At 35.6% G+C, this 133,141-nt stretch overlaps 4 protein-coding genes across 8 annotated transcripts in view; 2 read left to right on the plus strand and 2 right to left on the minus strand.

Annotated features, from left to right (window-relative positions):
* LOC106872977 (lipid droplet-regulating VLDL assembly factor AUP1) overlaps positions 1 to 5,016 on the plus strand; it is a 46,453-nt gene extending 41,437 nt beyond the window's left edge. For both annotated transcript variants that reach the window (XM_014920164.3, XM_052965706.2), the window contains exons 9-12: positions 1,068 to 1,228; positions 3,148 to 3,291; positions 3,721 to 3,860; positions 4,369 to 5,016. In XM_014920164.3, the coding sequence (XP_014775650.1) occupies positions 1,068 to 1,228; positions 3,148 to 3,291; positions 3,721 to 3,860; positions 4,369 to 4,503 (580 nt within the window). In that variant the 3' untranslated portion in view covers positions 4,504 to 5,016. The remainder of the gene's footprint in view (positions 1 to 1,067; positions 1,229 to 3,147; positions 3,292 to 3,720; positions 3,861 to 4,368) is intronic.
* Positions 5,017 to 18,414: 13,398 nt separating this feature from the next.
* Positions 18,415 to 78,976, minus strand: LOC106872979 (L-seryl-tRNA(Sec) kinase). Of its 3 annotated transcripts, none has more exons than XM_014920167.3 (6): positions 78,841 to 78,976; positions 31,259 to 31,457; positions 27,436 to 27,676; positions 20,577 to 20,769; positions 19,663 to 19,829; positions 18,415 to 18,803 (listed from the first exon to the last, which is right to left on the minus strand). In XM_014920167.3, exons 2-6 carry the CDS (start codon positions 31,445 to 31,447, stop codon positions 18,577 to 18,579), a joined length of 1,017 nt encoding a protein of 338 aa, XP_014775653.1. In that variant the 5' UTR covers positions 31,448 to 31,457; positions 78,841 to 78,976; the 3' UTR covers positions 18,415 to 18,576. The 3 variants fall into 3 exon arrangements, with proteins under 3 accessions (XP_014775653.1, XP_014775654.1, XP_014775655.1); XM_014920168.3 differs by having other exon boundaries at positions 78,845 to 78,951; XM_014920169.3 differs by having other exon boundaries at positions 78,849 to 78,939.
* Positions 78,977 to 79,377: 401 nt separating this feature from the next.
* On the plus strand, positions 79,378 to 115,475 carry LOC106872975 (eukaryotic peptide chain release factor subunit 1). Its single transcript, XM_014920161.3, has 11 exons — positions 79,378 to 79,484; positions 96,248 to 96,423; positions 97,832 to 97,971; positions 98,749 to 98,887; positions 99,686 to 99,876; positions 100,003 to 100,132; positions 102,682 to 102,837; positions 104,333 to 104,397; positions 112,360 to 112,432; positions 112,876 to 112,950; positions 113,835 to 115,475. Exons 1-11 carry the CDS (start codon positions 79,387 to 79,389, stop codon positions 113,918 to 113,920), a joined length of 1,329 nt encoding a protein of 442 aa, XP_014775647.1. The 5' UTR covers positions 79,378 to 79,386; the 3' UTR covers positions 113,921 to 115,475.
* Positions 115,476 to 126,247: 10,772 nt separating this feature from the next.
* LOC106872976 (coiled-coil domain-containing protein 149) overlaps positions 126,248 to 133,141 on the minus strand; it is a 40,508-nt gene continuing 33,614 nt past the window's right edge. For both annotated transcript variants that reach the window (XM_014920162.3, XM_052965707.2), the window contains one exon: positions 126,248 to 128,562. In XM_014920162.3, the coding sequence (XP_014775648.1) occupies positions 128,159 to 128,562 (404 nt within the window). In that variant the 3' untranslated portion in view covers positions 126,248 to 128,158. The remainder of the gene's footprint in view (positions 128,563 to 133,141) is intronic.

The following is a 133,141-nucleotide window of genomic DNA, read 5'->3' on the forward strand; positions in this document are numbered from 1 at the left end:
TAAGTACTAGGCTTTGAAATAATAAGTCCCAGGGTTGAATTATTCGGCTAAAAGCTTTCAAGATGGTGCTCCAGTATGGCCACAGTCAAATGACTGAAACGAGTAAAAGAATAAAAGTGCTTCATTTGATACATTCTGTTCTTAAAGTATGTGAACTCAAATATTTTTCTTATCAGTTGAAAAAGCAATTTATTTATATGCTTAAAACTGTTTTTTGTAGAAGATACATTGATTGCAGTAACATAATGCATGTGCCAAAATTCCATATTGAACATCTTTAATCAGAAAGTCTACTTCACCCATGTGACGCTACGTGGGTGAAGAGATGTAACTTCGACTAGAACCTACAGACATACTAGAACAGAAAACAGAGGAAATATAACATGCTCAGAGCAACCATGCTGCACCCAAAGTCATTAAACATTACATATTGTAAAACACAATGTAATCTACAAGCAGGTACGAGGCAGAGTATAGATTGATATGTGGGTCAAATCTGGATGTTCGACAAACTGTTTCTGTGCATGCATCCATTCAGTTAGCACTGACAGAGGCTACACAATAACAATACCAAACAAAATGCTACTTAAACAAGTATACCTTGTTTATAATAGTGCAGAAAATGTGTACTAGTTTGGCTACTGTTGAAAATGGATTGATAATAAATCTTCAATATACAGGGTGGGTCAAAAGCCATACACCAAAACATTAGACATTTTATTTATATTACATTATTATTGTTATTATTCATTTTGTTTATCATGTACAAGTATGTGTGTATTCATCATTATTTTATTCGATTTTAGAAAAATCGAAGCATGTCTGATACTTCTGGAGCATGTTGAACTTATTGGTGCATAACTTTTGGCCCATCCAATATATACGGATACACATACACACTTGGTTGGTTAAGTGTAACATATTAACTGTAACCGTTTCTCAAGATCTTAACCTGCATGTTTCATGCATTTTATAGATTTTATAAGTGAAACAGCATTGCTTGGTTTTAAGATCCAAATTGTAACATATCTTCCTCCTTTTTTTTTTTTTTTTGTCTCTTTTGTTAGGTGTTTACCTGTGATGGAAAAGCCTCTATCTGTGTCTGCTGAAGAGTTTTCAGAAGATGTTCGACAGAAAGTTGCTGCTGATTTACATTTAATTGCTACAGATTACACAACAGCAGATAAGGCTGAACTACAGAAAAAATATCTCAATAGCAAATTTCAAGGTAAATGTTCACCAATAAACACTTTTCTTAGTCATTGTTATTAACTAATGGTATTCAGGAAATCATCATCATCATCGTTTAACGTCCGCTTTCCATGCTAGCATGGGTTGGATGATTTGACTGAGGACTGGTGCAACCGGATGGCTACACCAGGCTCCAATCTAATTTGGCAGAGTTTCTACAGCTGGATGCCCTTCCTAACGCCAACCACTCAGAGAGTGTAGTGGGTGCTTTTACGTGTCACCCGCACGAAAATGGCCACGCTCGAAATGGTGTCTTTTATGTGCCACCCGCACAAGAGCCAGTCCAGGGGCACTGGCAACGATCTCACTCGAAAACCCTACAAGGCCAGTCAGGTGGTACTGGCAACGGTCATGCTCAGGATGGTACATCTTATGTGCCACCCGCACAAGAGCCAGTCCAGGGGCACTGGCAACGATCTCACTTGGCTTGCCGGGTCTTCTCACGCACAGCACATTTCCAAAGGTCTCGGTCAGTAGTCATCGCCTCGGTGAGGCCCAATGTTCGAAGGTCTTGCCTCACCACCTCAGCCCAGGTCTTCCTGGGCCTACCTCTTCCACGGGTTCCCTCGTGTAACTTAATTTCAACTTTGAATGATTTTCATCATCATCATCATCGTTTAATGTCCGCTTTCCATGCTAGCATGGGTTGGACGATTTGACTGAGGACTGGTGATCCAGATGGCTACACCAGGCTCCAATCTGCTCTGGCAGAGTTTTTACAGCTGGATACCCTTCCTAACGCCAACCACTCTGAGAGTGTAGTGGGTGCTTTTACATGTCACCGGCACGAGGGCCAGTCTGGTGGTACTGGCAACAGCCATGCTCAAATGGTGTTTTTTTTACGTGCCACCTGCACAGGAGTCAGTCCAGCGGCGCTGTCAACGACCTTGCTCGAGTTTTTTGTTTACATGCCACTGGCACGGAAGCCAGACTGCTGCTCTGACAGTGATCTTTTAAATATAATGGCTAACCTTCAACTTTTTTGCCATCCAAGGGGTTTTTTAATCCAATATTCTACATGTTATTATTTATAGCTTCATCTACTTGATGTTCCACCATTAAAAATTATTTACTACATATCTACCTGTATGGACAAATATATGTATGTGTATAGGTGTAGGCATAGCTGGGTAACAATGAGGTTTGCTTCATAACCTCATGATTTCAGGTTTCTTATCACTGACTGTTGTAACCCATGTAATGTAAAATTTGCATGTTTAGAAAAACAAAACACCTAGGTTATCTACTCATGAAAACCAACACTTACATTAAGGTGAACATAAGGTATCTCTGAGTAATTAACCAGTGTCTAGCTTTCTTAATATTACAGCCCATTGTAAGGCAGAATTGTTAGCATGCCAGGCAACATGCTTAGCAGCATTTCGTCTGTCCTTACATTCTGAGTTCAAATTCTGTCAAGGTTGATTTTTTTCCTTTCATTCTTTCCGGATTGATAAAATAAGTACCAATTGAACACTGGGGTTGCTGTTATCAACTTACACTCTCCCCTGAAATTGCTGGCCTTCGTGCCAAAATTTGAAATCACTTTTACAGCCATTAGGCTGTGGTTAAGGTAAATAATTCTCCTTCCTTCAGCCTTTTTGCCTTACAAAATAGGTTCATATTTACTTGGCTGGGTGGTTAGCCATTAAGTAGACCATCATATTCCTTACTAGAATACTTGGTTATAGTCTTATGTGGCTTTTAACTATGGTGTTGTTTCTAAAGGATACAACAGCTATAGTAAGATTTGAATTTGTGTCTCTATCAGTATGCTATTACTTTAAGTGTATGTATGAATATACAAAAGGTGAAGAGTAAATTTTTTTCTTATTTATATATGGAAATATATATTTGCATATTTCTTGGTAATCTTATTTATATTATCTAAATTAGATGAGATCACTGAACAACACCAACAACATAAAGACCAAGATACTGACCTACTGCTGAATATGGATGCAGAGATGCGAAAGATGGTTACCCAAGTACAGGATGTGTTGCCTAATGTATCAATTAAAGAAATTACTAAAGTCTTAGGTTTGTTATTCCATTTCTGATTTCTCATAAAGTTTTGTTTTATCAATATGTAAATACAAACTTTTGTTTGCTATTCTACATTGGCTGCAGTAAAATAGCAATTTAGGCAACTTAGGTTAACTATGATTTACGCATAAACCTTAATGTAGTTTCTGACTTGTCCTCACAATTCTTGCATTACTAACTTTACTGGTCTTAGAAATTATTCCTTTAAGAAATGGACAATCCAAGTAGAGAACAGCAACAAAAGAGACCCACTAAAGTTATTTCAATATTTTAAAGAATTGAATGTAATTATGGTGATGAGGAACCAACAAACTATCATTGACTAATGAAGATGTTTAACTTTTATTAGTAATCTGTATTATTGGCTCTAGAATATAGTTGTGAATTACAGCGTTTATTATATTTTGAAACCTTTATTTCTAGCTCAAACAAAAGATGTTGACACAACAATAACCAATATTTTGGAAAATCAAAGCACTTCAGAAAATAGTAAACCTACTTCTGGTTCTTCACCTGAAAATATATCCAATGGATACACGACAACAGAGGTATTACCAGCTGCTGTAAGTCTTCTAAAAGATTCATTTATTATATTTCTGGCTGATGCCAGTGCCGCCTGACTAGCACATAAAAAGCACCATTCAAATAATTAAGCTATAGAATTCTAATCTAGCCATCCTTTATATTATGGACTCTTCTAAAATATCATATTATATATAGTGTCGTAATTCACTTTAGCCTGCAATAATAATTTTAACATTATCTGCTTGAAGATAATGGCCTAATTAAACATTTGGTTTTAAAAATCATCTAACTTATCATATCTTTTAAAGTTTTAACTTTGTGAATCTATTAACTCTGATGAGAGAAACATAGAGAACTGCTATGGTTGGAGTTAGCTCACCCATAGCAACCTATATCATTCTCTTTAAAATATGAAACACTTCATATCTTCATATATTGCATACTGGAGAGATCACATTATTTCTATCTCTGATCTCTTAACCCCTTAGTTTAATTATTTCTCTTGACTCAGGAATTTTTACTATATTGTTTGCATTTCTATTCTAGGATACACCAAATGTCTACAAATCTGTAGCATTCTCATCATCAGGAAAAGTCCGGCAGCAGTCATTAGAAGAACGTAAAAATCAAATGTTATTTAATGCCCGTCAGAGATACCTTCGAAAGCAGAAACTTAATTGAACATTACTTGTAAGGGATAGAGGAGACAAGTGTTTTGTTCCTTTCTCCTTTCTCCTCTCCACATAGCTACATCTTATTCCTCACATCCTACCCTTTTCCCCCCTTCCATCTCTTTTTGCTTCTCCTTCTCATTCTTCTCTTACCTTCCATCCACACTTCTTTGATGATGCATTCTATTTTGTGGTTGTATCCATTTAGTTTGTCTCAATCACCATCAATGATTGTTTCCCTGGAATCTTGCTAGCAATATTTTGATTCTTTCAAAGAAAGTATTTGATCAAATGTTGGAGGAATTTGCCAATGAAGTACACCCTTGCTACAAGTGAACTGGGCCTCTTTAGAAATTTGGTATAAAAGAGTAAGAGGTGGAGGTGTGTATGTGTGCGTGTGTGAGAGAGAGAAAGAGCATGCAATCATTTGCTTGCCTTCAGTTTTTATGTTTTTATTTTACATCTTTTCAATATATTTTGGTTTGGTTTAATTTCATGCAAAAAATAAATACTCTGGATCCAATTTTTGCTGTGAGTTTTTAACAGGTGTAATCTCCTTGTTTAAATAGCACGGCATCAGGATTCAGCATCTACAAACAAATCAAGAGCTGTACAAACACTTATATATATATATATATATATATATATATATATATATATATATGTATAATCCTCTGTTAGTGTGCTTTACATGCATTTGTGTGCACTGCTGTGGAGTTTGGGATTTGTTTTTTTTTTTTTTTTTTTTGTGGATTTGAAGTTCTTACAGAGTGGATTGTGTATGGATGTACACACACTAGGCAAATTGAAGTTAAGATAATTCAAAACATTTGAAACATTTTGATGTTTTTGCAGGTTTTTATTAATTTTTTCCCCCTTATTTTTCTTTTTAGTTCCTATTAAAGCTTTGGTTTTTCAGAAATTTAAACTTTTAAAAATTTATTTGTGTGTGTGTGTGTATAAATATATACACATGCATAAAACTTTATTACTCTGCAAACTCCTATGGAAATATGGGAAGAATATGTGTATATTTACCTTGGTTATAAAGATTTCCATAGTTGTTGACTGTTATTAAAAGAAAAGAGATGATCCAGTGGATTGGAAGCAATAATGGATCAAAACACACTTGTTCTAATGGATTGGAGGCAAATATATGAACCGACTAATTAAAATTCAAGACTTCTGGCAATAAAATATTTTTTACTGAGTAATATTCTCTTTATTTTTTTTACTTCTGCCTCACTAAACTGCTTTGATATTTTGTGAACACTATCAGACTATGAACTGTGAAGTAAGAAAGTGACTGGTCAGCATCAGATAATTTATGTAGGAGAGCTGTCTACACTTGAATAGACATATAATTTTAATTGATGATTGGTGCAAGAGTGCTGTGTGTGCAGACAGAGGAAGGTACCTGGGTAGAGAAAATTTTGAGGAGAAAATGGTGAATTTTTCTCTACTATAGATCACTCGACTCGTTTCATTATGCAAGAAAAAAAAATTAATATTAAAACAATGGCATTGATGAATGCATATGTGTGTATAATCCTTGTCATCAGTGTCATGCTGGCATAATCATTAGTGTGTTGGACAAAGATGCATAGCAGCATTTCTTCTATTCTTTATGTTCTGTGTTCAAATACCACTGAGCTCATCTTTGCTTTTGATCCTTTCAGAGTTGATAAAATAAAATACCAGTCTAGTTCTGAGGTCAGTTGAATTGACTTGCCTCCTTCCCTCTAAATTGCTGGCCTTGTGCCAAAATTAGGAAGAATTATCACTGTCATTTTATGTTAGCTTTCCACGTATCAAACAAGCTGTCATTGTCTGAGACAGTTCATAGTTGGAGCTGCTGTTCTAGATGGGACAGAGAACCACATTTTACTCAGTTATTTATTTTTTTTACCTTGGTTTTTATGGTTACTGTTTTGCTATAATAGTAAGGAAAATATGAAAGACATAGAAAGCTTGCAATAGTCTTCATCATGAGAAAATAATTAGATTGACCATTGCCTAATGCAAGGAATTCAGTGGCAGCTGTGTGTGTGTGTGTGTGTGTGTGTGAAAGATTTTACAATCATCTTCTATACAGACATGGGTTAGATGGCTTGATGGGTTCTGACATGTTGGATGATATATACATAATCATCATTCTAACAGCCATTTTTCTATGCTTGCATGGGCTGGATGGAATCTAATAAGGCAGATTTTTTTACATCCAGATACTCTTCCTGGCACCAACTCTCATTTGTTTCCAAGCAAGCTAATATTTCCCCATGACCAGACATGACAGTGACAACCATTTTACAACTATCATGGAGTAAAAACAGGAAAATACATATATATATACGATGGGTTTCTTTCAGTTTTCATCTACCAAATCTACTCACAAGGATTTGGAAGGCCTGGGGTTATAGTAGAAAATACTTGTTCAAGGTACCACACAGTGGGATTGAATCTAGAACCAGGAGGTTGAGAAACCAGCTTTGAATTTTCTGGGCAGGGAACACAGACGGGGGCGTGGGTATACTTCTTGCGAAAAAATGGGTGGATAAGGTAATCGAGGTAGTCAGAGTATGCGATAGAATACTTAAGATCAGATATTTGTGACTTATTTGGAGTTTTCTGTTGCTTTTCCTTAAAATATTGCATAATGAAATCAGTTCATTCTTTTTGAATAACCCTGTGTATATATATATATATATATGCGTAGGAGTGGCTGTGTGGTAAGTAGCTTGCTTACCAATCACATGGTTCCGGGTTCAGTCCCACTGCGTGGCATCTTGGGCAAGTGTCTTCTACTATAGCCTCAGGCCGACCAAATTCTTGTGAGTGGATTTGGTAGACGGAAACTGAAAGAAGCCCCGTCGTATATATGTATATATATATATATGTGTGCGTATATGTATAAGTGTATATGTTTGTGTCTGTGTTTGACCCCAACATCACTTGACAACCGATGTTGGTGTGTTTACGTCCCCGTAACTTAGCGGTTCGGCAAAAGAGACCGATAGAATAAGTACTAGGCTTACAAAGAATGAGTCCTGGGGTCGATTTGCTCGACTAAAAGCAGTGCTCCAGCATGGTCGCAGTCAAAATGACTAAAAGAAGTAAAAGAGTATAGTGGGTGGGGAGGGTATGTGTCTGTATGAATCTATATTTTTATACCTAAAAAAGGTGTGTGTGTTTAGAATTAGACTTTTGAAATATATAAATTGACCAATGGACACCTCTCCTATGTGAGGTCATGACCTACATATATCTATGTTCTTATATGCATTTTCCTGTTTTATTTTTATTTATTTATTCTTTGGTTTCAGTCACTTACAATTTCACAATACTTTTCTGTTTATAATCTATTTCCCACTTCCCTCATGCGTTCTCTTTCTCACTATGCATTCTTATTTTCCTTTCTTCCACTTTTTCTATCTGTTGGGTGTATTTTTTATTTATTTATTCACACTGTTTTCCATATATTTTTGTTTATCTCTTTTATAGCTTCCTTAGTTTTCCTTCTTTCCTTTCTTTCTTTCTCTTTTTATCCTCTCTACCTGTTTTCTTTTGCTGCCAATGTTCTGCGCCGTGAGGACCAAAGACTCGAGGTATTTCGTGTTGCAAGACAGTGTAGGAGAGAGAATAGTGATGTTGTAGGAGAGAAATGTGTTCGCATGGATGATGGTATGCTTGCATTAAATGAGGATGCAAAGAAAGAGGTCTGGAGATGCCACTACGATAGATTGCTTAATAAAGAGAATGCATGGGAGAAAGAGAGCCTGCCGTATGTCGACCCAATAGAGGGACCAGCTATCCGAGTTGATAGTACCAGGGTAGATAAAGCAATTAAGAGTATGAAGACCGGGAAAGCCCCCGGCCCATCAGGAATCACTGCAGAGATGCTCAAAATATCTGGCAGTGTTGGCTATAGCCTAGTCACCCGTATTACGAACCAGGTGATACACGAAGGAGTCATACCCAATGACTGGTGTAGCAGCATCATAGTCAACTGCTACAAAGGTAAAGGTGACGCTTTAGATACAAATAATTACAGAGGCATCAAGCTGTTAGATCAGGTTATGAAAGTTACAGAGAGGGTCATAGCCCAACTAATTAGGGAGCGAATCAATTTAGATGAGATGCAGTTTGGGTTCGTGCCAGGTAAAAGCACTACTGATGCCTTATTTCTAGTGAGACAGTTGCAGGAGAAATACCTAGCTAAGGATAAACCTCTGTATCTGGCTTTCGTTGACATGGAGAAAGCCTTTGACAGGGTCCCCCGATCCCTTATCTGGTGGTCAATGAGGAAACTTGGGATAGAAGAATGGTTAGTGAGAGCTGTGCGAGCCATGTACGGAGATGCTGCCAGTAAGGTGAGGGTTGGAAATGAGTACAGCAATGAATTCCGGGTAGAGGTAGGGGTCCACCAAGGTTCCGTCCTCAGCCCCCTCTTATTTACCATAGTCCTCCAGGCAATCACAGAGGAGTTCAAGACAGGTTGCCCCTGGGAGCTCCTCTATGCTGATGACCTTGCCCTAATTGCAGAGTCACTATCAGAACTAGAGAAGTTTCAGGTGTGGAAGCAAGGTCTAGAATTGAAGGGCCTTAGAGTCAACCTAGCTAAAACCAAAATCCTAGTAAGTAGGAAGGTAGATAAAACACAAACCCCTTCAGGTAGATGGCCCTGCTCAGTATGTAGAAAAGGAGTAGGTAGTAACTCTATAAGATGTACCCGGTGCAAGCTATGGACACATAAGAGGTGCAGCAACATCAAAGGCAGGTTAACTAGCAAGTTAGTTTTTGTTTGTGGCAGATGTTCAGGTGCAATAAAGACTGCAAACAAACAGGAAACAACTTCTATCCCATTCCAGGGTGAAAAACTAGAGGTAGTCGATAGCTTCCGCTATTTGGGCGACCAAGTTAGTAGTGGGGGTGGGTGCGCTGAAAGTGTAGCTGCTAGAATAAGAATAGCCTGGGCAAAGTTTAGAGAGCTCTTACCCCTGCTGGCGACAAAGGGACTCTCACTCAGAGTAAAAGGCAGACTGTATGACGCATGCGTACGAACAACCATGCTACATGGCAGTGAAACATGGGCTGTAACTGCTGAGGACATACGTAAGCTCGCAAGGAATGAAGCCAGTATGCTCTGTTGGATGTGTAATGTCAATGTGAATACCCGTCAGAGTGTAAGTATCTTGAGAGAAAAGCTGAACATTAGAAGCATCAGTTGTGGCGTGCAAGAGAGACGATTGCGCTGGTATGGACATGTGGTGAGAATGGAGGAGGATAGCTGCGTGAAAAAGTGCCACACCCTAACAGTTGAGGGAACCCGTGGAAGAGGTAGGCCCAGGAAGACCTGGGCTGAGGTGGTGAGGCAAGACCTTCGTACATTGGGCCTCACCGAGGCAATGACTACTGACCGAGACCTTTGGAAATGTGCTGTGCGTGAGAAGACCCGGCAAGCCAAGTAAGATCGTTGCCAGTGCCCCTGGACTGGTTCTTGTGCAGGTGGCACATGAGATGCACCATTTTGAGCGTGGCCGTTGCCAGTACCGCCTGACTGGCTCCTGTAGGATTTTCGAGCGAGATCGTTGCCAGTGCCCCTGGACTGGCTTGTGCGGGTGGCACATAAAAGACACCATTTCGAGCGTGGCCGTTTTCGTGCGGGTGACACGTAAAAGCACCCACTACACTCTCTGAGTGGTTGGCGTTAGGAAGGGCATCCAGCTGTAGAAACTCTGCCAAATCAGACTGGAGCCTGGTGTAGCCATCCGGTTTCACCAGTCCTCAGTCAAATCGTCCAACCCATGCTAGCATGGAAAGCGGACGTTAAACGATGATGATGATGATGATGATGATGATATATATATATACACACATAAAAGAAATAATTAAGATGCAGTTGAATTAGGTACTTAAGTTGAAGCACCAAGTCTGTCTGGTATTATCCACACACCTCGAAGTAATGTGAATAAAATCAAAATAAGTAAGAAGATATCAAGTAGTAATGCAGTACAACCATTTCAAGAAGCTCCATTTAATTGAATAATGCAATCATTACATCAATTTAAATGCAATGCTATCTTCAGCTGCACAAATAAATAAATGGAATTTTAACAAGCAGGACACATTAATATAATTTTTCTTAAATATTTTAACATTGGATGTTCAGGCGCAGGAGTGGCTGTGTGGTAAGTAGCTTGCTTACCAACCACATGGTTCTGGGTTCAGTCCCACTACATGGCACCTTGGGCAAGTGTCTTCTACTATAGCCACGGGCCGACCAAAGCTTTGTGAGTGGATTTGGTAGATGGAAACTGAAAGAAGCCCGTCGTATATATATATATGTGTGTGTGTGTGTGTGCGTTTGTGTTAGTCCCCCCAACATTGCTTGATGACCGATGCTGGTGTGTTTATGTCCCTGTAACTTAGCGATTCGGCAAAAGAGACCGATAGAATAAGTACTAGGCTTACAAAGAATAAGTCCTGGGGTTGATTTGCTCGACTAAAGGCGGTGCTCCAGCATGGCCACAGTCAAATGACTGAAACAAGTAAAAGAGTAAAAGAGAGTAAGAAATTCATGTTGTCGCTATTGTAGCTAAGAATAGGTTGATATATATATATATATATATATCTGTCAGACGGGACCTTGATGAATGCCATGATGCAGGAAAGTATACTAGTCCTTATATATTTAATACTCTATATTTCATATATTCAATAAGACATTCAATACTTCATTTCATTTTACTATTTATATTATATATTCCATATTCTATATCCCACATTAATTTTATATATATATATATATAGATCAACCTTCATCACTATCGCTGTCTATCATCAACAGGAATACAAAAACCCCAGCATCAACATCAAAGCCAATACAACCACCACTATTACCAACTCACCTATTCTTTAATGACCAACAGTAACAATAGTATGAACAAGATAAGCAACTCTAATCTAAAGTAAAAAAAAAAGAACAAAAAAAACAGTTGCATAAAATAATGTGGTACACTAATGTATTTTAAATGTTGAATCGAATGTCTTTGATCTTAAGTAAAATGAGGATTGACTTAAGACTAAACATCAACAATACAATTAACAATAACAATACAACCACTGCCACCACCAACATCTTCAACACTAAAACCAATACAACCAAACCACCATCACTACCAACCCAGCAGCTATTGAATAACCAACTAGTGAGATGGATAATAATATGAGCATGATAGCAATGTCAATTGCTACATATGTTGCATGTCAACACGTGTGTCTGTGAGAGTAGAGTGTGGAGTTTCAATATCTTAAGTCAGAGGTGCAAGGCTCATGGGCAAAGTGCCCATAAACCTGATAACCTTTCAGCTAACTGCAATTAAACAGTACTTCTTCACACCTCACCCTCTACCCATCTATCCACTCATTTCCATTCTTAAATCTATAGGAATAAGATAACAATGTTTTGGTATCACAAAACTGTTTTTCCCTAGTACTATTTTTTTCCTATATATTTGTTGTGGATAACTGTTGATCACTGCCACTGCTGGACTTATCTACAATACAAGATAATTGGAAAGAATGCATCAATTGGAACTGGAATAAGTAAGGAAAAAGGACCAGTAAAAGGATTACATTCAATATTAAACTTGAGGTTTTAGAAAGGTTTGATGCAGGAAAATATCAGCCACATTACCAAAGTATTGATGTTTGCAATGTCTACAGTGAGGACAGAATGGGACAGCAAAAAGAAAATTAAAGTTGACAAAAAGTTATTCTGTTAACTGCTCAGATTTTATTATTTCATGCATCTAATGTGATGCTTAAAATGGAACAGTTCTTATATGATTTGCAGAGAAAGGAAGGTGAAACTTCTAGTGACAAACTCGTTCTGGTTAGAAAAGGATGGTTTGAAAAGTTTTAGAAGTGCTTGAATTTGCACAGCATAAAAATGACTGGTGAAGCTGCCAGTGCTGATACTAAGGTTGCTATTAAATATCCTGAGCAGTTGAAAGAAATGATTGTTGAAGGGGACTACATACCAGAACAAGTATATATTGTTGAAACTGCACTTTTTTTTAGCTGTGAGAATTTTTATTTCTTGACAAGTGAAATCAACACCAGTATTTAAAGCTTCCAAAAATAATGTGACATTTCTGGAAGATGTAGTTGCTGTTATAAAACTAAAGCCCATATTTGTGCATCAATTTGAAGATCTAAGGGCTTTTAAGGGTCATGCAGAGTTTAATTTGCTTCTGATTTGGCATTCAAATAAGGCATGGATGACTCAGGGTGTCTTTGAAGACATTTTTTTTTTTTGTCCAGACATAATATTTACAACAAAGCATTGTTTGTTTTGACAATAAACTAAAGCGAGCTAATGAATTAAATGAGCTTTCTGATAATTTAAAGTTAGGATATATCATCAACAGTATGTCTTTTTTCAAGGTGTGATAGTTAACTTCGAGGCATATCTGACAACAACCCAAGAAAGCAGTTGACAGGGAGTATAAACTTATAGTTAGAGACTTCTGGAAGAAGTGCAACATCATGGATGCTGTGAATAGCATAGCATGGAATGAAATAAAACCCTCAACATTGTTTCGAGAAAAATCCATGGCAACACATTATCACTTCATAACATGAAAATCAATGGGAAAATTTCACATAATTGGATTTTACATTATGGCAAGTTTTTCAGGAACACATTACTTTTGTAACATGGGTGAGTCATCATTGTTTAACATCTGCCTTCCATGCTGGCATGAGTTGGACAGGAGCAGGCCAGGCAGAAAACTGCAAAAAACTTCTGTCTGTTTTGGCAGAGTTTTTATGGCTGGATGCCCTTCCTAACATTTAATTCGCTAATACAAGTTAGAGTTAACATATTTAATTTAGGGGGCATTAAAAATTGAGTGAAAAATAATTATGCAGTGAGGAAAAGACATTAGCTCAAGGCTTAATATTATTTTAGTTGCTTCAGTAAGTATGGATGATTTGGGGGATGTTTTAGTCTTAGCATTGTCATGCATAAATATGAGATTCCTTAGAAGTCTTTGCTGAGACCCCCTTCAGTCATGACTGACCATGGGATTGCACCTAGAAAGTTACCCTCCCAGGCACAAGTCCCCGCAAGGTTGTTTATGGAAGACCAGTAGTCACCCATGCATACCAGTCTCCCCTCTCCATGACACCAGTGTTATCCAAGGGAAAGACAAAGGCCGATACAGTTTGGCACCTGTGACGTCGAAACTCATTTCTGCAGCTGAGTGAACTGGAGCAACGTGAAATAAAGTGTCTTGCTCAAGAACACAACACGCAGCCCGGTCATGATCGTAAGCTAGATGCTCTAACCACTGAGCTATGCGCCCTCACACATTGTTGTATTGTACAGTTTTTATTGAATGATCATATGAGCTGTAATGTGAAAGTTTGGACATGTAGTTTCTCTCCTCTCTGATCTATGTCTGTACATTTATAGTTTCTGGTGGCCACAGAAAAGACAGGCAAAGCCTTGACCTTGCCTGCTTTCAGCTTTAAGAAATGCCTGATAGGAGTGCTTGTGGGTGTTTTATTTCAGGACGTTAGTGCAACAAGGGTGTGGTCCTTATTATTGCCTAATACTGTATATGATGTATTGTTTTTGCTCGTGGTTTATGTTCCACACAAATATTTGCCCATTCTTTTTTTTTTCTGTAGCTTATTTTCTTTATCATTTCCTTATGTAGTTGTGTGATGTCGAGTTTTATTTATATGCAGCAATGCCTCAATATGTGAATTAATTTGTTCCTGGAGACTGCTTATCAAGTGAAAACTCATAAAGCAGTGTAATAATTTCCCATAGTGGCAATGTTATAAATCATAATTCATTCCCAGAAAAATATTTTACCAATAAAATTGATAATACTCAAAAATAAATAGCAATAAAACAACAGTAGAATGTAAAGACTATTTTGTGTAAAATTTTAAAAAATGTTAAGATCATTTATAATGAAAAAATGTCATTATAATCATTTTCTGAATCCCTTTCACTAGACTCGCGCACACCAGCAACTGTAGTTGTGATCACTGATTTACAAGAACTCATAGAAGAACTTGTAAATTCCTTTTTAAAAATCAAGTCTAAAGTTGTTTGCTTAGAAGGAGCCTTTTTTTTGCTCTCTATAAATTTCTTGGTAACATGAAGAAGCATTTGTTATGGTAGTAGAAACTTTTGCACTTTGTTCAAAATTCGGACCTTGTGTTTGAAAAATAAAACTCATAAAGCGAGTCTTCGTAAAGTGAGATATTACTCTTTTTACTCTTTTACTTGTTTCAGTCATTTGACTGTGGCCATGCTGGAGTACCGCCTTTAGTCGAGCAAATCGACCGCAGGACTTATTCTTTGGATGCCTAGTACTTATTCTATCGGTCTCTTTTGCCGAACCGCTAAGTTACGGGGATGTAAACACACCAGCATCAGTTGTCAAGCGATGTTGGGGGGACAAACACAGACACACAAACATATACACACACATACATACATATATATATATTTTCGAGTGAGATCGTTGCCAGTGCCCCATGACTGGCTCTTGTGCGGGTGGCACATAAAAGACACCATTTCGAGCGTGGCCGTTGCCAGTATCGCCTGACTGGCCTTCGTGCAGGTGACACGTAAATGCACCTACTACACTCTGAGTGGTTGGCGTTAGAAAGGGCATCCAGCTGTAGAAACTCTGCCAAATTCAGATTGGAGCCTGGTGTTGCCATCCGGTTTCACCAGTCCTCAGTCAAATCGTCCAACCCATGCTAGCATGGAAAGCGGACGTTAAACGATGATGATGATGATGATGATATATATACACATATATACGACAGGCTTTTTTCAGTTTCCGTCTACCAAATCCACTCAGAAGGCTATGGTCGGTCCGAGTCTATAGTAGAGGACACTTGCCCAAGGTGCCACACAGTGGGATTGAACCCAGAACAGTGTGGTTGGTAAGCAAGCTACTTATCACACAGCCACTCCTTACTGTATTTTCTTTTTTGCTCCAGTTTACTCTTAGTCAAACACACATATAACCAGAGGTATGCCAACTTGACCGATATAAAAGACCACTTTATTCAAGTATATTTATTTTTAAGACAGGCTAAATCTGAAAATTTAGATGCTCATTATATCAGGTTGAGTGATTGCATAGAGGTTCATTCATTGGTTTCATTATTGATATGTATATATTATTGGTTAGAGATGGTGATATATAAAGGACAATTACTTCTATGCAGATGTTGCAGATTAGTTGTTACCAATGCCCTACACAGGTAGAAGTGTAATTATCCATTTAAAAATGTTTTTTCCTTTTCTTTTTATGGATATGTTGTAAATTTCTTTCTCCTTCAGCTTCCAGATATATTGAGACACGAAAGTGGAATTTATTTTAATCTCTGTATCTTAAGAAAAGTGCATGTGTGTATGGTTGCTTTTAAATGTTTTTTGTTAGATCTATATAGTTCTTTTTGAGCTTTTGTAGGGTATTAAGTGATGTTCCTAAAATTGCATTCTGGTGTTTGGTTTGGTTTGATGCATTCTACATTCTATCACTTTGTTATGATGGAATATTAGTAATTTTCTAGTTTTATTAAATACTGATTTCATGTTAACAGATTTGTGTTTTTCATTTTCCAAATATTCAAATTTTTCTTTGAAACTGAATCTTTTCAAAATGTTATTGTGGTAGAATGTCACAAATTGAATATGTCACTGTTGAAGAATAAATATGTTCTGCTTTTCTACTGCTATTACTCATTTTTTTTATTATTATTCTTAAGTTAGCATCAAGCAAGGTATCAGAAAAGGCTAGTTTAATGTCAGGTGTCATCTTAGTCCTTATATCAAAACATGGTGGTAAATAATCTAGAAATTATAAATTATTTTAACATTTTTTTCTCGGATAATTAGATATGAAAATATTATACCACATAAGATAAATTTAAGAAATTGAAAATCAAAAGAGAAGACATTCAAAAATTTTATATATATATATATATATATATATATATATATATATATATTCAAAAATTTATTTGGTTTTACATAATAAATATGTTATAAATATAGGCATTGCTTAGCAATGAATCTGTTAAAAAAAAAAAAAAAAAAAAAAAAAAAAAAAAACAGTTCTTGTTTTTGAAATGGAGTACAATAGACTTATGAAACAACAAACATGTAACTAGTCTGTTATAACATAATTCCATTTTCTGATATGAATGGAACTAGCAGGTGAATTTTCATTAAGGCTTTTTTTAGGATACAAATGAAAATATATATTTTCATTAAACCTTTACAAAATATGAGAAATGAATATATATATATATATATACATATATATGTATGTATATATATATATATAAAACACTTATCATCTCTGTTTTACTGCTTACTTCTCTGTACTTGCATGGGTTAGATGAGATTTGGTGAAGCAGAATTTTCTGTGGTTGAATGCTCTTCCTATTGCCGACCTTTAAGCATTTCCAAGTGAAGTAATATTTCCCACCAAGTCTGGACAAGTTTACTCAGAATATTGCAAGGAAACATCACCATTTTTATTATAACTAAACCTACTTACAATTATCACACAATAATTGAGACAAGGACACACACACACACACAGAGCAAAGGTAAAAAAGGACAAAAACAAGCCAAGATAAATTCACAATCAAAAAGTATTAGTTTGATGTTCATACAAGAGAAAATAGTTGTTTTAATATTTTGGATCCAGTTGAAAAGATGAAGAAAAAAAGAAAAAACTGGACAGTGCAATCCTAGCAAAAATGCCTTGTAAACTTAATGTACATGCTGGTTTCTAACTGACTGGAAGTTGTTTGGTGAACTAATGAGATATTACAAGACAGGAGAACAAATGCAAAGAGAAGCATGTGCGTGCAATATGTGTTATAGATATATATTCAGCCTCTTTAATACTTTCTCATCCCTCTTATCATTTGTACCACTATCAACCATGCCTCTGACACCCATATCTCTATTATCAGTGCCTTTATCACTCATCTCTCAATCACTGTCTTCTTTTCACTCTCACTCTGCCATGCTGTTGGTATGACCAAGGATGGCAGTGAATCTCTTCTGTACACTGAACATTGCTTCCAGTGTTACTAAGGACGTCACAGGACCTGTCTGACCTCTCCCCAATGCTATTACTACCTCTCTCATCACCTTAGCTTTCTTAAGTCTTTATTGTCCACAAGGGGCTAAACACAGAGGGGACAAACAAGGACAAACAAACGAATTAGGTCGATTACATCGACCCCAGTGCGTAACTGGTACTTAATTTATCGACCCTGAAAGGATGAAAGGCAAAGTCGACCTCGGTGGAATTTGAACTCAGAACGTAGCGGCAGACGAAATACCACTAAGCATTTCGCCCGGCATGCTAACGTTTCTGCCAGCTCGCCTTAGCTTTCTTGCCCATCTCAAAGCCAACCTGATGAGGCCCCTCATTCTTGAGAGGCCTCATCAGATTGGCAAGTACTCCTTCTGTACTCCCCTAGCTGTCAATATTGACAACTATCATTTACTTTCACTGAATTCATCCTCCTCAAATGTCAGATACAGTGATGGCAATAAATAGAGACAGTTCGGGCAATTTATGCAGCATTGAAACAGAAACCACAGAGGAGTGAAAAACATTTTTAAATCAAAAAAGAAAAAAGAAAAACAGCTAAAATTACCATCAATCAAAGTAAACAAAGATACTTATGGAATGAACTTAACATGTCAAATAGAATGGCTGGTAATAAAGTGCAATGGTAGAATCTAGCTGTTCAATCTGTTGATAAAGAATTAACTACCTAAACCAGCTTTGACATTCTGAATTTTTTCAGAGATAACTATATTTCAAAATAAACGATAGTAGTATTCAGCTAATTTTAAAAATTTTTGTTGTTTAATCAAATGTCAAATGCAATAGTTAATTCCAAGATATTAAATTCTCAGCTAATGCACACTAAAGTGAGCGGTCCTCTGGTAAAGAGAGTCGATTGGTTTGTCTACATGAAGACAAAATGAATTTACGACTTTTTGCCCTCAAGTGATTTCAGTTGTATTTACTGTTGAATCATTACAATTAGATTCAAATATGTCTTTCAGCCACTGATATAAATTACTTTCTGTATTTTTTGAGGCATCTGTAACATTTTCAATAGATTCAGGAATAAGCAGTGAACCTAATTTTAGCTCTGAATAAAGCCTGGTACGAATTTGTAGATAAACACATGACATCTCTTTCTTATTCTTGCAAGATAACCCGGCATCTGAGAAGAAAAAATATATAATAAAATTAATGGAAACATCTTAATACACACACACACACACACACACACACACACACACACACACACATACATTCTATATTTATGATACATACCATATATTTTCCATGTATATGAGTCAATGAGCAACCTTTTATGAAGTCACTTCACCTGTGAAAACCAACATTGTGAGCTTACATTTCATTCCATGTCTTCACTGCTATGATTTTTTGAATAAGTAACAAGCTTTGAATCCTAAATTCCAAGATATCGTTCCTCTCAGTATGTGATAGGCTACTTTTGCCATAGATTTGCTCAAGCTAAGCTGACAGGAGCTATATATTACAGCGACATTAATGATGAGAATGACTGACATCAGTGTTAGCAGTTTTAACATTATCAACATCAACAATTAATGTCCATTTTCCACGCTGGCATGGGTTGGATGGCTTGACAGGAACTGACAAGACCAGGGGCAGAGTACCAGGTCCCATAGTCTGTTTTGACTTGGTTTCTACAGCTGGGTGCCTGCCTAATGCTGGCCACTTTACAAAAAGTATTGGGTGGTTTTTATGTGACACCATCACCAGTGTTTTTTACATGGCACCAGCACCCACACCAATGCTTTTTATGTGGCAATATACAAAGAACTAATAGAACATGTGGTTAAAGTAATGATAGATAAAACAAACTTCAGTTTTAAGACATTCGTCCCAAAAAGGTAAACAAATCAAAATTAATGACCGGAAGATGATTTATAAATAACTAAATTTTTAAAAACCTGTTTTATCTGATTAAACATGAGAAATGGAAAAAAAAAAGAGTGAAAGAAAAAGAAAAAAAAACCTTTAGAAATACTCACGTAAATCAGACATCTTCCCTGAAACCAGCTTTCGCAGAATTTGGTCTGCTTGATGTAAAGTGCTAATGGAACATTTAACACGACTTATCTGCCGAAGTTCCAGGTTATCTGAAAGTGGTGCTGCTTTGTTTTGCCTGGCATTGTCAACCAAAGCCAACACATCATCTCTGGATGAAAAAAGAAGCGAGAATAGGAGAGGGATAATTATTTTTATAGAGAGAAGATAAGTGAGATATTAGCAAAAAAAAATAAAAAATAAAAAAATCAATAAGTAATCACTTTTTATTCATTTAACAATGAGTGATGCTAACAGAATTATTTTTAAATCTGGAATACTCTTAATCACATATGATTGTATCACAAAATCAAATCTTGCATAAGTCATTGATCCAAGCAAGATATCTTGCTTACTTTGTCTATTTGTACAGTCAGGTGATTACAGTTAGAGACTATATTAAGCTTTAACTTGTTAGAATTCACAGGTAAATATTATATAAAAAAAAAACATATGTAAAAACTTTCAAAGAGTATTAATGCCTTTGGTGCTCAACACCAGTTTCATAAAGTTAAACAGATAAGGGATAAATATCTCTCTTTCAAAATATCACACAAAATGCTTGCAGTTGTTGCAGAGCTCCAGGTTATTCTTGATCAAGCAGAGCTATGTTCAAAAGCATTCTAGATTGGGTTTTTTCTCTCTTTTAATGGGATGTTTAAGACTATATTATTAAATGCGTTCTCATCTTTTTAGAGACGCTTAGAGGAGATTTGGCTGTTCTTTCTAGCAGGTTGAGTGACCATGTAAAGACCTCCACTGGCTAAGAATGCTTGCAATATATTTTAACCCAATAATATATTTACAAATGTTCAAATATGTAGCTGACACACATATGACACATCAGATATCAACTTACAAACAACAAATAGTCTGGTCCTTGATGTACAAAGAATGAACTTCCCAGTTTCTTTCAGATGGTGATGGTGGTTCTAACTTTGATGCCATTGTGTGAATCACTTCCTCAGGTATGGGGTTTGGCCGATGATTGTTCCTTTTCAATGCCAGTTCTATGTTGCATTCAAGATAAACTTGACAAAACCCAATACTGTCTAAAACAAGAGAAAATGAATAATACTTCATTTTATTTTTACCGTTTTAAATCAGTTTTTCTGAAGGGTGAGGTTTATATTAGAGCATTTTACAGCTCGATGTTTTACCTATCACTAACTATTCAACCATGACATTGGAGTAGTACTTGTTTACCTTCCTAACATAGATAGCTATAATAATACTAAAAGACCATGATCAAAAAGAAGAGAAAGGCAGAGACGGTCACAAGGGAAGAAAAGAAAAGTAATCATTGACATCATTTTCAGTATTATAGCTGTTTGTTCTTTCCTCACAGTGACATGGACTGGGGATGGCTGAAATAATAGAGCAGTGAACAATAAGACAACTGTAAGATCAGTAAATCATTTGTTGAACTTCTGTTGATTTAGATATGTAACCTAGCTTTGATTTCTAATAGGAGCTACTTCACTCCACTGGAGTCATTGTACACATTTTTTCCATCATGCTCTTCAGGTGTTTACTCAGCTCAATGTGTTATTATGGCAAGCCAGTAGGCTCATGAACAGACAAATTCATGCATTTTAAAAACAGATTCTCTCAGACAATTGAAACTGATGTTCTGATTGAATATCTAACAACTGGTGTTGGTGGTGGCAAGGAATTGAAGGTTGGAAAGGAATTCCAGGGGATTACATTTCTGGGTAAGAAGGACTGGGTGAACTGTTCAGTACATAGTCTAGAAGGTAAGAGACAATAAGAGTGTTGGAAGGAGGAAAGGTGAGTGGAAAAGTGAGTGTGAGTAGTATATAGCTAACTAGTTGAGAGGTATGGGAATCATTGGAAGAAACAGTCTTCAAACTAGAGATTGTAAGCACATTAATGAATGAATCATTGTCAATCAGTCAAATGTCTTTCTTTGAAATGTGGTTTAGGGTAACTGTGTTTAGGATGGCTGTGCAACAGCAGCACTAGCTGTGAGAAATACTCCAGTGTGGCTCTTACTTGAGGTCAGAAACTGATCAAGGATTAAGTATTTCCTGACTCAGTTTTATGATGTAGATTTACATGTGGGGCTGTCACATGTCATTGTTAGAAATTGTGTGGCATTTTGAGGGCTTTTACTGTGCATAGTACATGACAATGAGATGAAAATGGCCAGGAACAATATACCCAGGGATGTTTGTGACATGTAAACTTAACAGTAAAGTGAGTACTAGCAAACTTGATGTAGTAAGCTAAGAGATTGTAATTGATTAAAATGTCTTATTACATCCAATATATTTATGTCTACTTTATGAATGAGATGAAAAGTTGATGGCTTATATCTTATCACAATTATAACATTGTTTCTGCAGTTAAAATGCTTAATGCACAACAGCTGAGGTTCACTTAGTTTCAAGTAAGTTGTTGCTGACTAAAGTCAACCCTGATCAGAGAGATTAACAGTCAAAGTTGTCCCAGCTATGAGTATCCTGTCTTTTTTCAGGAATTGAGTACCCAGGGTTACATTATCTAATGTATCATCTTGTAAGCACAGTTACCTCCCTTGACAGTGGGTTAAAACAAGCTTGTGCTAGATGGCACAAGTAGAGGGGGGGATTCTGACACGAGGTCTTGCGTCTTCTTTTGGTATCTGGATGTCTGAGAGCAAAGATATGACCTAGTTGGCTCTCTTACAACACACGCCAACTAGCAGACATGAGGTAGTACACAGAAGATGAACATGGCCTTCATTCATCAAACTCTTTCCTTTATTATTCAATTGTATATGTTTGAGACCTCTAGTAAAGGTATTTAAAGTGATAGCCTTGTTATATGAATTCATTGTACCGTGTTCCTTTATCAAGTGATATTACAGCCTTCTGAACAGAGTCCTCATCAGATGGCTTCAAGACCATTTTGGATGATGATGTTCTCAGGTTGTGAAGCCATCTAAAATCTTTTAGAACTGTAGAATGTGCTTTAAAGATTTGTTTTCTATCTCTAGTAAGATGAGCAATGAGAGAGACAGAGTATCTCTCAAGTTCTAAGTCGATTTTTCTTTTCTCTTTTTATAACACCAGGTCAGTTCTGATGAAATAGACCTATGATTAAAAGCATCCTAGCTACGACCATCCTGGTTTTAAAGAATACATTATCTAATGTGACATTGCTGTGATGGCAGAGTAAAATATTAGGGAAATTTAGGTGCTATTTCTAGCAGGTTGTTTGTAGGATATTACAATTAACTTCTTTAAAGAAGCCTAACATTGTAAAAGAGAAAAATGTTTCATTGGCTTGTGGTGCAGAATTCCTATCTTCTCATGGGAATTTACCAGTGATAGAGTATGTTATCCAGAGAAGGAATTCTGTCAAGTAAACTCCTAAATTAAAGGAAACAGTTAAGAATCTGTGTTGGTTTAAGTTAATGAGACTAAATGGAAGATTCAGGTTCAACTTAGCAAGATTGACATGGCTAAACTATGTATAGGTTGCACACTTTCTAATGAATAAAAGGGAGATTGAGCCTTAACATCTGTAACTTTGGACTTTACAAGTATTGACAATGTTTATTCTAATCTTTTCTTATAAGGAAGTGCATGACTCAATCACCTATACACAATCTGACCTGTTAGCCTTGCTAAGTTGATTATCAGCCCTCCTTTTGATCTCTTTAATTTAAATCAATGACCTGGCATCCGTGCTAGTAGAGCGCAAAGGGCACCATCCAAGCGTGACCGTTGCCAGAGCAGCTGATTGGCTTCCGTGCCGGTAGCATGTAAAAAGCACCATTCAAGCGTGATCATTATCAGCGTCACCTTACTGGCACTTGTGCCAGTGACACATGAAAAAATATTCGAGCGAGGTCGTTACCAGTGCCACTGGATTGGCTCCTGTGCAGGTGGCACGTAAAAAACACCATTTGAGCATGACTGCTGCCAGTACCACCTGACTGGCCCTTGTACCAGTGGCATGTAAAAGTACCCACTACACTCTAGGAGTGGTTGGTGTTAGGAAGGGCATCCAGCTGTAGAAACTCTGCCAGATCAGATTGGAGCCTGGTGCAGCCATTTGGTTCGCCAGTCCTCAGCCAAATTGTCCAACCCATGCCAGCATGGAAAGCGAACGTTAAATGATGATGGTGATGACTCTGTAGCATATTTTACCTTATATTTCAACTAAACTATATAGAACTCTCTCTTTTCTTCCTTGATAAGGGCCTGCATTTTGCTTTCCTCATAGTAATAATATTTATTGTAACTACCCCAGCATTTCTTGTAAAATTTGAATTATCTCTTAAATGAAAAGACAGACAACACATAACTGAAATGAATGGATGATAAAGCAGACTTGTCCAAATTAAGGCACTGATTATGCTAATTTTATTTGGTTTCATCTTCATTTCTTTGAAGGCTTTGTTTACATACATTATTCATACATATACATATATTTGCTATCAGAAACCTAAAATATTTTCAGTGACATTAGTAGCTAAGATCCATTATAGACTGAGAACTATTATGTAAATAAATTATATTAATACATTATGAGTTATAGACACCTTATATTTGGTATGTCTAATAGGTTGTTCATATTTACAGATTCTTATAACTATAAATAAATTATATATTAGCTGTACTGAAAGTGGACCACTTTCAGTACTGCTAGTAGAATTTTTTTGATTATAGGTATAAGGCCTGGAATTTTGGGTGAGTGACTAGTTGATTACATTAACCCCAGTGCTTCTGGTATTTATTTCATCAAACCTGAAATGATGAATGGCAAAGTCGACCTTGATAGAATTTGAACACAGAACATGAAGACCGACAAAATTCCACAAGACATTTTGTCTGGCATGCTACCAATTCTGCCAGCTTGCCATCATAATTTATTTTATTTGCTATTAGAGTGATGGGTGATGGGGGCAGGCAATACAAAGACAAAGTGTGGGGATGTACATAGAATGAAATGATTTAAGAAAGGAAAACAGTATACAAGGTATAAAGTACTAACAAAAATAAATGCAAATATAAATGGTAGGTGGGGGGGGGGGGCAGCATTTCTAATTAAGGTACAAGGCTAGCAATTTTGACGGGAGGGGATTAATCAATACCAACAACCCCAGTACTTGACTTGTACTTTATTTTTATTGAGCCTGAAAGGATGAAAAGCAAAGTTGACCTCAGTGGGATTTGAACTCAGAAAATAAAGATCTGCAAGAAACATCACAAAGCATTTTGTTTGATGTTCTAAGGATTCTGCCAATCTACTGTCATAATGATGAGAAGATGAGGATGATAATGACCATAATTCCTAATATGGACACAAGGCCTCAATATTTTTAGGGGATGGTTGTAGTCAGTCGTATTATTCCCCAAACATGGTTGACATTTTTTGGGGGGTTTTTTTTATCATGCCCAGGGAGATGAAATACAAAGTTGGCTCCAATGGGATTTGAACACAGAGTTGAGATGAACATAACAAAATATTGTAAGACATTTAGTCAAGCCCTAACTACTCTTCCACCTCACCATAGTAGTAGTAGTAGTAGTAGTAGTAGTAGTAGTAGTAGTAGTAGTAGTAGTAGTAGAAAAACAACAATAATATATCAAAGTCAATTCAGTCAACATTCTATCTCTTTCTACAAATAAAAATTGGCACTGAGCCATGTGCAGTCAAAAGAAATCAATCTTTAATGGAATATGAGGTTAGTATCGGTGGTCAAAATATCTCTTACTACTTTCATGATATTAAACAATGCTGTCATGTAAATTTGCCCAAACCATGTCATTGAGTGGCAAGAGGAAACATTAAAATGCTGTTAACCAAAATGAAAAGAGAAAAGAACAAAGGAAGTGGAGAAGCTGTTGCTGTTGTTATTTACCTTCAGGTTGGACTTGATTAAGTAGAACAATGATGAAAGGTGTTTCAAGTGCCATTATCCAGTTTTTTTTTGTTTGTTTTTGTTTTCATTGCAGAATTGCAGACATACTATACTTGTGACTACATTATCCAATGTATCTTTATTTTTAAATTAAAAAATGATAAAGCAAGGTTTTAAGAAGTTTTAGCTGCTATTTCTAGCAGACCATGCAAATGTGTAGACACTTCATAATTAACATGGTGCTTAGAAAGAGAGGATAAAAATAAACCCTCAGTACAGAAGATAAGTTTGGTAAGTTTGATAGAGTCCTGGAAAAGAAAATTACTAACCAATCAGACCTATGAGCAAACACAGGTTAGCCATAACCAGCACATATTTTTGCATATCTAGGGCTTTGAATTTAAAGGAATTTGTCTGGTATCTCTATGAAGTTGAATACCCATATACAGAATGAGAGCAGGTTCACAAAGATATGGTTTGGGCAACATGTCCTTAAAAGAAAAGAATTGGTTGTGAAACATTAGGAAATGAAAACTTAGATGATAATAATAATAATGAAATTATTGTGTATAGTGCTCAGGTGCACTACAACTATTCAAAGGTTCATGTGCAGTACATAGAATTATGTACAAAAGTCAGGAAAGTGAACAGTGTATGAGTCATGATATACATGTGTGCATGCATATGGAGTAGGGGATATCAGGTGTAGTGTAGGCGAATTTCAGGAAACATGGAGGTTTTAAAGGATGCAATGTCACGACAACTAACAACTGATGCAAGTAGTTTGTTCCATGCTTCAGCAACTCTGAGTGTGAAAAAATGTTTCTGAACGTCATGGGAGCTGTGCTGTTTCCTAACTTTGTAGGCATACCCACGTGTGTTAGACACATGGAGCTCAAAAAGGTGCTCAAGGTGGTTGTTGGTATGATGGTTAATAAATTTGTGGGTGTTTAGCAAGTCAGTTGGCAGACATCAGAGCTTCAACATATCTATGCCCAGGGAAGCAAGGCGTTCAGATAGCAGAAGGTTTGGTTTGTTTTTTGGTAGATGTAATGTGTGTGTGTGTGTGTGTGTGTGTGTGTGTGTGTGTGTGTATGTGTGAATGAGAGAGGAGAGAGAGAGAGAGAAGGAGGAAGAAAATTGACACTACACAGTGAGTTATTGTCTAATAAAGTAAGATACATTTACACTTCTAGAGAATATTTACAGTATTAAAGTTTTAAAACAGGCAGGCATTAGAGACAGGAAGAGAAAATAACACCTTGATAATTAGTTTATATCTAACACATGCTAACATGCAAAAACAGTTGTAAAACAAAAAAACAACTTTCGTCTGAAGGAAGTAAATCAACAAGAGTTGTAGCAGATACAGATAGGATAAAAGAAAGCAACCTCTTAGATATGGGTTAAAAAATGATAGGTTGTAATAAAATAAGCATCTCTATTCAATGGAATACCACATAGAAAATAAAATATAAAGAAAAGCAGAGATTCAATAAATTTATTATTATCATTATTTTTTTTTTTCTATGCTAGCATGAGTAGAATGGTTTTCTATAAATTTGGATATCTGCATATTTTCTGATCAATATTTTTTTTTTAACAACTAGCTATTCTTGTTTTCTTACTGACAACCATTTACTTTTAAAATAAGAGACCACCACCATAGCAGCCCTACAAAGTAAAGAACAGTTATGTACCTTGCTCAAGATCACAACAATATAGTAAAGTTTAAATTTAGTCAGTTAAGAGATCGGAATCTATAAGTTATTCATAACAAGCATAGACTAATTTATATCACTTCAATGATGAAGAGTTACAAAAATTGTGTGATACTTACACTTTCTGGCTAACTGATAGAAAGGATATCGCATTCCTTGATAATACATGTTATCATCTATGATAACCAACAAGTGAAATTCTTCTTTTTTCATGTCCTGCATAAAGCTATTGTTTATTTTAGTCCATAGATCAGGGCACACATTAACAGGTATTTCTGCTTTAACATTTGGGAAAATTTTGAGAATATTCTCAACACAACATACTATATCTTCCCGATATTTCTTCCAATTTGCAGCTCCCTGTAATGAAGAAATAATCATAATTTGAAACATAAAAGGAATAAAGTGACAACCTAGAGCAGTGCTTTTCAATCTTTTAGAGGTGGCAAACATGCTTTTATTTCTCTAAAAAGGAGGAATACCTTATAAACATACTTTTTAAAAATCTAAATACTGTACAGCCATTAAATAATATGTACTAATGATGAAAATAGGCAGTCAATCTTTAACTTAAACCTGAAAATTGTGAAACTCATGGCCTATAATTATTATGTAACTACCACTAAAACCATCATTTTAATGTAGTGTGTCAAGAGTAAATGAACTTGGTGGAGTTCATCTTACCTCAAGCTGTGAATAACAGATAGAAGTGACTCACCAGGAATCAAACAAGCTCAGTTTACTGGAAGCTTACCAGTATTCCAGAGTGTTTACACCCAACACATATCATCATCATTTAATATCCATTTTCCATGCTGCATGGCTGGATGACTTGACAGGAGATGGCAAGACAGAGGACTGTGCCAAGCTCTGCTGTCTTCTTTGGCATGGTTTCTAAGATTAGATGCCCTTCCTAATGCCAATCATTTTACAGTGTGTACAGGTTGCATTTTATGTGGCACCAGCGAGGACATCAAGCAACTTGCAAGACAAGACCCCACAACTGAGTGGGGGATAGTATTGAGGAAGATTGTGTGTGTGTGTGTGTGTGTGTGTGTGTGTGTAATGTTCTTTTAGTAGTTTCCATCACGAGCCTATGGCTAAGCTGGAGTCCCGCTCTCAAATGCACCAGTATTTTGTCTGGTATTTATTTTCTTGATCTTGTATGGTATGAAAGACAAATCATTCTTGGCATGAAGGAGGATAACTCAGTCAGAATATAGCAAGATACTTTGTCTGATGCTATTTTGTTTACCAAATGTTGATATATATATATACACACACATACACAGACACACACACATGTATGTATTTATGTATGTACGCATGCATGCATACATATGTGTGTGAGTGTGTGCATGCATGATGAGTTTCTGCAGTTTCTGTACACCTAATACCATTCACAGGGCTATGGTAGAAGATTCTCTCGGTTAACACAGAAGTATTGTCCTCAGAACCATGAGGTTGTACAGCAAACTTCTTAGCCACACAGCCATGCCTGTGCATTACAGTATATTGTTTTTATATTGTCCGTTTATGATGAACAGTATACTTCAGTGGACCCCATTAGTAAGAAAGACTAAGAAATTTTTGTAGGAAAAGACATAAAAAGCAAAGCTGTGACATTCATATCTTTTCTAAGTGGAGAAGAAAAAGTGTCTTCAACTTAATCATGTAGACGTTTCAATATCTGGAGCGCTGCACCCACCAAAACACATTTTAGGTCAGCAAAATAAAGAAAGTTAAGCACTGAACAGGCAACAGTTTACAGCCACTGTTTTGTTGATAAGCTGTCTCCTCCTTCCAAAATTTCTACTGAAGCTACAGAGCCTCTCTATAGTTGTCCCTCCTCTAGAAATAGCAGCAAACTCTCCCTACAATGAACCCCTGATGTCTGAAATAAGGACGAATACATTGGACAGTGATATTCAAAAAGGGTGGGAAGGACATGACTGAAATCTCTTTGATTGTATGTCTGCTCAGTCGGGGCTGAGGCATAGGACTAAACAACTACATCATTATCATCTCACAACCATCACTGCCACCACCATCAACCACTACAACTACAGCAGTCTTTGCCAGTTTGATAGACATTTGCTTTAAATTGCGTATCCAATATATTTTTACCAATCCTTCTTTTTCTAAATTTGCAACACTTTAGAATTTCCTTCCTGCCTGTGTTTTCATTCCTTGAGCCTACAAGAGAACCTCTACATGACCACTCAATTTTCATGAAATAATAGTCACTCCTCTTTTAAATCATGCCCTATTTCCCTAAAAAAAAAAAAAAAAAAAAAAAAAAGAAAGAAAGAAAAAGGAAAACACGTAGAAGACATATATGTAATCCTACATATATGGGAATGGCTGGAAAATATTTGACCATGAATCAAGATTATTTAGTGGTAATCTGGGGCTAAAGAACAGTTTGTCATGCTTGTATCATCCAGTCATACATTGGTACTTCACTAAGAGAGTACCCCAGTATTTGACTGATACTTATTTGAAGGATGAAAGATAAAGTCAACTCAGGCAGAATTGTATTCAAAAGAGTGCAGCTACCTCAAGGCATTTTGTCTGACAGCCTAACCTAATGATTCTACCAGCTTACCACTCTAACAACAACAATAACATTTTTCTAATTCTCTGATATCCCAGAGGAGACTTCTTGAACTACATAGTAATTTCTTAGATTGGCACATCACCAAAAATTGTTGGGGAGAGTATAAGAATCTCTCCTGGCAAAAGGACAACCTTAACACAATGGCCTATCTCTTTAGAGCCAGAAAATACTTCAGCCCTCAACAATTGTTAACACTTTCTATAAAGTTGAAAACCGGCCCCAAATGTAATATCGCTTCCACACTTAGAATGATGTCGCTGCTATGCATACAGACTGCATCCAGAAGAGGGCCACTTGACTTATTGGCATTAAATCACTAATAGCTTCTGACTCATAAATGCTCATCTGTTCTCTTTTCATAACTATAATGGTCCCTATTCCTCTGAACTACTGGTTTTGTACCTACACTTGTCTCTTTCCCTCTCTCATCACTCTTACTGCACACCCCACCACTAACCATCATGCCCAGGCCTTCCTTCCCAGATCATCTTTCCTATGGAAACTTCTCTCTGCAGGTGTTGATCTGTAACAGTTTAAACATGACATTAATAGCATCAAGCTCTTTGGTCTCAGAGATCATAGACACTGCCTCTTCTTGCAGACTCAGCAAGTAACATGTATATATATTTTAGTTAAACTTATTGACCCCAGTAACATTTTTTTTATAAAGCCTGGTATTTATTCTATTGGTTTCTTTTGCTGAACCACTAAGTTAGGAGGATTGTAAACACACCAACACCAGTTGCCAAGTGGTGGTGGGAGACAAACACATATATAAACACACACACACACACAACAGGTACTTTTGCAATCAAACCATAATAGATAAAAGTCAAACCTTGCAGTATTTAAATTCCCTAAACACTGAAAGGTATTTTGTCAGGTGCTCCGTTGCGGAGCACCTGACAAAATGGATATATCAGTAGTTTCAGTTACATAATGAAGGTTCATGAATGTGAATGTGTGTGAGCATTAGAATATGGCACCTGAGGAGGGTTAGAGAATACACAAATAAAAATAATGATTGGAGAAAGTCAATATAATTGCCTTAACAAATTTATATTATCACTTTGGTCATATTGCCTGTATATCAGATATCATTTCGTGATCTTTATATGTCTTTGACAAAAAAGATTTAATTCTTGCTCGGTCAGTCCTAATTATGCAATACAGTAGCAATGTCAATATATAAATAAAATTTATTTCATTAATTTGCTGTCTTACAAGTGTAGGTTTGAAAGAAATGATCTCAGTAAGTTTGGGAGACTCTACAAAGAATAGTTTATCTAATGTACAGAGACATCAAGATTTAAAATTTTTACCTGTTGCACTAAGTTAGGCTTTTCTGTCAGGATAGCAGTAATATTGTCTGGCATTAAGTCATCATATGAAAGATGAACAACATGATAGATGCTGTTGAACTCTGGTGATGCTTTCAGTCTTTTAGCCAAAGTTGTTTTACCACAGGCAGGCAGACCACAAAGAATTAGTAAGCACATATCCATGTTCATGGGCTAAGACCTGGTATAATGAAATAACAACAACAGTAAAACAATAACAACAACAATAACATGAGCATTAAATTTTGGCATAAGGCCAGCAATTTTAGGGGGAGTAAGTTGATTATATTGACCTCAGTATTCAAACTTTGTCTAGGGTACAGTAGTGACTTAATAGGGGTAGGCAAATTCTGGAAGGACAGCTGTTGTCATAACACACATTTTGAAGTATTAAACTTTATTTTATATACTGTATATTAGTCAAGCCTGATATATATTAGTCAATCAGTCTGCCTCTTTTTCTTATGTTATGGATTGGTAGTTTGTGGTGTTAGGAAGGGCATCCAGCTGTAGAAACTCTGCCAAATCAGACTGGAGCCTGGTGTTGCCATCCGGTTTCACCAGTCCTCAGTCAAATCGTCCAACCCATGCTAGCATGGAAAGCGGACGTTAAACGATGATGATGATGATGATGATGATAACCTTTCTAAGGTCATTAACAGTGTTGGTAGAAAAGTAAGTTGAAATGATACTGAAAAATGCAGTTTAGAATTTTTGTCCAAATACTTTGGGTATATTTATTTCGTTCTAATACATATATACATGTATGGTTTCTTTCAAGTTTTCTAATTCTCTCTTTAGTCCATTTAGTCATTTTGTTAAGGAGCTAGATATCAGACAAAGGAGTTTGTTCAGAGACAGCTACATGGTCCAGGTTCTCATTGTCATAAGTAGAAAAATTCCCAACTTGTTTGAAGACAAATCCTGATAATCAGATGCAGGAATCCTTGTTTTAAGTATGCATTCTATGCATCTGATTCAATGAAGACCTTTTCCCAGCTGATACCTGGAAAGTTAAAGCTCTCTGTCATTATGATATTAGGAACCATGGCTTCCTTCAAATCACTTGATGAACCATTGATGAGATTCTGACTAGGAAATTTGGAGTAGCATACAGTCTCAAAGTGTTGCTTGTCAATCCTTATACCAACAAATACAAATTCATCCTCTTTACTGCTACTTTCATGAGTAACTGTGACATTTTAACTTTCCTTTTATACTAATCAATACCCCCACCTCCACATGTATTATAGTTTTGAGATAAAAGATGAACTCTTGGATAATATTGGTTTCAAATTTTGGTACAGGGCCAGAGAAAGACAGACGAAATGCTGCTAAGCATTTTGCCCATCATGCTAACAATTCTGCCAGCCCGCTGTTTTCACTCTTGGATAATATTGTTAACCAAACTATCAGCATCACAGTGTCTTCCTGGCAGAATGATTACTGAAGATGTGTGCTAAACTAGTGATGTTAAGATATATATTTTATTGCATTGAGTTTCATCTGACTATTGAATGATTTCACCAAATATTTTGTGGGATGTTGCAATTGATAAGGTTAATTCCATTACTCGACAGGTACATATAGTCCAACCCATACCAGCATGGAAAAGGGACATTAAACAACTATGCTAATGATGATATTTTATCTACCCTAGAAGGAAGAAAAACAGATAAATATCACTTCAATAGGATTTTAATATAAAAATGTAAATCTGAGGTTTATTGTTTAGCACTCTACCAATTCTCACTCTTACCATCTTAATGGAAACAATAATTTCTAACTTAGGCCAAAGCTATATTTTGGGGGATGGTACTGACCTCAGTACTTGACTGATATCTTATTTTATCAATCTAAGAATGATGAAAATAAAGTCAACCCAACCATACATAATGATGTCATGGGAAACCAAAAAAAAAAAAAAATGCAGAGATGACTGTTCTATAAAAAAAAAAAGGACCATCAGCAAAGTAATGGGGAAAAGTTAAATCATATTTAACTAGAAAAATGTAACACTTGAGCATATGATCTTTAAAGACATAAAATAAATAGTACACTGAAAACTAATTCAAATATAAATGTTGCTGCTTTTATAACATCATAAAGAAAATATAAACAGAAATCAAAATAAGAGAAAGCCAATGCAAAAACAAAGGCCATTAAATTTTCATAAATAAACAATAATGCTTTAAATTAGTTTTAGTCTTAGGTCCTCCTGTGCCGTGTGGCACATTGGGTGGCAAGAGATGCCAAGATATTGTAAGAACAGTATGTATAAGAAGTATGAAGGACTCCTTAAAGTTATTTGACTGCTTTATCCAGATTTTTGCTTCTAACAATGCACAAAAAAAAACTTTCTTTTTCCCAATGGTTGAAAAGACTTGTGGCATAACTATGAGACGTAATTCCACAGCAAGACTACATATCAACACCATTAATTTAGTGCCCTTTTCCCATGCTTTTATGGGTCAGAAAAAATTTATCGAAGCTGATTTTTATAGCCAGATACCTCTTCCTATCACTAACCCTCATTTGTTTCTAAGCAAAGTAATACTGGCCACTAAGTTACCCATTAGTACTAACAACTGAGAGATTCTCAAGAATGTTTCTAGATACCGGAAATATTCTGGCCACTATGGCTTTGTTGTGGTGTGCATAAAAACCCCAATAATCTGAAGGTGCCATCTTTGCTGCAGTCCATTACCAGGACCACTGACTAACTATCCTGATTCAAAAAGAACATCCATACCTCAAGATTCACTCGTTTCTGAAACAATATTGCATCTCATTTGATTCAAATCAGATGTTAATAAGTGTGACAAAAATCTTGGTCATGCTGTTGGCTACTGCAGTCTATATCTTAATCACCCAAGGATGTTATGCAAGCAACCTTGCATCCAGGTCAACCCAAGACATGTAGATGTATACACCCTACTTTTCGTAGGTTGTATAAATGTACATTTCACTGCTGTAATTTACACACTCCTTTAAATTACTGGTTGTGTTTTTGGTTTGTATTCTTTTTCTACAAGTTTTCTATTTCTGATATCCTTTTGGTTTTAAGAATGAATCTCGTTAAATTTGCTTCACTAACAGAATCCAAAGTTGCTTTAATACCAAGGTTATGTCATCTCTCTAGACCTGTGTTTGTTGTGGTAGCATCGTTATTGCAGTTTTCTTATTATTAACAACAAAAATATAAAAAATATAAGAATAAAAACATTATTAAAGCTAAAAACATTCAGAATACAAATCATTAAGACAGACCTATCTGCATTCAAAACCAAAGTAAACAAAACTCAACAAAATCAAATCACAGCATATCTACCAGATCCTGACCAACAAAAGCCAGACTAGAATTATACAATAAAAATATGAATAAAAGGATTTGAAAAAGTTTTAACCCTTTAGTGTTTCAACTGGCCATATATAACCCAAATATTCTACTTTAAGTTCACACTGACCAGATCCAGCCTCTTAAAGCTACCCTACAATGTCATTCTAAAAATAAACAATAACACTATCAGAATTGTGAGACCATAAGATAATGCATGATTAATTTAAAACAATTTAAGTAAAAAAAAACAGTAAATTTGACAAAATAATCTGATTGCTAAAAGGTTAAGAAGAGGAAACTTTTAAGATTTTGAATATGACAATAAAAGTGGAAATAGTTCACTCATCAAAATTGATTGATATCTTCTTTAGACTCATAAAATACCTTCCATACTACCACTTGGGGCCTTTAATGCAGTTGTCACTGTTGCAGACTTCTGCTGCTCAGTATAACTCCACTTCCTGTTCTTTGGGGACCTTGAGCAAAATCTGCTCTGTTACAAGCATTTGATCCAGTCTTGGCTCTGAAGATAACTTTTCATTGATCATCACTCCCTTAGAAGGAGTGTGGGGCATGTACTTCCTCCCCTGACTAAACCCTACAAAAAGAAAAGCATTTTGACTAAGTCTCTAGTTTGAGATTTCTTCCTCTTTCCAGAATGACAAAGACCTTGTAAAACATTATGGGCTCAACTTTTAAGAAAATTAAACTCAACAATAAAAGAGCAATAATAAAAACATAAACCAAATCTGCTCCTTGTAGACTTAATAAAAACAGATGTAACATCAATGTCATCAGAATAATCAAAAAAAAAAAAAAAAAAATCTAAGTAGCATCCACAGTAGTCACAAAGAAAGATAAGTTGTCTCAAGCCTTAATGAAATCAACAAAAATAAAGGCACCCAAAAATCAACGACAGCCTTACTACATTGCATAAGACTTGTTATGAAATGTGACGATGATTCTTTTAACTGAACAAACTGATGTTATTAAGAACTAGATTAAAAACAAAACTTCATACAATTCCAATAGCAAGAGAAGAGACCAATTTGGCAGAGGAGTATAGTTGAAGTGATCCTCATGGATGAAAATATTTAAAACACATGCAGTAACTGAATCACTATGAAAAGGAATATAAGAACAGTAATAGTTCAGATGTTCCAAGAAATAAACTGGAAAGCACTACAAGGTGATAAGATAAACTTTTGGTTCAAATATTCAACAGGCAGAACACCACCTGAATGACTCACTAATGGAAAACTCAATTCCCAGCAACATCACAAAACTATAGACCAATCAGCTATCTGTCAATAGAATATAAAGTCTTATATTGTACTAATATCAGAGATGATAATTACCTGGAAAATAACAAATTTCAGAAGAACAGAAGTGAAGCTATACCAGCTCATATGGTTGCAAAGAAAATTACTAGCTATTAAATCCTTAATCAAGAATGTAGAAAAAGAAAGATCAATCTGAGTATGGCATGGATTCGTTAACTTTTGACATGTTTCTCCATCCACAGATTCTAAAGGAATAAGCTGTTTAAGGCAGCAATAACAAAGAGCTACATCAAATATAGAGGCAAAGGTTTGTTAGAGTCATTAGAAAAGCAGATAAAATATTTTGTATTTATTCTCATTCTCTGCTCTCTGAGTTCAAATTGTGTCAAGTCCTACTTTTGTCGTCCATTCGCTTAAGATTAATAAATAAAGTACCTGTTCAATATTGGAGTCAATTCTTCAGCCACTCTTTCTTACTGAAAGAAATTACTTGATGTTCAGCCCTGGAGAGGGATTGGCCCAACCAGGTTTAAAATGCCAAAAAACATGCCATGTGTCATGATACTGCCCCCTATAGTACCAGCATGGATTGAGAGCCAAAGAAAGGAAAGAAAAAAAATCAACTGTCATGGCTAAAGGACAAATAATTCTACATATAGAAAAGAGAGAATTTTAAAAATCAATCTCGTCCCTATTAGAAGAGGATGTTTAACATCTTTAACCAATGTGCCAAAGTCTAGACTTAGATACAGGCAATCAAGCATCTTTTGTATATTGTTGATATCAAGGTGTTGACTGCAGATGATAAACAACAGCAAACACATACAATGTAGGAATTGATATTGAAATTTAGTAAAGGAAATTTACAAAAGCAATTTTAAAGAGAGGAAATTTTTTTTTTAAATCAGGAATATCAAGTTAGATAAAGAAGTAGAGATAAGAGACTTAGACTAAACAGACTTGGAAATACTCAGGAATTAAAGAACAAGATAAAGTACAATGCATGCACAAATGAAAGAAAAGGTTAGGAAGGAATGTTATTGACAATTGTAAGACAAAATAAAAGCCTTTCTACCAGGAACTACCAAAAAACATACAATGAGGTAAAACACACACAAAATAATAAAATATGTGGAGGTCATGAAAAAAACAATCATGTTTTTTTTTGGTTGCCCAGTCTTAGCTAAATGGGAATATACAAAGATGCATGATGAAATGGAAATAATGAAATATCTATGGAAAGAAGATGATACAAACATACACTACAAATGGTTTCAAAGAATGACAAAGTGACCATACTCTAGGACATGCAAATTCTTACAAGGAAATGTATAAAGGAAAGTCTGTTAGATATTGTCAAAAGTCACTAGGAAAAGAAATGTTTCCTAATTAATAAATCAATTCCAACAGATGACAAGAAACTATACAAATATAATGAATTGAAAATAGAAATATTCAGAATGAGGGAAATGAAAACAATCCCTACAAAAATAGATTTCAAGAAATTATAACAAAAAAGAAGAATTAATAAAACCTCCAAGGTTTACAGATATAGCATTACTAGGCATTGCACACATATTACATGGAGTACTTTCAATACATAAGAAAAACTCCCAAAGAAATCACCAAAATTCCAAAGCCCACAGAGCTGTGCTTGGTTTTGTAGTGAAAATACATTAAAAAATAAAACACCTTAAATAACAACAGCAACAACAACAATAATGGTATCTCTTTCTAAGAGAGGCACAAGACCAGCAATTTGGAAGTGCAGGAGGTTAATTGATTAAATCAATCCCAGTACTTGATTGGTATTTAAAATTTATTGACATTGGCAGAATTTGAACTCAAAGCAAAGCATTCCAGTGCTTTAATGATTCTGACAATTTACTGCCCTAATAATAATAATAATAATAATAATAATAATAATAATAATAATAATACTGGCAGTGGCTCTCATGGCTTCTGATCTTAATTGATTAGAAGTGTTATCATGTCCATTGTTTTGTCTTTGTATAAAAGGTGGGCTACAGCAAATATTCTGCTTAATACCACAGATTTGCTTGTCAGTTGTTTGACCTTAACCAGTTGAGCATGTCCCTTGGTGGCTGACGATATGTGCATCTCTGATCATGAGCAAAAGTAGTGGTGGAGCATCATAGCCATGTGTTGAGAGGAATTCTTTGGGGTTTGAATAATTCATCTTTGGAAACATGGGTGTTTTGCTCAACATCTTTAAACAAACCTTATTCAGGGACCTTTTGAGTAGGATGGGCTCCTCGACCCGAAGAAAATTCTAACTGGGTCCCACCTGCAAGGTCATGCGCTGTTTATCTTGATATGAGATCACCATGTCGCACACATATGGTTGTGATGCATGTGCCTGGTGTACCCTTATCAGACGGGTTGTCATGATGGGTATAATGGGCTTTGTATATTTTACCCCAGTGTCACTGTGATGGCATGTACTGCTCTCTCACTCAATAATAATAATCATTTAAAGTCCATGTTTCATACTAGTATGGGTGGGATGGTATCACAAGAGCTGGTCAGGCCGAAACCTGCACCAGACTTCTGTGACTGTTATGGCAGGATTTTTACAGCTGGATGCCCTTCCTAACACCAACCACTCAGGAGAGTGGACTTAGTGTTTTTTATGTGGCACAAGCACAGGCGAGGTGAGTAGTGCTTTTTATATGGTACAAGCACAGATGAGGTCAGTTTTGGCAAGGTTTTATTTAATAATAATAATAATAATGATGATGATGATGATGGTCATGCCCATCAATTTCAATGCACGAGTGCTTGCAGAAAAGGCTTAAAAAGAAGCTGCATCTATTTGTGATGGACACGTGAATATAATTTGAGCCAAGATATGGATTTTGCTATGAAGTCACAATGGGGACAATGATGATTTTGATTTTGCTTAGGCTTGGAGAGATGTGTCTGTTGATTGCAAGATTCAACTGGTACTTATTTTTACTGACTCAAAGAATGAAAGACAAAGTTGACTTCAGCAGAATTTGAACTCAGAATGTAAAGACAGATGAAACGCTGCAAAGCATTTTGTCCAGCATGCTGATGATTCTGCCAGCTTACAGCCTTAATAATAATAATGATAATAATGATCCTTTCTACTCTGGGCACAAGGCCTGAAATTTGAGGGAGGGGGACTAGTCAATTATATTGACCCCAGTGCTCGATTGGTACTTATTTCATCAACTCTGAAAAGATGAAAGGCAAAGTCAACCCTGGCAGAATTTGAACTCAGAACAAAGATGGATGAAATGCTGCTAAGCATTTTGCCAAGCATACTAACAATTCTGCCAGCTTGACTAATAATAATAATGTGCCCTAAGTATGATAAAAAAGGGACGTTAGAAACATCTAGATAACATCTCAGGAAAACCATGTCTCACAGAAATCCAAGAGATTGTGCTGACAAGTATTGCCCAGATCCCTAGAAAAACCCTATCAATTTAGATGTTTGTGTTGTATTATATGGAAGTACTTCACTACTGTCCAAGCCACTTCCCCTCCCCAAGCTTTCAGTTATACTGTAGCATCTCTTCACTTGCCCCAAGATGCTGGGTATGTTTCGGCAAGTGGTTGCAACTAACATGCAGATTAAAAGTAAATAATAATAATGATTTCAACTAGTACTTATTTTATCATGCCCAAAAAGATGAATCACAAAGTTGACCTTGGCAGAATTTGAATCCAGAACATAAAGACAGATGAAATGCCACCAGGCAGTTTGTCCAGTGCGATTCTGCTAGCTCACAACAACAACAACAATAATAATGATGTAAACCAAAGTCATCCTTAGTGGAATTTGAACTCAGAATGTAAAGAAGTGAAATGCCGCTAAACATTTTGTTTGGCATGCTAACAACTCTGCCAGCTTCCCAACTTAAATAATATGGTTTTCAACTTGTCTACAAATTAGCAGAGGAGGAAAATACTCAAATTGACAATAGTACTTGACTGAAACTTTACTTCTTCAAAGTAAGAAAGAATTACTGAGTAAAACTACTTTGACATCCTAAAAAATAGTAGTCAAGTGTCCTTCAAATCACACCTTATAATCTGTAAAAAATAGCATTGTGTATCTTGGACTACATAAGATAATGTAATAAAAAATACACAATGTTTGAAAGAGAAAAAAATTTGGATGGTTATTGCTGCAACACCTACAGTTCTGCTCAATCAAGGGTGACTCAAGTTTAAACGATGACGACAATATGGAGAATGACAAAATATTGTTGGTGGTAGTAAAATTTATGAATATCCTGGAAAGAATACAAATTGATAATACAGTAACACACCTACTGACATGATTTCAATTACATACTAGGTGACGCATTACCAATCCCATAACAGCCCACATGTTACATATTCACAGAATTATTAGGTGTTGAATTTAAAACAAGAATAAAAAGAACAAAATTACAATGAAATGAAAAGAAGAAATAAAAGACTTTCATAAAATGTTGAATCAGCTTTCCCCTATTTCCAACAGAATATCAAGAACGAAACTTATAAAAAAGAGCAAAACATACTGATTGGTAAGATTTGAACCACATATCTATCATGTATTAGGTGACTGCATGACCATTTACATAACAGATGACCTACTAATCACTCTTTCTCAAATTAGGAACTTAAATGTTTTCAATTTATATTTTTAGATGTGCAACATTCATCTCAACAAGATAACTTAATAGCAAAATATGTTAAACTATATATGTATACATATAGGTGCAGGCATAGCTATGTGGTCAACCAGCTAGCTTTGTAAACACATAGTTTCTCATGATGTCAAAGCCATATATATATCATCATCATCATCATCGTTTAACGTCTGCTTTCCATGCTAGCATGGGTTGGACGATTTGACTGAGGACTGGTGAAACCGGATGGCAACACCAGGCTCCAGTCTAATTTGGCAGAGTTTCTACAGCTGGATGCCCTTCCATATATATATATATATATATATATATATATATACAGGGTGTCCACAAGGTCTGGGTACATGGAGTAAATAGAATCATAACATAAACAATTAAATATAAGAAATAATAATTTCTTAAAATATGTGTTAATCTCCATGTACCCAGACTTTGTGGACACCCTGTATATATTCTCTTTTCTTTTACTTGTTTCAGTCATTTGAATGTTGCCATGCTGGAGCAATGCCATGAAGGGGTTTAGTCGAACAAACCAACCTCAGGACTTATTTCTTAAACCTAGTACTTATTCTATTGGTCTTCTCTTTTGCTTAACCACTAAGTTACAGGGAGGTAAATACACCAACAGTTGGTTGCCAAGCAGTGGTGGTGGTGGTGGGGGGGGGGGGGAGACGAACCCAGACACAAAGATACACACACACATATATACAACGCACTTCCTTCAGTTTCCGTCTACCAAAGGCTTTGGTCAGCCTGAGACTATAATAAAGACACTTGCCCAAGGTGTCACACAGTGGGACTGAACCCGAACCATGTGGTTAGGAAGCAAGCTTCTTATCACACAGCCATGCCAACACGTTCGTTCATTCATTCATCGTTTATATATATATATATATATATATATATATATAAAATCATTTTAATGTTCACTTTTCCATGCTTACATGAGTCAGATGGAATTCATTGAGGCAAATTTTTGAAAAGCTAGATGAGTAATGTAATCGATTAGCCCCCCTCTCCCAAAATTTCAAGCTTTGTACCTATAGCAGAAATGGTTATTATTATTATTAATAAGGTGGTTGTTGCTTGTACTGCATGACTGGCTCCCATGTCGGTGGCATGTAAAAAGCACCATTTGAGCGTGGTCGTTGCCAGTACTGCCTGACTGGCTTCCATGCCGGTGGCACATAAAAAGCACCCGCTACACTCTCGGAGTGGGTGCAGCCTTCTGGTTTGCCAGCATGGAAGGAGGACGTTAAATGATAATGATGATTATTATTATTATTCAGGTGGTGAGCTGGCAGAATCGTTAGCATGCCAGGTAAAATGCTTAGCGACATTTCACCTATTGCTACATTCTGAGTTCAAATTCTGCTCAAATTGACTTTTGGGGTTGATGAAATAGGTACCAATTGTATAATGGAGTCAATGTAATCGATTATCCCCGTCATCCAAAATTTCAGGTTTTGTGCCTATAGTAGAAAGGATTATTATTATTATTATTATTATTATATAATGTATCATAATAGCAAGGTACGTCCACCACAGTTACGTTTATGACAAAAAAAACTAACCTTATGAAGCAAATTATGACTGACTCAGCTACTGAGATTTTCAACTCAATCATATTAGACATATGTAACAATTTGGGAGAGGAAAGAGAAACAGTGATTGGAGCTGAATCATGTAGCTTATAAAGTATTGAAAAATATAATGGTACAGAGACCATAATAGAAGAAATAGAACAAAGAATCAAGACAAAGGAAGGGAATATGAATATGAATATATATATATATATATATACAGATAGATAAATAGATAGGTATAGATAGCTACAATAAATAAAGCAGTATAAACAAAAGGAGATTTTTATGAATAATGAAAGTGAATTTTATCAGCAACTTGCGCTAGAGAATGAGAAAATATAATACAAGATTCTGGTAAATCATCATAATCCTAGACACACTTCTTAAGTAATAAACTGAAATATTTATTGAAAATTTTTTTAGTCAAGAAGAAGAGGCAGTGGCAAAGATATTTTTACAAAGCTCCTGATTCTGGTGGAAGGCGGGAGGAAGGTATCCTCAGCTAGAGACCTGGCATAAATACTTGCAATAAAGTGAACTCTTCTAAAGGCACTCAGAGTATTTTTAGTAGAGTTTCACCAAAGTAGGTCATACCTGGATTGAATTCCGAATGCAAAGAGCCAGAACAAATACAAGGCATCCACAATTCTATGTTTAAGAGATGAGGAATTATGTACATTATTTACATTTGACGGATATTTGTCCTCATCTTGTTTGTTGTTAACACAACATTTCGGCTGATATACCCTCCAGCGTTCATCAGGTGTCTTGGGGAAATTTCAAACCTGGGTTCTCATTCCTAAGGTATTTTTCGATGTTATTATTATTATTATGCAGGTCACTGCCTGGAATCGAACTTGGAATCTTGGGGTTAGTAGCCTGCGCTCTTAACCACTATGCCATATACCCATGGGCAATTTTGGAGTGAATTTTAAGGCTTATAAGTCTAATATTCTCCTATCCTTCCGGTTCCCATATGCTACTCATAACTGCACTCGGTCTGCTTAGGAGGTTGTTGTGTCCTAACATATGTGCTGCTTCTTTTAGTTTTCATATTTTCCAGTGGTGTTCTCTGTCTATTATTTTAACTTCATCCCACAGGGGGAAGTGGTCTCCATTTTTCCATACATGATCAGCTATACCCAATTTATCAATATCTTCCTGTGTCACAGCTTTGCGATGTTCCTCTACCCTTATTTTGAGGGGGCGATATGTTTCACCTTTGTATAACCTACCACAGCTGCATGGGATGGAGTACACGCAGTTCTTAGTCCTATTCTCTTCTATTGGTGGTTTTACTCGGAGATATTTGTGAAGTGTTGTATTACTTTCAAATACTGTCCTGATGTCATATGGATCACATATCTTTTGTATCGTTTCAGAGAGGCCTTTCACATAGGGTAGACAGACTGGGGACAGTTTATCGGTTTCATCCTCTCTTTTCTTCATAATTGGAGTGGAGAGTATGTTTTTGGAGTAGTTGTTGCTTAATAGATTGTTACTGAGCTCGACCATTTCTTTGTGGTGGGTACCACGAGCGTTACTTATATTCTTTGCTCGATGTTTTAGTCACTGAGCAATTCCTCTCTTTACACTGTATGGATGGTGGGAATTGAAGTTAAGATATCATCCAGTGAAGGTCAGCTTGCAGTATACGAATGTCCTGAATCCATACTTGGTGCGTGTTATTAATACATCCAGGAATGCTAGCTGATTGTCTTTTTCCTTTTCCATTGTGAACTGTATGGATGGTTTTATTGAGTTCACATGATCTAATAGCACTTGGACATCTTCCTGGTGGGGCCAGAGTATAAAGGTGTCATCAACATATCGCAGCCATAAGGTTGGTTTTAATGGTGTTGATCTTAAAGCCAAATTCTCAAAGTATTCCATGTATATATTGGCTATTATCAATGATAATGGTGAACCCATAGCTAAACCCTCTTCTTGTCGATATATATCAGTGTCCATACTGAAATAGGTAGTTTCTACACAGAACGTCAACATGTCCATCAAGTTTCTTATTGGTATACTAGTGCGTTCTTTTAGGTGGGTGTTCTTTGAGAGGCATTCTGAAGATAAAATATCAAATAATGGACTTTATTGTATGGAATACTTAATATATCAAAGCTGAAAAGAAATTAGTATTGTAGGTAGAATTAATGAAAACATTTTAGCATATAATTGGATGGATGATGAGAAATATAACATCTATTTACACTGGTGGAATACTTGTACAAGTGTGAATCATGGTGGACAGATGATGATTTGCAATGATTTCAGAGGAACAAGTTGAGTATATTTTGTTAGACATGCAGGGCTAACTTAAAAGAACATTTGGGAACAAGAAAATTGAGGAAAGAGGTGAGCATCAGCAAATGTAAGCAGGGAAAATAATTGTTAGTATACAGATACAGCATAAACAGATGACTTTTTTTAAAGTTGCTCTTTAGCTCTGTGTCGGCTCTAGTCAAGCAGGCTTATGATGAAAAGCATTTCAACCACAACTAGTCAGTTTTTGTTTTGTCAGATGTAGTGTTAGTTAATAAGTGCTATTTTTTAAAGACAGTAGGTGTGATTTGAGGAAGATTTGGTTGTCATTTCTTGCAGGTTGATGACTGCTTAGAGGTTCTCTCATTGACATGATTTTTGCATGTTAAAAAAAAGATGATCTCAGTTGGCAGAAGAAAGAGCTTATCTAAATTTTGTAGGTCAACAGAAATGTTCTACAGTTAAGAATGGTGTAACATTAAATGTCAAAAACAGATGTTCTATGGCAAACCCATTCAACCCATGCTAGTATTGGAAAATAGACATTACAACCCTAAGGATGATAACAATGATGATGATTCTGTACTCTTTGAGAGGAAGAGACGAACCTACTGCTAGAGAAAAACTTTCCTTTCGTGTAGAGAAGAATATTTTTTTTCAACTTTTTGGCTAAGATTCTCATTGAATTTCTATAGTTGAAAAATTTGGCAGAAAATCAAAATCATTAGACTAGATATTTCTGTGTTGTAGGTTGCTCAAAACAACCAAAATAACAACACATTCTCGTCATTTGTCTCCATACCACCTAATTTTTTTCCTCAATAAACATGTGATGAATTTCATTCACAAGTATTCCTTTTTAAACTTTGATTCTTTTTTTATGTCTGAGAGTAAAGCTTCTTTTATATCAGCACCGATTTAAAACAGCAAATCAATGTCGTTTCATTTAAATTGGTTTAGTCTAGTCAAAGGACTGCGTGCATGGGTTCTGCAGGCTTCCAAGACCAGCACGATTCATGCTATTAGCAACGCTGCTTGAACTGCCAAAGGATGCAGGATAAAAAATGTGTGTGTGATTTCCAGAGGGATGATATTTTGAAGAATAAGTTCAGAATGAACTAGGAGCTGTGTACAATCAGGTGATGAAAAGTAAAGGAAAAAAAAATGACTTGAGAGTAACCGTATGGAGGCAGAATTATACCAGTCAACTCTGAGAAGTAGTACTACCATCATTACCACTGTAATACTGGTAGAAATGAGTAGACAGAGGAAAAGAGAGAGAGAAAAGGCAGCATGTGTATGGGTCAGAGTCTTAAGTCTATGAGCATTTTCATCCCAATTTGTTTGGATGTGATCTAAGACATCTGTATGTATAACAACAACATCATTCTAGATGTAGAAGTAATACTCCACTGTGGGCTTTACCTGAGCTGAATATTAAGTCTTCAATATGCAATCTTTGCTATGTTGCGAATGTGTGTTTGCTAGGAGTATTTGAAGCAAGCAAAAAGGTTCTAGTTGCTGTTTGTGCTATTTTCTTGTGATATTTTCTTGGTAAGTTCAGTGATTATTTTTTTTTGCTGTTAAATGAGACAAGGCTGGCATTTAAGGTCTTTGTTTATGGAATTGGTGCACATTTAGCATAAAGTGTCTAGGCAGCATGTGGAAAAAAAATGTTGGATGTGAATGAAGGATGATACCATCTGCATAGAAGTAGGTATTACTAAGTCATTTATGTAAGTGGAGAGAACATGGGGACAAAACTAAATCTCAAAGTACACAAGAATTGATAGAATGTTGACTGTCAGACTGCATTATAATATGATAATGCAGTATGAAAAAGAAGCCAACAACCCAAGAGACAAGTAATGGATGCAACCCATAGGCAAGAGATCAATGTACAAGATATAGTTGAAACCTCTGCTGAGGCTGAAGGCAACAAAAATGCTTTCACCAAATTTCTAAGGGTGAGAGCTTACTGGTGAGCAACAGAGAATAAATCTGCAATAAATCTGGCTTTATGAAAGCAATGCTATATTAGTCATTAAAGAGGGAGAGATAGTGAAAGTCTTGGAGAATGTTTCTACCAATTCTGTAATAATGGAAATGAATGTGATAAAGGGGTTATGGTTTGTGGGATTTTCAAAGATCAGGATACATCCATGTAGAACGGACTGTCATTCAACCTGCTAGAAATGACTGCCAGTTTCTCCTCAAATCCCACTACTATCTTAAAATAGGTCATACTATGTCATATAGTCCAAGATACTCCTAAAAAGACAAGATAGTTATGGTTGAAACATTTGTGATCATAGGTCTGCTCAGTCAGCTGAGGCTGACAAATCAATGAGGAGGTTCTTTGTAGTCACTCAACATGCTACAAAAAGCAGCTAAATTTAATTCAAGCCACCCACTGCTGTCTTGTAAAAAGAACAACAGATTTCATAATGTATATCTAGATAGACTATGTATGAATAAAAATGAGATGACCACAGCTGGAATGCCTTTGATCATAAGTCTGCTTAAAGCTAATCAGGGATTAAATTTAACAATAAAAAACAATCTTGGATTAGAGTTAAAAACTCTTATTAGTCATATAAGATGTTAGAGCTCTTATCTATTAGACCATAAGCATGTTGTGTGTGTGTGTGTGTTTGAAGCAGACAGGATAATTAAGAAACATCTTTTGTTGTGAACTGAACTGCTTGACTAAGGTTATAAACAGCTGCTATGTTATGGACATATGCAAATGGACAACACTCACTGGAAGTAAAAGTATTGGTTGCTGACAAAAGAATTACTCTTGACAGAGAAAGACAATGGGAGACAGTGTGTGATCAAACTTGGAAAAAATCTGATCACACACTTCCCACATATTGTGTTGGACCAAACGAATAAGATACAGTAGGATCAAGGGGAAGGAAGATTTTCACTGCTGCAAACAGATCCAACCTATGAGTGCATTAAAAACAAAACAAAACAAAACAATATGATGATAATAAAAGCAAAAGACAAAACAAAATGAAACATTCCAATCTAACCCATACCAGCAAGAAAGACTAGCAATGCTGATGAAGGACAAATAAATGTGCTTAACTTAGAGGTTAACAACCTTTTCCAGATATATTTGCTACATCTTAAAAACAACTGATTCATAAGCTAACTGGAAAGCAACTTCTGTCAAGGAATTTTCCACACTCTTGAATAAATTATCTTGCTTAACATATCATGTATATATATCATTAATATAGTTGGCTAAAGTTGCGTTTTAAATGCATAACTCTTTCCCAGCTACATCTCTATCCCACCCCATTCACACATATTCTGAGACTTTCCTTTGAACATGCACAGTTAACAAGCTCTCTTGGCAGGGACCAGCAATCTAACATTTAAAATAATCTCTTCCATTAAGCCATCATATGTCATGTTACACAAAACCTAAACTATAACAATTTCTTTTTTCGTATTATCTTACAAATAATATCAAACTGTTGACAAAATCTATGTGATGAAGAAATGCAACTGAAAAAAATACACTAGTTCCTCTCTTTCTCTCATACAAACAGAGAGAGAGATAGAGAAAGGGGGGAGAGGGGGGGGGGGGAGAGAGAAAGGTGCATAGCTATGTGGTTAAGAAGTTCCCTTTACAGCAATTTGGCTCTAGGTTCAATCTCACTGCATAGCATCTTGGGCAAGTGTCTTCTACTGTAGCCTTAGCTTGACTAATACCATGAGTGGATTTTCAAGCATATATATATATATATATATATATATATATATATACTCGTGTGGAGGCGCAATGGCCCAGTGGTTAGGGCAGCGGACTCGCGGTCATAGGATCGCGGTTTCGATTCCCAGACCGGGCGTTGTGAGTGTTTATTGAGTGAAAACACCTAAAAGCTCCACGAGGCTCTGGCAAGGGATGGTGGCGAACCCTGCTGTACTCTTTCACCACAACTTTCTCTCACTCTTACTTTCTGTTTCTGTTGTGCCTGTAATTCAAAGGGCCAGCCTTGTCACACTGTGTCACGCTGAATATCCCCGAGAACTACGTTAAGGGTACATGTGTCTGTGGAGTGCTCAGCCACTTGCACATTAATTTCACGAGCAGGCTGTTCCGTTGATCGGATCAACTGGAACCCCCGACATCGTAAGCGACGGAGTGCCAACAACAACAACATATGTACTTGCATATTTACATGTAATTGTCTGTGTCTCTTGTTTGTCTGTGTTTACTGGTGTCATGCCAAAAAAAGCATAACATAGGTGATTTTATAAATATCATCACTTAACGTCCATTTCCCATGCTGGCATGGGTTAGTTTACCTGGAGCTGGTAAGCCAGAGAGCTGCACCAGGCTCCAGTCATCTCTTTTGGCTTGGTTTCTGTGGCTGGATGCTCTTCCTAATGCAATGGACTGAAATAATACTGGGATCATTACATTTGACTAAAACCCCTGAAGGCAGTGTCTTAGCACAACCAAGTCCAATGAATAACATTGCTAAAATGAATAACCATCCCTCTACCAGTCCTTTTACCTTCAGTTAAAAACCAATGAAAAATAAGTTCATACTTTTAAAAGATATATATCAACATTAAAAGAACCCTGCTATAACTATTTATAAAGAATACTGATTTCATTTTTAAACTTCGAAATTTCAGAGAATTTCATCTGCTGAAGAAACTCAACTACCAATGACAATAACTTTTTTTTTTAATCTCTTAGTTAATCAGGAGAGCAGGGCAGTGCTAATTTCTTCTACAAACTCACCTAGACTAGAAGAGAGAGATAACTAGGTGTGGTTAACGGAGCCACCAGAAGAAGAAATGCTGTGTTCATGACCCTTTTCAGAATTTCAAGAATGGTAGGAGAGGGAGAATGTTACCCTTAGAGAGGTGACATGAGCCAGATGCTTGTAACTGAGTTTGTCTTAAGCCTACAGCATCACAAAATCGATTTGGATTTTAAAAGATGTTTAGGTAACTAAGAGTACAAAATTCACCCATGAAGTGAACACCAGTCTATTGCAGAGTTAACTTACAGCTGGCACAGGTACTCATTTTCGGCTGAATGAACTGGAGCAATGTAAAATGAAGAGTTGTAAATGATAGAAAGAACATTTCTATATTCATAAATTACAGAACAATTCTCATCTTATGCTATACACTAAACATGAGCTCTTACCATGTTTCTATTGAAACACAGTCTATTTCAATTAATTTTGAAACTAATGAATTTAGGGAACTAGCTCTGTCATTAAACTGGTGAGCTGGCAGAAGCGTTAGCACGCCGGGTAAAATGCTTAGTGGTATTTTGTCTGTCTTTATGTTCTGAGTTCAAATTCCGCTGAGGTCAACTTTGCCTTTCAACCTTTTGGGGTCGATAAATTAAGTACCAGTTGCATACTGGGGTCGATCTAATCGACTGGCCCCCCTCCTCCCAAATTTTGGGCCTTGTGCCTAGAGTAGAAGAGATTATTAAACTGGGGTTTGGAACATAAGTTAAAATGGAATTTTGATGGAAGGCTTTTTTTGTTTGTTTTTTTATATATATCACTTCAGAATAGGAAGTTTGTATTAGGGAACCAGAAGCAATATTAGGTGGGTTGGTATTAGAAAGGTTAAATAATTTGATAAAGTATATCTTCATTGGAACAAGACAGTTTTTAAAAGAAAGATATAAGCTTTTGAATTTGATGCCATAGATTCATCATCATCATCATCATCATCGTTTAACGTCTGCTTTCCATGCTAGCATGGGTTGGACGATTTGACTGAGGACTGGTGAAACCGGATGGCAACACCAGGCTCCAATCTAATTTGGCAGAGTTTCTACAGCTGGATGCCCTTCCTAACGCCAACCACTCAGTGTAGTGGGTGCTTTTACGTGTCACCCGCACGAAAACGGCCACGCTCGAAATGGTGTCTTTTATGTGCCACCCGCACAAGCCAGTCCAGGGGCACTGGCAACGATCTCACTCGAAAATCCTACGGGAGCCAGTCAGGCGGTACTGGCAATGGCCACGCTCAAAATGGTGCATCTCATGTGCCACCCGCACAAGAGCCAGTCCAGGGGCACTGGCAACGATCTTACTTGGCTTGCCGGGTCTTCTCACGCACAGCACATTTCCAAAGGTCTCGGTCAGTAGTCATCACCTCGGTGAGGCCCAATGTACGAAGGTCTTGCCTCACCACCTCAGCCCAGGTCTTCCTGGGCCTACCTCTTCCACGGGTTCCCTCAACTGTTAGGGTGTGGCACTTTTTCATGCAGCTATCCTCATCCATTCTCACCACATGTCCATACCAGCGCAATCGTCTCTCTTGCACACCACAACTGATGCTTCTAATGTTCAGCTTTTCTCTCAAGATACTTACACTCTGACGGGTATTCACATTGACATTACACATCCAACGGAGCATACTGGCTTCATTCCTTGCGAGCTTACGTATGTCCTCAGCAGTTACAGCCCATGTTTCACTGCCATGTAGCATGGCTGTTCGTACGCATGCATCATACAGTCTGCCTTTTACTCTGAGTGAGAGTCCCTTTGTCGCCAGCAGGGGTAAGAGCTCTCTAAACTTTGCCCAGGCTATTCTTATTCTAGCAGCTACACTTTCAGTGCACCCACCCCCACTACTAACTTGGTCGCCCAGATAGCGGAAGCTATCGACTACCTCCAGCCTCCCACCCTGGAATGAGATAGAAGTTGTTTCCTGTTTGTTTACAGTCTTTATTGCACCTGAACATCTGCCACAAACAAAAACTAACTTGCTAGTTAACCTGCCTTTGATGTTGCTGCACCTCTTATGTGTCCATAGCTTGCACCGGGTACATCTTATAGAGTTACTACCTACTCCTTTTCTACATACTGAGCAGGGCCATCTACCTGAAGGGGTTTGTGTTTTATCTACCTTCCTACTTATTAGGATTTTGGTTTTAGCTAGGTTGACTCTAAGGCCCTTCAATTCTAGACCTTGCTTCCACACCTGAAACTTCTCCTCTAGTTCTGATAGTGACTCCGCAATTAGGGCAAGGTCATCAGCATAGAGGAGCTCCCAGGGGCAACCTGTCTTGAACTCCTCTGTGATTGCCTGGAGGACTATGGTAAATAAGAGGGGGCTGAGGACGGAACCTTGGTGGACCCCTACCTCTACCCGGAATTCATTGCTGTACTCATTTCCAACCCTCACCTTACTGGCAGCATCTCCGTACATGGCTCGCACAGCTCTCACTAACCATTCTTCTATCCCAAGTTTCCTCATTGACCACCAGATAAGGGATCGGGGGACCCTGTCAAAGGCTTTCTCCATGTCAACGAAAGCCAGATACAGAGGTTTATCCTTAGCTAGGTATTTCTCCTGCAACTGTCTCACTAGAAATAAGGCATCAGTAGTGCTTTTACCTGGCACGAACCCAAACTGCATCTCATCTAAATTGATTCGCTCCCTAATTAGTTGGGCTATGACCCTCTCTGTAACTTTCATAACCTGATCTAACAGCTTGATGCCTCTGTAATTATTTGTATCTAAAGCATCACCTTTACCTTTGTAGCAGTTGACTATGATGCTGCTACACCAGTCATTGGGTATGACTCCTTCGTGTATCACCTGGTTCGTAATACGGGTGACTAGGCTATAGTCAACACTGCCAGATATTTTGAGCATCTCTGCAGTGATTCCTGATGGGCCGGGGGCTTTCCTGGTCTTCATACTCTTAATTGCTTTATCTACCCTGGTACTATCAACTCAGATAGCTGGTCCCTCTATTGGGTCAACATACGGCAGGCTCTCTTCCTCCCATTCATTCTCTTTATTGAATCCAGGTAAAGAAACATCACAAGGAAAGAAAAAAAAATCTACAAGAAAATGATATCTTTAATAAACCTTTCAGTATTTAACCCTTTAGCATTCAGATTAATCCATCAACTGTAATGCTTATTTAGCCACATTATTTTGAATTAATCATGCATTATCTCATAGCTTTGAGATTTTGATAATGTGATTGTTTATGTTTAACGTGACATTGTAGGGTAGGTGTGAGAGGCCAGATTGGACCAGTTTGAACAGAAAAACAGATCAAACTTTTGGGCCAGATATGGCCTGTTTGAATACTAAAGGGTTAAACTGGCCACAACTGGCCCAAATATTCTACCCGTTTTATGTTCAAACCAGAACATTGTAGGGCATGTGGACTCTCACACCAACCCTACAATGTCATTCTAAACATAAACAGTCACATCAAAATCTTGAAACAGCATGAATGAATAAGTATCACAATTGACAGAGTAATCTTAGTGCTAAATGGTCTATTTCTTTCCTTTATGATATTAAATAAAACATGATTTTTTTCACACATGTTATACCATTATATAGTATTGTCAATGTATTCAAGTCTTGCATTGCCACTTAATAAGCAATTTAAAATATTATTTGTATCATAACTTCGACAATTATTCATGCAATTGAAATGAAATATGAAAATTTTTTTCTGGTAACTTTTGTATCTAACCAAAATTGTAATGTTTTCTTGTGACCTTATTTCTGTCAGACATTTTATTAACCTTAAAAGGTAAATTAGAAAAAAAATGATTGCTTTTTAAAATTTACTCCATAGTAAAATGAATTCAAAGATCAAATTTAAATAAATATTTTTCAAAATAATGTAATTACTAAATTTTTGAATGAAACAGCAATAAACTTGTTTCATAAAAGAAATCAAAGAAACAAAAATAGGACAACAACAATAACTTAAGTGTAGTATCTATGGGAACAACTGCAATGCTGTTGAAACAAGTGAAACTTGACCTTAAAAGCATTCTAAATAACATCTTAACTAGTATTTGCCAGTACTATACAAAGCATTCTGCATATTGTTATGTTCTGTCGTGACATGTGTGTTTATTGTAGTCACTTGTACATTATGGAAAGTGTATAGGTAACTGCCTGAATTATGTAAATAAAAACTGTTGGGAACAGTGATGGGTATAATTTTTTTCTTTTGATTTTGAGGTTTGATAGCTTTTCACAAACTTAAATTGTAAAATCTGAATTGAGATAAATTCTTTCTGAATCCTTGAAGATCGATGTTTCTGGATATATTGTTACATTTGATAAGTAATAAGTGTAACAAGGAAATTTTGGTTGAAGTAGTTACAATCAGCATGTTTAGAGGAACAACAATCACTGTAGCAGAATCCAAATTCCATAAAGAGCACTGTAAGTGGGTTGAAAGTGCTGATGAGTGAAAATTTGCCTAACACAGAAGTGAAATGATTGAGTGGGTAAGTGGCTACCAATCCATTTACTTAGCAATTAAGAATAAATACCAGATCATCTGGGAAGGTTACTTGTGACAGACAAGTATGCTATCAATGAACAGATTTATCTCATCTGCTTAATACCATGAAACTAGAAGTAATCACTTCAAAATTTTAAGAGACATTTACATTTGAAAATCAGATGGTAGGTGACTTTTATCTGCAGTCCAGAAAGTCTGTGTCAAATGTACGTTTATCATTTAGATGTAGGGAATACTGTCCTATATAGTGTTTTTAGTTGATACAAACAATATCTTCTAGCAGTAGTGTGTGATTATATTTCGATATTTTATTTTCCCAGCTTTTAAATAATTATTTTCAATACAAAAAACAGGATTTGTGAAAGCCACAGCTACACATACAGTTTTGTTTTTCATAGTTCAATGTCTCACTGGTAATTTAATGCTGTACTGAAACTGCTTACAAAAGATTGGTTCCCAAATCATCGAATTTCTATGATCATAAACTTTGTAACTCTTGATTCCTTAAAATAACTATTATAAAACACTTTATTTGTGGAAATTTATAGTTTGTTCTTGGGATATGTTCATGAATGGATTCTTTTGAATGTTTACATAAAATATTGAATATATTTTACTATAAAAGAAATGCTTACAAAATGAAACAAACTTCATAACAGTACTTCAGTGTCTAGAACCCAAGTTCATCTATTATTAAATATCAGTTTTTTTTTTTACACAAAGTCCTATATTTTAAGAGAAAGGAAACCGTATATTGTGATGTTCATGCCTTTCCCAAGACCATCAACAGTCTCAGGGAAATTAAATGAATTAAAAAAAAGCTAAATCACAAACACAATATATCTAACTTCTTGTTAGGTTACTACAGCATTCATCACATCCATCTTATTGCTGTAAATAAGTGATCTATTTATTATTTTGGTCCTGTCTGAATGTTTCATTTCTGCATAACATTTTGCTTTTAAAGTTGGTTATGTAACACTAGCATGCACTTCTTTATTAAGCACAAATATAAAAGAACAAATATCAGTCTGCACATGATTTATTAATTACTGCAATCAAAATCAAGCTACTGCTTGGTGGGTGAATTAATCTCATTATCATGCACTGGTTATCTTTAAAATATTGCAATTTTGTTTTCCTTTGTCTTACAATTCAGTCTCTTTGGTTACTCATGATTTTTTATTACTTTCTACACTATCTGTCTAGTTAATGGAATTTTTGTGCCGGGTTTGCTAAAAGTTCAATAATTTCTTGGGCCAAGGTTGCTGATTAGCCCTAGGCCAATGATAATCAAATAATCCAATGATTAAAGGCATTAAAGTTGTAAGAATCCAGTTGTTTTTTGGAATAAGTAGGATTATATAATCTAATGTGGCCTTCCTTTTTTTAAGATGAGCATGCTTTGAGGGAGATCTGTCTACCATTTCCAGCAAGTTGAGCAACTATAAAGAGGCTCCCTTGTTACAATTTAATTGCCTTTCATTCACAAGTTTAATTTTATAGATTAGGACCCAGGTAGAAATATACACTTTAAAAAATTATGCATCACTGCTCTGGTGTGATATTAATGTCTCTAGATTATCTGAAGACTTTAAATCAAATTGAATAGTCAACATGAACTGTACACCTCACACATAAAGTGGACTCTAAAAAGAACTTTTTAAATAATCTTTGTTTTTCTTTGTCAGTTGTCTATTGGTATAGTTTTGTTTGTGCTGGCTTGCAATAACGGCAAAACCCCACCAAAAAACCCAGTTTTCTAAGTTTTATAGACTTTTGTGGGGAGATTATGTGATATGTAATTCAAAATCAATCCAGAACTGGCAAAATTTAAGATGAAGTTGTTTCTAAATGTAGTTTTCCAAAACTGTTGTTGAAAGTATCCATTAAAAAAGATAATATTGCTGGAGCAACCCAATCATCATCATTTAATGTCTGTTGTCCATGCTGGTATGGGTTGGACAGTTTGACCAGAGCTGGTAAGCTGCACAGACCCCAGTCTGATTTGGCATGGTTTCTACAGCTGGATGCTCTTCCTAACACCAACCATTTTACAGTTTCCAATCATTTTGTATCTATTTGCTTTCTGTGTTACCATGGTTTGGTTGGGTCTAAGTGTGTACTATTTATTACAGTCATCATCTAGCACACACACCGAAGAAAACTAGCCAATTTGTGACTGTGTATGTCTTGTTATTTATGTAAGGAAACCCTTCTAATCATATCAAATTTATTAAGCTGAAACCTCATAGTTGTATTTTAAATATCTCAAATATAAAGGTTTCTTATTTGAAATTGTCAATATTTTCCATTTTGTAAGGCAAACTACTATTTTAGATAATGCTTTAAATAAGATAGGATTAGGTGTACAAGGAATGAATTAATGAAAATATATTGTGTTTGGATTTATAACTCATAGATTACATGTTCAACTCTTCAGAAATTCAGTTGATTTCTTCTAATGGAAGGTACGCTACCACTACAAATCACTTATACTTCATGATTTATTACTTGGAGGAGGAAATAATATTCAGTGGGGAAAAATAACAGAAAAATGAAAAAGGAAACATTGGCTACTTTATGCTCACTTATAAGTGTTCAGTGTTATAAGCGTGGTCAACACATGCAAACAGACAAGAATAGAGCGAGGAAGGTTTGTATTCAAAATGAAAGATTTATTTCTAATATATAAATCAAGACACTAAAACTAAAAATGGTGTTTAGTGTGAAGCTATGACAACGAAAGTTTGTTTTGACCATACTAACATGTTTCTGCATAACAAACACTTCTCCAGTTGTCTGTCTTGTGTCACACTTATTTAACTATTTCAAATATAAACTTTTGTTGATGAGTTATCTCTTTTGCATTTGATAAGTGCTGACACTACAATGCAATGGCTACAATATATATAACAAAAAATGTCAGCAACTTAACCTCCTCCAAACCATAGCTGTTGACAGCACAATGCAATGGCTATAACCACTAAATATTATTATTTTAATAGTGCTGCCTATGACATTAAATAAACGAAAATGACAAGTGTAGCTGTATGGCCAAGGAGCCTGCTTTGTAACCACATGGTTTTGAATTCAATCCCACAGCACAATACCTTAGGCAAGCATCTTCTATAGCCCTGGGCCAACCAATGCTCTGTGAGTGAATTTAATAGACAGAATCTGTGCAAAAGCCTGTCATATGTGTGTGCATTTGTCTCCATCCCACTGCTTGACCAGAGTTGGTTTGTTCACATCTTGTAAACAAAAGATAAGAAACTGACAGAATAAATACTGGGGTCAATTTGTTCACAACTATAAAGTGGTGCTCAAGCATGGCCACAGTTCAATGACAGAAACAAGTAAAAAGTAAATTTAAACCTAGATTTATTCAATTTATCAGCAGACAATAATTTAGACACTGGCAACAGAATGGGTTAGAAAATGCCAAAAGCATATGAAATTATCTGAGATGTCTTTGTTGCTATTGAAACAAGAAATGAAGTTTCCTTTTCACATTCATTCCCTCACATTTCGGAAGCTTTGCAATCATGAAAATCTTGTCAATGTAGGGTTCCATAACTTGAATTATATGTGAGGGAACTCTGTATTTTCAGGAGCAAAACACCTCTGTTACGTGGTGGATTCCTGTGTCATAGTGACTAGAGTAAAGTTTCTTGATGAAAGATACAACCAATGCCAGCAACAAGACAGACGAGTAAGCACTATACCCAACAGAATTGCTAAAATATCTTTTAATCTTATTTTATTTTGTTTTCAATTAAAGAACAAAACACTATATAAAATAATGAAAAAATAAAGTGCAGAAGACATGAATCATCATAATTTTATGCCTCTTTCCCATACTCACGTGGATTAGGCATGTTTGCAATATTTGTAATTTTCTATATATTTCAACTCCCAATGCTTTCAACCCTACAAACTGGTTCATACGATGCATATTTATATTTATTTCAGTGTTTTGTCAATTTGCCATTTTCAATAGGTCTAAAATGGATTTTCATTTTCTATAACTCACTTATGTTTTAGTACACTAACTCTTGATCTTTTCAAAATGTATTGAATATGGCAAACTAACAAGATGATGAAATAGTTTTACAGTAAGCAATCTTCCACATGATCATAGAGTTTGAGGTAATTTGCAAGCTTTTTAATGGAGTAAATCTGAGAATGTCAGACAGGGAGTACATCTTATGTACACCTTCAATACTTGGTACAGGATTACTTAATTGATTTGTAAATGACCTGTGTCTGGAATCTGTTCCCATATTCTCAACCTAGAGTCAAACAGTGTAGATAGATAATCTAAGCAAGGCACAATAGATTGTAAAACTATAGTACCTAATATTTGTTTACACAGCCATGAGACAAATCTTATTTATAAATGCCAACTTTTTGTAATGTGCTCTTTCTGTTTATTAGAAGGGTGTTTCAGATGTAATCTTCCAACGTTTATCAAGTCTATTCAGGAATTGATTGGTTAACTTTAGATCATTTAAATTTCCTATTAATTGATCCCAATTTCTACAAAGCCTATTTAAGATTTGCTGTCTTGTTAGCTTTTTGCATTGCTTCTTAATATGTAGGAATTAATGATGAGTGGTGAATTTCAAAATATAGTTATCTTTGAAGTTCACTTTTTTCTGTTATCTTATTAGCATACATCATCTCTCTCTTCATAGTATGTAATCGCTATACTAATAATAAACTGATAAAAATGTTTAAGTAGAAACAAAATAGCATACACAATGGTAGAATATATGAAGTCATTTATTATGAAAGTCACAATTGGACAGTATCACATGGTCTGGAGTGATAAACAGAGAAAGATCTGTTTTACTAAATAGTTCAACTGAAGACAACACTAATATTGTGAAGGTGAGAGAAGAAATGCTAGTTCTAAAATCTCTCTGAGAAATCAACACAGTAGGTGTACAAAAAAGTAATGCTCGTAGTCACTGCAACATGGCTGTCCATTCGAATGAACTTTACTGTGATTTTTTAACCCCAAGACTAGCTGGTTAATGATGCACAGTTGCATCTGAGATATTATGAGCAGGGGAGTGAACCCCTACCATCTTCCAGCAATGGGACCAGCAGACCAGCCTTGTTTTGGGCTATTTCTGCTTCTCTTCAGTATTGGACACCTTGTTTGCTAGAGATTTGTTTATCATAGGCATAAAACCTGAATTTAGAAAGGACACCACAAAGACAGAAAACACAGGACATGGGGTACATACAAACAATTAGCAAATGAATTATGAATTGTAGGAAGTTCCATTTTACTGTTTTTACATAAATAATTATTTTTCCAGTTTGTATCGTGTTCACACCAAAAATTCTATTAACTCCTCAAACTCTATCACTGATGGTAGTTCGTTATATCTAAATTGTAATACTGTTATTTCTATCCTATCTCCAAATATTTCTCTCAATCTTCCTGCTCTCTCATCTCCCAGCAGCACTGCTTTCTCATTCTGTTTTGGCCAGCTTAATTTTTATAGCGCCTTTCATCTTGGAAATTCTTTTCTCTATTTCCATGCTTTTTTCGTATGCAACCATAACTCTTTTGTATCTCCTCTTCGGTGGCTTTCTCGGCCGTATCACCTCACTCTCTGCTTCTGTTGTTGGTATTTCTATCTCTATTTGTTCCTCTTTCTCACTTTCTAGTCTCTTCTTCCGTCTTTCCTTCTCCTTACTAGTTGAAGGCTCTGGTCTTTGCATTTGATCTTCCGTTGATACCCCATTTTTTTTCTTCTTTCGTTCTTATTTTCCTCCACCTTCTTTTTCTTTTTTGGTGGAGATTCGCTGTTTTTCTCTTCCCTTCTACCACTGTAAACTCCGTTTCCTCTTCTGCTGTTACAATCTCTTCTTCCTGACTCTCCTCCTCCTGTTTCTGTTTCTGGGGACACTTGGCTTTCATCTGACCCCTTACTCCACATGCAAAACATATTGGAGGTCTACCTTCCACTATAATTCTCAGTCTGGTTTCGTCTGGTAAAACAAGCTCTTCAACAATCTTATGGAAGTCTGGTAAGCTGATATGGACCATTATCTCTAGCCCATATCTCCACTAATTCACCTCCGCAGTTTTCGACATTCCACATCTTCCGTATTGTAGAGGATGGCTGCCACAAGCCATGCCTCGTCAATTTCAGGGGGCACTCTCCCTATCCTTATTCTGGCCGCACATTTGCCACAGTAAGTCGGTAACAGTGCTCGCTCCACTGATTTCAAGGCTACAGTTGGGTATTTCTTAGCTTTGTTCTCATTGACAAAGCGTACCTCCACTGTGCTGAACTTCCGTCCTCTGGTGTAGAACGTGGTTATCTGCTTTATCTCTTTTAAGCATTCCTTGACCGCTTGTACGGCTGCTATCTCCACCTTCTTTGTTGCTATATTCAACGTTCTATATGTGATGGTTTTCCTTTCTGTATTCTCAGTCACTTCTTTCAGAGGTGTCAGCCTTAGACATTGTCCCTCTTCCTTCAATAATGTGTTATACTTCTTGAAGTCTCTGTCCTTGACTTCCAATTCACGTATTTGCAGTAGCTCTGCTGATGGGCTTTTGCCTGTCACCGCAGCATAACTGCCTGTTTGTACTTGTGTATTCATAATACCGTTATTCACAGCATCACCCATAAATGGGGAAGACAAAATTTTCACAAACACAAATAATCATAATATTCAACAATTCAACATAATAAAACAATAACTCACATAGGAGCGAAATTAAGCACAATAACACTGGTAAAGACGAGTTTGCTAGAGATGGCAATAGCTCGCTTCTGCTTACAATATATATAATTTCAAGCAACATGATGTCACTGATTTTGCAACAAGCAAAAATGCTAGTTCTAAAATTTCTCTAAGAGATCAATACAGTAGTTGTACTAACAAGTAATGTTTGTAGTCACTTCAACATGGCTGTCCATTCAAACAAACTTTACTGAGATTTTTTAATCCCAAGAGGCCATCTCTAGTTGGTTAATGACGTGCAGCTGCATCAGAGATATTATGAGCAGGGGAGGGAACCCCTACCACCTAGCTTCAATACAATATTATAAAGATATTAATCTTCATGTGACCTAGACTAGTTTCAGGATTGCCTGCTAGGAGAAATATGCAAGTATTATTAGAAAATTGCTTAATTAGCAGAAAGCTGAACTGTTTGCTTGGCTGGTTGTAGAGAAATCCTTGTATTTAGTTAAAGTAAAATCAGATACATCTTCAACGTGGATAAATAGAAAATGAATAAATAAATGAATTCTAGAAACATCATCGGAGAAATGATACAAGATTTGTGTACAAGAATGATTTTTTTGTCTTTAGAATTTTGGAAAGAAGGAAGATATTACCAAAAATTAAAATCAATCAAGCTATTACATAATATTAGAATAATGGGAGAAGATATTTCTGTACATTTTCAAAAGAAATGATTAAAATCTAAAATAACTTAGCTTGGGAAAAGAAACATACTGAAGAAAAAAAAGTTGGTAAGCTTGATTGTTGTCTTATATTAACCATTTCAATTTAGCATTTTATTTCTTTTAAAACCCTTTTAAGTGCTTCTAATAAAACCAATTACCTAGATGTACATGCTGTAAAAGGAAAAAGAAAAAAATGTGCACAAAATTCTCAACATTTTCAAAGAATTCATTATAGTCATCATTTGATGCCCACTTTTCCATGCTTACATGGACTGGACAGAATTTTGTTGACAGATTTTCTATGAGCAGGTACCCTTCCTGCTTCTAACCATCACTTGTTTCCAAGTAAGGTAATATTTTCCAGATGTATTTTTATGGAAGATGAATGAAGGACATCACCTGTAAGATGCTATCAATCATGAGCAGCTATCACATATTGTCAAAGCAAGGAGACAATAAAACACACACAAACACTACGATGGGCTTCTTTCAGGTTCTGTCAAACAAATGCATTCACAAGGCTTTGGTTGGCCTGGGGGTATAGTAGAAGGCACATGCCTAAGGTGCTGGGTAATGGGATACAACCTAGAGCCATGTGGATGAGAAACAAACTTCTCATAGGCCACGTCTGTGCCTATCATTTTTTTGAAATCAAATGATTTATTGTATTCCAATAAAAAAAAAAAGAAGAAAAATGTAATAATCAATATTTTTTGTCATGATTATTTGCAATTCTTTAACCTTTTTAACCATGTTATCAACAAAATTTTTATCAGTAATGCAGGTTATAATTTATACCACAGCAAATAAAGATTGATTACTTTTAAACGTTCTTGAATTTGGAATAAACTTAATGATGATCAAACAAGTCTAGTAGGATTCAAGTTTGGAAACTGACTTGGTCAAAACTAACTTTTGACTTTTATTATCTTTGAGAAAAGCTTTGACCTATTTGACAGAATTAACAAGAGCATTATCATATTGCTCTATAGCTATTATTGAGTAAAGTTGTATTCACATAAAATAAAGGTGCAACTTCTGTAAAATATCTTGGTTCATCTTCCCAATTACCACTATTCACCATTATAATGTGGGATAACCATGTATCTCAACTATAGCAAGACATCTGCTGTTGTCCATCTTGGCACTTCACATAAAACTACCACCATTTTCCTAAGACACTTGCCCCCACTTAGCCATTCTTTTTCTCCTTCCAGAGTTCTTTGTCTATTTGCAACTAGGCAACATCATGGCACAAAGAAAAACAAAAAAGTACCAACAGCACACGATAGGGTGATTGATATTAGGAAGAGCATCCAGCCATAAAAAGCATGCTGAAGCAGATACTGGAGCTTGGCACAACCCCATGGGTGGCTGGATCCTGCCAAACCATCCAACTCACACCAGCATGATGATGATGATGATGATGATGACATATATATATAGGATTGACAGTGTGGTAAGTAGCTTGCTTACCAACCACAAGGTCCCGGGTTCATTCCCATTGCGTGGCACCTTGGGCAAGTGTCTTCCACTATAGCCTCGGGCCAACTAATGCCTTGTGAGTGGATTTGGTAGACAGGAACTGAAGGAAGTCCGTCGTATATATGTATACGTTTGTGTGTCTGTGTTTGTCCCCCCCCCCCCCCACCACTATCGCTTGACAACCGATGGTGGTGTGTTTACATCCCTGTAACTTAGCGGTTCAGCAAAAGAGACCGATAGAATAAGTACTAGGCTTACAAAGAATAAGCCCTGGGTCGATTTGCTCGACTAAATGCGGTGCTCCAGCATGGCTGCAGTCAAATGACTGAAACAAGTAAAAGAGTATTATATATATATATATATATATATATATATATATATATATATATATATATATATACATAATTAAGGGATCAGCAACAGTTGCTTCACCACATACCGAAGTTCAGAAATAGCAGCTAAAGTGCTAAAACTCCAACAGATAGCAATACTTGTAACTCACTGAAGGGCTTGGTAAAAATTATTAATTATTAATTTATTAATAAATTAATAATCCTTTACTCTTTTATTTGTAATATATATATATATATATATATCAACTTTATATGTTTAAGATGTTGGAAGCACAAATAATAACTGGTTCAAGGCTACTCTGCATTTCATTTCCATCACATCCACTGGTTCAATTAACCAAATTCAGTTCATTTTATTTTAGAATATATTGAATGTTAAACTTCAAAATAGCAATGGATTCTGAGTGATATGTAAACTTCATTACCAGATCAATTCAACTGCTTGCCAAGGTCATTGCTAACTGGAAGATTACCAAACAGCTAAATAAGGATTAATTGATAATCATCAATAAACCAATGATGGCAGAGGTTTTAGTCATGATTCTTTTTTTCTTTTTAGTCTTATCAAACATCTTTGTTGCATAAATGTTTGAAGAAATACATAGGGAAACAATTTTAAATTTCTTCACCTGCTCCATCTTATATATAATGGAAGAAATTACATTTAATACATCAATATTTCTTGAAAGCATATATCAGATATTGTGCATGTGTACATGGAGAGGAGACAGAAGCCAGAGAAATCTAAACAGGAGTTATATTAATGTTCAAATCATTCAGTAAACAGCTGTTATACATGAAATTAAAAGAACCTTCTGTTGAAGCATTTGAATATTTGCTCCACATTTACTGTTACAGCCATAATTATGTTTCCTTTGGCACACAAACCTGTTAGTTCTCTCTGGCTCTTTTGCACAATTCACCTGAGAAACATCTGTTGCAAGAGGGCCTGTTAGTTTTATGAATATGACGACGGGAAATGATGAGTATAATTAATAGTAATTATATAATAATGATTTTTTTTTCATTTTGCAATAACCCAGTGAACATACATTTATTTCCTATTTCAAAGAAATTCGAACAATACGTATAAGACCCAAGTTAAAAAGATTCTCAAAAATTCAACTTCTCTGGTTGACATTAAGACACCCCAATAGGGGCCTTAACTCCCACATTTTACAGCTCCATGACCTCCATTTTTCAGGAGCAAAATCCTTTTAACAGGCTCCATAAGACTAGAATTTTAGAATCTGCGCATAAAGATCATTAGGATGGGATACATGTATCATGATTAGAATTTTTTTAGGCTGTGTAAAGAGGGAAAGAACCCTCATCTGCAATTCTGATGAAATTCGAATCATAAATATTCCAGTTCATGAGAGAAAATATAACAGAAAAGTCTAATTCTTCAGTTGCATGTTACACAGGCAACGCTGGGTATCTCTGCTAGTATATGATAAAATGTTTCAAACAAAAGAGGAAGTTACAAAAAGATACAAGGTGTGGGAGAAAAACTTAGTGCAATATATTAATTCTTAACCTCACTCTCTGCAGATATATACCTCTGTTGCCAAATCCAGTTTCACACAGACACACACAAAAAAAAAAAAAAGAAAAAGAAACAGTTCAAATAGTGATGTTTTGTGGATCAAAAACTGTAACTAACCACTTTTCTGTGTGAGAAATAAAGTTCAGTTTCATTTTAGAAAGAATTTCTAGTCAAAAGACTTCCTTTTGTGCCATGTGTATATATCATTTACATTTTAGTGTTTATCAATAAATTTCTAAAAACCAAAGCTGTCAGCAAGAAAAGATAAAACTCTCTTTTTGTCAGGTAAATGGCCCTGCTCAATATATAGAAAAGGAGTTGGAACTAATTCCATTCGCTGCACCTAGTATAAGCTATGGACATGTAAGAGGTGCAGTGGAATCACAGATAGATTAACAAATAAAGTTGTCTTCATATGTGGCAGATGTGCAGTTACAATTAAGTAGTAAGAGCAAATGGGACTTAGTCTCTCTCAAATGCCCAGGTGGCTCTCTTGAAGTTGTAGATAGTTTCTGTTACCTAGGTGACCAAATTAGCAATGGTGGAGGATGCACTAAAAGTATTGTTTCTAGAATAAGAATATGATGGAGGAAGTTCAGAGAGCTATTACGTTTGTTGGCAACAAAAGGACTCACTCTCAGAGTGAAGGGTAGATTATATGATGCTTGTGTGTAACTGGCTATACTCCATGGTAGTGAGATATGGGCTCTGAGTGCAGAAGAAATGCATTGACTGGAGAGAAATGAAGGGAATATGTTCCATTAGATATGCAACATCAGTGTGCATGTACAAAAGTGACAAATCAGAGTTAATGTAATGCTAATATCTCTGGTTGTGATTCTTGTATTCTCAAGCTCTCTGTACTATAACACCAGCCAGTGTGCAGGTGTCTGGTTCAACATCTCTACTTGTCTTAACTAATTCATGATCTTAACGTCCATGAATCAGATGAGGAGAAAGGTAGAGCTTCCACATGCCCTGCCCCAGTTGAGGGCAGATACATCATCAGCCAGAGTTTCCTCCAACACCTTTCAAAAGTATATGGAAGTCCCTGCCCCAGTTGAGGGCAGATACATCATCAGCCAGAGTTTCCTCCAACACCTTTCAAAAGTATATGGAAGTCCCTGCCCCAGTTGAGGGCAGATACATCATCAGCCAGAGTTTCCTCCAACACCTTTCAAAAGTATATGGAAGTCCATCAACTCTTTGAGTAACAAAGGTATGTCATGTTCCTCCTTGCTCTTCACTGGATAGATTTATCAAGTAAGGAAGCACAGTCTTTTGTAATACTTTGTTCATTCTTTTTCGTCTTCTATGATTACACATAAACCAAACTGCTCCTTTTGACTCACAGTGCTACCATAGGATGAAACACTGCTGTTGTCATTGCCATTTCCAATACTACTCCCTGTTTGTGAATTCCATTATACAACTAGAAGTGTTTGAGCCTGAAGCTCTTGCTTGTTTGATCTTTTCACTCTTTCTTTCTTCCAAATTCCTTCCTTTTGCTTGAAAACATCTTGACCATGTACTTGTTTATATTATTCAGACCACCACCACCACCACTGTAGTAAGAACTTATTTCTATTACTTCTGAGGCAGCTGGTAATTGACTGGTACTTTACTGTATCAAAGGATGATGGATAAAAGACAAATTAATTGTTGGCAGGCAGAATTTGAATTCGAAATGTAAAGAGCTGCAACAAATATCACAGGCTTTAATGATTCTGTCAAAAAACCCCAATAGTAATAAACATTGGTACAAGGCCACAAATTTAGTTGATTTAATCAGCTTATTGTACTCACAAAGAAAAGAGATGACAGAAAAATGTTGAACCAGGCAAGATTTGAACTTAGAATGAAAAAGGACCTATCTAAATACTGGAAACCATTCATCTAATGCTCTACCATTTCTGTAATTCCATACTTTAATAACTTATTCATTCTACACTAGTGAGATAATTAGTCAAACTATGTCAGTTTTATGGAATAAAGTAAGCCATTATCATCATTATCTATGTATATTTTCTCCTTGACTTTTCATAACCAGCAGTATCTACTAATAGATTGCTGATTTTGAGAGTGTGGAACAAGAGCTGCAATGTTCAAACTTTTCTCAAGTTTTGGTGAAGAGAATAGTTATAATCAGACTTTAAATGTGGATTGTTGAGTGTTTGCCATGTGAAACTAGGAACAATTAATTCTTAAACAGGTTGATGGTGAGAATTCAAAGGATTAACAATAAGATAAAAAGAAAAGTTACAAAATATCATTTGGTTTATCCTATCCTAGCTTCTTTAGAAATATTTTTATATTTTGTTCTATTATCAAAATTCTGAAATAGACCAGGTTAAAAAAATGGCTATTGAATTCTTGCTAGAGTTAATAATCCATAACTGTTTTGCAACCACATATTTGTAATGACATACAATAGGCACATTTCAGTTAACTTGGAAGATAAAAATTGGAGGGATTTAGTAAAATACCTAACTACTATTATGGTGGTGTTTGAGTCATATTTAAAAGTTCTTTTATGATAGAAGATTTTAATGAATATATAAGCACATTAAATATGAGATTTTCTTTCATAAAATCAAAGGTTGTCTTATGCAGGTTGGTATCAAAGGAGATATGTGTCCTCTTTAGTGTTAATAATCTGAAAGCATGTGTAATCTAATCTATACCAATATGAAAAAAATTAACCATTTAACTGATCACAATGGTAATGCCGATATAATAACGGGTTACTATTAGTCTGTCTGAAATGTTATGCTAGTCTGTGTATCCGAAAATTGCAACAGTTTTCCTCAATTATTAAGGCATTGTAATATATATAGTGTAAATATAATAGTTTCTGCCCCTCTGAAACTTAACTATGTCATTTTTAATCCAAACCTAGTCAATGTCTGCAGCTAATGTCTTATTGTTGATGATGTTTCCTTCAGTACCACAGAGTTGTAAACATTTTCTATGATCTGTCTCCTCAAAACTTCAAATTAAACAATTCCTTGGAGCTATCTTCAATCTCCAATGTCCTAAAAAGTTATGGGTATCAATTTCTCAAACCACAAATTAAAAATACAAAATCTGTCAAAATATACTGAAAGTTCTTTTCCGTACTGTACAAGGCCTCCATATGTTTCATGTCTTTTTGATCAATTCAAATAAATTTGTTATTCTTTAGATTTAAAAAACAAAATTGCTAAAGGGATATAGGCTCAGGATAAACCTTGTTTATCAAATTTTAAATATGCTGCTAATTATTTGCAACAAAAGATAATGAACCAGATGAGGTGAACAGTATGTCTAAGTGTAATTTTTTCAGTAAATGCCAAACTTTACCATGTGATATTTAAGGACTTTCTGGGCAACAAAATGTCTATTATTAAATGAAGATTTGTGTACTTGTTAAACAAGTAAAATGACATCTATTGTTCGTCAAAACTAGAGCATTCTCCTCAATTCAGATGATCATTCTTTGCTATATTACTATCTGCCACTTCATTGTAACTTTTAGCACACAATTATTGTTTTTATAGTGTTTTACTAAGTTGGCTTCTTCATGTATATGAGGAGGCTAATGGAAAAAATTCAAAGACTTAGCAATCAAAATATGTAACAGAGATTTGCTGAGCCAGCATACTAGATACAGATAAAATATGGAGGGTGTGTTAGCTGAAGTTCAAAGTGCTGGTAAATACACAAGATCTATTTAACCTGACAAAAGGATGGGTAGTCAGGAAAGAGACCCTTAAAAAATCCCAACTTCAACACCAAGTAGAAACAGCACAATTATGAATGTTAAAATGCATTTAAAAGGATCAGCAAAGTCGGAAACAGAACAGCGAAAATTTAGGATCAATTTGTGAGAAGGGTACCTATTTTGTGAATCTATCCAACCTTTAACAGTGGAAAAACACCAAAAAGGGATTATAATTGAGTAGGTTAAAATTAATTTTCTTTACCCTAATCTTGCTTAAAATTCTAACACTAATAGTCTATGTAAAGAATAAAAAGTTTTGAATGGTACAACAATGAATTATAATACAAACAATGGACTATATCATCATCATCATCGTTTAACGTCCGCTTTCCATGCTAGCATGGGTTGGACGATTTGACTGAGGACTGGTGAAACCGGATGGCAACACCAGGCTCCAGTCTGATTTGGCAGAGTTTCTACAGCTGGATGCCCTTCCTAACGCCAACCACTCAGAGAGTGTAGTGGGTGCTTTTACGTGTCACCCGCACGAAAACGGCCACGCTCGAAATGGTGTCTTTTATGTGCCACCCGCACAAGCCAGTCCAGGGGCACTGGCAACGATCTCGCTCGAAAATCCTACAGGAGCCAGTCAGGCGGTACTGGCAACGGCCACGCTCAAAATGGTGCATCTCATGTGCCACCCGCACAAGAACCAGTCCAGGGGCACTGGCAACGATCTTACTTGGCTTGCCGGGTCTTCTCACGCACAGCCCATTTCCAAAGGTCTCGGTCCGTAGTCATCGCCTCGGTGAGGCCCAATGTACGAAGGTCTTGCCTCACCACCTCAGCCCAGGTCTTCCTGGGCCTACCTCTTCCACGGGTTCCCTCAACTGTTAGGGTGTGGCACTTTTTCACGCAGCTATCCTCCTCCATTCTCACCACATGTCCATACCAGCGCAATCGTCTCTCTTGCACGCCACAACTGATGCTTCTAATGTTCAGCTTTTCTCTCAAGATACTTACACTCTGACGGGTATTCACATTGACATTACACATCCAACGGAGCATACTGGCTTCATTCCTTGCGAGCTTACGTATGTCCTCAGCAGTTACAGCCCATGTTTCACTGCCATGTAGCATGGTTGTTCGTACGCATGCGTCATACAGTCTGCCTTTTACTCTGAGTGAGAGTCCCTTTGTCGCCAGCAGGGGTAAGAGCTCTCTAAACTTTGCCCAGGCTATTCTTATTCTAGCAGCTACACTTTCAGCGCACCCACCCCCACTACTAACTTGGTCGCCCAGATAGCGGAAGCTATCGACTACCTCTAGTTTTTCACCCTGGAATGAGATAGAAGTTGTTTCCTGTTTGTTTGCAGTCTTTATTGCACCTGAACATCTGCCACAAACAAAAACTAACTTGCTAGTTAACCTGCCTTTGATGTTGCTGCACCTCTTATGTGTCCATAGCTTGCACCGGGTACATCTTATAGAGTTACTACCTACTCCTTTTCTACATACTGAGCAGGGCCATCTACCTGAAGGGGTTTGTGTTTTATCTACCTTCCTACTTATTAGGATTTTGGTTTTAGCTAGGTTGACTCTAAGGCCCTTCAATTCTAGACCTTGCTTCCACACCTGAAACTTCTCCTCTAGTTCTGATAGTGACTCCGCAATTAGGGCAAGGTCATCAGCATAGAGGAGCTCCCAGGGGCAACCTGTCTTGAACTCCTCTGTGATTGCCTGGAGGACTATGGTAAATAATAGGGGGCTGAGGACGGAACCTTGGTGGACCCCTACCTCTACCCGGAATTCATTGCTGTACTCATTTCCAACCCTCACCTTACTGGCCGCATCTCTGTACATGGCTTTCGAGTGATGAACCTCAGGAAGTTCATGAGCCAAGTTCCAGCCATTATATGCAAGCCCCATCTGCCTTGATACCCCTTTGTAGATTTTATGTCCTAATGGAAATGCTCACCCTACTTGTAACTTGTCACAAGGCAACTGTAGAGAGTACGCTCATATTCACTCCCAACTTTTTAGTCATCCATAGTCTGATGATATTTCAGAATAAAATTCCTTCTTCAGATATTCTTAGACGGAGTTGCTGCTATAATCGGTTTTTCAACGACTTTTTTTTTTTTGTAAGTGTATCAGCAGTGGTCTCACAAAGCTCCTTCTGGAATTCCTCAGTGCATTGTTGTATCATTCAAAACTTTTTATTCTTTACAAACAATACACAATGCTTCAAGCGAACTACAATACTCTCCTACTAATAGTCTAATTCACTGACATCTAACAAAACAAACCATAAAAGAATATGAAAATTAGTTATGCAGTCACTCCAACTCATTAACAGTACAAAATTAATATGCACAACACGTATTACTATCATAATATAAATTGATTGGTTGATAGCATATATGACGCAACAAACATCAATTAGATATGCATATAGATTTTAGTACATACAGTTCATATACCTATATACATTAATACACGCATATGCAAATCCATACAAACATTTCTATATAGACACCCACACATGTATAGATTTTTAAACAACCCATTGAAATTTTTAAAAAAACCCATATTTATTCACATTATGAGAATACCACACATATGCAATGTAGATAATACACATGCAATAAATACATCAATATAATATTTTAGAGTGACAATTTAGTTACTATTAATCAATAAACAATAGTCTCTGGCACACCAGCTGGTCATTAACTAACAAGGTGGTTGTTTACACTGCTGTTATGACTAATTGGCAGCATCTGAGAAAATAAAATAAGATTAGGAAATACAGAATATTACAAGCCAAACCTTGGAAGATTATGATACAGGCTAGTAAAACTGAATACATATTTACCACAGAACAAAGCACACCACACCAAACCAAACCAAACTGGTTTGTTTAATTCCTTCCTGTAAGATTCATCTAAAGTCATTCTGATCAACCAATCAATATTGTATACACTGACTAATCTAAACAGTCTTTATGACTAATATTCTTCTTGATGATAGGTATAATGTAGTAAAGATAGTTAAAATAGTACAGAGCCATATTATAAAGTTTTACAAGGAGAGAGATTCAGTTGGTTATCATAAGCCTTGTAGTGTCACATCACCAAAGACTTGGATTTTAGATTTGCCAATGCCATATTTCTAGCAATAACTTTTGTTACATCTCCTTCAATCCTTTCTTATAGTAGTTCAGGACTCAATAGAAGAATACATTTTTTTTCTCATACACAATATGGAAAAAAGCAGTGTAAGCAAGAAATATCAACATACACATTAACCAAAGAAATCTAAAGTCTTAGTATATTAAAGACAAACAGTTACTATACTTTTTGAGGTATTTAATCTTTTAAAACCAATATTCTTGTGAAATATATATAGGTGCAGATATGGCTGTATAGTAAGAAGTTTGCTTCCTAGCTGTATGGTTTTGGGTTTAGGTCCCACAGCATGGCACTTTGGGCAAGAAAGTCTTCTACTATAGCTCCAAGCTGACAAAACTTTGTGAGTGGATTCGATAGACAGAAACTGAAAGAAGCCCGTCATATATGTATGTGTGTGTATTGGTTTGTTCAGGTCTCTTGTAACTTAGTAGTTTGGCAAAAATGGACTGACAAAATCATCATCGTTTAACATTTGCCACCCAGCAGAGTGGACTTAGTACTTTTTACATAGCACAGGCGAGGTCAGTTTTGGCAAGGTTTTTACAGCTGGATACCCCCCTCCACACATGGATATCTTGTGGAAATCCTCCTCCTAGAAGCGTGAAATTGAATGATGTCATTGGATTGCATGTGTTTCTGTGTTACACATTATCATTTATGAATACCAAATCTGACTTTCACAGCATGAAAAGTACAATTCATTGATGTGTTTAAAGCTTGGTTAAGGTAGAATTAATTAACTAAACTTGTACAAAGCAGTGTTGAATAAAATATATTTGTGTCAAGTCATATCCAACAAGTGTTTGAGATTAAAATATTGCTTAAATATAAAACTGAAGTGAATATAACACAAAAGATTACATTAAATATAAACACATTTTATAAAATATTGAAAAGTTAAACTTCACAAAATTTAAGTGCACATTTGGTCTCTAGAAAAGGAACTAAATATATCTAAATGCAAAATTTATTAATATTTTGTTCTTAGAAAGAGAATCACAACTGCAAGATCCTCTTTCATCAGCATTTAATGTCCGTTTTCCATGCTGGCATCAGTTGGATGGTTTAACCGAGGTTTGGAAAGCCAGTGGCTGCACCAGGTTCCAATTGATGGATAACCATGACAATACTTTTTCTCTAGTGAGAAGTTGATTTGGCATAAAGAGTTCAGCAGAGTAGTCAGTTAGCAGGCATGTCAAGACCTCAATCAATGCAAGGTAGTTCATTCAACAGATCAATGGTAAACACAGATGACCTTCTGAAGATAAGTGGATAAACTTCAGGAGGCTATGCTACTATCTTTATTAAATAGTTATGAAAAATGCAGGACTGAGGTGTAAGGTAGAGGGTAGCAATTTAGCTGTTAAACCAACCAGGTATTTAAAAGCATAATGAGTTGGTTGCACTGATATAGAATATAATGCAAATACATGACAACTGTTGGGTGAAAATATGTTGTCTGTTAACAGTGGAAGGTACCCATAGCAGAAGAAAACAAATGAAGTGATGAAACCAGATTCTGAGGTGCAAGGTCTGATGAGATGATACAAGACTGAAAAGAATGTTGATGAGGACCCAACCAATTTAAGCATGCAAAAATAGATGTTTATAATGATGAAACAAAGGTTTAAAAATAACAATCATTAAATATAATGGAAACTTTAGAAAACTGCAAATTTTAACATCAGATGTACAGCCCACACAAAATTTGCTGTTAGACATAACTTTTCACACTGATGCAATGCCACAAAATTGTAAATAGTTAATGTTAAAAGAATGACCCCACCCACCTTCCAATACATGACTAACCTACTGGTAAACCAATAAAGGAAGTTCTAATGCAGTTGCTTAACTTGCAAAAAATAGTAACCAAATCTCCCTGAAATCATGCTCGACTGCCTGGGAAAAACATTGGGCACATTGAATAATGTAATCCTAGATACAGTAGTTCTGAATAAAAGAAGGGATGATGATGATCATCCTCATTTAACATCTGTTTTCCATGCTGGTATGGGTTGGACAGTTTGACAGGAGCTGGCTAACCAGAGAGCTGTCAAGGCTCCATTTGCCTGTTTTGGCATGGTTTCTATGGTTGGATGCCTCTAATGCCAACTACTTTACAGGGAGTGCTGGGTGCTTTTCACCTAGCACTGACATAGGTACTGGCATGAGTGCTATGTGGCACCAACACGAGTGTTATGGGAGCCAAATAAGAAGCTTACTGAAAGTTGCAAATAAGTATGTAGGCAATAAAATTATTGGTAGAGGGATATCAAATGGTTGCATTGGAGTAAAAGGTATTAATCCTTGACACTAATCTGCTTAATACTGCACTGGTTCTAGGATACAAATTTCATGTTTTAAAGTGATCTAAAAAAAATCTTCCAAAATTCTATGTTATGTTTTAAACATAACAAAATTATTTCAATAAATTCATTATTTTCAAAATTAATTGAGACAAAGGCTGTGTATTTCAACAGAAATATGGTGACAAAAGAGTTAAAGACGGAGATGAGCAAAAGCTGAAAAATTTTCTACCTGAGTAGAGACAATGCAGTGTAAGAGACAATGGACGCCTTGCAACAGTAAAAGAGTTAAATGTGTATGGCCAGGTTGATATGCATCATTAATCTAGGAGACTGATTGAATATATGTAAAAGAGTTAAAAAAAAAAAAGAAAAAGGCTATGTACCAGAGCCATTTCAAAACCAATTGGATGTTGTATGTGGGGAGTGGGTGAAAGGGGGAGGTCAACCCTGCTTTAAAAAAAATTTTAATGGAAAATGATTTAATTAAGAGAAATTACTGTGGCAGACATAGCTTGAACAAACTTCCAAGGAAAGAGATTGAGTTAGATCTTAAAAAAAAAAAGATAAGAAAAGGAAAAAAACCTCACACATATTTGATCAAGAAGTGCTCTTAAAAGCTTTAAAAAGGTTACCAAGGGTTACCAGTTTCCCGCATCAATGATTTTGATTGCTAAGTGAACTAAGTTGAAAGTAGAAGGAAAAATGGTGCCTTTGGAAACTAGAAACAGTCAGTATTGGCAAAAGCAGCAAAATATGAGAAGTTCAACCTACAAAACATATCCTGTTTACAAATGTTCAGTCAAGTAGAATTAGGTGTATTGCTCAAATACACCAAAATTCATAGAGAAATCCTATATTTCAAACCATTTAAGCAAGAAAAAGAAAATAGAAAACAATGTTTATAACTGAGAATTTCTTTATATGTTAAAAATAATTTGTTTTGTAGAGTTTTCTCACCTACACCTCACTCTCAACTAATATGTCATCATTTGCAGTGAAGTCATGAACAGGACACTGACACAAACTGCTTGATAAGTGACCTTTCTCAGAGTTCTACATTAAATCACTAGATAAATATACTGCTCAAACATATTTGAAATATATATGATATAATTACATCTTTTATATTAGTTTTGATTTAGTTATCTGTAAATGAGCACCATAAATGCTTAAATGATTATGTGCTTGCTTATAATTAATCACAACTAATTTTGAATGCATAGTGCATGTTTGAGTATTTATATACAGTTACATGTGTACACATTATTTTAAATACACATTTGTATGAATATAAAGTGTGGCCAAAAATCCCAAAGAGCATTTAACCATTAAGGTTGTAAATATCTGTTTTTGTGCTCATGTTCAAAATTTATATTATATTTGTACAACCTGAGCCACCCATGATCAGAAGATCAATGTACAAAAGAATTCCAGACATGACCATACATGCATATACAAAATCACACACACAAATACATTCAAACTACAAAAACTAAGATTAAATGCTGAGATAATGATTACATGGTCATAAGTTCAAACCCTCAATTCTTTAGAATCAACATGGATATGGTCATGTTGGGGTACCAACTTCAGTGACAGTTGATCCAGGTCTTTGGAGTTATGTTTGCTCTATATTTTGGGAGCCATAATTTTTTGTATTTAGCATCAAAAGTATGTAGATTAGTGAGCTGGTGGAGACTGTTCAACCTTTTCAAATAATTGATCTGGGAACATAGACAATACCCTCAATCGTTTTACAAAAGTTGTGTATCTTTAAATGAAAAACTGCAGCAGAGGCTTGGTCACAGGTTGGAAGTTATCCTCAGATTAGAGGAGGTGGTTTGAATGCTTATAACAGAGTGTACCCTGTTAAAGGCACCCAAAAGCCAGGTGACTGTCAAATCAATCAATGAATTAAGTCTTTCACCTAAGAATAGGAACAGCCCCTCCAAAATTTTTGAAAAAAACTAGGCCAAGGTTTTGTGCATCAGGAATGAACCAGAAACCACAGCTGTGAAATAAACTTCTGAACCATACAACCATGTCTGTGCAGTGATCTAATTCACATAAAAATCTAATTAGAAATATTTATGTAGTGAGGATGAAACAACATTAGTTTAATGATTAACACAGGAGATGACTGTACATGTTTTGGACGTATTAAACCCCAACAGGGTATAAATTTCACCATGCTTGCTGCTAAAATAGTAATGAGGAAAATGCTCAGTAAATATATTATATTGCACATGAAAGGCACTAGTTGTTCAGTCAAGTCAAGCAGATCTATGACCAGAGGCATTTCACTTATTACCGTTTTCCTAAGGCTGTTTTGGATTATCCAATGTATTCTTCAATATTTGAGATAAGAATGTGGTCTGAAGGTTACTTGACTTTAGCAAGTTGAACAGCCATGTAGAAACTCCTTTAGTGCAAAGGAATGGACTCTAAATATATGGTCTTCTAGATACATGACAAAATTTTCTATTACAGATTGGGTTCACTGATTTATGGGATTTATCAATGTTCATGTGTGAATAAAAACAAAATATCTATCCTTTACAATAGAAAGGAATAAATGGGAGGAAATGCTTGGAGTTGCCTACTGCATAGAAACTTAATACTGACGCTAGTATACTTGATGTAGTGGGACAATGAATAAATAAATAAATTAAAATACGCCTTTAGTAATGAGAATAATCATTATCTAAATGACTAATTCTGGTCACAAAAGGCAGGGGAGACAATCTCGAAATTTTAATTTAAAATGGAATGCAGTGAGAAGTGAGGAATCTTGAGCAGCTTGACCAAACTTTTGCAGGTTAATGTCTCAGTAAAAATATAAGCCAGGAAGATATACTTAAGAATTATGTCTCGTGGAAGGAATGATCAATGTGCTTAGTGGAGGATCTAAGGGCGAAACAAAGATGGTGAGAGAGTATGCAGCTTCTAGTTCACGAACAGACACCAATATAGCAACAAGCAATATAAGTCTAAGTTCATTCATATTTAGAATTCTTAATAGGAATATTAAATCGACACCGAAAGTATGAGAAACAAAGTTAACTACAGTGGGATTTGAACTCCTGACTAAATATCACAAAGCATTTTGTCTAACGCTCTGAATGACAATCAACAATCAACAGGTGATCAGCACTTTTGACTTCAGCGAACGTGGATACGACGTTTATATATTTCCCAAGTGAAAATATATGCGTGTGTGAGAATATATAATAAAAGTTTCCCGAGAGAGGGAGAGAGAGAGAGAGGGAGTGAGAAAGATCCTTAGCTTTTTGATAGAAATGAGTGTGTAAGCATGAAAAGGATGGGTGCAGCTACATTTGATTCAACAATGTATTTTCGGGTGTTGTCGGTTTGAATAATTATATTTTTCATAGCACAGCAACTCCTTTCTGCTCCGAGACCTTGAGCTACCCAAAATGATATAATTCGTGTGTGTGTAAACGGTATATTATTTTCTTCAGAAGAATGGGCGGAAAATTACCTAAGTTGTATTATGTGGAACGTGCCAAATGTGATTTATACATGTATAAGATGTGCTTCCGTAACTTCGTACTAGTAGTTTAAAAAAACCAAACGAACCAGTTTGTTACCTTTAATCATTTAATGTACGAATTTTTTTTATACATTTGAATGAATATTTTCGTTCGCTGCTTCCATGTCAATCCTTAAACGACGTGGACAATATTTCCCATACCAAAATTGGATGGAAGTTCAACATTAATAGAATGTTTCTATGGGAAGTCAATTTTTCACACTAGTTCAATTTACTTAGCTGTCGGGTTTATAACTCACACCCCAGGAAGATTTATCTAATCCGCTTAACCACGAGTTTTTAAGAGCTCTTTGGGGCTGTTGCATCAATGGAATATAACGAATTATAGATAAATGCAAAATATAAACACTGGCATTGTAATGCACACACATGTATGTGTATACAGAGGCACTAACATACACGTGTAAGCATTCGTGTTTGTGAAATTTAAGAAAATACATACATGACACATCAAATGCGGAGAATAATAGTGACAAATTATATTATTTGTTTGTATCAAGTCCGAAAACAGTCCACCGCCTTTAGTCCCCAGGACTTATTCTTTGTAAGCCTAACACTTATGCTATCTGTTACTTATGCCGAACTGCTAAGTTACGGGCTTCTTTCAGTTTCCGTCTACCAAAATCGAGTCACAAGGCTTTGCTCTGCCCGAGGCTATAGTAGAAGACATTTGCCCAAGATGTCACGCCATGGGACTGAACCCGGAAGTATGTGGTTGGTAAGCAAACTACTTACCACATAGCCACTCCTGCGCGCTTGTGTATATATATATATATATATATATATATATATATATATATATATCGACTCCTGCGTGTGTGTGTGTGTGTGTGTGTGTGTGTGTGTGTGTGTGTGTGTGTGTGTGTGTGTATATATATAGTACACGTGCGTTTCATTTTGACAATTATGGTACTCATACCGTAATTTAGCCATATGTTTCACTACATATATATATATGAATTTTCTTTTGAGTATATATATATCTATACAGATAGATAAATTTTCTTTTTGCATAGACTTCGTAACTGAGAGGCTTCTCGCAATCCCTTGAACATTTGCAATTAACTAATAAGTAATTAAATTAAAACCATTCATTATTAGTAATAAAACGTTACTAATAACAAAGCAGCAATGAAACGTAAAACAATTGATTTTTTTCCTTAACTATAGTATTCAGTTTACAATTTTCTTAATGTTTTCATTAAAAGACGGACGTAACTGCACTTCTACACTTATCGTTTCACAGTTTAATAGTATTTAGCAGGTTATCAACATTTTCGATCCAGTGTATATTCTGGACTGTACAACTAGTTTACATCAACATTCTAACTTATTTTTCAATCAATAAAATTAGAAATTCTCCCGCAATGTTAACAACTGTCTTTACCACTATGAATACGTCTGCCCCAACTAGTTAGCATGAAATCAGCTGTAACAATCCCAATACCAACATTACAGATACACATATGTATATTATACATACCTACATACACATATGTATAGTCGCTAACGTGTGTGATTCCTTCAGCCTACATCATCCACATATCACCATCGCAGCTGACTTTCACACTCTCTCTAAAACACATACTTCTCCCATCCCTCTTTTAGTGTCCCTTCTCTTCCTACTACTCCATATTTATTTCCTCCTCTCATTGTTTCTTCCTATCCATCCTAGCTCTTCTTTTAACTCCTACCATAGTGCTTACAATAGTCTTTCTTGCACCAACTCTCTTTAACCCAACACCTCCAACTACCTATAATTTTGTGTTCTCCTCCTACTCTGTTATCTCCTCCTGTTCCTCTGAGCTATTCATTCCTCCGCCCTTGACAGATACTGTTTGCACTCGCCTCCTCCTCTTCCTCTTAAATATCTCTTACCAACCCCTGTAACACTCTCTTCTACACCTACCACAAATATGTTTGTGCTTGCCTTCTCTTCCCCCTCCCTATAGTTTTCTTATCTCCCACTATTTCCGCGACACTCTCTCCTCCACCCACCACAGACGGAACAGGTCCGAGCCTTTTCAAAATGGCTTCCAACGGTGTGGATGGTGAAACGAACGCCGATCGTAACGTCGAAATATGGAAGATAAAGAAGCTGATCAAAAGCCTGGAGGCGGCTAGGGGGTAAATGTTTTCGCTCAATCTTCACGTACTGGTGAAACATTCTCTTAACGTTGGGCCGACATAGGGAGTTGTGTGAATTCCCCAAAACTAGTCGACCAGTTTCTTTGCTGCCTGTCTGTATATGTGTGTATATAAGCGTGTGTGTGTGTGTGAAAAGAAATTTTTTCTGTACCTCTCTCTCTCTCTCTCAGTATGTTTGCCACATGGCTTAATGTTCGCCCATCCTTTTATTCATTTACCGACAACTGTAGATTTCCACAGGCTATAAATGGTTACCTATACAATTTTGTTTTTGTTTTTAAAAACTGGGTTACAATCTTTTTTTTTTTTATGATTTCAATTGATGATAGATAACAGCACAGTAAAATATATATCTATATAATCGTTCTATACACATGCAGCCTGTCTCATAAACATAAAATTTCACTGTAAGTCTGAAGAGTTTCTATCGTACCGTTTGCTTTATAGTCGCAGCTGCCTGTTTGAGACTAGTATCAGTCAATCCAGTATATATGTATATATATACATATATATAATATAATATACACGTTGTGGCCTGCTACTATACACCGGATTCTCTTTACATCCTAAACTACAACTACCCAAGCAAGAAGCTTAAAAGCATTACTCTTATTTAAACATTTATAATTATCACACATATGTACATGTACCTTAACTTATATAATATGTACCGTTGATGAAATAAAAACTCTCCTAGAATGAAGATATGTCGCATATCTATTAACCTCTGTCTGTCTAACAATCTGTGATCATACAATCTTATAATTTAAGCTTTCTTGTATACGAGACATCGAGGGAACCTTTCTCAACCTAGCCATTTATTTAACACGTCTCTTTCTGTTGAAATTAGCTGTTTTACTTCCTTTCCTAGTTTATTAATTATTAAATCCGTTTCAAAGCTATTATTAATGTTAGAATTATCATTATTCGTGAAACGTACGTTGCCTTTTAATTGATGTGTTCATTATCTCCAGTAGTTTGTGGTATGACGTGCTGAGGCACTTGCTTCTTATTATCCCATTTATGTAAACCATGCTTCTCTCACCTGGCTGTCACCTTAATGTAAGATCCAAGTGTTGCTGTCATAAGGCCACTCAATTACTTCACTAGCACATCATATATATATTTATACATATAAAGATTTTCACTAACATGCTGTGCTAATAGTAATTACATACTATATGTGCACATTACATACACAGCACTAATATACATCACATAATACACACGTTAATCTAAGTAAGCATGAATATTTGCTAAATTAAACGAAACATAATATTGTATATATTACATTGTGTACAGTTTATACTATTTAATTCGTACTATATATAACGCTATATTTCATCGTTGTTGAGGTTAAGGCCTAGGTCGGCCCTAATACAACAAACTTATGATGAAAGACATATCGACTGTGATTTCACCGCCTTTTTAAGAATATCTACTGCTAGATTAGCTAGATTATTCAGTGTCCTTCTCTTTAAGACTTTAGGGACATTTGTTTGCTATTTTAAGCAAGTTTAGCGACCACGTAAATGTCCCCTTGAGATTACTGTGTATTGAATAGCAAAAATAGATTGTGAAATATAAAAAATCCAGTGGCGTATAAACCACTTCAGTGAATCTCTGCCATATATCTTTCTCCTTCAAAGAACTTGTTAGACCAAAGTTTGTTGGTAGATTTATCTACATCCTTATTTTACTCTGTGTGTGTATATATGGTACCAAAAAAAAAAGTATTTAGTGCTGAATGTAAGCTTATGTTGAAAATGTATAGATGGTTATTTGTACCACGACACATGTGATAGAGTCAACTCGAAAACGTGACATTCTTAACCCGCAACACACTAATCACCAGCTGTTTGTCTTGACATGGTTTTTTTTTTATGTGTGCGTGAATGGGGAAGGGGGGTTTTTAATGCTTTGATTCAGTGCATTACTGTTATCACGAGTGCTGTGTGATACAGATTACCGCGAGTTTTCGGACCCGGTTTCAATTCACAATTTGAATTCATTTGTTAGAGATCTTGAGAAGTTAGTATTGCGACATGTCGTGTACTCTCTCTCTCTCGCAAAGAATTCGTGACTAAGAAAGAAATTGTAACTATAACCACGATTTATTTTTGAACTTTCAAATATCTTTTGTTACTTTTTTTCTTTCTGTAGAAGTAAAATTATGTTGAGTAACTGAAGGAACTGTTCAGAGTTTTACATATAAATTGGTCAGCAGGAAATTACATAGAATTTGTATTTCAATTTTTATCTCTTGTCCAACTTAGATGTACTATTCTTTTCAAAAGTATGTATGAGTAGCAATTCTAGATGTGTAAATTTGGTGAGTTATGCCCCCCTTATTTCAGTTGAGACTTGATACTTTTGTTTTCTTTGCAAAATAATGATTCTGTTTCTTTTACTCTGTTCTGCAACTCTTCTAATGGAAGCACTTGCACTCTCTTCATTTGACTTAGACTTTTGAAGTCATTGACGTTTAAGGAAGGAAGGTCCTGTATTGAATATCGATCGCGTTGCATGAAATCTACCCGTTTAATAATTATATTTGAAACGAAGCTAACAAGTGTCTGCTCGCTCTTCTTCGTCACGTTGAATACTATAATAATGATGATCATCTAAGTAGTAAAAGTTGACTAACGATTTGGCACGGTTTTCACTTCTGACTCTACTTCTTTTAAACAAAAATCGAGTTACTATAACAAGTGTGATTATTTTGACTAATTCTAGCTACAGAACTTGTGAAGTTTCAATTTATAACTTCTTTAGGGTTGATTATTTTTGTAAGATATATCAAGAAATTTGATTTAATCGTTATCAAAAGTAGTAATATGGGAAATTAGTGTTATTAGGTTAATGTGAAGTGCTTAAAATTCATAGATACAGACAAAATGTTTACACCAGAAATTGTGGTGGAATTGGTGTTGAAGAATTTTAACTAACCCCCCCCCCCCCCCCAAAAAAACAAAAAATTGGTTCTCAGATTTATAATATGATTCTTATATTGGAATTTTCTCTTTGAATGAAAAGCAGACTGATACGTGTATGCAAAGTACACGATTGCATGCTAGTGAAACTTGGGCATTGAATGAAGAGAAAGTATAAAGACTGGTATGTCATGAAGTTTGGATTTTTGAACTGGTTTGTGTGTAATCTTAATGTTTAAGGACAACAGAGCAGAAGTGAGTTGAAGAAAAGACTGGATTTAAGAGAAATTGGATATAATGAGTGGAAACTGTTGGTACAGATGTGATACTAAAAGAGTGTGACAGCTGGGTAAAGAAATGCCAAGCAATCCATGTGGGACATTCATGTTGAAGACTGAGACATGGGATAAAGTGGTAAAAGCCGACTGCAAGAGGCTGAACCTCACAACAGAGGTAACAAAGAACCACACTAAATGGTGTGGTACAGAAAACATGCGATCATGGAAAAGTGGATCTAAAATGGTTTAATATCTCCAGTTTAGAATAGATTAATGAAAAATTGCCAGTTTAAATATTTTAAAGGTGTTTTGAAATATATTTTTGTTGTTAGGGGAAACACACTTTGCCAGAATTTGTGACAAAAGTGGTCTCGCAGTGTTTCATTTCCATTTCTGATTTTCTTCATTTCATGTGTTCACCAACTAGAATCAAGACTGCTGATGGCTTATCTTTCTACATATAAAAGACAGTTACTGTGTGAAATTTGGATAGAGTATAACAAACTACAAAATTCCTCTGGGTAGCACATAAAGGAAAGCTCTTTGAAAGGTTCTCAGACTTTAAATTGAACAGCATTTGAGATAGAATTCTCTAATTTATCTTGGATAATATAAAGTTTTTTCAATGATCAAATAGCTCAAATTGGAATTATTTACAAACCAATCCTCAGGTATTTTATTGTTTATGGAAGAATAAAATATCAAATATTTAAGGATTAACTATTTCTAATTTGTCTACATCAACACATGAAATGGTCTTGTTCATATTACTTATAAATATGTTGTTTCAGTTCTTTTGACATAAGCAATAGAATATGAAAGAATTATCTTAATCTAAGAAATGGTTCTTGTTTGGTTTTTTTCTTTACTCTTCTTGTACTTTATCCATGTTTGTCCAATGAAATGAAATTTGTAAAATAATTTTACTGCATAGTTGTTTCCAAATTTGAAAAGGGAAGCTTTTCTGCATAATCTCACCATCATTCAGCATCCACTTTTCCATGCTTGCAAAGCTTAAATAGAATTTGTTAAGGCAAATTTTCTATAGCCTGATTCCCTTCCTGTTGCTAACCCTCACCTGTTTCCAAACTAGGTAGTAGTTCCCCATAGCCTGACATTTTTCATGGAAGACTAGAAGCAAACATCCTTGCTTTTATGATACTCATTTACAACCATCAGGTGATGTCTTGACATTGGTATACACACACACACACAACAGACTTCTTTCAGTTTCCACCTTCTAAATTCACTCATAAGGCTTTGAGTAGCTTGGGGATATTGTAGAAGACGCTTGCCCAAGATGCTGTGCAGTGGGACTGAATCCAAGACTGCATGGTTGGAGAGCAACCATACGGTGGTATGGTCAAAGAGTTTGCTTTTCAGCCATATGGTTTTCAGTTCAGTCCCACTGTGTGGCACTTAGATAAGTGGATTTGGCAAATACAAGCAAGCCCATTTTGTAAGTATATGTGTGTTTCTTTGTCTTGACCTCATGTAATAATTGTAAGTGAGCACCAGTGTAATTTGTTTCCAGTCTTCTGTGAAAACATGTTTGGCCTGGGGAAAATATTACCTTACTCAAAAAACAGCTGGGAGTTGGCAACAGGAAAAGCATCCAGTCATAGAAAATCTGCCTCAATGAATTCACTTGTCTGATCCATGGAAAAATGGACATTAAAATGATACACACACACAATCTTTCTGTCTCTCTCTCTCTCTCTCACATTTCACACACACACACGTTTGTGTTTATATACTCTTATCAGCAGTTTAGTTACTATTATACATTATTTTAGAAAGAATACAGTTTGAGTAATTGCCTCCTGATCTTATGGTTATTTAACCAGTTAACTGAAAAATAGTATTTAGATTTGGTTTGTACTTTAAATGAAGTAAATATATTGGAAATTTGGCATATCATCATCATCGTTTAACGTCCGCTTTCCATGCTAGCATGGGTTGGACGATTTGACTGAGGACTGGTGAAACCGGATGGCAACACCAGGCTCCAATCTAATTTGGCAGAGTTTCTACAGCTGGATGCCCTTCCTAACGCCAACCACTCAGAGAGTGTAGTGGGTGCTTTTACATGTCACCCGCACGAAGGCCAGTCAGGCGGTACTGGCAACGGCCACGCTCGAAATGGTGTCTTTTATGTGCCACCCGCACAAAAGCCAGTCCAGGGGCACTGGCAACGATCTCGCTCGAAAACCCTACGAAGGCCAGTCAGGCGGCACTGGCAATGGTCACGCTCAAAATGGTGCATCTTATGTGCCACCCGCACAAGAGCCAGTCCAGGGGGGGTAATACTGATATATCAAAATTTACTGCGGTGAAGTTTAAGTGACACTCTTTCATACATATTATTATGCACACATGTTTTTCAGGCTGATTAAGATGTATATATAAAGTACATTAAATGAATCTCATAAATTTTAGCTTAACCCTTCAGCATTTAAACCAGCCATTAACCAGATCCAACCTCTCACACCTACCTTACAATGATGGTCTAAAAATATATGGTCGCATAATTGAAATCTGAAGGCTACAAGATAATGTAGGATGAATTCAAAGCAATGTGAATAATTGTTGCATTTGATATAAATCTGAATGCTAAAGGGTTAAAATGCTCAAATATTATTAAATATCCGTTGTTATTCAGTTTTATTGGAGTATTGATTGCATGGTGATAGGTGTACCATTTGGTATGGTGGTGATGCAGAAACAAAATGAATAGGCTCGCTCAAGTAAGAACTGAGTCAGTCACTTTTTGGAAAATTTCAATATAAATCTGATTAGGACTAACTTCACCCAAATGATAGATAAAGGACTTTGTACAAGTCAGCTTAGAGACAATTTTTTTCAGGGTCTTGTTTGTCTCCCTAAGAGAGGATGGGAACATGGCTGAACAAGACTCAGTTAAATGAGTAATGTGAATGCGTAGTGCTAGTGTTATTTGTTTTAATTGAAATTAATATAGTTGTCTTTTATAGACTTTGTCATTTGTAGTGTGAATGTCCTTAACTATAATGACTGCAAATAATAGCTTGTAATTTTCTAGAAAGTCTATTTTAGTCTAAACTTCTGTTGGCCATTAAATACATCTAGTTGTAGTTTTAGCCATTCGCCTAGTCTGGATCTGAATAATTTTTATGAGACTGAGAATAGATGGAGCTTTTTGTTTTTGTAGCTGAAAGTGTCTAAGAATCTAAGGTAGGGGAGGAAACCAAACAGGAAAACAAAGATTGATTAGAATTAAATTAAGCTAAATTCTAAAATGTTTTCTTTTTTTTTTTTTACTTATTCTGCTCATTTAAAGTTATAGCTCCTGATGTAATGGAGCAAACTAAGTAAAATCATCAAATAATTTAATGTAGTTCATTTATTGCTAATATTGAACTCTGTTTTATATTATTAAGCAGTCACATCACTACAGACAGGATTTTTGCTTTTTCCTTCCATTTGTTTGTTGGAATATGAGGACATCATTGTAAACTAGGGGCAATATTAACTCTCGAATATTTTTTTCACTTTATTTTACAAGCTATTGTAGAAAATAAAATTACTCCATTAATTTTCTTATTCATCAAATGTCATTAGAAATTTTCTATGTGTTTCTCAAACACTCCAAAAATGTTATAAGTATTCAAATTAGGTTAATTTTTACAGGTTTTATTTCATATTTTATTTTTAATGTCTAAGATAGTCTGAATGATATATAATGGTAGTTAGTTTTAAAGATTTTGGCACCAGCTTTGCCATTTATCTGTCTAAAGATCAATATTTTAAATATCAGTAAGGAACTAGAGTTCGTTATGTTTATTGTAGAGGGACTTGGGCTTGTCTAATATAAAACAAAACAAAAAAATAATTTTATATTCTAGAATATGTAGAATACCTATTTCTTTTAATTATTTGTAAGTCTTTTCACTGATCAGTTTTAAAAAAGTATAGGTAGAATATAGATATGCTACTAGCTGTGGCAAAGTTTAATTTTCTGGTTTATAGATCAAAATTGAGATGGATCTCTTAAGCCATTGAGCAGCTGGTATAATACCAGTATTGCTTGTGGTTGGATGTACCTTGACACATTTGGTTGCTTGCTAATGAGCTACATAACTTTGCCCTTTCACCAACACAAATAAATGGGTGTATTTTCCTTGAGGTTCTTGCTTGTAAATGGAATCAAACTAACCGAACAGTGCATGTTAAATCAAAAGAAATCAAATGGATAGGAAGTAAAACATTTATTTCCTTTTGAACTTATTTAGATATTGTTTATATTTTAATTCGTTTATTTGTTTTTGTCTGCAATTATCTTCTTTCTTATACATATTCTCTATTCCCCCGACCCTTTTTCTTCAATTTTTAATGTAATAATACGAGGGCTTGGCTTTGTGGTGAGCCATTAACTGCAAAATAAATACTATTGTAAACATGGAAAATGTTCATTACATTGTTTTTTTTGTTTTTTTTTATCTATATAAAGTCTTAATAATTGAAAAATTTATCTTGCTGTAAAATAGCTTTTAAAAAACAATTAGAAATATTTTGGGATTTGCAGAACTATATGATGGTAGCTTTAATAATTGAAATGGACTCTAAACTTTGGTTTTTATAGAATACTGGCTAGTTTCTTTGCATGTACAGGTAAAAATAATTTATTCAACAACTGGTTACAGTAAAATAGGTTCAGATTTTATTTATATCATCATTTTCCATGATGGTATGGGCTGGATGATTTGACAGGAGCTGGTAAGCCAAAGGACTGCACCAAGCTCTACTGTCAGCTTTAGCATAGTTTCTATGACTAGATGCCCATCTAATGTCAACCACTTCACTGAGTGTACTGGGTGTGTTTTACATGGCACCAGCATTGTTGAGATCACCAATTAACTTGCAAGACAGACCCTTCAACTGAGAAGGAGGGATGATATTGAGGGAAGTGATTTTGTCAAGTTTTCCTTTGACGATGTTAATCACAAGCCAGTTTTATTTTTGGGGGTAGTTTTTGTTTTTACTATTGGATTCTCTTTATGCTACTAACCAATCTACCCTGAAATAATGAGTGAAGTTTGATTTTTTTGCTCAGCCTGACAAATTTAGGGTATGTAGTTGTCACTGCTTGTGCACTACTCAAATGGTTTTGTAACTATGTGATCAGCAGTCTTTTATGTAATGTAATTATATTTGAAGCATAGGTACATGAAATGTTCTATTTTCCTCATCTTGGGTGATCATAATCAATGGTACTGACAGGTTTTGACTGGCTACCTCTAATATATATATACATGTGTATGTGCCTGATCCTGAGTAACAGTCAAATGAAAGTTCTGTGATCAATTCCTATCCTGACTTGAGCAGAAATATCTTTTCTTAAGACAGTCAGTGTCAACTCATCAAAATGAGCCAGTCATTCCCACTGTCTTTTCATGCTGGCATGGATCGTTTGATTTGACTGGATCTGGCGAGCCACATGACTGCATTTTGCTCCAGTGTCAGCTTTGGTGTCGTTTCTACAACTGAATGCCCTTTCTAATGCCAAACACTTTACAGTATGTTCTGGGTGTTTTTTTCATGCCACTGGCACTAGTGAGGTTGCCAAGTAACTTGCAAGACAGGAAAATCAGTATCTAAGATTTTAGCCCTTTAGCATTTAGATTACCCTGTCAAATGTAATGCTTATTTATTCATATTATTTTCAGTTAATCATACATTATCTAGTAGCTTTAAGATTTCAATGATGTGATTGTATATTTTTAGAATGACATTGCAGGGTAGTTGTGAGTGGCCTGATCTGTTCAATTTCAACATAAAACTGGTAGGATATGGCTGGTTTGAATGCTAAAGAGTCAAAGCATTCAACATGAGGAAAATAGCCGAAATAAAGCATTTTGTGTGGATTATTTCTAAAGATTGGTAGCAATACATGCTGAAAAAAAGAACTGGTGTATATATATATATATATATATGTATATATATTGAGCATGGCCATTGCTAGTACTGCCTGGGTGTGGCCGTTGCCAGTACTGCCTGACTAGCCCTCGTGCCGGAGGCTGCACCAGGCTCAATCTGATCTGGCAAAGTTTCTACAGCTGGATGCTCTTCCTAACACCAACCACTCCGAGACACCAGCACGAGTGTCAGTCAGGCGGTTCTGGCAACGACCACGTTCAAAAAGGTGTTTTTTACGTGCTACCTGCACAGGAGCCAGTCTGGCGGCACTGGCAACAACCATGCTCAAATGGTGCTTTTCATGTGCCACCAGCAAGGGAGCCAGTCCATGGCCCTGACAATGATCACGCTCGGATGTGCCTTTAACGTTCCACTGGTACAGTGCCAATCAGGAAGTACTGCGTCAGCGATTTTGATTTGTTTTCACTTGCCTCAATAGGTCTTCGCAAGCAAAGTTTGTCCAATGAATGAGGGTATTCACAAGTGGGCTGGTTACACCCACTGGCATAGGCCATGGGCCATGGTCTCACTTGGCTTGTCGGGTCTTCTCAAGCACAGCATATCTCCAAAGGCCTCGGTCACTTGCCATTGCCTCAGTGAGGCCCAATGTTCGAAGGTCATGCTTCACCACCTCATCCCAGGTTTTCCTGGTTCTACCTCTTCCACAGGTTTCCTCAACTGCTAGGGTATGACACTTTTTCACACAGCTATCCTCATTCATTCGCAACACATGACCTTACTAGCGCAGTCATCTCTCTTGCACATCACATCTGATGCTTCTTAAATACAACTTTTCTCTCAGGGTGCTTACACTGTTGTGTATGCACACTGACATTACACATCCAGCAGAGCATACTGGCTTCATTCTTTGCAAGCTTACGCATGTCATCAACAGTCACTGCTATGTAGCATGGCTGTTCATACACATGCATCATATAGTCTATCTTTTACTTTGAGCAAGAGACCCTTTGTCACCAGCAGAAGTAGGAGGTCTCTGAACTTTGCCCAGGCTATTCTTATTCTAGCAGCTACACTTTCAGAGCATCCACCCCTGCTACTGACTTGGTCCCCTAGGTAATGGAAGCTATCAACTACTTGTAGTTTTTCTCATAACCACCCACACACCTACCTTAAAAATATCACACAAATCAACATTTTTGATTTGTGCCTAGCTCTGAAACAGAAATATGTCTGTGACATTCATGTTTTCCCAAGATAAATTCCAAATGTGACTTGAAGACAAATTTGTAGAATTAATTTGTTACTTTAGTATTCATATATTGTTTTACCACAATATTTTCTCAACTTTTATTGAAATATATTGTAGTTCTATATTTTTGTTCAATCAGTATATTCACAGAGAAGGCCGATAGCATTTATTTGATGGAGATGGTTAGTGGAACCCAAAGCTCTTGTTATTAGACCATAAAACATTAGATCACAGTTTGGTAGTCCTAAGTTCAACTCCATTATACATTATATTATGTTGTATTCATTATACTGTTGAACTTATTTGTGTTTTATTTTGCCTGTGGGAATAGATGAATTGCTCACAATCCCAAGGTGCTCTCTCTTTCTCCCCCTGGCTCTCATCTTTTTTTTCCCTTTCTTTTCCTAGTCTTTCCTCTAGTATCTGACAAAATGTTATAACTTTTTTTCCTTAATATTAACTGTTAACATCTCCTGTATTTTTGTCTTGTTATTTGTATTTGCTTTGCTTTATGTGTATCATCATCATCATCATCATCATCATCATCGTTTAACGTCCGCTTTCCATGCTAGCATGGGTTGGACGATTTGACTGAGGACTGGTGCAACCGGATGGCTACACCAGGCTCCAATCTAATTTGGCAGAGTTTCTACAGCTGGATGCCCTTCCTAATGCCAAACGTGTATATACATATCATTATGTCCACTTTCCTGTTTGCATGGGTCACATGGAATTCTTTGAGGCAGATTTCTGTATGGCCAAATGCCCTTCTTGTCACTAACCCTCATCTGTTTCCAAGCAAGATATTTCCCTCATGTCCAGATATGTTTTCCTCTGAAAAATGGAAATGAACAACATTGCATGTATGTTGGTAATAATGATGATTGTGTATGTGGGTGAGATCTAGGCTTGAAGTTATGTACAAGCTACATCCATGTCATTATGTGCTAAGCTTCTCATATAAAGAACTTAAGTAAATTGAGCTGGAATGGCTATTTAATATTTACACAATTTAGTTAATGTCTATTACAGGCACATTGAAGGAAGCCAGCTCTAAATTACGTGTAGTCAACTTGAATAAATGCTTCTTCTGTCACTAATCTACATTGAAACCTAATTAAAAATTATAATCTGCATTCCTCATTGTTAAGTAGTTCAGTGGTGAATGGAAGAGCTATGGTTGTCTTAGACTATGGATTGTCTCTTGTGGGTATCATCACATTGAGTTCTTTGATATGTTACTTCACAGGTTTGTCTATTTTAGTTAATTTAAATGGCTATTATATAGATAGACATTAAACTTTATTATTTTTTGTGGAATTCAGATTTTTTTTAAAATTAAGAACTTTTAACATTTTGAACGGTTTAATTTTTTTACTATCTAAATTGTTTTTTGAATAAAGATAATCCTTTTTGTATGCTCTTTCTTTCTCTCTCTTTCTCTCTCTCTCTCTCTCTCTCTCTCTCTCTCTCTCTCTCTCTGTGTTTGTGTGTGTATATATATATATATATATATATATATATATATATATCAGGAACGGGAAAGGAGTAAACCTGTGGGCACTTTATATGACAAGGGAAACATCTAGCAGTATAGGAAAATGGCTGTAGTTTGAATTTGTTGCAAAAGTACCACAGTAGCATTTATGTAGCTCACCCACATAGAAATCTAGGTACATGACTACTCTGATGAGTGCACTTGTCAACAAAAGATGCCATTGAAGGACAGTATTGCTTTGAGGCTGATGCCACTGTTTGGTTATGAGGTAGCTCAAGAGTGGGCAAGAGATGACTGGATTCTTGTGCTGTTGAAACCACATTTGATATTTCCCAGTTGTGCTCATTATTTGTTCATGTAGAAAATTAGGGAACATAAAAATAGCATGCCATATATCTCTAAATATTTTCATTTGAAAATATTAAGTCTGACTTTGACAAGATAAATACACAAAAGCATTTCTTAATTTTCAAGATACAATTTTTGTTTTTATATTAAAATTATTTTATTTAATATTATGCAAAAAGGAGTGGGTAATGGATTTGGAAGGTGCAACAGCTAGTCTGCTTGGATTATCCAAATATAGAATGTGGACATAAGGTAGAGAAAGATGAGTAATTGTAGTTAGGACTCACCACAAGTATCCAGATGAGCAGCTTCGCTACTATCTTGCAACTTTATTACCTGGGTCTTTAATCTGAGGTGCTGTTGACTAGGTGTAGAATCCTTAATGGGTATTTAGTATATGAACTGTGTGTGTGTGTCTTGTTTCAGAGTTTATTAACAAAATTGCTGTTATCTCTAATAAAGTCAAATATAAAAATCCTTGCTTTCTGGTAATTTAGGTAATCCATTATTTAACTCAGTTTTTGGTAGATAACTGTTTTGATCTAATTTTGAAAGAAGTGCCTTTTGAAAAAGGCATCAGTAAGTGTTTAACAAATCATTCTAAAAGAATTTGGAATTGTCTATTAATTTATCCCACTCTTGTTGTTAAGTTCCAGGTTATTTCTGTTCCAATCCTTCTTGCTATGATTATCTCAGTTTATTTTCAGACAACATATCCAGAGTTACATTAACCAATATGTCCTTTTTTTAAAATATTTTTCAAGATATTAAAGTTTGAAATGTGTTATTTCTAGTACTGATATAGAAGTGCTCTAATTTTATATCCTGCTGTAGAGCCCAAATTCCACACTTCTATTTGTTACCTATTTTTTTCCACTTCATGGAACTTAGCTTCCATTTCATGTCTTCCATGGCTTGTAGATTTTGTAAATATTTTAAAGATCACATTTGTTAGCCTTCTGTCTATTTGTTTAGCCTGTGCATTTTAAAAATTGTATCAACCACATAAAAAAGTCAAATGTTACATGTTTGTAGCTGTTTTTTTAGAAAATTAGTTATATGATTTAGTGCTCAACAGTTTTTATATTATACACCATATTTACTTTTTATCAAAAAAGACATATTTACAAAGATGTTTCTGTCTGCAGATTTGTAGAAATTGATAAACTAACAGATTTTTGTGATTGGACCTTTCTGTAGGTGGATTGATAATCAATAGAGAGCTAGACTCTTGTGTCATTTAACTGTGGGCCTCTATGTTCTGAGCTCAAATCTTGACGAGGTCACATTGTTTTTGAGGTCAACAAAATAAGTACTAGTTAAATGCTGGCGCTAGTTTAATAGTATTTTTTAATAAAATTCAAATAGCTTTAAATGGTCAAGATCAGCATTTTTATTTCTTCAATAAAATTTATAATTGCAATTATCACATTTTTCTGAATATTTAAAAAAATTTCTTTTTAATGTAGATTTTGCCTTAAAATATAAAAATGCTCTTCTAGGTTACATTCTTTTAAAATTTGTGACAGTGTTCCTTAGAAACCATTAGTTTCATTTAATCTACAAGTAATAGCATTTACCATTTCTCATTTTTTTTTCTTTTTTGTTTTTTTGCAATTACTAATATTTTGATTTTATTTTTTTATTCAGAAGTCTGTAATTTTTCTTGAACCTGATCTCTAATCATATTCATCTGGCATGAGTTTTTTTTGTTTTTTTTTTTGTCATGGTCATTTTTACATCCACTTTTCCACATTACCATAGGTTGCTCCAGCCTGTTTCTACACACTTTTCCACCCATTGCAGTCTTTTGCCATCTTCTTTGTGAGGTTCAGCATCCTAAGATGAGCCCTCACCATTTCTTCCCATGTCTTCCACTTGTTCACCCTGCTATCATTCTTCATACACAGCACATGTACATGCTAGCAGTCTTCTCTTCGTAATATATTGAGCAGAGCATGGCTCTCTTCATTTCTATAATGCAGCATTACATCTCATACTTTGATGCCAATGGAGGTAGTAGCTTGAACTTTTTTCCCCACTCTATCCTTTGATTATTCTGCTTTTGTGACACCCACTGTTACCTAGGTGAATAACTACTGTTACACGTCTAGGTAATAGAAGCTATCAAACTCCTCCTAGCATATTTTCTGGCAGTCAAAAGAATCCATTTCTTGAGTGCTCTTAGTGCTTAGTTCTGTGCATCTATTACATGTGAAATTCTTTTCTGTCAGCTTGCAAAATATCTCACTGCATCTTTTGGGTATACAGTCTTGACTTCCTATCTAGTCATTTCCTGTATGTTAAACTTCATTACTTCTCTGTTGGTTGTAATGTTTTATTTTCTCTTTTTACTAAGACTTTGTCTTCCAGAATTGACCATTAAGGCCTTATAATTCTAACCCTTCCATATCGGGAAGTTTTTGCTAACACTGACTGATTCAATATACTGAAGTTTACACAAACAGCCAGTTTTGATCTCTCCTATGACCAGGTGACGGTTAATAAACAAGAGTGGGCTGGGAATCGAGCCTTGATGTCCACTTCCGTGGACACTGAATTCTTCACACCACTAGCACAACTCTCATAGCTATACCACTCCACATTTTGTTTTAGTAACCACCAAACTACAAACCTAGTAGAGCTCCTGTCAAAGTCTATTCCAGGTTAGTGAAAGATAGGTATAACAGTTTCTTCTTGGCTAAAATCTTCTGTAGTTTCCTAATGAGGGTATTGGTAGTTCCATGTTCTATCACTAATCCAAACTGCATCTCATATAGTTTCTCTTCTGATTAATTTTGCTCTCAGTCTCCCTACCATTTTTGCTGACTAGATCTATGAGTTTAATCTAATTACTCCTTTCTAAAGAATCTCTTTTGTTCTTGTAGCATTTAGCAATGCTGTTGCTTTGTCATTTATTGGAAATAACACATTCCTGCTCTGCCTAATGTGAGTAAGTAGTGCATGTCCAACTTCATCGGATACTTCCAAGCTCTTAGTAACTGTTCCTTCCTGAGAGGTTTGCTGTTTTCCCTGCCTTCATCTTTTAATGGTCCTTTCTACCATACAAAGCAGTCAAACTCTGGTTGGTCTCCCTTTGTTGAGTCCATATAAGGTGATACCTCTTTTTCCCTTCAACAACCACTTTAATACTCATGACCCTTTCTTTTCTGTGTTGATGAGGGCAAATGCTCTGCTATAATTCCATGTACTCTTTTCATCAACAAGACCTTGACTTGTGTTGGCACATTACTTGATAATCCAAAACTTTTCAAGCTTTGTGATTAAGAGTATCAGTAAACTTCTTACTTTTGCTCCCCTCTTCTAAATATACTTGACATCTAATTTTCTGTTCTAGTTACCTTGTAATGTTCCTTGACTAATACTCTGCTTTTTATGTCCCTTTCTATAGCTCTTTCTGTTGTACTATACTGCCACCCTATTGCTCTCTCATTTTTCTAGAATCAAGTCTTTGTTCCTTCCAAAAACCTGGTCTGTGGTTCACAGTAGTTTGTGTTACAAGGAACATTCAGTTGACTTCGATCTCCCTTTAATCATAGGTATCACATAGTCCTTCTTACAAGCTACATACAGTTACGTAAGATCTTTTAGATTCCATATTTTTCTTTAATTTGTCTTTTGTTTCTGAGTCCAACTAATTATCCTGAGGTCACTAATTACTAGTCTATGTTGAGGGTGAAGAAAGTCTTTGCATTGATAATCAACTGTTTGTCCTGTTTTATGGTGAGGCTGAAGTATCTGGCTAGCATATTCACCTAAGTGATAGATGATCAGGTGATTAGATTATTTTCTGAAGATTTTGTTACAGATTTTTTTTTGTGTGTGTATATCTTTACAGAACTCCAGTATCCTTAATAGCTCTTTAGTTTTTGTACTGTAGCCATATGTTTATCAGAAATAGCTATCCTGGTATGGTCTACTATAATTATTAACATTACCAGCCATGATAACGAAGTCGTTGTTGCCTATTTTAGATGTCATCTGCAAGTGGGACTTACAAGAATGATCTTTTTGCACACCTGTAAATTCTGATAGCTTATTTATTTGTTTCATATTCTGACTACTTGATTACTGTATTCAATTCTCTGTTAACAATATTTCTGCTGCTCCACCTATTACACAGTTGTTATTTGCCTAAAAGGATTTGTACTGTCCTTTGCCTGTATGTGAAGTTTGGTTCAGGACCCTCTGCATATCATCTCATGTACACTGCACACATTTTAATATCTTTACTCTAATGTCCCTACAATCCCTCCAGATTTACTTTTTCATTATGCCGACAGTAATGGTAGCAGACCTAAAATTCTGAATGGAGGAGAGTTTCTTGTGGTGATGAGTGAGATGGGTTTGCCTGTACTTGTGAGAAAGAGAGTTGCTGTGATTGTCAAGCCATTCTCCACTACAATGCATAGCACTGATATGTTAAATCTTTGTCACATATATGCAGTTAGGATGTTTTTGTTTTTTTATTTATTGCATTTTATATATTTATTCCACAGAAATGGCACAAGCATGATTTCCCTGATTATTCCTCCCAAGGATCAAATTTCTCGAGTTGCTAAGATGTTAGCCGATGAGTTTGGCACAGCTTCTAACATAAAGAGTCGAGTAAACCGGCTATCTGTGCTGGGTGCCATTACATCAGTACAACAGAGACTAAAGTTATATAACAAAGGTAACTCAAACAGAAACGTTTCTGTGTTTTTTTTTCTTTTATGTGTGGTTTGGAGTGCTGCTTTCCTGTTACTCTCTTGCCTCAGATGTGCTTTCAATCAAACTGTTGTTGACTATATCAAGCTTCCACTTCATACTCACTTAGAACATAGAGATAAATTAAACCTGTAAACCAAATGAGATTGTCGTCATGGCCGATGCTGGTGATTTGTAACTGGTACATAAAAAACACCAACTATAGTCTTGGAAGGGTTTTCAGCTGTAGAAACCATGCCAAATCAGATTGGAACCTGGTGCAGCTCCCTGGTTTACCAGTTTTCAGCCAGACTGTCCAACCCATGCCAGCATGGAAAGTGGACGTTAATGATAATGATGATTTGTTTCAGTTTTTGAGAATATACTGATGTATGATGTGACACTTCATAAATCACCATCTTGTTGCATGTGTGTATATACAGCAATAATAGGATAAAGAATGATAGTTCATTGATGGAAGTATTTTGTCTCAAAGAGATCTCACTTTTGCTAAAAGACAGTTGTAATTCTTTGGGAATATGTCTAATATGCAGGGCAACTGATAGGGTATAACTCACTGAAAGGCACTAGTTCCATGGGTGGGACAGGAACATAACCAGACAATGAGCAATGTGGATATGGTATAGGTTTGCATATAAGACAAATAAGTAATTTGTTGTGGGGAAATTATATTTGGAAGCTAGATATTGGATATAACTAACTAGGAGAGATGGGGTACAAGATAGCTTTGCCATATCTCTAAGTACTGAGATATCAAATCAAAACTGCTTTGAATTACAAGACAATGCGCATATCAGAATTGTGCAAGAAGGTTGATAAAATCACGCTATAAAAAAAAGATTACGAGTAAGATAAAGCATTCTGCTCCTAAAGGAGAAATCAGGTGAGCCAGCAGAAGGCTAGATTAGTGTTTCTCACTTTTATCTTTTATTTCCTTCAGTCACTTGATTGTGGCCATACTGGAGCACTGCCTTATAGGGTTCTTAGTTAAGCAAACTGACTCCAGGAATGTTTTTTTCCTTTTTTTTAAGCCTATTACTTATTCTATTGGTATCTTTTGCCGACCTGCTAAGTTACTGGGATGTAAACACACCATCACCAGTTGTTGAGTGGTGACAGGGCTTTCAATTTCTGTCTACCAAATCCGCTCACAAGGCTATAGTAGAAAACACTTGCCCAAGGTGCTACTCAGTAAGATTGAACCCAGAACCATGTGTCAGGAAGCAAGCTTCTTACCACACAGCTATGCTTGCACATGTATATGTATTATTAAATCAAGGTATGTAAAAATCTCTTTGGAATAGATTTTGCTAGTCTGGTTTTACTCTTGCTTAATCAAATTATAACAGAATTTTTTCTTTTTTAACTTTTAGTGCCTCCTAATGGTTTAGTCATCTATTGTGGAACCATTGTTACAGACGAAGGAAAAGAGAAAAAAGTTAATATTGATTTTGAACCGTTCCGACCTATAAATACTTCGCTCTACCTCTGTGACAACAAATTTCACACGGAAGTAAGTGTTCCTCAGTTTATATTCAACTATCAGTAATAACAGGTTATTTATTACACAGTGGAGACGACTTAGTACTTTCATGGCAATATTTCTAAAATAATTTACTACCTATGTATTTTAAATCAGCACTAGAGTTGGTCTTGTGTAATGGTTATCAAAATGGTTAAGGTTGTTTTAACAACTTTTGTTGGCTTCTGAATTTGCAAGATAATCTTGTTACAGTGTTTAAATTTATGTAAATGTAGCAGTGAAAATCTTTACTGGCATTGCTTTAATACATCAAAATTTGTCTGCGATATAACTGATAAACTATCTCATATGAGTAGCATAACACTCTTGCAGTTGTTTTGAAGCATTAAAGTAGACTCTCGGGATCTACTGTTTGTGCAATCCAGTAAACATATAACCTTTTGTAAAACATACAGCTATCCTTTTTGCGGATTCATCTAATTCCTGTAGGCACATTTTATCACTACAAACGGGATTCAATACTTGAAACATGATACTGTAAAATAACTTATAAAGCTTTTTCATTTTACCATCATCAGTTCTTTTAAGATTGCACCCTTATATTTTAATGAAAAATTTGTGCCCAAAATTGTGATGTTATATCATTATGAACCATGATCCCTCTGTGCTCAAGTTGTAACTGATCCATATATTATGATCTGTTTGGGATTCTTGATTTATGTACGATATAAACTGGATGAATTGTGCCAGTTTTCAAGTATTACACATTGTGTGTAGCACCTTATTGGAAGTTTTCTTTAATTACAGGCTTTAACAGCACTTTTGGCAGATGATAATAAGTTTGGTTTTATTGTGATGGATGGTAACGGAGCCTTATTTGGAACCTTATCTGGAAATACACGAGAAGTACTTCATAAATTTACAGTTGATTTACCAAAGAAACACGGTAAATTTTTACAAGCATTTCAGCTTTTCATCAAATTACCTTTTTGCAGCATGCATCAGCATTCATCTTTGTACAGGAAAACTTTGTATTATAACTTTGAAACAAATATATTCATTTTTTTTTTTTTTTTAATGTCCACTTTCCATGCTAGCATGGGTTGGACGATTTGACTGGGGACTGGCGAACCAGATGGCTACACCAGACTCCAATCTGATCTGGCAGAGTTTCTACAGCTGGATGCCCTTCCTAACGCCTACCACTCTGAGAGTGTAGTGGGTGCTTTTTATGTGCCACCGACACGAGGGCCAGTCCGGCGGTAACTTTTACCAATATTTACAGGCAGTAGTTACTATCCCAAATTTTTGTTTTGTAATGAAATCACAGATTATTTTTAATCCTTTAGCATTCAGATTACTCAATCAAATGTAATGCTTATTTATTCTCATTGCTTTGAGTTAATCATACATCATCTCAATAGCTTTTAGATTTTGATGATGTGATTGTATTTTTTTTAGAAACTAGATCTAGCTGGTTTAAATGCTAAAGGGTTAAAGCAGTGACTTGATTGGTTTTGCTGAGAACACCACCACAGTTGCTATTGAGCTTGTTGGATGTATTGTCTCTAGTTACTCTATTTCTAAAATTGCTTTGATATATATATGATATGTAAAGTTATTCTAATTTTTAATGTGGAATGTGACAAGAAGAAAATTAATCATTTCATGTTTCAAGATTTGTTTCTTCCTTCTTTAATTAACAATTTTTATTATCACAAATATGCTTTTGGTGTTTCTATAGGTCGTGGTGGACAATCAGCATTGCGGTTCGCTCGATTACGGATGGAGAAACGTCACAACTATGTACGAAAAGTTGCTGAGGTGGCAGTTCAGTTATTCATTACCAATGACAAGCCCAATATTTCAGGACTTGTGTTGGCTGGTTCTGCTGATTTTAAAACAGAACTTAGTCAATCAGATATGTTTGATCCAGTGAGTATTTAGCTTTGTGCTTGATCTTGTATTTTAGGTTTGTAGTACTTGGTATTTTAGTCTTGCACATTTAAAGAATTTTGAGGCTATAGTGCAACTGAATGCTATTTTATTTCTCTATTTCAGAGATTACAAGGCAAAATTATCAAGATAGTTGATGTTTCCTATGGAGGAGAGAATGGTTTTAATCAAGCAATTGAACTAGCATCAGATGCTTTAGCGAATGTTAAATTTATTCAAGAAAAGAAATTGATAGGTATTTAAAAAAGTTTTTTTGAAATATTATTTTAAAGAAATTATTACTTGGAAACTGGTACAGCTCTCCAGCTTGCCATCTCTGGTCAAACCGTTCAGCCCATGCCATCTCTGGTCAAACCGTTCAGCCCATGCCATCATGGACAACAGACGTTAAATGATGATGATAAGGCTGTGGTGTTTCCTACATACTATAGTGTACTAAAGAATAAACCTTTGACATTAAATAGCTGGACAGTCATTAGTGACTGTCTTGATACAATCTCAGTGTAATTAGTAATAGGAATCAGCTGGACCAATTTCAAACTTCATTAAGATTTCATCAGCAACTGGCACCTATCTCTAACTATCCACTATGTATGTGTGCATGCAACTGCTATTATTAAGGGTTTTATTAAATTGAACTCACAATTTGCATAAATGCATTCTTGACAGCTGGTTTGGTTAATGAATTAATAACATATTAGCAGTGTTCATTTTTGATGCTGTACTGTTCTACAGAATAAACTTATCAATGTCTGTGTATCCAATTCGATACACAGTGGTTATATATGCAGTTCACTGGATGAAAGGAGCTGATCTCTTTTTCTGCTCATGGTAAAATTATATAAAATCAACTGTATTTAATTCCAGTTTAGATATGCCGAGCTTTTTGAAATTTATGAATTTATTCTGTAGCTTCAAAAACAAACATGTTAATAATTTATAAATGTACATGGGCAGTGTAGATAGTAGAGACAGTAGTGTTGTTTGCTCTGTGGTCAGCTTTTTATTTTCGATGGGGTCAAATATGGTCAATACTTATTAGTCTTAGTGCTTGTCATTAAAAGCCATTGTCACCACAGATATGATTCATGCCAATGGGAATTATCTTATAAAGGCTTTGCAATGTCAAGTTTAAAAACCTCTGGGATAAAATAACACTGGAGTTTAATTTTCATTATTGCATTCTGGAATTTGATTAAAAAATGTTTGGGTGATGATTAAAATCCTTGATATTTGCAAGGTGTAACCACTGTGGTTTATAATACCCAAAGTTTGATGACTACTGATGTTGATTAAGCTTTGCCAGTAGGGTTGGGATAAGTATTATTACTCTATCTCCATTCAGTCGGTTCCTTTTGTTACAAAATAGACTCAGTTCCTTTTGTTACAAAAATAGATATAAAGAAATCAATAATTTTTTTTTTTAATTGGGTTTTAAAAAATCTATTTTTTGTAGGGAAGGACAATTGAGATTATTTCACCAAATGTCCTTTCTCCATCTTGGACAAAAAATAACACTTATTCTAGTTTCTACCTACACAAACTTCTGGTAGAATATCTGGTGCTTTTCTGTCAAGCTTGTTATTGCAGTTATTCTATTTTGTATATTGTCTACCTTTCTATGTAAGCATGGTTCTAGAAAATTTATATTTTGTCGTTGGTTTTACAAAATTTATATTTAGAATTCTAGAGTAAAATATTTTGTTCTCAAAAGCTGGTGTGTTGGTTATATTTTTATTACTTTATGATAAAATGTAACTGGATCGATGAATTCTTGGTGGTTCTGATCACTTTGAGATTTTTACGGAATAGCTACACAGGAGTAGTTTCACACATGTTCACTCCAGGCCCATGACTGATATTCAGGACTTCAAACTGATGAAACTCTCAATTTCAGTGTTCTTACTACTAACAACAGTGAGCTGTACCAACCAACTTATGCTATTTAAGTAGATATACTAAGTTCTTTTCCATGAACACATAGTACAGACCAAGTAACAGGTTATCAACTGTTGACTCTGCCAGTAGGGTTGATATAAATACTAGCATAATATTCAATCAGTTCCCTTTGTTACAAAATAGACTTGGTTCCCTTCGTCAGCTAATTAAAGTTACCTAAAGACACTATTTGTTTTTGTGTTGAGATCAGTCAGATGTCATGTCTTGAATTCATTTTCAGTAAATTAGCAATGTTTGAATACTATTGTGTAGTTTTAAATTTTAGTAATATTTCTCCTGGTGTCAAAAAGACAAAAATAAAAGATTATGCACATGCACACATATTATTCATGGCCTCATCTTTAGAGATAGAAAAATGTGATATTTGCATCTCTGCACTGCAGTTTTGTCTCTGATTATCAATATGTCAGTAGTCTTGTAGTAATTAGTGTTAGCAGCTATTGTTTAAGTAGAAAAGTTCCTATTTCAAATCCATTATGTACACATAGTGAAATAAAGTATATCTGGATGAACAGAGATCAAACTGATTGTAATTAGTAACAAAAAAATTGAGTTTTTAGAGGTGAAGTCAATAGCTCAGAAAACTTGTGTTAATTCTTTGATATTAACTGCTTGAGACTACCTCTGATTCTATAACATGAAACATTCTGCTTTAAAGTGATAAACTAAACATTCTATCTGTCAGTTTATGTTCCAGATATCAGCTCAATAATGCTAGTTATTTTATTAAATTCCTCTGTATTAAAATAAATAGCAATTGGAAATTAAAGTTGTAAAAATTTTGCTTTTTGTTAAGTTGATTTTAATAAAATTTACTTTTTACAGGCAGGTATTTTGATGAGATATCTCAGGATACAGGCAAATATTGTTTTGGTGTTGATGACACCTTAAAAGCTTTAGAAATGGGTGCTGTTGACATTCTGATTGTCTGGGAAAATCTTGATATTACAAGATATATCTTGAAGAACCATTCCACAGATGGTGAGTAAATTAATTTCTTGTTTCATATAACATTGGTTGAGAAAAAATGCCACTGCCCTTTATTTCAAATGAAACATGGGTCAGTGGCATTTTTTCAATTCATTTTGTCCAGTAGTATTTTATTAGTATCTTAAGGAAGAATGTGAATATTAACATTTGATCTCTTTCCTAAAAGTCTGTCTTTGATTGTAAGAATGAATGCACCTTTTAAATGTTTTTTTTAGTTAATGTTTCTTGTTTGTGTCATAAAAGGGCTTGTGACACAATTTTGTTGAATGATAGTTAACTATTTGATAATGTTTGTTAGGAGTAATTCATTGAATACGCTTTCTACTCTAATTTGGGAGTGGACCAACAAAAATAGCTGCCTTGCCCAGGAAGTACAACAGAACACTTTGTAAGATTTGAGCTTATGATTGGAGTTAGTTCTTCAGTTGCTTAGTCTTACAGCCATAACACACAATCCACCTGTCCACTGATGTGTGTGTGTGCTATACCAGCCAGAAACCATAATTTGGATTGAAATATGGTTAATTCCCCCATATATATTATGACAATGTTTTACATAAAATTTGGTTGACTAATTTTAATAATTCCTCAATAATGACTCATGCAAGCATGGAAAAATGGACATTTAAGGATGATGATGAATAACATTTAGTTTTACAAAATTCTTCTTGACACTGACCACATGATTACCAAATTTGATGAAACTATTCTGTAGTTATTTTTAAGCTCATTTAGGATAGATAATTCACTGGTGGCAGTGGTATTATTTTTCAGCTGATATTAATATCGTAATATGATTTGCTTATTAGTACAAAAAGTGGCGCATTTTCAATTACAGTTTAACAATTTCCCTGAGATGAAAAAGTACTAAATAACTTGTATTACTACAGTTCTTGGCTAGTTCTAATGAAGCTGTACATTCATGTAATAATGAAGCTGGTATTCTTATGTTGTAATAATTGTTCCTGTTGTTACTATAATCTCAATGTTATATGTGAGCCCTGAAGATTTTGAAAATTTACGTATTTGCATGTGGTTTGTGCTTCGTTTAAATATTGGAGAGGAGCTTTTTAAATTCTCTTCTCATTAATGTGAGACCTCTATTATTCTGAAGCACAAATCTGATTAGAAATTGGCAATAGAAACTTCTGTTATCAGTTTTAATGGTTAAATAAGATTTATCTAGTGAAAGATGCACCACAATTTTGGCAGGCCTTTCCTTGAACTACCACTTATTTATCTGAACCATGATCTCATGTTTATCAAATGTAGGTTGATTTTTTGGGGGATATTTCTTTCAAAAAGTGTCACTTTAAAATTCAAATACATCAAGTGGCTAGCAGTAGCAAGGGCATCCAGCTATGAAAGAAATTGTTCAGTGAGTTTGAAGGCTATAAAGATATGACTGTTAAATAGTAGGAGTTAAAGATGTAAATACATACTTTTATATGTGTTAGCTAATTTGTTTCTCTTTTTATATTTGTAGAGGAGAAAATCTTGCATTTGAGGCCAGAGCAGGAAAAAGACAAAACACACTTCATGGAAAAAGAAGTTTGTTCTTTCACTATTTTTCTATACCTGCTTTACTGCAATTTCAAAACTTGTTTTTTAGATCTAAAATAATTTGATTTGTTTGTTTATTTTGACAGTGTGTAAACATTTCAAAGTATAGCCTTGAGCTAAAATCTAGATTGCTTTTTTGTAATGTGGCAGGTCACTTTCATTAGAAGCTTCAAGTGTTTTATTTCAGTATATGACTATTTTTCATTACGAGGTGCTTTATTTTGCATTTTTATTATTTTTTGTTCATACAAAGCTGTTACATCTTTAATTTTATTGACATGAGAGAAGTTATGTTTACAACATGGGGTGGCTATAGTTAGCTCATTGAAGTTTAGTTTAAGCAAGTTTAAATAAAAGGCTAGTGGATTTGTTTTTTTATAAAGTATTGCTTCAAAATTTATATTAGATATGATGAAAACTGTTACAGTTGATTTAGTATCATGATTTATACATGTTAACTATTGAAGTAAATTGACTGAGATACGCTATCTTTAATTATTAATGCCTATTTGGTCAAAATTGAGTAAGTTTATTTAAAAAAAAAAAAACGCAAAAAACCTTGTTGAAACTTGCTTGAGTATACCTCATTGTGAACTAGGAATAAGCTTTTCAGTCAATTATTTAAAACTGAAATTTCTTTTTGTGACAGATAGGGACAGGAATGACCATGTAATTAAGAAGTTTACTTCATGATTACTTGGTTCCAAGTATGGTCCCACTGCATAGTAATTCAGTAGACTATGTGGAAATCCATCATATTTGGGTTTCTGCACAATTTAGAAGCATGGAAAACAGAATCAGTACAGTGTTGAGTTAAATACTTTTGTAGTTGGTCAAGATGAAGTTACTGTGCCCATAGCCATCACAAACCTAGTGATATTGCAGTTTAATGTTCCTATCAAATAATTACTGGAACAAAATTGCAGACAGACTGGTCACAGTTTTTACTGATATGAGGGACAACTCAATATAGATAATGAGAAAAAGAGACAAGTAAGGGAGTGTCTGAGGAGCAGGGATCAGTACAGTAACCATAGAAAAGACAGAAAATGGAGGCAGCATGTCAGTGGACTGTATGTAGTAGTGAGATGATGTCATACCAATCAGCTGTGGCTTTTCTTTGAATGCAGTTTAGGATGTCTGTGTGTGTGTAGCGACAGCATTGTCCTAGATTTGGAAGCAGTACACCATTATGGATGTCGTTTAAGTTTTGTGGAGAGTTGTTGGGGATTAAAATACCTTCTAGCACTGAAAAATAAGGTCAGTTTTTGCCAGGTTGATGTGCATTTGCCAGAAGAGATCCATAGTGATATTACTACCTGGCAATTGTAGCAACCGTGTAGGGATTTAGTGGAGTTGGTTGCAATATTGTTTTCTTAATATATGTAATGATTCTGCCTATTGGCATGCTTCAATTAAATGTTTTATTAAGTCACAATTCACAGAGTCTGTTTGTTCAGTGCAGGTTTGCTGAAGGTAATATCTGTATTGTGGTGAATGTTACTGGTAGTGACTGCATGTAGGGCATTGATGTATTGGAGAAATAAAACTGAAATTTGGGATATGCAAGATTTGATAGCGTGAGTTAGAAAAAGTGCCATCCGTACATGCCAAGATGGTGTAATCTGATAGAAAGTGATGAATGAGAAGTGGAGGTCATAGAAAAGAAATTACTTGGGAGATTTACACAGCAGACAATGTGATGCTTTGCCTTTGTCAAGGTGCAGTGATACTGATGACGGTTTTCACTAAATTTATCGAGAGTGAGAGCCCTCTAATGTAGGTCTCCAGTAGGTTTGCCCTTATGCAAGTCATATTGGTAGTCATAAAGGGAAGGAGAAGGATTTGAAGAAGTGGACAAACATCGTTAATGGCTGTTTATTTCTCTTTTCAGTTGTGTGTGCTATAAGAAAATAGGTAAAAACAGTTTGTAGGGCCAGAAGGGTTGCTCTTCTTGAGAATGGGATATACTGTTTTGTGTTTGCAAAGACTGGGATATATCTCTGGAGAGAGTTGTTAAGAAGTTTAATGAGGATAGGAGCTAGTTCTGGGATGCATTGTTTAAAACTAATAAAAGGAACATTGTCCTGGCCTCTGACCTTATTTTTATAAAGCAATCGGAATTGCTTTTGTGTTGGGTATAGGAGTTGTGTATTACCAGGTTAACCATGATTTTGTACTCCCCTGGCACACTAGTAATTCACCAAACAATAAGGTGTGGTTCAGATTAATTTTCCCAGTTATATTTGTCTCCGTCAATTTGTGGACCACTTTTCAATAATTATGAGGTGCAATGTTGCAATCTAGGCATTGTTGCACTCTCTCTCCTGCCCAGTCTACTCCTAAATACTTGTACATTCTGGTGATGGCCACAACAGACAAACTTGATCAAAGTATGTTGTTCTGCTGCACTTGTGTGCAGCCCAGCAGTGTTTGAGACCAGTGAAATTATTGATGTTATAGTTATTTCTATATATATGTGTTCCTTGTAATTTTCTGAGATGAGTGGGAGAGCGAGTCAGCCCCTTTAGGATGTTGTATGGTGTTCTCTGGTGTGGGAGTTGACTTCTTGTGTAGTGACAAGGACTGTAGGGATTGAAGCTAACTGCAGTAGCAAACCCTTTCTCACATGTGTAGATGGTTTTGTTTTTCATTGTGTCGGTTGTCTCTGTACAACATGTTATGAATTGTGCACTGTTTCAAGTTTTTTTGTAGTTTATTGTGGCTTTTGGGGAAATTAGGAGCTTTGACAGGGCTGGCTTAGTCCATGATGGATCTAATGTATTGTTTGTAAACCATTGCTGTTTCCTTCTGTTAACCAAATGTGGTACCTGGGATTGCTCTAAGTATTTGCATTGCTTTGCTTTCTTTACTGTCTTCTGTATTTTGGAAATAAGTTGTATGTGACTCGTAGTATTTATATTTTCTCTGTGTCGTGTGTGGCTTAGTTGTTGTTGAGGAATATTTGTTTTTGATGTTCTATGTTGTTGCTGATAGGAAGGAAAACTGGATTTAGTATGTTGCTGTGGAACTTGTTGGGCAGTAGTGTCACAGGAATGAATGAAGATATGAGTGCGGTGGTGTCTGTGTATGAGTCTGTTTATGTTATATTATGTAGGAATGTTGTGAAGGTATATGTTGGAAAACTGAGTGAGAGGAGCAACCTCTGTGGTAATCCATTTGGTAAATAGGTTGTAGAAGTGTAGGAGCGTGGCCGTTGCCAGTATCGCCTGACTGACCTTCGTGCGGGTGACACGTAAAAGCACCTACTACACTCTCTGAGTGGTTGGCGTTAGGAAGGGCATCCAGCTGTAGAAACTCTGCCAAATTTAGATTGGAGCCTGGTGTTGCCATCCGGTTTCACCAGTCCTCAGTCAAATCGTCCAACCCATGCTAGCATGGAAAGCGGACGTTAAACGATGATGATGATGATGATAGGCTTGGCTGTCTTACATATAGTTTACTGGTTTTGAGTATCTTTTGTATGAGTAAATAGTGAGGAGCGGAGCTGGAAATTTGTTCTGGTGTTAATGGTATTTAGAATTGCATGGGTGGGATGGGGTGAAGCCATCTTGTATTATCTGAACACGTGATTTAGAGAGGGGAATGTATCAGTTGGTGATGTCAAGGATTATGTTTGATCATTTGTCTAATCCCTGACAAGATTGTGAAAATTTGACAGTGTAGGTAAGAGTAGTCTTAGATGTTAAGTGCAGTGATTCCTGTAGGTGTGAGGTGTTTTAAATGTAGATTTGTTTGGCTGAGGCTTTTGAATTTAGGGGGCTTTCATAAAAGAAATGGGTCAGAATCACGATCTTGATGGAAGATGCAAATTCTTTGTGTTAGTGTCTTTGTGTAGTTTTTGGCAACTGAGAAATAGCTGATGGGGATGAATTATTAAGGTTGTTATTGTGACATGAGCTCTAGTGTGACCACTGTTATTGATATTGCTTATTACTCTGTATAGTGTTTTATCATTAGTTTGGTGGTTGTGTAGATTTGGTGTTTGAGTTTGTCTCTAGTTATTATGAGGTTAGCTATTTTTTTACTGAAATGTTGAATTTGCCAAAATGGGATGTGATTTTTAGATATAAATTTATAATCTATGTGTGGCAGTGTCTGTGATTGGAGATTGTATTGCTGCTGAATTCTGTAAACCTTGTATTTGCTTCATGACAGAATCTTCTCCATTGAGCTTTCTAATTTTGTAAATGTGTCTTTGCTTTTTTTCATTGATGTGCAAATAGTAGGTGGTCTGAAATTAGTTGGGGAATTGTTTGTCAGGTGAATGTGGTAGCTAAGCATGGAGAGCAGGTGATGTCTAGGGAAGAGGTGCAGTTAGTTTGGTGATGTATATATGTGTATGTTGGTGTGGGTGTAAAGAGAGTCGAGTTGCAATGATATTACATCACCTCTCTTGTTATCTGTACTATTTGAAAACCAGGAGGTGTTGAGTGCATTGAAGTCTCCCCAATGATGGTGTTTGTGAGAGTGTTAAAGTGCTGTAGCTGGTTGGGGTGCAACCTGGTGGGACAGTTGGTGAGGTTGGTAGTGGTATGTATATGTTTATTATATTAATGTGCTTCATGTTGCTAGTTTTATACAGTTTCTAGTGTAGTGTTGTTTCCTGTTAGTTGATGAATGTCATTTGTGATATCTATTGAATGCAAGTTTGTTTTAAAAATTATGTTATAGGATCTTTTCTGTTGTTAAAGTGTCTGCTTGGTCTGATTTGAGTAAAATTTCGAATAGTTGTTATTTGGTGTTTTGGTGAAAGAATGTTTCCTAAACTATTGCTACATGAATGTTGTGAGTGATGATGAACACTTAGTTCCATAAAGGTTTTTTTTAATGTCATTAGTGTTGTAATGCAGAATTAAAAAAAAAAAATTTGTTTACACAATTTATTTTTCTGTATGAAATGTTTATTTTTAAAAGTATTCATACAAACCTGTGACTGTAGGGAGTTAAGGTACCACTTGTTTTTATTGTCACTGTATTTTTCTGGATTATTTGTAAGTGTTGTTTGGTGGAGTTTGTATGTATTTTGAAGGCTTTTTGTAAGAACTTTAGCTGATTGATGCAGAGGTGTAGCTTCTGCTCTCCCTGATGGTATTCACACTTGTGAGAGAAATATGTGTCCAAAATTTGTTCTGTTGGCTTTCTAGCCATGGCCAGTCTGTTGTCTTCTTTGATGTATTCAATAATGCTTAAACTTTTTTGTATGTAACTACCTTTCAAGACAGTAGGATTATTTAAGGAAGATTTAGGAGCTCTTTCTTGCTGCTCAGGACTCCCTTATTAGCACATGGTGTGTGTGTGTAAGAATAGTGGTATAGAAAGGGATATTTGAGGGGGGGTTCTGATTCTGTACAGTTAGGAGTTTGATGCAATGTAGGCAGCAAATTTCTGAGCAAGAGTACCACCTAGAGGACCGTCTTGGTTGAGAAGTAAGGCAAAGGAAAATTCTGCAAAGTTAGCAGATCCTCTCAACAAGAGATTAGAGCAAAATGATTGGTTGCAGTTTGAGAGGCAGGCTCTGCCAACCTTTGCATTTTGGATGGTGGTCTTGCAGGAGTTGCAGTATTGTCTAAAAGCTGTTGCTTACAGTGGATAGTTGTGATGTGGCTTATATCAGATGCAAAAACATTGATAATTGGAGGTGAGCAAAATGACCCTCCTTTTCCTCTCATGTCAATTTCACTGTTCCACTTTACAATGACAATAAATATCAGACAAAAGAACTGGGGTTGGTATTATTAACAAACACCCATGAATATGATAATGTAACATTGGTGACCAATTGGAATTAGTAATAAATAAAAAAAGTATAATTTTAGTAAAATTGCAATTTCCGATTAAAGGATTGGTCTTATTGCCATTGATAATTTTTACATTCATTTTTCTGTTTGTATGGGTTAGAAGAGTCTTCTCAAGCACAATGACCCTTTTCCATCTTCCTTCAGCTTCCTCTTCTTCTTTTGGATTACTGCTCACTCCATCAGTCAGTTTTTATCCTCTACATGCATCACTTCTTTATTAACACATTTTTCTCTCTTGCATACTGCATCTGATTCCCTTTAATCCTGTCTTTTTCTCGGTTCATTTATGCTGTTGCTCATGCACACTAACATTATACATTTATCAGTGCACACTCACTTCATTTCTTTCCAGCCTTTGCACATCCTCCCCATGGATGCTCAGGTTTTGTTACCATGCAACATCGCACTTCGTACACAAGCATCATACAATCTGCCCTTCATTCAGAGAGAGAATTCTTGTGTTGCCGTCGGAGGTAATAGCTCCCAGGACTTTTTCCACCCCGTTATATATATTATGCTTTGGGAATATATTCCTCCACAGCTGTTTTGGTTAGCTTGATAACAGAAGCTATCAACTGCCTCTAGGGAGCCTACTAAGCATTACTATTCTTGTTCATCTGCTACATATGAAATCTTTCTTTGTCAGTTTCTCTAATCCCACTGCATTTCTTATGCACTCATATGTCACTTTTCTGCATATTCAATATGGTCATCTCTCTAATGTTTTAGTGTATTACATTCTTTCCTGCTCATTTGAACTATGTTACCTCTTTGCAAGGTTTATTTCATCTTTCAATTTAGGCTTTGCTTTCATGTTTGGAGTTTAAAAAAAATTCCTTGACAGATGAAGTCTAGATATTAGTATACAATAGTTTCCACAGATAGTTGGTTTTAAACCCTTTTGTTATAGCCTGGAGACTTATAACAAACAGGAAGTGGTTGAGAATTGAGCCCTGGTAGGTACTTGCCTGCATACTACATTCCTTGCTATCTCATCTTGTTCACAGCATCTCTTTACATGACTTAACATGATTTTCTCAAGTCATTCATCTACACTCAGTTTTCTTGAGACTATAGACTTTGGTACCCTGTTAAAACCTTTGTATAGGTCAGTGAATGTTAGGTAGAATGGTTTTCACTTAGCTAAAAGTTCTTGTTCTATTTCTAAGACATCACTGGCAGTACCATTTTCTGCTACAAATTTGAATTGCATCTCATCTCTTTCTCATCAGTTATGATATAACTTTTATAACCTGTTCTATATCAAGTTGCTGTCTTGTTAGTTGACTGGTATAACACTATCATCATCCACTGCAAATTTCGTTTGTAGTAGTTGATGATGATAATAGTGTTACACCAGTCATTTAGCATGAGCCCTCTTTCTCATATTTTCAGCATCTTACCTACTCTCCTTGATGATGTAGATGCCTTCATATCCTTCATTGTGCTTTAACTATATAGTTATATAACTGTCAACTTCAATAGCTGATCCTTCTGTTGAGTTTATTTAAAGTAGGTTCTCTCTTTCTTGTGTATTCTCCTCATTCAGTAATTTTTTGTTATAACATTTCCAAGTCTGTCTGTGTAGCAATAATGTGGCAGGTGCATTTCTGTCATTCTGTATGTATTTTTCTCAAAAATATCTTGATTTACACTACATTGCAATCAGGCCTCAGACCCCTCTTGTAGAACATTGGCAATCCTCATACTTTCAGCTCATTTCCTTTCTCCATATTCCAGACATCTAGTTTCTCATTAGCTATCTGATATTGTTATCCTTCTAGGCTGCCCGTTTAATTTTTACAGCTCTATCTACTTTGCTGTTCCACCACCATGTCTGACATCTGTTCAGTTGGAACATTATTCCATCCACAGATTTGGTCTGCAGCTAGCAGCAGATTATCTCATAATGTTTCAGTTGACCTCTCTGTTATAAGTCTCAATCTCCTCATCATATATCTTAACTAATACTTCTGTGAACCTACATTTGACTGAAAGCTCTTTCACTTTCCATAACTTCCTTCTCTGGGTATTACTTCTGTATTTATTAGGTATTTTTTAATGATATTTTTTTCTCTGTTAACCATATATGAAAGAGTTTTGTTAAATATTTTACTTTACTTTTCAGACGGGAGTTGAGTTGGAATTAGTGGACCAAATGCCTCTTCTTGAATGGTTTGCAAATAATTATAAAAACTTTGGTAAGAGTTTTATTTCTTTTTTTCTTTAAATCTAATTTAATGATTTAGTTCAGAGAGAATATTTTTGTTAGTTAGCATAATTATTAGATGATGCTTTAAGAAATAAGTTTATTAATGTTTTGTTTGTACTTTAAGAAATAAAATCTGATGATGATATTATTTACTGCATTATTTGTGTTCCAAATTTCCTGCACTATATATTATGAAATCTGAAAAGTTGTATATTTGTGTAAGGAAAGATTTTTATATTTCGGTTTATATAGTGCTGGAGCTGAGGACAATTTACCAATCATTCCAAAATATCTTTAGTTGAGAAACTGGCTTTGGTATAAGGAAATAAGTTATATGAAGAAAATATGTAATGCTAGGAGCATAGTTATGTTATTCTCATTCAACGCCTCAAAGGAAATGATCTTATTGTTTCCTTTTTTATGTTTTAATAGGTGCCACATTGGAAATAATTACAGACAAGTCCCAGGAAGGTGCACAATTTGTGAAAGGTTTTGGTGGTATTGGAGGTAAGTTGAGAACCTTGAATTTAAAATCTGGAGTGGAGTAGACAGTCCTACAAGACAATGAACTACAGACATTGTTTTAGTTGAAGATTGTGGGAGGGTTCCTTTATACAAGACTTGGTTAAGTTCCTTCATTCTGCTACCAAAAACTTGGGAGGGAAGAAAAGATGAAATGAACTCAATGACTAATGTTATCTTACTAATTATAGTAAGTATGGCAGACAGCTCCAGACATGTTTCAATATTTGGCCTCCTCAGCTAATCATGGACTGTTTTATTTGCCAATGCAGTAATTTTTACACTATTATGCACGAGTTGTAAAAAAATTAGCATTTTTTTTTTTTAAATTGCTGAGAAATGCCTAATGTAATTTGTGAGTTTTCCAAAATGGTTTATTTGATTGAGGAATAAAAGTGAATAATATTTGATAACCCTATTTTAATTCCATTTTTTTAAAAATTGGTTAACCTTGTGAATATATTTCTGAACCATTCTTCTGTTTTAATTTCTAAAATAATTGTGAGTTTTGACTGGTTACATAAAGCAACTATGTTTTGTTATTCCTATAAGAATGTATTTGCCGAAACTATTCTGATTACAAGTTAATTTAATGAAATGTACAATTATTTAAATTTTGTTTAAATATCTGTTCATAAAATGAATTATAAATAAATAAATAAATATTCCCCTGGGATAAATAACAGAAAAGCAGCTGTACTGAAGAAATGTGCATATTATTGCATTTTTCATTTGAACTGGAATGTATGTAGAACAAGTAATATATAAAGGCAAAAATAGTACGAGAAATTGAAATTTATTAAAATTTGACTAACCTGCAGTGTACTATGTTTTCCACATACAGAATAACCTTTTTTTTTCTCTTTCAGCCATTTTGCGGTACCAAGTAGACTTCAATATTTTGGAGGTACACGAAGATGGTTATGATGAAGATTTTGATCTTGAAGATTACTGAAGATTTAGTTTCAGCAATGTGTTGTGCTGGTGTCACGTCCACTTGCTGCTTGGCCACATGTGTTTGCGCAGTTGCTGTGAGAAGTACTACACAGCACATCTCAAACATACGACTGTCAGCCCCTATTTCTTCTTCCTCCTTTCCAAATCTGTTTAGATATCATCTCTGTCTGGAACATTTTTCATTTTCTAACCGCTCTTATTTTCAACACAGCAGTGGCCGGACAAAAGCTTTGGCTTTAATGATACATGTCACTGAAAGGATAGCACCCATAATGAAATATATTCTTTTCAATACAATTAAGTACTGATTTGGACTAAATTTCTATTATATAATGAATTTATATAGTTTATTTTCAGTTATTTCATTGTGTTTATTTTTTTTTTATTTTCTTTTATCACTTATGAGATGCCAAGTAATATGTTGGCTTGAAATTTTTTATTTCATACATAACAAAAATTTCTTGGCAAGAATGAAGAAAAATGAGAAACTGGTCTGATTTCTGTAAATGACATGCTTCTGATATGTTTTTGTGTGTGTGTGCATGCATGTGGTCACTGCTTGTTTCCAAACCTTTTCACTCATTCATTCTGATCATAAAGAAGCTTGATATATAGACATCTTGATTTCTTGTTAGATTTAAATCTTTTTAAAGCTTAGGAAAATTGAAATGATATGACCTACATATGTATATATGTATTTTATATACGATGAATTTTATCTTTTATCATAGATTGTTTATTAGGGTTGTTCATAAGACTGCAAGATTGTTATGAAAAGGAATCAAATGATGTTCACTCTGAGTGGGTGTCTGACTTGTAAGTGTAATAGGCAGTGTACCACTATGACATGTTTGTGTCAAGATCGTTGTTGGCATCTAGCAAGAGCCATTTACCATCCTAAAATCCATATGGAAATTCCTCTGCAGTTTGTTAGTGACTATTCCTCATCTTAATTTATTTTAGAAACCTATCCTGAAGAATTCTATAAGTCTTTGAATTTTTCTGAGAATACTTTGCTTTGCTGCTTTATTTCAATTTTGTCTTCCCACATCTAAACTCTCAGCTGGTTGGCATTGGCAAGATGTAGCAGCAGTTGTGTGGTTTACTTTTCATGCCAATACATTTAGATTGCCTCTGTAGGTTGGTTTTAGGGCAAGTTGGCTTCAACAAGTATAAGGGATCAAAAGAAAGTTACTCCCCATCCACTTTTTTTCATTATTATTATTATTATTTAAAAAGAAAAAAATCTTTACTTTCTAATTCTCCTTGAAAACTTTTTACCCCTGTTGCTATTTACCTTGCCCTACTTCTCTCAGACCCCTTTCCCCGTTGCTAACTCCCTTGTTGTTCCACGTTAATCACCTATACTTTCTCTCACCTTATGGGTGCACAGCAGTGATTTCCAGTATTTAAATTTTGCTTGCTGTGAGTAATTATCTCACTCACCAGTGACCTTTATTTTTAAAGGTTATGGCAAGTAATTTTAATGGACAGTCTTGCAGATCTAGAAATCTGTTGAAAAAGATATGTGGCCAATAAAAGCATAAAATGGTTTGGTGTTTCAATTTTTTTTTCTGTGTATGTGTGTGTATGTATATATATGTATACATATGTGTGTATGTATGTGATATATACACACACACATATGCACTTTATATTTGTTGTGTGCATATTTTTACATCTTTTTCAGCCTTTAATAGAAATTCAAGGAATAGCTAACCTTTTTCATAGCCTTAATTCTCACAATACAAAGTTCTTGTCTTATTGGTATTAGCATTTAATGTCCATATTCCATGCTGGTATAAGTTGGATGATTCGACAGGATCTGATGTGTCCAAGGATTGCATTGTATTCCAATGTCTGTTTTGGCATGGTTTCTACATTTGGATGCCATTCCTAATGCTAACAACTTTACAGTTTGGACTGGGTGCTTTTTTATGTGCCACCCGCATTGTTGGAGTTGTTGTTCAGTTCACAGGACTGCAAACCCTGGGGGAAATTGGGATAGGACCGCTTCATGCTAGGGTATGAGGGTATTATTATGAGAAGTGGGGTGAGAATAGAGCAGGTTCTTGTAGAAGTATCTATGTAGCTACTTATATCTAGTAAGGAAAAGGATAAGAGGAGAAGAGAAAAAGATCAGGATTTGCAAGAGATAGATAATAGCAATGAGGTGCCCAGGGGGTCCCCACAAAGCACAAACTGAAGTGAAGTGGTTAGGTGAGTAAGCAGTTTGAAAATTTGTTAGGGAAGGAGAATGAGGGATGGAGAGGATTGATATGTTAACTGTATTTTGAATACAATTTAAAAAGTGGTTCTTTTATGTGTCATAATGAAACTTTTACTCAGGACAATTTATTTTCATATTATTACATGTAATTAAATTTATATATAATGCAGGTGTTTTCAGAAGAGTTATCATGGAACCAGAAGTGGTTTTGAAAGAGTTAATTCATATAGCTGAACTGTTGTTAGCAAATCAAGATTTTGAATTAATTTTACAGAAGTATGTTGTTGGTTCTCTAATGGAAAGAGTAATAGTTGACAAATTGTTTCATCTTAATGATATATGATATCATCATCATCAAATATAGTTTCAGAAATATAAGTTACTGTGGGTTTACTATTTGTCATTTTTCTGTTTTTTAAGGGTTTTGCTGCAGGTTCTGGCTAATAGAATATTTCTAGGAAAAGAAGTATTTTACTGAAAAGGCAGATTTAAAATTGATATTAAACTTCATAATTGAATTTGTTGCTCCATTACAAACATTCTTAATTATAGACATCAATAGTGAGGTTGTATTGCTTGTTTCAAGTCTTAAAAAAGTGCACTCAAATGCAAATCCAGTATAATCTTAAAAGAAATGTGTATTCATTGATGGGCTATGAGTTGAGAATTGTGGATGAGATGTGAAAAGAATTAAAAAGCATTGATAAATTGTGTGATGTATTTTCTGTTTGAAAATTTTCAGGTTTGTATGGTTTGGTTCTGTGAGCATCTTTTCCCTTTAAGAAGGGTTATAGGAAACTTATGGACTTTAATCTGATTTGATATAGTTGTGGATTTGAATGTATTCCAATAGGATCTTGCAACTGGATTGATTGTTATTCATTTGAAAGGAAACTGAATTTTATCTAAAGAGGATAGTATAAAAGACATTGTTTTTAATCTCAGAAAGCTGACTAAATTCTTGTTGATGTAATTTATGTAACCTTGAGCACATTTAAAGTTTCATCAAAGTAACAAGATAATGAAGCACTTGTGTGCCAATATATAATTAATGAAAAAAAAACTTATGAATATGATGGCTTTGTTTAAAGAATACTTGACTTATTTCTCCAAATATATTGTATCATCAAATGTTTACATTTTTTCAAATTCGTGTCAGACACCCTCCAGAATTTTGCCATAGAAATTTGATTTTGCTATAATCATTTTTGGATTGGCTTCATGTATTTAATGTCTTGGAGATGAATGTGATGTGGAAAAAAAAAAGGTTTAAATTAGACTTATACAGATTATGTATAAGTTTGTAGATCTTGTGGGTTTTTATTAAACTTCCTTCATTTCTCAAAGAAATATATCAAGTGGTACTCTTGTTAGTTACCTGGTCGATGTTACTTGATAGATTTTGGGTTTTCTTCTATGTCTATCATTTGAGATTGTATAGATTTTTTATGTAGAGTCTTCATCAGTCATACAAACTGGAACCAGATTGAATTTATGACTATTCAATAATTTAATTCTCTGACTTCTCAGTTATTGTGGCTCTTAGTGTTTCAGTTTCCTATTTAAGTCATTTCTACTTCATCTTTCTTAAGAATTTGTCAACTTCAATCACTCCTTTGCTTTTTACCACCATTTGACTAATTCTCATGACACTACAGGCTTACATTTGCCATTTATTTTAACAAGCCAGTTGCCTGCCTATGTTTTACTCTGGTTACCGTGTATCACTTTTTGATTTCTTTAATACTGTTCCCTAAGCTTTAATTTGCTTCATTGCTAACAGGATTAATCTGGAAAGATTTGAGATTGGTATAGGATATATATGGATTGAAGCTGGAAAATAGAAATGGTAGTTGTTTTCCTGTAGATGCACTGTTAAATGTTTGATGCTATACTTATATATTGATTTTGTGTCTTCACTTAGAGGGAAGAATCAAAATATAACCATTTTGTTTACATGGGTTCAGGTATGGCTGTTTAGTTATTGGGTTTGCTTCACAGCCATGGGGTTTCAACATTTGATCCTGCTATGTAGTATGTTGGGCAAGTGTCTTATATAGTTTCACTTCAAGCAATACCTCAGAAACTGCAAGTCAGTTGTATATGTGTGTGTTTATCTTTTACTGATGTCCATTAATGAAAGATATAAGCACTAAGAAACTCTGAAACTGGTGACTCTCTTTTGTCACTCTTACTTTTGCAAATACAGTAAACCAATGATTAGCTTACTGGATCTCTGTAACAAGCAACACTATTGTTCACAAATTGTAATATTACATTTAAGTAAAGTAGTTGGTTGGTTTTGAAGTTGTATGGGGAAAAAATGTTGGGGATTGCCTCGTGTTTCCATTAGAGGTAGTTTTTCTTTGATGTATGAAAATGATTTTAAAACTGAACTGCCTGAATCAGAAAATCTTAAAAGATTATCACAAAACAAATTTTGCAGTGAAAATGTAATACACTGGTTTCAAAACTACAATTATAGGATATTTCAGTTGGAAGAAACATATATAGATTCTAACTAAAACAAAAGATTAGGAAATGAAGTACGTCTTTATCCAGCTGCTATACAAGTTTTTTTTTTGTGTCATCTTTTACGAACAGGCAACAGAATTTTGCATACTTTTCTTAAAAGTAAGTTATAACTTACCATGTGGCAGAATTTGTAAGCGAAATTTAGTGACCAAAGCCTCATTTAAGAAGTGCTGAAGATCCAGACTTTCATGTGATTCAAGGAAGGAATATGCTGGAATGGCCTTGACTTACAAGTAGATATTTTCTGCTCTGCAAGTTTATAAACAGATTTTAATGTTGTTGCAATAATAAGAGCTGTATGAATTCTGTTAATAGTTAAGTACATTGGCATGGACACAAGTGCAGTAAGACTAGACTAACTGCAGTTGATCTTGTTGAGTATTCTTTCTAATCAACCATCTGTATTTTCTCTATTCTGATGTTTACCTTTTAAAGCTTCAAATGGAATTCATTTTGCATTCTTTTTATCCATTTTGAAGTTGTAAGAAAGAAATGATGAGGGAGGCTCATGAACATTTGCACACGTTATTTAAACCTTGTCATCAAAAGCATTTTGCAGTGCATGTGTTTTTGTTTATGTAAAAGGTCAAGATCTGATAAAGCAAGTTAATTGCAGAGAAAGCTTGAATATAAATATTGGATTTCTTTAGAGTTGGGGTATATGACTTCCTAGTTATAGACTTCCCTCACACTGGCAGTTAATATCTACATAGAAAATCTGTTTCTTACAATGTCCATTTGACTTGGTTTTACACTGCTACTATCACTCTCTGTTTCTAGTTTCTCTCTTTCTCCTAGTTTCAGTTCACTTGTATTTGCTTTTGATACTTCATGTTTGGCTCCAAGACCGATCTCAACACTGAACTCTACAAAGGAAATGACAAAAGAGCTAGGTACCTGCCTACCACAACAATTGATGTCCTAATATCACCTTGATAATGCCTCTCTGTGAGGGACTCTGCCCAACCCCCACCTACATCTTCTCTGCCCTGTCAACCATTTCTTCCTTCATTTCATCTCCAAGATCAGAATAGGCACATACTACATTCTCCTGCTTACTCAGTTAACTTCCGTTTTCCATTATTTTTCTCTGCCTACTGTCTCCACCATTCACCTTTCTGTACCTTCTCTTTCCTGTGTTAACATATTACTTATCTGTTATCACCCTCAGTGTCCTCTCATATCTAGTGTAACCCCTTCCCCCAAACCTCTCCTATATTCACTCTATTTTCAACTGTCACCTGTCCCAACACGTCTTCATCACCCTCTCTCTTTATTATTGCTCTCTGACTCACCTATTCTCTTTATCTTACTCTCTAACTCACCGTCCTTTCTTTTCCAACTAGAATATCCATGTATCTACTCTGCAGTAAGATACCTGTCCCTCTATACCTTTAATCTCTCATTAACTGGCACAAAGTCACTCCCCACTCTCAGTTGAGGGGTCTTTGTCTTGCTGGTGCCATGTAAAAAACACCCAGTACACTCTGTAGTGATTGGTGAGTGTCCAACTGTAGAAACTATACCAAAACAGACAATGAAGCCTGAAACCGTCCAACCCTTGCCAGCATAAAAAAATAGACATTAAGTAATGATTGATGATATAGTTTCTGCCTCTGGTGGGTCAAGCAACTATATAAAAGCTGCCATTTTTATTAATTTTTACTGGGTTGCAAGCTTACACGTGTAATTCCACCACTTGAAGCATGGATTCATTTATTTGAGTTTCAGTCTTGTAAGCATTTGGACAAGGCCTCTGGCAATGAATTATCTTGATCTCACTGAATACTAACAGCAACTACACTTTAAAGCATGAGCCATAAAATAACCCTAAAATCTGCTGGACAATGTCTGCAGTTCAAAATCCAACCTAGATTCCAAGTTTCACCAAATAACAAACAACATTCTCCTGTTATAGCTTATTTATGCTGCACTCAAAATAGGAATTTCACCCTTAAAACTATATCCTTCAGTTACTTTAAATGCTAGGTAATCTCAGACCTGTAATCTAGCAAAGAATGCACCACAAAGAACAACCTTCTTGAATAAGATCAGACAAAAAATATTTCAGTTCCCAGCTATAACTAATCCTGTATAAAGCTCTGGTAAGATCTACAACAGAAAGAATTCCACTTCTTTTTAATGCTTTAATCTGGAGGAAAGTATGGCAGTTATGAAGTTCACAGGTGATCTAAGACCAGTGTATATAGTTTATGGCATCTGGGATGGTGCTACTATGTACACGCATACACTCTAGAGAAAGATCACTCAACTGACTGGTGGTACAATTTTGGTCTCTAATATTCTGGTTCACAAATGTACTATCTCCTCAATATTACCTTTTCTAATGCAACAAATGAGGTCTCTGCTCCTTTGAGCTACCTGGTCATGTGCCACCTCTTCTTAGGCTCTCATCTTATTTCTCTTCCTTTCAGCACTCATATTGTCTCCACTCTAGGTACAAATAAACCACACTGATCAACCCTCTGGAATTTTCTCTTGCATCTAGGGAGAATATCAGTTGCAATGTTGATCTTGCTAGTTTCAGATCACCTTTGAATACCATAACTGCAGCATCTTCCACCAGTCAAAACTATTAGAAAGAAATGGAATTCTTTCATTTCTTAATTTACTAGATATTTTGAAGTGCAGGAGAGTGACAGCTGGTAACATTTAACTGTTGTCTTAGTCTTTGCAAAATGTAAATTTATGCACTCCATAGAAGCTATTTCTAGTATGTGGAGCAACCCAACAAAAACTATCTCTGCTTGAATTTATCTTTTACAATGGTAATGGGAGGTTGATTAAATTAATATACTTTTAAAGAATAAAGTTTAGAATGGTACAACAATGCACTATAAAACAAAAAATGGACTACATACCTGTTGTAATTTGGTTATCTATAGTCCGATGATATTTTGGAATTACAATTCCTTCTTCAGATCTTAGATGTAGTCTCTTGAAATGTTTGTACCATTAAAACATTTTTATATTGTAATTGATAACTTCAAGTGGTTGCAACTAAGATGTTTAACAACACTGTGCCAGGAGTCTCTGTCCCCCATTAGCTTTGGTAGGTTTCAATTTCATGTGTGTCTCTGCTAATAACATTAAAGCAACTGAATGGTCTTCATCCTGTTAGGGTGGAGAAGTCTCCAAAATGATATCTGTATGGCCTGTTGTTCAGTATAGAATGTGTCCATAAATTTCCTTTTTGGTCTTGTGCAAATCCCATGAACCCTCATCAGAAGTCTGGCATATGTATCATCGATGTGATCTTGAAACTCCTTTGATGTCCAGGTTTTGTCTCCATAGAGAAGAATGCTGTGGAGAAAGCCAGGCTTGTTGACTTTGAAATGATTAATAGATGTTTTGAAGCTTGTTACAGATACTCTAGGCTTGTTCATTGCATATCAGGAAGTCTTTCTTACTGTCAACCCAAGGTACTTCAAGTCATTGTGTCATGTGTCGTCGTTATGAAATTTTGCAGGTGGTTCTTATCCTTATTTCCAGTCCTACACTCAGTCAGCATTGAGAAACTGACTGACTGAAGCATTCTCAAGAGATGTCTTGTGCATCACACACTTTGAGCTACATCATCAGCAAGTCACTGACATATGGTTCTGCTGATGTCTTGATCACTTCTGCTAGAGGTGGGGGGGGGGGGGTCCACTACAAAAAGAAAAAGTACTAGGGCATCTTTCAAGATTTATAAAGCTAGAGGTAAGGGTTTAATTTCTCCGTAGAGGCAAATGAAGATCATCTTCCTTTGGAAGTAGAATAATTGAAGACTGAAAAGGTTGTTGGTTTGTTTCCTTTATTGGTCTCATCTCAAGTCCAACAGACGTAGACGAGTTGACTCTTCCAGATGGTGGCTAGGCTATTATCTGGAATTGATGTCTTGTCTAGGCATTTTTTAAAGCTCTTCTATGGTAAATGGGCCAGATTCAATCAGCAAGCGGTCTGGTACTTCATAGTTGAAGAAAGGCTTGTCATCAAGATTTGGAGTTATGTAGCTGTTTTACCAAGAAGTAGTCTGAAAGTACTCAACCAGACCTCAATGCTGATCAGTGTTTTTCCTTGCTATGTTCATCATTGGAGAAATTATCTTCAAAGCTACCTGGGCGGCAACATGCTTATTTTCATTATGGAAGTCATCAAGTTCTTCAGTTTTTGATTCTTGTGCCTCCTTGTATGCTTTATCAAGTGTGACTTTAAAGTGAGTCAAGGTAATGACAGCTTCCTTAGATTTCTGCTATTTGAAGAGACAGGCAGTTATAGCAGCTTACAGTTCTCCAGACACTACATTACTAGAAATAGTTGAATAATGCTACAGGTATGTATATACAGCATGGCTTGGTTTTTTTTAAATTTACTACTGAATGTATTGGCTAATTATAAAAATATGTCTCCTTTACCTTGTTTAAGTAAGCTCTTTCAATACATTCTAAGTGCCTGGTAGACAAGGAGTGTTGGGGCTCATCTTAACTTGTGATTTTTAGTAGTTAGGGTATGAGGTTTAAACTAAAAGTAATGCAAAAATGAGCATAACTATTATTAATCAACATAAGTCTTTCTAATTGCACGTTAGTAGAGTAACTCTTCCTCTATGCAAAGATATTACTCAACACAGTTTTCATAGCAAGGAATGCACTATTTTTGAGCACAACTCTTGAATTCTCTTTGCGAAAAAGGCGAGTGTGTTGTGTTGTATCCACTTCTTCACAGCCCTTTTCTGAGACTAAACTGTCACAGAAGACTGTCTTTCACTGGACTGAAGAGGAGGGAACCAGAAGATATGCTTGTCATTCCCCATGGATTGAATCTTCGTTTCTGGATCAAATGTACACCCATGTTTCATCCCTTGTCACCAGATGAGAAAAAAGGTACTGGTTTCAAATGCTTCCAATAAATTAGATGCTCTCCTTCAAATTGGATGTCAGCTTCTGAGGAATTCACTTTCCAATACCTTAAGTCTTCCACCATCTGTAATGCATTATGACCACAATCCAATTGTGCAACAAGCTTGAGAATTGTAACTTGTTTGTCTGCAATTCATTTCATCTGCTCATTGGTGATTTATGTCAGTGGTCACAGTTAATGGCTTGTCACCAATGCTGGCTTCTCCATTCTTTAAATTTCATCCATCTGTGCACATTACTCATAAAGTGTCAGTTCTGTAAACAACCTGTAATCTGTGGATACAGCCTGCATCCCTTTTTCGTCTATAACTCAGTGATGGCATGTTGCTTCTACTACCTATTATTTGCTTGTCATAAAGGACAAGAGTTCCTACAATGTACAATTTTAATGACTTGTATCAATAAAGTTATACCCACTTTTGCATTATTTTCAATAAAACCTTCATATTCTCCACAAGTTATTTACTTGTAAGTTCGTTATTCTCTTTTGAAAAGGAGAATGATGTCCTTTTGATAAATGTCTCAACAGCTTAACACTATAGAGATTAAATTTATCAGTTTTAATGTCTTCTCATTCTGATGTGTATTAGATAATATATCACTATTTTCATTTCATCTTATAAACAATATCCTATCATTTCTACTGCTGCTGATAGTACTCGTAATATTATACCTAACTCTTCTCATTTCTTTATATTACATATCCATATGAAATACAGCTGTTGTTCTTGCACGGATAATTTTTTTTTTGTAAGTCCAGCTGGTTTCTCAGTTTTCTTGTATTTACCTTTCATACAAATTAATATTACAAATCCAACAGATCATATTCAACATATTCTATTCATTGTAAATTTTGTTACTGAAGAGAAATGTCAAACAAATACAACTTACATTTCTTTTATCATATGTAGGTGTGTGTGTGTGGGGGGAATATGGTAATAAAGAATACATTTATTGATGTCTCTGGCTAAAAATATTTACAACCTCAGGTAAAAACTGTTTTCTATTTTTGTAAGTGATGAAGTAAACCAATGAAGAATCTCTACATGATCAATTGAATTGCAAGAAATAACAATCAAATTTCTCTTATCATACCTGCCACTTTTTCTTGAAGAGACAGAACACAGTAGATAGTTATAAGTGCTTTTGATGACAGGGTCTAAATCAGTTGTGGGCAGACTGTGGCCCATAGTACTTTCTGAATGCCATGCCAAACAAAAAATTACCTTTAATTTGTTAAGTAGCATAGTCCACCTGATGCAGCCTGCTTCTCAAAAAAAACAAAACAAAAAAAACTGCCTATACTTGGTCTAAATAACAGTAACAAATCTTGCTCCTGGATAGAATGTCAAGTAAATCTAGATTTACTCAACATCCTATATACTAAAGAGTTTATGCATATAATACTATTAAAAAAAATTTAATTGAATGCAAGGTAGCCATGTATCTCTTCTAGAGCATGAAACCTTTTCGAGCTCCTGCCTTCATTCTTTAACTTTTCTTCTAGCATAAAGTTGCCTCCTCTGTTTTAGTTCCACTCAGTCGAGGTGGATCTTAGTCTTGCAAGTTATGTGATAACCTCACTAGTGTTGGTGCCATAAAAAAAAAACGTGCAGTTCACTCTGCAAAGTAGTTGGCAATGAGAAGGGGTTCCAGCCATAGAAACCATGTCAAAACAGACATTGGAGCATGACATAATCCTCCAACTCATCAGATGCTGTTGAGCTATACCAGTACGGAAGACAGACATTAAATGATGATGTTGATGTATTCCACATATGTACGAGTATTTCTGCAAGATTTTTCACCAATGCCTCTAATACTGACTTCTCAAATTGTGGCAAAGTCTAGAGATGTGTTGGATAGATTCTACTGACAATGTTGATTCTGATAACTGAAAAGAAGATCAGAAAAAAAAACTCAAAGTCATTTAATCAAGTTCTTTACTGATTCAGCTCTTCCAGACATCTCCAATATTTAAGTTCCAAAGGAAAGGATTTTTTTTTCTTTTTTTGTGTGCGTGTAACAATATTATAGACAAATATAAATTCAAATGAGGCCTTTAAATAATTGACAGATGTCTGAGCAAAAGCACTGTTAAGGAGTAATTTAACTCTAGCATTCAGATTACACTGTCAAATGTAATCCTGATTTATTCACATTGTTTTAAATTAATCATGCATTATTTCATAGCTTCGAGATTTCAATGACGTGATTGCTCATTTTTGGAATGACATTGTAGGGCCAATGTGAGAAGGCAGATCCGGTCAGTTTGATCATAAAACGTATAGAATATTTGAACCAGATATGGCCAGTTTTAATGCAAAAAGATGAAAGTTATGGGGCACTAATTTGACAAAAGAATATAAACTTCATGATTCAGAGACTCTTGGAAATTAATATTTAGGACTCTCTTATTCAATGTATCATTTTTTAAAAAGATAGGGTGTGATTTAAAGGAGATTTGACTGCTACTTCTGATCGGTTCAGTTGGCATGAAGAAGACAATCTTTGCAAATTGTTAAGTTAGATAGCTATCTGTCCTTCTAGATAATTGCTAGTATGGAGAGTAAAATGAGGTTTATCCATTCTAAATAGAACTTCTATATTTGATATAAACAAGAGGTTTTCAAGAAAATTTAAGATTGAAGTATATAATCACATTTTATTGCTTATTTAGCAAGATTTGTATAAAAATGGTAACAAGAATAATATGTAACAAAAAAAAAAAATGAAAAATAATACAACAGGTCTTAAGTTAAAATGTTACTTTTGGTAAAGTCCTTTTTTTTCCTCATCTAAAAATGTATATTAAAAAAAGAAAAAAATAGAATAACAGCCAATTCTTATCTCCCCCTCCCCTTGTAAAAATACTTTAAACCTTGGCAATAATACATATATCACAAACTCAATATATCAATTTCTTAAACCTGAACATTGCATACAAATGCAAGCTTGTTGGCAATTATAAATTGAATGAAATAGTAGTTACATAGAGATCCAGAACCAAAGTTGGAATCGGTTTTACAGTACCAGCCACATCATGAATATAAGAGAAATTTCTAAGAGACACAAAGCGATAAAATTGTAACAAAGAATTATTGTGAGGTAATGACTTTTTCAAAAGCAATTATCATGCGAGTGAAGTGAAGTGAAGTGACTTTGCGCAGGAATCAAAACTGGCTTGCTTACTTCAGTACTCAATATACACCCCAAACTTAATCTCAAAAATACTTCTAACATAATTGATGAAGTACTCATTAGTTACACAGCATCAATAGAAGTTCGTTTCAAGTGTTATTTATAGTTAGAATATTCTTGAATTTAGAGGTTGTAAGGTTTTTAAGTAAAGCCTTCCCTGAGAAGTAAAGATTCTACCAGCTGAAATTTATAAGATATACATGATTCCATTTAAAACACACATAATTTCTTACACTGACACAAAGTCACATGTCAAAGTGTATAGCCAATTGAATTGATATAAGTTCATGGCTTGTTAGGGATAAAACGCAAAGTCCACTTACTGGGATTTGAACTCAGAACTAAATACTGGTACGTAAATTTCTACCTTCTTAATGATTCCTTCTAATTTTAGCATAAGGCCAGTAATTTTTAAGGGGTGGGAGAAGTTGATTACATCAGTCCCAGGGCTTAATTGGTACTTATTTTTCAACACTGAAAAGATGGAAAGCAAAGTTGACCTTGGCAGCATTTTTTAGCTCAGAGATGAAAGAAATACTGTAAAGAGCTGGAAGAAATACTGCTAAGAAATAAAATAAAGAACTGGAAGATATACTGCTAAGCCTTAATAATAATAATGCATTCTGCTTATAGGAATATATTCAATATTTACGATGATCTGAAGTTGAAAGGAAGGTAAATTACATCAAAAAGAAGTAAAAGTTAGGCACTATAATTACAACTCACCCAACACAAATATTTTGATGAAATAACTATACTGAAAGTTGCAGATTTTGTTTTTCCTCATTATCATAGAGATAGTAGCAGTGGTGTTAAAGTACTATATACAATAAATCACATGTTCAAAAGTTCAAATTTATTGTATTTGTGGTACATCACACTATGTTGGTAATAATGGTATAGCTAAATGGTCTAAATACATACGGAACTAATCCTAGAAGATTAAAACTGATTATTAGAAATAACGAAGGAATAATTAATGAAAATCCTCCCATAATTTTACTGAAAGATTGAGCAATTTGTATATTAATAATCTGTTTAGGTGGCTTTGCTGAAAATTGGTACCTCTTTTTATGTCATGGTTAAGAGGTTTGTGATTAAATTGTAAATTTGCCAATCTCCACCCCACTAAAATCCCCCACAATATCAATAACAATACATAACAATATCCTACCTCACCCATATTAGCATGGGATAATGGTTAAAAAAAAATAGTTTCAAACTATTAAATAAAAATTTAACTTTAAAATTTTCTACGAAAGTGTTTTAAGGAGAATTTCTTATTTTTGCTTAAAAAATAAGTTATTAATTTTAGAGTAACCGAAAACTATCAAAGTACTAAGACTAGCTAGACTTGAACATTGATATTGTGAGAATTGGTTCCGTCCTGAAATAAACTCGAAGATGTTGGTAATGCATGTTTAGGTTGTGAAGACAAGTTGTGCCTCTCTAGCAAGTCTGGTTGGACAGTGTTATCTTGAGATTCATGTGATTCAGATTGATGAACAGCAGATGGATGACTGGCTTCAGTACCACAACCATCTTGAGATTTGTTCACTTGAGTATTCTGCCTGTGTGACACTTTTGATGTAGCTGTCTCAACCAACTGCCAAAGTTTCATCTCTGTAGGATCAGACACATCTGCCTCTAGAACTTTTTCAGGTTCATCTCTTTCTTCATAATTCAAAAGATCCTCATTCCTTATTTCTGGATCTTCATCAATTTTAGAATCCTTTAAAAAACAGTCATAATCTGAAAAGATTAGATATATATATGTATTTATATAGATAGGTATGTATGTATGTATGTTTTCTATTTTTAATCATTTGGAATCTTCCTGTAAAGAAGGAACTGGTTTCTAACAGAGATACAAAACTCCATCACTGGAATGTTATAACAAAAGCCATGTTGCATTTTAATTTTGAGAAAAGTTTTGCATATTTTTACTGTTCCACTTACAGATTGCATTTGTACTATACATGTTAGCTAGTTGACTTCTTTTTCTGAAAACCCTAGCTTTTCTAGATTGTTATTCAAGCATTTAGCAACAAAACTGAGTGCACCAATTATTATTGGTATAAATATGAATATATAATCTGGGCAAAGAAACTCAAGATTTAAAAGCAGTTGTCTATAGTTACCCTCTTCAAGCAATTAGCAGCTTTATTATAACTGAAAAAGCTTTTGCAGAGGATTACAAACAAATTAAACTGTTGTATGACGGAGACTTTTGTTTGCAATTAGCACATTCACATAAAGACAAAAGGAAAGAAAAACCACATACATGCACACAGACATGTATATATATATATATATATATATATATATATATATATATATATATATATCATTGTTGTTGTCATTTTACATCTGATTTCGATACTGATACAATTTGGATGGATCATTTCTGCTTTCTTAGACAGGTCAGGAGACCACATCTTGCATGGAAGTTTCAGTTTTTATTTGGTTTCTATGGCCTGATGTCCTCCCTAACACCAATCACTTTACACAAAGTGTATTGAGTGCATTTTTAGTGGCATCAGCATTAGAGAGGTTCTTACACCTTCATCAAGACTAAATGGCCCTCAAAATATATATTTATAATAGGCTTCTTCCATATTCCATCAACCAAATTTCACTCATTGGGTACAGGTCAACCCAATGGAAGACACCAGTCAATGAATTCCATGCTTTGGAAGTGAACCTAAAACAACATGGTTCAGAACCATGCCTACAGATATATGTGTGTATGTGTAAACACACACACACATGCACACCAGTGCACTCACACACACGACACTTAATTCACCTAGTCAGATAATGGCCATCTTGTTAGTTACAGTTCAGTCAATCACTGTTCACTGTCATGCACCCATGTGTTTTGAGATGGTTCTTAAGTCCAACTTATCATCTAAGAAAGAAACAGAATGAAAAAGTAAAGCGATAAAGTCTTTACATTTTTGGATTACAGTTACATGCTTGTACAAGAAGTATCCATTGTAAAATATCCTGTGACAAGTGAGAGCAAACTGATCATAACTATTTCAGCTGCAGGCTTTTATACCAGAGGGTCTTCTCCAGGCTACTTCAATAAAAAAAATACCATGGACTGCAAGCAAATGTCACTGTCAGAAAGTTACCTTTATTTTTTTACAAGCCAGTGAATGCAAGGGAAATACAAGTTTACTCTTACAAACACACCTATGTACACAAACACACACACATTCATACATGCATGCATACACACAATAGGCATCTGGCAGTTTCTGTCTATTAAATCCATTCACAAAGCTTTAGTTGGTCTGAGGCTATAGTAGAAGAGTAGAAGCCACTTGCTCAAGGTCCCATGCTGTGGGACTTAACTTGAAATCATGTGACTAGGAAAAAATAAACTTTTTAACCACACCACCATGCCTGCATCTACACACACACACACACATTTATTTATGTCTCCTCATAAGAGTTATGGTACCCTCTAGCCCCTCTTTCTCTCATTGTACTCACCCACTGCTTTCTAACTCTCTTTCTCTTTCACTGTCCTTTCCTCACAACTTCTGTTCCACCTGAAGCCCTCTCATCATTCTCTCTATGGCCTAGCCCCATGACCCTACCACACATCTCTTTCCTTCAATGACAGCTGTAGCAGAAGTCACTACCTAGCAGTGCCAACTCTAAACCACAGGGATTCAAAGTGAACTGCAAACTCTTTTGTTATGTCACCAAATGCAGTTAGTAATTTAAAAACTGAAACTTTTTTAGTAAAAAAAAGGGCTAATATTAGTCATACATATGTTAGATAAAAAGAAGTATATTAAAAAACTGTAGAGAGGCAGTGAGAAAGTTAGAAAGAATATTAGTGCTATATACAGAGAATAAATAGATTATTTTACCTGTCAACATCTTCACTAATGTCTAAAAATTAAAATATGGAGAACACTGTAAATAGTAGTAGAAGTAATTGTATATAGGCTACATATAGTTTAATGTGCCTTAGATTGGATAGTAATGTGCTAATATACAAATAGACATATATTAGTTACTAACAGAAATAAAGTACATATTTTTATTAACAGGTTCTATATAGCAATACACTAATCTGATAAATACAATGAGCTGTTTAATGCTTGAGATCAAATGTATCTATGAATGGGTGATCAAAGAGGGAATGTTAAAGATGTACAGAGATGCGGCCAGTAAGGTGAGGGTTGGAAATGAGTACAGCAATGAATTCCGGGTAGAGGTAGGGGTCCACCAAGGTTCCGTCCTCAGCCCCCTATTATTTACCATAGTCCTCCAGGCAATCACAGAGGAGTTCAAGACAGGTTGCCCCTGGGAGCTCCTCTATGCTGATGACCTTGCCCTAATTGCGGAGTCACTATCAGAACTAGAGGAGAAGTTTCAGGTGTGGAAGCAAGGTCTAGAATTGAAGGGCCTTAGAGTCAACCTAGCTAAAACCAAAATCCTAATAAGTAGGAAGGTAGATAAAACACAAACCCCTTCAGGTAGATGGCCCTGCTCAGTATGTAGAAAAGGAGTAGGTAGTAACTCTATAAGATGTACCCGGTGCAAGCTATGGACACATAAGAGGTGCAGCAACATCAAAGGCAGGTTAACTAGCAAGTTAGTTTTTGTTTGTGGCAGATGTTCAGGTGCAATAAAGACTGCAAACAAACAGGAAACAACTTCTATCTCATTCCAGGGTGAAAAACTAGAGGTAGTCGATAGCTTCCGCTATCTGGGCGACCAAGTTAGTAGTGGGGGTGGATGCGCTGAAAGTGTAGCTGCTAGAATAAGAATAGCCTGGGCAAAGTTTAGAGAGCTCTTACCCCTGCTGGCGACAAAGGGACTCTCACTCAGAGTAAAAGGCAGACTGTATGACGCATGCGTACGAACAACCATGCTACATGGCAGTGAAACATGGGCTGTAACTGCTGAGGACATACGTAAGCTCGCAAGGAATGAAGCCAGTATGCTCCGTTGGATGTGTAATGTCAATGTGAATACCCGTCAGAGTGTAAGTATCTTGAGAGAAAAGCTGAACATTAGAAGCATCAGTTGTGGCGTGCAAGAGAGACGATTGCGCTGGTATGGACATGTGGTGAGAATGGAGGAGGATAGCTGCGTGAAAAAGTGCCACACCCTAACAGTTGAGGGAACCCGTGGAAGAGGTAGGCCCAGGAAGACCTGGGCTGAGGTGGTGAGGCAAGACCTTCGTACATTGGGCCTCACCGAGGCGATGACTACGGACCGAGACCTTTGGAAATGGGCTGTGCGTGAGAAGACCCTGCAAGCCAAGTAAGATCGTTGCCAGTGCCCCTGGACTGGTTCTTGTGCGGGTGGCACATGAGATGCACCATTTTGAGCGTGGCCGTTGCCAGTACCGCCTGACTGGCTCCTGTAGGATTTTCGAGCGAGATCGTTGCCAGTGCCCCTGGACTGGCTTGTGCGGGTGGCACATAAAAGACACCATTTCGAGCGTGGCCGTTTTCGTGCGGGTGACACGTAAAAGCACCCACTACACTCTCTGAGTGGTTGGCGTTAGGAAGGGCATCCAGCTGTAGAAACTCTGCCAAATCAGACTGGAGCCTGGTGTTGCCATCCGGTTTCACCAGTCCTCAGTCAAATCGTCCAACCCATGCTAGCATGGAAAGCGGACGTTAAACGATGATGATGATGATGATGTGACCAGTATTATAAGTTTAGCAAGAAAATTAGAAGCTTTAGTAAACTGATATAGCTGCAATGAAGAATTAAATCCAGATCAGTTCTTTACCAGAACTATGTCTTTCTTTAATATAATTATGTGTGTACATGTGTGCGAGTGTGCGTGTATACACACACACACGAAATTGCAGAAACAACCCACAAATATTGTGGAAGCCATATTAAACAAAAAATGCTGTTCTCAATAAACAAACAGCAGACAGAATGTGACAACCAACTGATTATGATAGCAATCGTCTGAAGCATGGTCTTTAAAAAATATTGGTCAAGTAGAATGAGATATCATACAACATCAAGCAGTAATATTTTTTCAAATCAAATACACAAGTATTTCACAGCTATGGGTTGAATACATAAGTACAAAAAAAAAAAAAAGATCTGTAGAGTTTCAATGAATTTGCATCTTCTAGAGATATATATATATAGGTGCAGGCATAGCTCTATGATTAAGAAGTTTGCTTCCTAATCATTTGGTTTTGGGTTCAGTTCCACTGCATGGCACTTTGGATAGGTGCCTTCTACTATAGCCCTGGGCCAACCAAAGCCTTGTAAGCAGATTTGGTAGATGGAAACTGAAAAAGTTAGTTGCATCAATAAATGTGTACAT

This window comes from Octopus bimaculoides, chromosome 2 (assembly GCF_046866305.1).
Source record: "Octopus bimaculoides isolate indiv1 chromosome 2, ASM4686630v1, whole genome shotgun sequence".
Taxonomy (NCBI): Eukaryota; Metazoa; Mollusca; class Cephalopoda; order Octopoda; family Octopodidae; genus Octopus; species Octopus bimaculoides.

Excerpts from the sequence above, each read along its gene's own strand:
- LOC106872979 (XM_014920167.3), bottom strand. The coding sequence starts at position 31,447 with ATGAACATGGATATGTGCTTACTAATTCTTTGTGGTCTGCCTGCCTGT. Across the intron at positions 27,677-31,258 it reads AGCCTAACTTAGTGCAACAG|GGAGCTGCAAATTGGAAGAA; the intron begins GTAAAAATTTTA and ends TCTTCATTACAG. Across the intron at positions 19,830-20,576 it reads GACCAGACTATTTGTTGTTT|AGATGATGTGTTGGCTTTGG; the intron begins GTAAGTTGATAT and ends TTTTTCATCCAG.
- LOC106872975 (XM_014920161.3), top strand. The coding sequence starts at position 79,387 with ATGGCTTCCAACGGTGTGGATGGTGAAACGAACGCCGATCGTAACGTC. Across the intron at positions 96,424-97,831 it reads ACTAAAGTTATATAACAAAG|TGCCTCCTAATGGTTTAGTC; the intron begins GTAACTCAAACA and ends TTTAACTTTTAG. Across the intron at positions 102,838-104,332 it reads GAAGAACCATTCCACAGATG|AGGAGAAAATCTTGCATTTG; the intron begins GTGAGTAAATTA and ends TTATATTTGTAG.